The sequence below is a fragment of the Leuresthes tenuis genome, unplaced genomic scaffold (assembly GCF_036924035.1).
Source record: "Leuresthes tenuis unplaced genomic scaffold, fLeuTen1.0.hap1 SCAF_6, whole genome shotgun sequence".
Lineage (NCBI taxonomy): Eukaryota > Metazoa > Chordata > Actinopteri > Atheriniformes > Atherinopsidae > Leuresthes > Leuresthes tenuis.
In genome coordinates, this window is record NW_027325360.1 from 15,774,328 (window position 1) to 15,913,963 (window position 139,636).

The window sequence follows — 139,636 nt, forward strand, 5'->3', positions numbered from 1 at the left end:
AGCCCTTTTTTTTTGCCTGTATGTCTGCGATTTGAACTTGTGGAGAAACAGTGGCACAGAGGAAAAATAAAAAGGAAACTACTGGTTATTTTGTAAAACGCCGACCTCTGAAGACCGTGGTCTCCCAGCACACAAACTGATAGTTTTAAGAAAGGGATCTTTTCATTGTGAAGAGGAAAAACTACTGCAATCGTCCAATTCTCCAAACACACACTTAATAACACTCTTTGGGGAAAAGTGAATCCCTCATGAGTTGCATTTTAACTGATATATCTCTCTTGATAGGAAAGCTTACTTTTTGTTTTGTTTTGCTTGCTTCAAATGAAACTCAGAATGTTGTGATTCTGATTTGATGAGACGTGTGCATGCGACACTATGGTTTGTGCTTTAATACGGCAGTTGTTTAGTCAGATCCAACTTCTTAACCCTGATCACCAGTCATGCCAGAGCATCCCGGTGTCAGTTGTTACTCATGGCACGGTCAAATGAAAATCTCTATTTGCTTACATTTACAGTTTATGTCCATTCAGTCGTCTTACCCTGGCCTCAACCATTTCTGTGAATGTCAAATAATGAGGAAGGCTTTGATATGGACCCCTCCCAAGAACACGGCACACATGACCACATCTGAAAGCAACATTTATAATGGATGCCTCACTGATGTCACTTACTGACTTGGGAACTTGATGGCCAAGGTTCCACAGGTGCTCGGTGAATTAGATGTTGATTTTGCTTGGACTTTAACAAAAATCATCCCTTAGACAACGCAGACTATATTCTGCAGTATAAAGTTCAGGTAAGCAGAATAAATACAGCAGCTGTGTGTATTTAAATCTTTATTTCCCATGCTTTCACTCTTAGCTTCAATTTTCTCCAACACAATTAATTTGAAATTAGCCAAGTAATGCGTCAACATAAATGGATTCAAACATAAATATAGTAGCACACACGATTCCGATAAAACAACATGAACTCGCACATGTTACACATAGGATATCCCTTCCACACGCACACATGGAACCACAACTATAGCCGTCCAAGTTTTGTAAGATATTCATGAGAAAAATATGAAAAGTCTTGGACCAAGGAGGGACAGAGGAAGAAGAGTGAAAGGGGTTTAGACTGAAAAGAGAGACGGAAAATGAAAGGAGAGAGGGAGAGTGGATAATCAAATTGAAAAGAAACACACTTTCGGGGCATTAGCTGAGCTGAATAATGGAATAACTCATACTCCTCCAAACGCATTTTACACCCACACCGACTCAAACACACGATGTAACCTAAAAACTTAATAAATTAAGAGACAAAAAGAAAAACAAATAAAAACCAGCCATGCGCATATGTACAAATGCAAGAGAAACAGAATTCAATTAACTTAAAAAGAAAAAGCCAAACTATTTTCTCCCTCTTGATACGCCGCACCGTCCGTTTGTCTGCATGGGACTCACCTCGGCCAATCACCAAAGTGTACACACGCGAGAAGGATAAAAAGGAAGCAAATATTTGTATTATTTTTAAAACATTACAGCAATGTGACCATCGGCTTTGGGATGAGTTCGAAGGACTTCACAGGTGACTACTTGTTACAGTTTGTTCATCATGTTTTCATCAAGTGCTAAAATGCTTTTCTGCTCACTGCGGCTCATGCTTATTGTTCATTACTGCTTTAGAATACCGTCTATTATTAAAACAATAGTAACACTGACAGTACACGTGGATATACATTCCATCTAAATGTCTAACAGCTGTATGTGACCAACCACACCTGTGGCGTTTACATCTGCATTTCATGTACTGTACAACATCTGTCTTCATAAAGACGTGAACATTCTACATTCAGGTGACGTGAATAGTTTTCCATAAAGACAAACTGCGCGTGACTGGCTGCACTCTATGCAAAGGTTACAAGGGAGAAAGGCTGGAGTCTGTGCTCAGGTGCAGCTGTGTACCTTTTTTTGTGTGTGTATGAGACTCTGGATAACTGACAAGATCTGCAACAAGTTTCACGAGAAGGCAGGTTGGTTGTTCCCTAAAGCTGGTCAGAGCAGGAGGTCCAGCTTTCTTCAGTCACTTGGAGGTTTCTCTCTTTCTTTCTTTCTTTTTTAACAATCAAACTGCGTCACAAGGGAGCGGGGTTTCACACACTAAAGAAGCCACCGGCCCTGTGGACAAGTGTTCAAGTTTAGCATGGGTGGTGCCTGCAGTTTGCAACTCTGGTTATACACGTGAACCTCAGAGGCTGTATGGTGTCTGAGGCTTATGAGGGTTATAGTATGGTGCTAAAAGGTGAGAACATTCATTGGAATCCGCCCCGACTTACTGTTGCTCATACCAGTGTAAATAAAGAGAAAGGCAGATGGAGTATGCACCTCAAGGAGCGCAGTGTCGCCTGTGTTGGGCGGAACAAAATAAATTCATCTCAGAAATGAGCAAACAGTTCAGGTGCAACTCTAAGCTATTCACCAGAAACAGTGAAAGGCCCTGTGAAATCTCTCTCTGTAGATCTACTAAGAACCCATGCATTGGCTAGTTCTGAGCCCAAACCACCAAGTAAAGAGGGAATGAGCACCTCAGCACTAGTCCCTGTGGTTAGTTTCAGAGTCCGACAGCTGATCCAGATTCTCGTTGACTTCGCCGGCAAGCTCGCTTTCAGGTTCCGCATCCTCATCGTTGCTTTCTGCGCTGTAGTCTATCGCCTCCAGAAAGGATGGCTCATCCTCCTCCAACACATAGGTAGTCGAGCAGCTGCTGAATAAACGGGAAAAAACAAAAGTCACTATCGCAGGTGTGACAGATAATGAGCGTTTAACTAAATGTTACAGGAATACGTTTGCTTTTCTGAAGTGGGCTTGTGTGAGGCACTTTTAGGTAGTCGGTGTTTTAACCCGCCGATTCTTCAGAATTAGAGCGTCCTTATTCTAGAGAATCCGATGATTTTCTATCAGATGAGTTAAAGCTAAAAGCTAATGAGAAGGAGGCCGTGGCAAATTTTTTTCTCCATCTAAAAGAACTCAAACCTCGAAGCTTTAATAGCAGTTGGCGCAAATACTGTATTGAGGATTTTCCCACTTAGTCACTTCTGCATCAGCGACACGGCGGATTTGCAAAACGCATTCTATGTTATGACACAAAGCTGTTAGAATGCGCTGTGTAGTCACAAAGCAAACTACTGGCTGATACAGAAGGCAGCTGTAGGCAAGAGATTGTCAACTTATCAGGGCTTAACACGAGCCCACGTAACAAAGAAATATCCCTTTAAACTGTTCAAGATCATTAACACAGTCTTTTTATTTCATGAAGGAAAAAAAATAAACTGTTTTACTTCATGAAATAATATTCTATCTATCCAAAAAGGAAACTACAATGTAGCAGTCATTTTTTGTTTTGGTGATGTGATAAAGTTATTAAATGCAAACTGAATTCCAATTTAATAAAACCCAAGCGTGACGAATAGTTTTTTTGGGGTTTTTTTTAACGATAGACTGTCCAAATTGCTTCTGATCAATCAATCCATCCACTGATAAAGAAAGCAACTGTTTCTATACCAGAAAATAACTCTCATTCAAATCAGACTTTCATTTGAAAAAAAGTCGGCAGTGAAAATACAGCAACATGAAGTGTAAGATGCATTTTTTAAATCACAACAAAATCGAGACTGCTAACAAACGATGCTTACAAGCTCTAGGTAGTTAGGCTGTGTGTGTTTTTTTCCTATGGGTCTTAATGGTTAAATGGTTACTGGTTCTTTGAGGTTTTAGTGGCTTTAGTGGGTTTTTAATGGTGTTAATGGTCTGAAATGTGATCCCAGGGAGACAGTTGACGGGGGGGGGGGGTCAGACAAAGAGCTCCCAACAGTGTGAGTGCATAAGAGAGACAGAGATACAGAGAAATTGTGCATATGTACCGTAAGTGTGTGTGTGTGTGTGTGTGTGTGTGTGTGCGTGCGTGCGTGCGTGCGTGCGTGCGTGTGCGTGTGTGTAATGACAGACAAAATATTGTCCAAACGAATTATGAAAGTTGTGTATCAACCATTACAGGCCATTACGGAAATATCAAACCCAGCTTATTTTTCAGGATTAAGCAGCTGCAGTCATCTAACGTACAAATTCGTGCATGAACATTAAAACCTCAACTGCTTTCCTTCACTTTTCGGAAGCGTCCGCGACTCTAAACCATCATCTCGCTGTCCTCCTCAAAGTCGCACAAAAAAAACAAACTCACCCCCGAATCCACCCATTTAGGAACACTGAGAGGCGCCTCCAAATGTCCACAATCGTTGTTTGCCCTATTAAACGGTAAGTGCTGGCATAGCAAGCCCCACGCATAAAACCATAAATCCAGAGGATGAGAGCAACCAATCCCAGAGGGTACTCACACAGACACTTTTGGAGTCCCTTAATGATCAGACACATGAATGATGAATGAATATATCAATATGAGAGTAGATAGGTTGGTAAGAAAGAGACTGCGAGATGCTGGCAGAAAGAGATGTGAGCATTAAGTGGTTTTATGCATAAAGCCTTTCTTCTGAATCAACCACTTTCGCACATCGTCTCAGAGACCGTTGACATTCTAAAATGAAAAGAAATGACGATAACCTTGGCAGTCACAGCTTGCGTTTGGCCAAGTTTAATAATTAAGTGGCGTTGCGGAACAAAGTCCAATTCAGGATGTGTGGACCACATAATTCCAGACTGGTAATTTCAGTCAAGGCGATTAGATACCGTGTGAAGCTCTGTGGCAACTTTTCTGATGAAGAAGAGTAGTGCTGACTCACTGTTTGTGCCATCTGCTGCATTTCTTAAAATATGGATGTAGACTCCAGAAACATTGTCGTGGCTACCATTTTTGAAGGAACAGGTATTTAGATTTGGATCCGCATTTAGAATTACAGCCAGATTTTATCTTTAAATCCCAGCGCTCTGCACATTGTTTTAGGATTGTATAACAAAATCATATATTCTTAAAAAGAATAATGGTTAAACTGCGTACTCCGAATAAGAAAATGCAGTCAAATGATAAATATTAACTTTTAAGTTTAAACTAGACGGCAACAGCACAGGGAGGGCTGCAGGGTCTGTGGTTACCAAGAAGGTTCAGATCTGATCTGGGGCCTTTCTGTGGGGAGTTGGATGTTCTCTATAGGAACTCATGCATGTTGGGTCAGCTGGTGATTCTAAACTGAGCACTGGAGTGAGTGTGAGCATGCATAGTCGCTTTTTTTGGTCCTGCAATGGCCCGGCGACCTGTCCAGCGCGTACCCCTCATCTCTCCTGGAGGGCAGCTGAGACAGGCTCCAGCTCCCCTGCAACTCTGAATTTGATAAAGCGGGAACAGAAAATAGGTGGATGGCAGGAAAGGAATTCGGATTCCATCAAAAACTTTGTGGGTTTTTCTTTCTTGCTTAATGCCGAGTTTCATGAAATTTAGCTTGGTAATATTTGCACGAGTGTGATGACAGAAGCTAAAACACTGAATCCTGAAGTTAAACAAAAAAACATTAAAAAAAATACCTTTTCTTTATTAAAATACCAAAACTGGAAGAAACATTTGTATTACTTTTGGATGTATTATGAATTCATTATTCTTTTTTGCTGTAATCCTGTTTATTTGAGTGAACCTTTTATCACATCAATTTGATTCTATTATTCACACAGTAAGAGGGATGGAAGACACAGACAATAAAAGGCACAGTTGGTTTGTAGAACGTTTGTTTATACTAAGAAGATGTCGTCATACATAAAAAAAAAAAAAAAAAAAAACATGAAAAACTAAAACTGATTCTTTAAAACGAGTGAAAGAATCACTGATTATACTCCTGTACAAAGAAAGGATGTTGTGCCAATAAGTGTCAATAAAGATGTGCATTAAACTGTGTGGACTGGTGAGATTAACATTCGTCATACAGCTGAACTAAGAACACATTCAGCGCAGTGGCCCTTGATTGCACTGATACTTAGGTGTGTAATAGCATGCAAATGTATTCGGGCCACGCAGACAGGCAGCCGAGTTTACATGTTCAATGTGCATTTAATCCTCAGTGTGCAGTCCTGTGTCACCGACTTCTCCGTGTGACCCTGAAAACCTCCACTGTGTGACAGAACTGATAGAATGCCAATGATGCTCACGGCAGCCCTGCATATTTACAGGTCTTCAACTGTTTCTTGGGTAATGCTTCAGAAAACAACCAGATTGACGGTCCCACCGTGACAAACGTTACTGACAGACTATAGCTGGTTCACAAATACGAATAAAAGTGCCCTCACCAAAAGGGCTGAGGTGCTGTATCACCTGATTTAACGTTGTGCTTGTGATCTTTAGAGAGCTATTTACATCCCTATCGAGTGGTCTGATCATATGTAAAGAGCTTCCAAGTATTTCATTTCACTGCTGGAATTACAGGACGTCCACAGCCGCTTCTGATGCTTCATAAAGTTGAACTTTAACCTAAATGCAACCGATCCGGCCGGTAACGTCACACAGTAAACTGTGAGCAACAAACATTAAAGCAGAAGATCTAATGACAATTTCTGCTAAATCCTTACATATATTAAGCGGCCTGACTGATTTCATTATAGATACAGATATTAACATGTCTCAGCTGTGCTTGAGTCTACTTTGACAAATCTTTCAAAAGACAAGGCTATTGATACACTTTAAGGTGGCAAATTATGCAAAAAGGTTAAATGATTGATCTGTGACGGAGAGCTCTGAGTGAGCGCACCTCTGCTGATTAAAGACATGCAAAGTGAGGCATTTAACCTTTCTAATCGTCTGTAAGCTTGCAAAAAAAATGACATTTTTTCACGAGAAAAAATATCCTCACTGGCTGCAATAATTCACACACTTGGCTGTTTGCGTCTTTTGTGCAACATCACTTTCCCCGCCTTAATAAACTCTTCACATTATGGAACATCAAAATACCCGTTTTAAAGCGTAACCAGCGGCCCCCAGGACCTGCGACACTGACCCAAAGCTGTAGTTCTGAGCTCACTTTTGTTTTGTTATTGCTGAAATTAAGATGAATGTGGTGCAGGGAGTTTTCTGTGAATGATGCCCAAGGGAACAGATCTGAATGTGTCCTACGTGCGTTAACACCTGCACTCGAGAGCTGTCCACTATTGGTTGAACCACCAAAGCATTAAAGCCAGATGTAAGGACGGCCAAAGTGCCTGTACTACAGCAAAGTGGCAACACATGGAACTTTCCAACAAGTTCTTCATTACAGACCTCACTACTTTCGTGTGTGTCCCAATGATATCGCTCTCCAAATCCAGCAGATGTTGGTGATTGCGGAGTCCCGTCAACCTCTTTAACCTCAGCAGGGCCATGCAGAACTGAGCTCCCATCTCTTCCAGCTCTCTGGTGCCGATGTGAAGACCCTAGAGAAAACGTTAACATCAAAAAGACTCGATGAGCACACGTGTTCACCAGAAAAAAAATAAACTTTTAGAACAAAAAGCGACCAAATCACCTTGTATGTGCTTACGATTTTCAGATATATAAACCTAAATAACTCATACTTTGACATAGCTGCTGTGGAGTTTTCCTTGCTACTCTGCAGTCTGTGGATGGAACCAATTCTCAATGCTGCAAAGCACTTGGTCAGGAAATTTCATGAGAATATATTTAAATTTCAGGAAGCACACTTTCAAAGATATATGCACCTGTACCTACAACCCCATTAAAATCCACACTGTTCAATATTTAAGTTCGAGAAGCTGTTAAGAAGTCATAAAAGTGAATGAAAACTTGCACAGCAGCAGCCACACACAAAGTCAACCTCGAGCTCAACCAAAAAAACCTTCATGATTCTTTTTCCCCAGAGCAGAAATAGGAACATCAAAACTTGGCTTGGCAGCAAAGATATTAGTTCCTGAACATCTGGACAAACACTTCCACACAGAATGAGGGGGGCATCCAAGAACTCTGAATATATTAAATGTTGACATTGGCAAAATTTAGTAGGAAAGCGATCCTCTGGGATGGAGAGACATGAAGAGAAAGAAGAGAGGGAGATAATGAAGCCAAAAAGGAAGCAAAAGAAAGAAAAGAGACGAGTCCAAGAGAGGAAGAGGAAGAATAGCACCACACTACCACCTGGTGGACATTTGGAGATTTAAAGGGGCGTCTCGTTCTCATCAGCCCGGAAATTAACTACACACATATTTAAAAAAACAACCTCAACAAAATCAAGGCGAAATTTAATTACAAGCTTATTGCAAATACAGTAAACCAGGTCCAGCTCAAATAAACATACCTTATATTTGCCCTGGTCACAGCCACAGAGAGTGCTCTCCATAGTGTAGCTGCGTTTTACTCCTATCTCTCTCCAAACAACCACACGGGCAGTCGACTCTTTGGAGCGCTCCACAACAAAACTGCAGCTGGCCATGCTGAAGGCTGGGGCAATCTGGGACAGGATCTTAGGAAGCGTCTGGAAAAAAAAAAAGTGAAAATCTGTCAATGTGTTTGTGTAGATGTGTGCAGGTTTGCAGCTACGGTGAACTGAAGTAACAGTGAGGGCGGGGCTGCAGCTTCAGGTCTGCTTCGAGCCAAGTTGCTCGCATTTCTGCTCCTCAAAAACCGTGCTGGTAGAACTTCACATGGAGCATCAGAACCGGGGGAGGGGTTGATCGTTCATTTTTAGCTTTTCTCCACAATTTTGCACAAGAGGTTGATCCAGAATAAAAAATTTTAAAAAATGAAAGAAGTTTAAAATCTTCAGTTTGAATCAGTTGAATCAGCACTGTTGTGCTGGAACTGAGCTCTGAAAAATGACAAATTTCTAATTTAATGTGTTGTGCTCCTTATAGCTCTCTTTATATGTCACATCTGCTACCTAAACAAGGCCACAGAAATGTTTGAGTACCGGGTGTATCTCCTATCTAATAGAAGAGCTACTGGTTTGACTGAGAAATGGAAAGAAAAATCAATTTGCCTTCCAGAGCAACAATTTAAGGTGGATCTTTGAAAAACTTGGAACTACAGTAAAACAAATCTAAGTGTCGACTCTGTCATTTACTTTTGACAGAGCATCTCTCTTTTTTTTTTTCAGTATCATTGCATATATCGAAAGGTAAACAGGCGGCGAATAACTTAATTACGTTACACGAGGTTACTTGAACAGAGAGCAGGGGCAGCTCTATAACTGCCTGTTTTAAAAGGACACTGCAATGTGATTTAATTTAGATTTTATACAAAAAAAAGTGAACTGATTGGCAAATAGCAGAAGACACCTTGGGGTAAGACTAATTATTCATTTCTTTTGTGTGTGTGTGTGTGTGTTCACCCTGTATCCGAGGTCCTCCTGTAGGTCACTTGAAGTTGCACTAATGTTGGTCTGCCACACCGTCTCCTTCACACTACAGCCATACATGAAGACGTTCTTTTTTCTGGAATGGCCGTGGTAATCACAGAACACCTGTGCATTCATGCACACACACAAACACACAGAAAACAAAAAAAAAGTGTAGCAGAGGAAATATTATGATGTATATTGCATAATGTTCAACAAAATCTAAGGAATTTAAGAGGTACAAAATACATTTAGACATTAAACACAAGTTAATTAAAAAGGGGCTTTATTACTATTAAAAGAAATAAATATTAGAAATGCTGTTAATTACTGACCCTGCTTTTTAAGTCACCATCCTTTTCCCTTCTCTCATTAAAGAAATCTCATTACATCCTACTTGCTCAAACAAAGTGCAACACAGAGGCCAGCAGAGGGTGTTTTCATGTCATAAAACTATATCTGGTGTTTAATATTGTGGCCATGCAGCCGAATAGAAGTGGCACAGCGGTTAACCAAGAGGTTAATGAAAAATGATGTTCCAAAGTGCAAATTGCCCCAAACTAATCCAACTCCAGTTAATCTGAGATCATACCAGTGGTGCCTTTTGTATGTACGCAAGATACTGCAGCAGGCTCTTAGTATGGTAGATGGTGGGGTGGAGCTCAGGATTGGGGTTCAGCCACTGGCGATTCAGATCCTCTCCGCTCAGAGAACAACGATGACTACGGCAGAGAGGAGACGACAAAGGGGAAGGGAAGGGTACAGAGTGGAAGACAACAGAGCAACAGCTAGAGAATCCTTTTAGACAAGATTTAAAGTGTGTGTTAATGTAGATAAAGCTGTGACCACCGTGCAGGCCTAGGTTCAGCACATGAGGGTATTCTTGAGAGTTGTGAGGGTGTTAATTCTGTTCCATCTCCCGTACTCACTTTCCATTAACAACTCCATCAGGGTTCAGCATGGGGACTATCTTGAAGATGTAGGCCTCTCTCAGGCTGACTGCCAGCGGGCTGGTGCCCATCAGGAACTCCAGCGTGCCCTTCATTACCCAGCTAGCGTTGGTCTCTCCAGGGTGCACTCTGGCTGACAAGAAGATCAATGGGCGATTCCCTGCAGAGGGAGAAAGCGAGAGGGCAAAGAATGAACGCGTACACAGGAAGATGGAACGAGGGGGAAAAAAGGGTTCTTCAATTTAAAGTTTCCCACAGCTGGGAAACAGCATCAGCAAACAACAGAGGGCCGAAAATCTATTTGAGAAAGCAAGCACTCCCCAACACCCGAAGGCTTTTCTTATTTGACATTATTCACCTTAATGTTACTGGACCAACAGAAAGGAACATTTCGTATAATTTACTTGTGAAATTCTTCTTCTTTTATAGGGGCCAGAAGAGCTTTAAGTCATGACAAATTACTTGTGACCAAATAATCTGAAGTCAATCAAACTCTGTGCCCGAGAGAGCTCCATTTGCTGAGAAAGTCGTGGACTTTTCCCCTGCAGTCGAGAATAAACTTCTGTGCGGAACACAACAGTCTGGATATGTCAGTGAGAGCTTATATGGAAAAGAAATGACACGTTTGGATAGTATGGTCAGTGTAATTAACCAACCATTGACTAAAATTCAGTTTTGGACTTGCAGTCATACTGGCATATAAAATTGTCATTATCTAAAAACGATGTGTTATCACCTTAAATGTCACCTAAAAATAAAAAAAGAAAAGGTTTTAGTATTTTCATGAGGAAGAAACTCGTTCTATCCAGTAGTCTCAAACTCTTGCGAGCAAGACTTATTTTCTACAACCTTTTCACACATGTCTCAGTGAGTGAGAGGTAGGATTTCCTTTTCGGAGATCGTGTTCTACTTGGGATCTTTTTTTTTAAGCTTCTCAAAAGACCCTGCAATCTGTGGATTGGCTTTGTTTTCCCAGGCCAGGAACACAGTTGGGGAAAAGGCTTGGATTCGTTTGTTACGCATCACGGACCGCATTGTAGTGAACAGGACCCGATATGATGCTGGCTTTTCGGGAGTAGAACAGTTTAAAATGCATGCATTTTGTTACCATTAGACGCACAAACGAATTTTGGTACCAATATCATGGTTACACTGAGCAAATAGGCAGCTGGAGGGCTAACGGTACTTTCCCAGTATTTCCAGGACATATGAGACTCATGCAGGGAGTAAAACGTCGTAGGAATGGAGACCCACATTCATTTACTTACGAAATTGACAGATGTGATCATTGGAGTTGGACTCCGGCATGGCAGTGATGGTGAGAAGTGGGCAGCTGTTCCCGCTGAGGGTTTCACACAGTACGTCCTGTCTCAGGTAGATCTGAGGTGTCCTCAAATCCTCCAGTTTGGAAAGGTGCATCTGAATGCAACGCAAAAAAATTGTAGTTTTCATTTCTGTCTCACGAACACCATTTTGTACATTTTACATTTGCTTTTACCCCAAATCCCACTTAGCTTTTATCGGTATCTTTTACTTCCAGAAGCAAATGTTCAAGCGTGCAGCAAAACAATACCTTAAGAGTAGAGTACGTATAAGGGTAATGATAGGCGAAGTAGCAGACATCATCCTTATGACTGAAGCTTGTGCTGAAGGTCATTGTATAATAGGACTTTCCTTTCTGCCCACCAGCTGCAATGGAACTCCTTGCGAAGTGATTCCTGTGGAGAGGGGGTAACATTGAATGAGCTGAACACAGCTGAACCGTGTGCAGAAGCACCCAAATCCCAGCGTCAGACGGTAACTTCTTTGGAATATTGTATTGTATATTAGAGCAACACTACACAACACGTATCGATGTCATTCTTGAATTATGTTTGATTGGAAAATTGTATACAATGAAATAAAAAAGGAGGTTCTTCAAACAACGGAGTTGAAATTTTTCATCAAGCTACGAAAGATACGTTAAAAGTAAAAGTTAAAAGTAATGTATTAAAAACAATCTTCTCCTATACAACTCAAATACTCATTTTTAAAGTTGATTTTGAGGCTTTTCTCCTCAATATCTATATGTGCGTGTCCATTACAATCTGTGTTTACGTACTTATAGTAACAGATGTCTGCTCCTGTTCTGACCCAGCGAGGCCTGCCGTTTATGGCCTCCTGCACAGAGTACATCAGAGCCTGCATGCCTGCACATGAACGCACACGTACACAGAAGCAAAACACGAAAAACGTGAATCCCGCTGCATTAACGACCCCCCCGATGTCATGCAAAAGCTACGCTAACGCACACATCGTCTGAATGCCTGTTTGGAACTCCACAGTTGTACTCAGATGTTGATGTTTGTCTCACCGTAGTTAAACTGGCTGTTTGACTTCTCGCAGTTGATGAGGTTGAAGCGGTAAGTAGTTCCGACGCGCATGCCGCTCACCTCAAAGTAAAACCACTGATGGTAATGGTTACTGTTGATATCTGCATTCAGCACAAGGTCATATTCATATCTGCAGAAAAAGGACAAGATAAAAAACGCAAATATGAATTCAAACATCACCCACAAACATTACTCTTGGTTATAATCCAAACTGTCTAACATGGCTGTGAGACATATGCTGAACTGAGTGATAATTGACCTCATTTCAGAAAGTTGATCTAATTAAGATTGCAACATTCATCAGTGGTTATCTCTCCACTCTTCACCAGAACAGATACTTCCCCACTTACTTCCTAACTTGAACTGCCTTCCGGAGGTTGCCCGACTCAAACTGAGAGTTGAACTTCAGGGATTCACCATTGTCCTCAATCACGGGACAACTGAAAAAGACAGACGGCATTTAGAAGAAGCGATAGATAGTGTTGAGAAGTCCCTTTAAATACATGGAGCGTAAATGGGCAGCTTTGTCAAAGCTGTCGCTTTTATCTGCGAGATGCTGATTAAATACAAACTCTGAAGCACTGACGCAGACCAAAGTTAGCCACGGGAAACTCACCTGGGAATGTCCAGATCATAAACTACTTTATCCAGGATGTCATTAGGATGAATTAACCTCTCAATGTCCTGGAATATCTTGGACCTGCAGAGTCAGAGACACAAAGTTTTATTCCGCTGCTGTTATTCCACATTTCTACCCAAAATTGCTTTTGCTAAACACCTCTGATAAAAAAACATCTCACCTCTGTACACCATAAAGTCTCTCCAGAAGAGGTTCGCTAAATGTTGGTGCCACGTGACCGAAGTAGTCTGGGTAGGCCACCTCAGCGTACTGTGGGACAGAGTGCGTCCCCTTCACCATCTCCACGTAAAGGTCGGGGTCATGCAGTGGGAGGAGGAGGGCCGTGTCTGGCACCTCCAGAACTGCACCTTCCCCTCCTTCATCATCGGCACCCTCTGAGCCACAATCTGAACCCCAGTTACTGCCTCCTCCCCCTACGCGGCGTGTAGGGATACCTCCAAGGAGCAAAGGGGATTGAATGTGCCTCGTACTATTGACTGGAGAGTCTCCGTGTTTGACTCCCTCCGATCCTTCCTCTGCATTCGGCCCCCCCTCGTCATCTAGAGAGACACACTCCAATGGATGCGTTAGTTCTTGTTCAATCATCTGCCCTTGAGAGGGGGACCTGCTGAATGAGGACAGATTGGGACGTCCATCTGGGGTAGGAATGTTGGTGTTGTCCTTATTGAGGTGGATCGTATCCAGCTCCAGAGGTGTTAGAGGAGCACTGTGGGTGGATGTGGGAGCAGAGGGAGACGGCTGAGTGCGATGTCCTTTAACAGAGTTGTAATCCTCATGCGAGTTTGGTATGGGGATGTGCTTTGGGGACAGGGCCGCAGCTGTGGGCACCACGATCGGCCGAGTGGACCGAGTCGATGCCGACGACGAGAAGGACGTTGATGAAGATGTAGTAGAAGTACTCTTTGAGCAGTCAAAGTTATACCCCTGGAGGAACAATAATGACATAAAGAGTCAATTCTGAAAGATGATATTCCAATAAAAGTATATCTCAATCAATTTGTACCAGACTGGAAAGCTGCCCGTGAGCCAATGACATCACTACATATTTCGAGCTGAAACTAAACCGATCATTTAGCTGCTGCCAACATCACTGTGCTCGCTTGTTCATGCCCTGATAAGTCAGAGATGTTCTGGCAGGACAAGCAGACCCACAGAAAAATTAGACAGGTGGTTTAATGTTATGACCAATATAACCTAACATCTAAATATAGAACATATTGCCAAACTTTGTCAACGAGTAATTCATTCATTGGGGGATCAAAAGCAGGGTCAAAGCAGGTTGACCATGGACCCATGAAAAGTCAGATACCATTTTTGGTTGTTTTTGGCATTTTCTTTGTTTGGTTCTGATGAAATCCAACCAGCATAAGAACATTTGTTTAACACCGTTGGGTGTGTTGTCTCCATTTGGGTGATAAGAGCTATTTAGTACTTTATCATAAAAGCAAATATTTTAAATATAAGAACGAAAAAGAACACATCAATCGTATAAATGTCTACAGATTGTCGACAACATGATGCAGCAGCCACACTGAGTCACTCTGCACCGTTCACTGCGTCATGAAAAATGGAAACTCTAAAGTTTATTTGCGAACCGTTAAAATCTACCCGTCTCTACTTTTTCTACAATCGCAGAAACAGGGTGTCGAGATTTGTTCTTGCATGACGACCAAGCATGACAACCACCTCAAACATACAGCTCGAGTCAATAAGCACTATCTTCAGTGATGGAAAAAAAAAAACAAATCAATATCAAACACTTACCTGAAAGTCTTCAGATAACTCCGAGAAGAATCTCTCGTAGGCCTTCAACTCCTCGAATGGACGGTTAATGCTCCTCTTGGGATGTAATTTGTCAAGGTCTGTTTCTATGTCATCATTCTGAATGGGAGAACACAGAGAAAGTAACATGTAAGGCTGCCCATTATGCAGCCTGCATGTGTTTACAGGCTGCTGAGTCTGTCGACAGACATGGCTGGCATTGTGTGGCAGTGATTTATGACTGCCCTCTGCTGGAAATTAAAAGATGTGTGAAGAGAAAACAGCAGTTTGCAGAATTGTCACAATCTTACAAATGATATTACAGATCACAATGCTTCCCTGATTTAATCATTACCAACAGCAGCATCATCAAAAAGGGAAAACGAATTCACATTCCGAACACTAAGAGTAAAACATAACGTTCTAATGTGAAAAGGAAGTATAGATTATTACCAGAATGCAACTATCCTTCTCATCTTCGTCATTCTCAGTATCTGTATCTGCATCCTCGTTATCGTCACTTTCATCGACCACATCATCCACTGGGCACAATACATAGAGACACAGAGATTATCGATGTCAAGTTTCCCAAACGCTGGAAGTTTGATCGAAAATGGGTTTTGGAGTTTGTTTATAACAAGACAAACAGAAGAACTCAGATGACCTTCGTAAATGAGTTTCTGACAGAGACAAAGAGATGTTAAAATAAAGATGTGAGCAGGAGCAGGAGTGATCAAGAGATGGATGATCAAGAGAAAAGAAGAAATTCCGAGAACATTTCTTCAAATACAACCTCCGAAATGAGCTGATGATCTTACTGTAAATGTTATCTAACATCTTTTACACTGCTCTACTGGTTGCGTTAGCTACATCGCCACCATGTTTTCAGGACTTAGAATTTAATACAATGTGCAGTACGTAACTGTCGTTATTTTCCTCACGAACAAAGGAAGATAACTTATGTGTGGGGACACCTACAATGACAATTTATGTTAGCACTATACATAAATATATGTGGCGGGAAGCTTTTAATCTTAGATTAGCTGGAAGGAAAAGGAAAAGAGATCAAACATTTCACCAGACAGCCTGTAGACACAATGTAGGAAGAAAATTAGAGAACATTGCGAGTATATACGCCTAATAGTGAGCAAGCAAGCTCTGTGTAATGTGCATGAAGCGTCTTCATTGCTAACACATGTCATGTGTTAGATTAGTGAAGTTACAGAGTGACGTGAGGTAAATGACACAGCCATAGGGAGTGAATCTATGTAATCTGAGGATTACGTACGTCTTACCCTTCTTTAAGGGCTTGTTGCAGGGCTGATGGCTTGTTCTTCCTGAAAGGCACATTGTGTGCAGCAGTGACAAGAGTGTTGCCATTGTCCATTTAGTTGATCCAGGGATATAAGCAATATCCGAGTGTCTTTATGGTATGAAGGACTAAATCTAGCAGTGACGACTGCAATAAAAAGGTGTCTGCATTTTATGGTCATGAGAGGCGTTCACGTTAACTTTGACAAACTGGGCGTACACTGGCAAATTGTGTGGCTGTTTGTGAATGTGTCCCGTGTGTCTCACCTCCAGGAGGCTGGCTGTACAGCTGTGCCACAGGCCCTCCCGCGGGAATGTGAGGCAGCTGGAAGTGGAAGGCCGACTTGATGGTAGGCAAAGGCAAGCGGTTCTTAGGAAAACATTTCCTCATGATGAGACTCGAAGTGTTGACCAGAGGATCCAGAGTCCGCACCGGCAGACATTCCTGCAAGCAAAACCACACAGAGAGTAAAGGGTAGCTGCACCTCGGTATGTGCACGTGTGTGTGCCACCTGCTCCGTATTCACATGCAACTTCTCACTCACGGTGGACGAGTTGTAGAGAATCCTCATCCCGTCCGACTCGATGAACGCCTTCCGACCGACTTTGATATTGGTAATGTTCCTGAGGCAGACCAGCAGCCCCTTACGGATCAGCATGTGGCGATGTCGCAAGTCATTGCGATGCCAATCCAGATACAGAGCGAGCAAGACAGGTACGTAGCTGCCATCCACTGCACGACGAGCATTAGTTTCTATAAAAGGGAGGATATGAAAAAGCAAATAAAGCACTGACGCATACCGCTTTGTCACTGCGGGATGGGATGATAAGAGGCGTGATACATGAACATCAAAACAGTAAAGAGGACAGTGTGGAGAGTCAGAGAACATGAAATCCACTTAATGATCAATTACAGCATATGCTTCAAAGCTGAACAGAAAGGCATGGCAGATGGGGATGAGAAAAGGCAGAGGCGAGCTATATACCGCACGGACATGACACTGATAAAAAAAGATCACTATACTAGTGAAGAGCATGAATTCAAGGCTACAAAGCAAATTACTCACTGGATTTGAGCAGAGCTCCCAGTGCGTCCAGAGCTACCCTGTTGATTTTGAAACAAGGCAAATGGGTCACAAGGTCTGTCAAACATCAGTGTCACTGAGAGATGCTAAATAAGTGTCGGAAAAAAGGTCAAAGAGGAGAAGCCCGTGGGTGTCACTAGTTTAGTAGAACTCAGCATTCATGCTAACTAGTTAAAGGAGGAAGACACTTACTTGAGCAGGCTGGTGTTCTTCTTGCTGTACGGTCCAACAATCTTGAACATAAGTTCCACAGCTCCATTCTTGCCCAATGAAATGGCATTCACCGCTTTACATGTATAAAAACAAAACCATCACAGAAACAACTAGTTAACATCGCATGTATATTTACAGTCAAGAACTGTCTGGGACACAGTCTGTCTGGACTTTAATCTGCCTCAGCATCAAGACAAATAGGTCAAATTGTGAGGTGTGTTTACAGTTTACGTACAGTTGGTGCAGTATACCCTCAGAACCTGCAGACAGGGCAGAAGCAGCTTGGTATTCTGTAGATTCTGTTTTATGAGGTTGGTCGTGACGTTCAGAGCTCCACTCAAACGTGCCTTCACTCCAAATTTTCTGTCTAAAACGAACACAAGTGAAATATCAGTATGCAGAAAACAAAGATCTTTTTATTCCATCAATTCTTACTACTAGGATCACGCTTTATGACTGAGTCCTTGCTTTATCGTTTACATCATGCTTATGAGGAGCTATTCCCTGACCTACAAGGGGTTGTAATGGCTGGAAAAAAAAATGCAGCTAGAAGCAGGCAAACAGTTAAAAATAGATGGGACTCAACTGACGATAAATGTTGGACATGCAACAAAAATCAAAGGAAGAAAACGGACAAATGGAAAGCATCAGCGAAGTTTAGGAAACAAACGGTCAGTGTGCTTGCTGGTGGAGTAAAAGCATACCTTTCTGGCCAACCTTGGCCAGCAGGGAGTGTAGCTGCAGCATGAGTTCCTCACTGGGAGGCAACTCTTTACTGGAAATGATCAGAACCTGGAATAATATCCCTGTTCCTCCTTTGGACACAAACACTCCCACCCTGCGACCTCTGCCTAAGACAGAGAACCACAAATAGAACAGCATTAATAGTCATGAAACCACAATTAGGACAAAATTACAACCGATTGGCGAAATATTGATACAATCAGTCTAAGCTGCATTCCCAATTTTCCATCATTTGAGCATTTTTTTGGAAAGAAAACCAAAAGCTACCTATGTACTGCCTTTTAAACTCACTTTTAATGCATCCACAAATAACATTAAAGCAAGAGAGGGCATGTTATCAGGCTTGATTTTAAATTTTTTTAAAAACTAATGAAATCTACTCACCCACAGTCAGCAGCTCGGTAAGAATATAGAGGATGTTCAGGGATGTCTGGACATCCCTGGACTTCTGTCAAAGTCACAGATAATAGGCTTGTTAAAATAATATATACAGCACAGCAAACTGTAACAACCTCTGCCAGTGTCTCCAGCTGAACTGTTTCATGTCCATAAACTTGGGTGATCAGTGTAGCATCAGCAGCATTGTTGCTATTGGTAATGAAAGCAGGCGAACTCAAAATGAACCCTTTGCAGACTAAAGCGATGTCGTTTCATACAACAATGAATTTAGCTATAGTTCATCTACGGGCTGGGAAAAAAAAAGAGGAAGAGTAGGAACACAGTCTAACATTTTTGTCTGCATGCTGGATGAAAACACATTTTATTCAGTATCAGTATCAAAAAGCTTTTGTTTCATATGTGCGACAGAGTAACTAAAGCACACCGTCTCTCTGAAATCTGCATCTCGGGTAGGATATTGTCCTCAACAAGCTCCATAAGCAGATTTCACGGACTCTGAAGAGTAAGAAAACTAGTTACAATAAAGTGCAGCAACTTCGTCTCCTTTGTTGCCGTAATGTAAAAAAAAAAAAAAAAAAACTAGGCCTTGTGAGTGTTGCTGTCGAGCGCTATGATGGCGTTAGCCACGTTGTGATGCATGCGCTGACCTCCAGTGAAGCCAGGATGACCTCCATTCCAGTGGAACCTTTCGACATGACCTCTTTTCCACTTTTTTCTGTAACACACCACAAAGCAAAAAAAAATGGTCAGAAATGATAATATACAAATGAACAAATTCATTTGTGTCAAATAAAATCTGGGGCGAGGGCTGGTACAGCAGCTAGTTCCATATGCCGCTTACACCGTTTTGTAATTTGCGAAAACAACTTATCACTATTAAACTGTATCGAAGGCGCAACATATGACAATGAAAGTCAAAAGAGGGCAGCGGATTCTGAGACTAAAACAAGCTCAACAAAAACTAAAACCCAACTTAAAGCCTTTAAGCAGCTTGTGGGGTTATTGCAATGTTGACATTGGCCTTTTCCCGTTTGTTGGGCTGCCAAATTAGCAGAAACATCATTTTTGGGGGGGGGGGCAGAAGAGTCTGGAATGTGGCTCACAGCTGAATGCATCTCCACTGGAAGTGAAGAACTCGCATGCAAAAGCGACTTGCTGCCATATCGGTTGCCACAACATAGAACTTAGTGAGAGGCTCGGATTACAACAAAGAGGGAGAGTGACTTCATTCCCTGGTAAGGACACTGTTAATCCATTGTATCTTAACATAGCAGAGAGCTGTTTGCTGCTATTAGTGTTCAAGATCTCATATGCTTAACCTTTAATGCACATTTTTAGCATTTTATCAATGCTTCTGCACACGTTAACGAATAAAAGGGCTCCCAATAAGATGTAAAAAAGGTGCACATCTTCCGATAGGCTCCCTTGCTTTACTTCATGCCTCAATCCTCCCCCTAGAAACCCAGTTCTTGGCCTGTAAATGAGGAGACAACAGATTCCTGACCTTTTTGACACAGCTTAGTAACGGTCCTTTTCAAATCCAAAAAAAAAAAAGGGAACAGAGCGGTTACCAAAGTCTGTACTCCAAATGACTAACAAGGTTAGAGAAGAGTAAAAATACAGCAAATGTTATTTAAACGGATAGAAAAATAGACTTAGATCATGCTTGTATGTCAGATTTCCCTGCAAGGCAGCATATTGTGCAAAAATAGCAGACAAAAACCCAAATGGCGGATTATATTCCACGATGGTGAGCTGGTGTGTGTCTGGGGAGTTAAAGTATCTGGCACTACATGCAATGCGTCATTAACGGGTGTATATGGGGGATGAAATGTGTCAAGTGCGCAGCTCTCACGACTTGTGATCTCTTTCCTAAAATTATGCCAGCATTAAATTATAGACCGATACCGAGGGATGTGTGTTCTGTTGAATCACACACATGCACACACACACACACACATATGCATATCTGAGAATGTGAAAAGAAACATCCATGCACACACTTCAGTGCGACGGAGAGAATAAACCTCCAAACATTACTGTCATGCCAGACTTTTTAAAAGGTACTCAAAACAAATGAGCATTTCAACACCTGAAAAGTAAGCCCTCTGCACGCTACAACGCCCACATTTATGAGAGAAACTAAACTAGAAGCCCTGCTCATCAACCTGTTGCATTTCAGTTTAGCCCAGAAACCCATCATCTTCACTCCTTCTTCAGCAACTGCAGTTATTTGTTCAAGATGACTTTAAATATCCCACATGAACTGCGGAATGTTTATTCGAACTTCTCGCTTTCACTTGACCCGACCCAAGTCAAATAACTGAAATATTTTAAGCATAAGCACCCACTGAATTGCAAGCATAGTTAATGCTTGCAATTCAGCTATCGGAATCTATACCTTGAAGGATTTAAAAAAAAAAAATGTTAAGGATTTTTTTTTTTAACTTAAGTTGTTAAATAATTTGCTTCCATCGTTTCCCATTTGGACTCTACCTTCTGGGTCCGAGGGGTAATTGTATGTCCTGGTGTAGCGATACTCCATGTCAAAACAAGTCTGGAAGTGCACAGAGGCTTTGAATGAAAAAAGGTGTCCTATTCTCCAAAATGTCAGGTTGACTTCCACTGCAGTCTGAAGACTTTAGGTCTCCTGTAAATCAAAACGCCTCGGAGTCAAACGCTCTACAGTATATGATGCCAAACAATAAATCACTTTTATAGCTTTGCTGGTATGTTCCAATCCCTCTAAGGCAAAAAGTAATCTCTTCAACTGGTCAACCCAATCCCCCTACTCGTCTACCATGTTCCACACACTCTGTTTATAAATAAGCACCTCCCCCTGCACGCTTCCAAAACTCAACCGCAGACTGCTTTGATGGAACACCGACGGCATGTTGCTCAAAGAAGTGGAAACGCTCGTTTTCTGGAAGCGAATGCAAGACAGAAAACAAGCGCTTTATTTTACGACCGAATTCGTTTCCCACCAAACCACATCTTTGTGTTTGTTGCACAGCTCTGCAACAAACACGAGCCGACTCCACTCCCAACTTTCCCTTGTTCTTTTTTAAGGTATCTCTTTACTGCCGCATAAGCCCATAAGACTCTGAACTTGAGACGAGAGGACAGCAAAGTCCCTCCTGGAGTGTATAGTTACTGTGAACAGGGTCACAGACGCACGCCCCCCCCCCCCCCCCCCCCCCCCCCCCCACCTCCCTCGAACCAACGTCACGCTCATACACATTTCAAGTTGTGGCTGTGCAGGGGAGGCTCTGACAGACAGCTAAGCAGTAGATGAGAGGGGAACAGCTGTATATCGTGATTGATAGCAATACAGGCAGAAGCTTTTCCATTGCGCCCATCAGTCATAACAGATTAACTGCAGCTTTGCTTTGAAGAAAAATAATGTACCAAATTACACGAAGAGGGGGATGGAATTCAAGAAAGTGAGACGGTACGAAGTTCAAAAGGGAAGCTCAAAGTGTGTCAGCAAGTGCAAATTAATGATTCGGCACAAAACACGTCAGAGAAAGCATTCCACAAATGCTGCACTGATTGAAACGGGCTCTCATTCACGAAAAGCCGCGCAGAAAATGCCACCGACCGAGAAACCACTGGCTCCACAGCAACAAGTATGTACTGACATACATGGGATTCATCCCACAGCGGGGGTCTTGATTAGGTATTGTCTGCAAGCATCGCTTTCTAATTTTAAATGAACATGTTAGATTAGATATTAGATTTTTTTGCCCCCTAAAGTTGATCAATACAACAAAAAGTACATACCAAATACTGGCTCCTCAGAAAGCATGTTGTGTGCTTCCAAGATTCGAAAATACAGAGATGTGCTATTTACAGTGCTGTCAAAGCGAGAATACCAGGAAATCCTAGCATTTGAGCGGTAGTAACTTGAGAATGCTTGGCATTTTTTTGCTTGATAAATGACCTACGCGAGTATCAAAACTGTCAGTTAACCTTGCCACTTTGACAAATGCATTTAGTGACTGTTAGACCAGTGCAACAATGTGAAACTGATATTTCCATTAATCCAAGCTTGCAGTAGCTGCTCCCTGCTAACAGGAGCACACTCGTGTTTCACGGTGTTCAACACGTACATGGCACCTGGCCTTCTTTTTCCGCCGTGAGATGGCCTTCTCCACGGTCCTCCTGAGTAATCAGAGACTGGGGAAACTCCGGATCAGTCCATCGCGGCACGGCCCTCGGCTACCGCCACACCGACCCATCTCCACTTACACAGTTAACACGCTAAACAAGTCTTTAATGAATTAATCAACTGGACTACACTAGTGCTGCATATTAATGTCTGATTAAATGTGTCAGGCAAGTACAAATGCAGAAGAAGAAAAATAAAGTGTCATTTCCTTCTTTTTTTGGATGTGTGCATGTGTTCGTCATGTGTCATTACTGACTGACTGGAGACTACAAGTGCGAGAATGACAATGAAATGGAGCCGTGTTGTGTTAAGCAGAGCTAAGCTTATCAGATCTTTAGAGCCTGCTAATAATCTCTGCTGGAGGGAAGTAACTCAAACTTAGATAAAATATCTCTGACCAAACAGACTCTGGCTCTAAGAGGCCACTAAATCAATTTCATCAGCAACACTGGGCTAAAACAGATGAAGTTCAATACACCAACAAATCCGAACTGCCTGATGGTTACAGTATTTATTTCCAAGCTAGTTCAGAAAGCTGGTGATTCCGCTTTGGGCTTATTTTCCGAGGTGTTCGGTTTGTCGTGCCGTGATATTTCGAGCACCTCGTTTCAATCAATGTTCGACTGAACGGCTGCTATCTACCCGCTCTATTCAATCGTTTTTAAAGCTCCCATCTTCACCAAAATGGCCTCACAGTCCAAACTTCACCTTACATTCTAAAACAGCTTCAACATAAGATGAACATTCCATCACAGACTGTGAGATTATATCTTTTCTAAAAGCGTGGTTCATGAACATGGACTGAAGAACACACTTTAACGGCTTTAATTTACTTCTACTCACATTCACACTTGAGACATGAATGGTTTCCACTTTGTGGCGAAGGCTCTGAATTTGGTCAGAGGAAGTCTTCTCATTATAACAAATCTGGATAATGTGTGAGCTCCATCCTGGAGTTTTCTCCCTCTGACTGGACGTTTCAGAGGAGTTTTTCTTCAACATGCTACCGTGCGATCATCCACCACTGTCCTGTGGATGCATTGCAATGTGCGACTTTTGCAGTCGACATTTCATCTCAAACAGGACAAGACCATACGAAAGCCTTTCATTTGAATCTTCTTCTCTTTATTTTCCATGATTCATCAGGTGACGTTTACCTGAGGGAAAATAATTCACTCTTATCTGGGATGTCAGGGACTATTTTTTGTTTTTGAAAATCCGTTCGTTGCTGGTAAGAGACGGGCAGCATCTGCATGCAAAGCGAAAAGAGCGAGGAAAAGAGGAAAAACACCTCGGCTGATACAAGAAACACAATGGACGCGAGAAGTCTGTCTGATTATTCATACGAGTGATAATGGAGCCTCCTGTGGGAGCAGAGCACTTTCCCTCAAACACAGAAGTCCTTCTTCAGGCCCCATCTGCACCTCCCTCTTTGCAGCAAGAGGGCCTGAGAGGTTGGACTAAACTTTTATCTATACGCTCAAAATAAAACAAAAAATGATTCAACATATTTTGCAATAAGCAATTTTCCCCAATAAACCTACTGAAATCATCTTCTTCTTTTCAATATCTCAATATTATGGCAGTAAAAGACATTTTCAACCAACGTCGCACAGCTTAAAACTGTATGCAAATAGAACTGGTCTTTGAACAGCCATCTCAATTAGGTTCAAACTTACTGATGAAAACAGTGCCGAGCGAGATTAGAACAATGTAGATATTTCACATTTCTTTTGATCCTTTGATCCTATGTTTTTTTTTTTTGCAACGGTAGTTTTGGAAAATCTGCCAAATCATCTGTATTCACAGTGGAGGACGAAGGGCAGCATAGACAGGTGTGAAGATCTTACATCAGGAGGAGAAAACAGGCATTTTGGCTGCAGATATATCCCAGTGAACAATGAATGTCCCCTTGAACAAACATATGACATCTATGTCATTTGCAACGTCCACTATTGTTTCCCCTTACAACATTCCCAGCGGGATGTTGCTGTTTGGTCTTGATACAACTTTGGGATTGAGACATAAATGGAAAAGTCCACTTTTTGTACTCTCAGATAGCCTTTTCTTCTTTCTCCACCCGTATGGAGAGCATCACGACATTTCTGGGTTTCATTAGACATATCTGTTTTGAGTGTGTGCTTATGTGTGTGTGTGTGTGTGTGCATATATATATATATTTATATACATAAACTAGTTCACTCTGACAATGGCTTTTGAGTAAATGTGTATCAAAATACTAATGACAAAACTATTTTCCACATCAGCAAACAAAAAGATAAAGTAATGCGTTTGACTGTGGCGTAAGTGAACCGGATCTGATCTGATTACACATTCAGCTTTGACTGTCTCATAAATAACTTCTCAGTAATTAAAAGGGAGCCCTACCCAGCTACATTGTTCTGATCTTTCTTTTTTTTTTTGCAATCTGGGGTAAAATGGAGAGAGATGCAAGACATACAGAGAGCAAGTCCAGATAAGAGACTGCTCTTCAAAAACAGACCCAAAACACCCTTATATTTCTAAACGACTTTACCGAAAAACATGCCCAAAATTGCTTATAATAAGCAAACAGTAACCGTGTGACTGGAGTGTTGCCTGTCAAGCTGACTAATGTAATATAAGGTTTTAGTAGAAAGTAAGAACTGTGTACATTGGAAGCAGCAGTTGATTCTGCTGCATCTGATGCAATTAGAAAACAGCGCAACAGTCCTTTAAATGGACCAAGGGATCATACAGCACGTCGCTATCAGAGTCTGCTTTTTATGCCACCTCTCATAGTAACTTTAAATGACAATCTGAATTTATTGTTGAATAAACACTTCATAAAACATGTGAATATTGAGGAATCATGTCTCGAATTTTCATCACTGTGATTCATAGCAAAGACCTCTGACTGGTATATGCTCTCACCCTGTGTCTGTATGAGATGGAGGATCTTTGTGGTGACCTGTCTTGCCATTTCAACATCCCTCACCAAGGCCTCTCCATTCATCCTCTCCAGTTGACCCAGGAGCATGAGAACCCTGGAGTTACTGGGAACCCTGAAAACACACAGACATTTTACCTTTAGGAAGATCGCAAGCAACGGCATAGAGTTTCTTTTGCACCACTGTGCTTGGAGAAGGGTGGATTGGTTTTATTACACAAGTGACAAAAGCAGCAAGCATTGAGTTACTTTTGCAAAAGAAAAAAAAAACATCCCATCAGTTTCACATGACCTCATATGCTCACTGAGTATACAGCCAAACAATTACAAAACCAGTAATCCGTGTCTAAAACCAGGCTGCAATCTTTTTAAGTTATTTATTCTAATAAAGCTTACGATTAAGGCTGCCTCCTAGTGCTTCGCTATTTCTGGGGTAGTGACCCATCCTTTTCTAATAATATTAGCCCACTGGCACTCAGCTGGAAACAGGAGATTAGGGGTCAGTTGTTACAGTGGGGGCAAACACTGGAGAGAGACTCAAAATTCTGCTTGTACCCAGTGGAGCAAAAATTCTCATGCCCTTATAAAGAGAGAGTGAGATGAGAGATGGGGGGGGGGGGGGGGGGGGGGGGGGGGTGCTTGAGACAGAAAAATGAAAATAAATGTGAAGAATGAGAAGTTAAAAGTAACGGCAGAAGGCAAAAACAGATATAGAACCTAAATAAACAGTCACATAGATGAACAAGAATTATTTTTAGTCATGACAAATTGACATGGCTGTTTTTGGAGAGGCCAATTATCTCCATACAGTGGTCTCTGGCACAAACGCAGACATACTCCTCTTCCTCACATACAGCAACACACAGGATTAACAGTGGTCTTAGTAGTGGAGCCGAAGGTTGCGACAGAGCAGCTTCCTCACAAAAGCAGATGCATGCACATCACTACCTCCACGTGTGTTTGCATCAACTCACCCCTTCTCTGTGGCCATTTTTGGTTTGTTCATTTTTACCACCTCAAAATGTCATGTCGTCTGCAAGGGAAAGAAAGGAAACCCTGCATTGATGAAAGAGGAAATACATAAACATTCTGTATCATTTAGACACAAGCACGAGTAACCTTTACCCGGGTATCAAATTAATCCCTGCTGGACATTCACTGAAGGCAATCGAGCAACTATGCCAAAACCAGCTGACAATAAAGCTTAACTGTCCCCAGCTTTGAATGTCCTGTTCTATAAATATGAACCAGACCTGTATCAAACTAGTGAGCTGTGTAGAGTGGGCTTGTTAAAAATATTCCCAGTATGATAATCATCTCAGGAGATATGGATTATGGTTATCGGGTTAAAAATTATGAGAATGAAAGGACCTTTTTTTTTGTTTTTGTTAACCAAACGCTTTATTCCAATTGAAACTTAAAGGCCAGTCAGACAGGCAGGTCGGAGAGAGGTGCACATGCAAATGAGCCTCAAGAACCCTTTTGCATTTTTCACCCAGCATCATAGATAAGCAAATAGGGCTTAAATTATTACAGTCAACCATCATACAATAATATACTGTGAGACTGGCATATGGCTTCATGTTGTATCTGAACTGCTGCAGATACACCCAAGTGGTGGTAACACAGGGACACTTGCAGGCATCAAACTCCCATTTGGGAAAAAATGAGTTTGTGATGTGATGAGTTTGATGATAAGATTCTGATTTGCTGCAAAGGACAGGTCAGACTGAGAGCAATCTAAGCAATGCAAAACATTTTGGACAAACCTATTTCAGTAAAAACAAAGGTTTCAGCTATATTAGCTAACGTGAAGAGACCCATTCAGGGATTTTACAAACTCGCAGTCTTAGAATTCTATAGACCGTCACCTTCTGTTGTAAGAAAACAGGTACAACCAGGTGATCTGGCAATGTAAGGATAAACAGAGGGAAAACACTTGTAGCTACAGGTCAGGCCACACTTTTTTCAAAGAAGGCTATAAAGCATGCATGTTATCAAGGTTGGCTAACACTGGACAGATGACCGACTGACTGGAATAACGGTCTACTTCCACAATGCAGAACCCATTAGGGAAGCATGTTTGCTACTCTCATTACATTGGCACGCAGGGATTCACTGTCAATGGGCTATTATTAGCAAGGAAAACTCCAAGTGTTTGGTTGATTTTTTTTCCTTAAACAAGATGCTTTTAAGTTATATAACCAAGCAGAAGCCGGTGACCACTGCACCTGCTGGACTAGTCACTCATTAACGTCCGCCTGTCTGCACCAGCAGGCTAGCTAACTGGACACATGCTAACAGTATTGCTAACCACAGAGTAAAGACCGATCTTAGATAAATTGAATTTGGAGAATTTACAACAAAAAAATCTGGATTGTACAAACCTGTACAAAAAAAGGAACTGTTATCCCGTTTAAGCAGGCCCGGTTTCAAGATAAGTGAGTCAGCCACTGTTTATGACCGTTGCTTGAAACGCCCTGCTGATGATGTTGTGATGAGTGCAGACAAAACTGTCTGTTAAAGGGTCTACCAGCGAATAACGCGAGAGTAGCTATGTATCACTGTGTGGGTTGTTTTAAGCGCATTTACATAGAAGCCGATAGTTAAGTGCATCCTATGATACAATTTATTAATGGTTTCATACTGTCACTGGCCAGTTTTGAGCCACAAGCGCTTCGTTGAGAGTTATAACTTAAAGAATATTCATATGGACTACATTTCCTAGGTTAACGGTGGCCTATGACGTAAAATATGTGCGTCGGTCTTTACAGTCTCCAAAAGGATCTTTAGAAGCTACATGATTAGCACAAGAAATTAAGGTATGTCTCTGATTTACAACAAATATCAAGCTATAAATTAAAGAATGGTGTTCTGTATACTAATGTAAAAGGAATGACTTGTCAAAATGATGACGAAAATTAAACATTCTGGGCAACATTAGCTTGTTTGTACACGCTATTCTAAGCTAGCTAATTTCACGTTTATGATAAGTTGCTAACATCAAGTCACATATTTTACCACCTTGCAACCATGTATCGTTCATTAGTGTTTTATACGATTTTAAACCGTAAAATTGCAAGGTTACTCGTGACACTTGTGTTGTTTGTGCATATGTCAAACACATGCTTTTGGTAAGCTCTTAGTATAAATGTCCTTTACGCCACTGGTTATTTCAACGGCATGTGATCAGGAGAAATAGATCAAAATAAGATCATGTCTCACACTGACATCACTGGCAGCAGTTGAGCCTCTTATCCATGCTGTAAACGTAATTATATACATGTAAACTAATAAAACAGATGCGTGGCGAGAGTTCTGAGAGATTTTAAAAAGACAATCTGTCTTTGTCTCTTCCACTGAAAATGTACCAAGGCGTGATCATAACATCAGTGTGCTAAACAGATGAAGAGTGATTGTTTTAATAAAATTCGGCACCCTTTTGTCTTTAAACTGGCCTTTTTTTGTTTTGTTGTTGTTTTGTTTTGTTTTTTCTTAATCGACATTCCAGCTTGTTTCGATGTTAATTTATAAATGTGTATCTCTGTATCTTGTGGTGTGAATGCAGAGCAGGTTTTGGTTTGACTTTTTTTTCCCCTTAAAGGTCATGATGATGCACATGAAGCTGCACAGTAGAGCATTGCAGCACCAATTCAAAGTGTGCTGAATCCTCCCGAAGGCCTTTTACAGTCAAAACAAGAGTTTTGATTTGGATTTCTAACAACTGAGAAACCAGTTTAGTATATTCTCGTATTTTTCACTCTTTATTTGCGTCAATTGTCCTTTGAGAGTCCTAGGTAGCTGTATAGTGGATGCCATGGCTGATATCCATTAGATTGTTGGTAACTTTGCCAAATCTGATTGAACTGAGTCTTGAACCTTTGATACAAGTTATCTGAAAGGTCAGATTTTTTGGGGTTGAAACATTTTTCATGATGCTCCTTTCTTTTTTGTTTTCTATGTAAAACTTTACAAAACAAAAAATAAAATACGCTTATCATGTTGAAAATGTTGAAGAAGAGGGTTTCGATTTGATCTGGCCGTATATCTTTTAGAGATCCTCTCTTCACTCCCACTTGCAAGTTCCCAGTAATTTTGACCAAATTGTTGTGGCCTTGTATGTAGCTACCTTAGAGCAAAACATGTTATATCATAGACTCTATCACCAGTTTAAAATGCATATTTAGATAATAGCGTTTTTATTTAGATAATGATTAGTGTCCACATTTTATAGTGAAATAGTTCTTAGGTCATGTAGTTATTCGTATTGCCTATAAGATGTGGTTTATGTTACTCCCATATTGATCTAGGCCACCGGTAATGTTGTACCTTTCTGATGGTTTTGTATAATTAAAATAAATAATTCTAATAAAAAAACCAACTCTTTGTCCCGTTTCTCTTGGTTTGTCCTTCATAGTCACCATGGTGATGAAGTCAGCAGTTGAGGATGATGATACTGGCTGGGGGCTGGGCATCCCGGAGAAGATGAAGAACAATGCCAACTGGGTTGATATCACTCAAGAGTTCAAGGGTGCCTGTAAAGGTAAAGGTTGTGTGTGTGTGTGTGTGTCTGTGTGTGTGACAGTCTTAACACATGCATTTTTTTATTTGCATCCTTCCTCCATCTCTGTTCTCATCCTTTTTATGCAGAGTTGAATCTTGGAGAGTTGCTTCATGACAAGCTGTGAGTATATAGAGACATATTTTTTTAACGATAGAATGTTTTTGTGTCCCAAAGTCAAAGTTCACAGCACTGACAAGATGAGGGTGTTTGTAGTGAAACACGTAATTCTGGTTAATTCTTTTGGATGAAGAATTCACATTTGAAGTTTAGCCATACTTATATTTGCCATTGGATCGATTAATCAATACTTTTTAGACATCAGAATTCGAGTCACTAAGCTTTCTGCTGTGGTACAGGTTTGGCCTGTTTGAGGCCATGTCAGCTATAGAGATGATGGATCCGAAGATGGATGCAGGAATGATTGGTAACCAGGTCAACAGGAAGGTGCTCAACTTTGAGCAAGCTATTAAGGTACTGCAACTAAGACACAAAGTCCGACTTTCTATATTTTTGATTCACACATCTGATTCCCTCGTCTACATTCGTTTGTTTTCTTGATTATAAAGCAGGACAATTGACCAAATAGTTTGAAGCAATTCGTTCAACTATGAAATGTTCGTTCCAGGAAGGTGCCATCAAGGTGAAAGACCTTAGTCTTCCTGAACTCGTTGGGATCATTGACACATGTTTCTGCTGTTTGGTGAGTTTTGGGTTGAGTTTTTCAGCTGGTCGTCAGGGCGACCCATCAAATACTATCTGAGCTGCCCTCGAATTTAAAAAGCTTGTTTTTTTACACTGTTTTAGCTGAATCTCCAATTTCCTTCCATACATTTAGTTTCATCTATAGGTAGTTTATGTGTTGTCTTTTCAACACTTCCAGAGGACCGTCCAATATTCCAGACTGTGTTCTTTTGATTCTGTGTCTCTTTGTCCAGATAACTTGGCTGGAGGGTCACTCCTTAGCCCAGACCGTGTTCACCTGCCTTTACGTCCATAACCCCGACCTGATTGAGGAGCCAGCTCTCAAAGCCTTTGCCCTGGGTATGCTGAAGGTGTGCGACATCGCACGAGAAAAAATCAACAAGGCGGCTGTTTTTGAAGAGGTGAGCAGTTTTCTACAGTCTGTCTGTGTGAGCCTGAAGTCCAGGAAAGGTTGCAGGACCAGCAGCAGCAAAACTGCTTGGTAAGGTTAAAAAAAAATCAGGGCTTGCCACTTTCTCATTAACAAAGCGGCAGTGCAGTGGAGCTCCACTGGAGCTGCTTGATGACAAGCAAGCCAGGCTGTGGCTGCTTCACAAGCTTCTCTTGGCAGCTTCCAGGTGTGAACTTGTGTACTGAATGTGATCAGGCTATTACTTATCAGGAAAACTGTCGCTTAATAAATCATGGTTTGAAAAAGAGATTGTTGAAAGATGCAGATTAGTGAAGTATTTCAGGAGCTGGAATCCACATCTTATATACCAAGGTGTCAAAATTTTAGTTACAGTTATTGAATAGTGATAGACTTGTGAAAGACACTCAGAGACGTGTTAAAATGTCTGAATGATTGTCTTTTCTTTTTTTTTTTTTTTTCTCCTGTAGGAGGATTTCCAAGCCATGACCTATGGTTTCAAGATGGCCAATAATGTCACAGACCTGCGGGTAACCGGTAGGAGTGCTGCGATTGTTGCATTGCAGTGTTATGTTTATTGTAGACGGCTGACGCGTCTGCCAATTAAAGCCATTGGTTCGAAAGAGCAAAGGCGGCTGTTGTCATTCCTCCCTCTGTGTCTTTCGTGTTCATCTTACCAGGTATGCTGAAAGATGTGGAGGATGAGTTACAGAGGAAAGTTAAGGTATATGCTGTATATCACTGCAGTTTCTCTGAGATGCCGATGATAGAAATTGTGTTCTGATACTCGGCGTTTTGGTTTTTTTTTTGTATTATCTCTTGCTTTTCAGAGCACACGCAGCCGACAGGGTGAGCAGAGAAACCCCGAAGTTGAGCTGGAAGTAAGTCTGACGATTCATTAAGTTTAAATGAATGAACATTTTCTTTATAAAAGGCCTTTTGTTTAGTAGCATTTATGATGATGAAAAGGAAGTCAAGTATGTGATAAAGTATGGGCTCTCTGGTCTTTATGCATCAGTCTAAGTATTCCCACATTTAAACCACAAATTTAACTCGAAGACCCCGCCCAAATGCTCCGTGTATTCCTGTTATATTTTCTATATTTTCTCCTCTATCAGAGCGTGGGACTCGGATAACCTTTAAAGATGCTACTCTGGAATTGACAGCTGTTTCGCAAGAGTAATGATAAAAAAAGAAAGGGGGGAAAAAAATAATAATCTGACCACAAACTGGACTTTTCTGGGTGGTCGAACCAAAAATAGAAATCCTTTGATCATTCTTTGTTCCTCATGAAAAGACCAGCTCAGGAATGCATGTATTAATAGCGCCGCAATGTTGTCCCGTGTTTTCTTCGTCCAGCATCAGCAGTGCCTGGCACTTTTCAACAGAATCAAGTTTACACGCCTTCTGCTGACTGCTCTGATTGCATTCACCAAGAAAGAGGTAATTTACAAACACAAGTCACTGGCTGCCGCACAGATTAAACATGGCGACTGTAAAAGATGTCTTTAAAGGTTTTTATACGCTGTGTCGCAGTATCATTAATCTCAAACTGAGTCTGCTTAAACCTTTAAAACTTGTTTCTGTGCAGTTTGCTACGTCCATGTGCTGCTCATCAGTGCAATGTGCAGACATTTGTGTGCAAATAAGCACTGTTTTTCTTTGTGTTGTTGCCCTTTTATTAGACCAGCTCGGTAGGTGAAGCCCAGAAGCTTGTGGCTCAGGCAGCTGACCTGCTGTCGCCTATTCATTCCAGTATTCAACACGGCATTCAGTCACAAAATGACACCACCAAAGGAGGTAAAGCCCACTGATACACACACTTTTGAACCATCGAGTCAGAGTCGTAGGGAAGAAAATGAAAAAAGTTATCAAATGATATCTAATTGAAAGAGAACAACGCATGCACTATATACATTCTGTGTTCCGCTCATTCACTTTAGTTATCACCGTGGCAACTTGGGTAGATGCAGTACAGCTCACATTAGATGTTCGTCCTCATGTAACCTTTTTTTTTCTTTTCTTTTTTTTTTAATGTCTCCCGTAAATACGGACAGACCACCCCATCATGATGGGATTTGAGCCCCTCGTCAACCAGAGACTGCTGCCGCCCACCTTTCCTCGCTACGCCAAGATCATTAAGAGGGAAGACATGGTGGCCTACTTCGGCAAGCTTATAGAACGCATCAAGACCGTGTGCGATGTGATCAACACCACAAATCTGCATGGAATACTGGTGAAGACCTTTCTGTAACTTTCTCCGTAATGCAAAAGCTACGTTCTGCTCACGTCTTCCAATGACTGTAGAGGATGATTCCATATCTCTGTTTGTCTGTAACTGTTTCTGAATGTCTACTGCTCCATACTGCATATAAACATGGCTTTTCGGGATATCGTCAACGATAAAGGCTTTCTGACGCTGACCTAAATGTTGTGCTTTTTACAAGGACTTCTTCTGTGAATTCAGCGAGCAGTCGCCCTGTGTGCTCTCCCGATCTCTTCTCCAGGTACATCTGAAGGCTCACTTTCACTGCTCTTACATTGTTGATAAAATTGTAGATGATTCTTTACGCTTTATGCTGCGATGTTAAAAAAGAAAAACAAGCGCAGCAATTAAAACTCGTCTTTTTGTTTTCCGTCACTTCAGACGACGTTCCTGATTGATAATAAGAAAGTGTTTGGCACCCATCTGATGCAGGACATGATCAAAGATGCACTAAGATACTTTGTCAGCCCACCTGTCCTCTCCTACAAGTAAGGCTGCCACAGATTTAATGATTAAGCAGCATTGTGGTAATCTTTGGTTGATTTGAGGTGTTTTATTAACCTTAACTGACCTGGACGTGATCACTTTAACCCTTTTTTTTTTTTTCCCCCTCCAGGTGTTGTCTGTTCAACAACCATCAGGCCAAAGACTATATTGACTCCTTTGTAACCCACTGCTCCAGGGTATGTTCCCTTTTATTGTTCACGTTCAGTGCACATAGAGATCACTTTGTCTTTTGGGTTACAAAGTCATACATTGAGTGCTCAGATTACTTTATGCCAACGTGTAACATAACGTGTTGGTTTTACAGTTCAAGTAATCCAAGGCTTGCCTCTTTCTAAAACAAACACTCCAGTCCTATTGGCATTTTAGCATTTCAGCCTTTTGCTTTTTGTTGCTACCAGAAACAAAAAAGAAAAGAAAGAAAGAGAGAAAAAGAAAATCCAGACTTGCTGGAAGTTCTCTAATTTTTATTTTTTTTTGTAATTTGTCGGTGAAAAGAACAAGAGAAATCAAACTGACATTCATATCATGCCTGTCAGTAGACAAAAAGCTCCACATCTATGACACCAGTGATTCCAGCAGTGCTACAGCCCTAAAATGACTGTCAACTCAGCTTAATCTGCCGCTCTGATAATCACTGAGCATTTTTCTGGTTTACGCGGTGAAAAAACTGCTACCGGCAACTGTAAAGTGGTCATCTTTCTTTAAGATTACAAACAAAATTCCTGTAGCGTTGAGCCCCACATGCTTGTTTTTAAACTGCAGTGGTTAATTAAATGCTGTAAAGGGGATGTTGCACGTGTCATTCCTGTTCTTAGCCTGCAGAGCATAAAACAAACTGTGTGCTGAGGTAAAGCTGCCGGTTTTTGTTCTGTAAGGAAATGTAATCTGACTTTAGAATCAAAGTGTGCAAATACTCGCAAATGAGTTTTTATACGTGGTGAGTACTTTTTAAAACTAATTACTTCCTAAGAGTAGAATTTTTCATCCTTTTTCTTCATGAAGAAATAGGCAGACGCTTATATCCAAAGCGACTTACACTGGTAGGCGGGTTGGAGTTTTAAAAGGGAGTTTTATGCACTGGGAACTGAGAATTAGCCTTAAAAGCTGTTACCGTTGAAATGAAATTGTGTGTTTATATATGTGCATGCAGCCTTTCTGCAGCCTCATCCAGATCCACGGACACAACCGAGCCCGACAGCGAGACAAGCTGGGACACATCCTTGAGGAGTTCGCTACACTGCAGGACGAGGTGAGCTTCCTTATATCTGTGGATGCGTCATTGGTTGTGGTAGAATTCTTAACGAGATCACCACAAATGGATCGGGGTGTTGTTTTTTTCTAGCTGGCAACAACTTAGCTGGTGATGGCACATACAGCGTCAGCAGGTAACACAGGTGAACTCTCTCAGTAGACAACATGGACAGCAGCTCACAGCCAACAGTTCAACATCTTGGGTGCGGAGACTCCACTCCTGAGTGGAATGTCGAGGATTACACCATCTGTTGTAAACGAGATCTGCAGTCCCTCCTCCTTTTTCTGTTACCTCTCTGTCTTTGTCTCTGTCTGCTCATATAGTCTGAAGTTACAGTTGTTCCGACAGGTCTTTACAAAACAAATGATATAGCCATCCCAAAGTCCCCACTGCATCTTCCTCAGGGCCCCAAGCTTGTCACCTTCTATACCAGCAATCTCACATTTTCCATGACAATCAATCCTTTCTCTCTATTTTGTTCCTGCTTTGCATCCGAGACATCTCCTCTTGAATTTGGGGATTTTTAGCAATACCCAGGCTTTGGAACTGTTGCTCCTACATGCTAACAAATCTACCATTGGCATTATTATGCATCCTAACAGATGTAAAAAAAGTGCCAGGATTACCAGCCGAAATCATCCCAGCTGCACAGCATCCAAACCCAGATCGATAAATGTTTCAAAAATCTTAGAACTTCATTCACTCATACAGAGGCCTGTTGTGAGTTTATCATTTGTGAACCATCTGCTGAAGTCGTTTTGTATGCTTTGCAGGCCGAGAAGGTGGATGCGGCATTGCACAGCTTACTGATGAAACTTGAGCCTCAGCGACAGCATCTCGCCTGCCTTGGCACTTGGATACTCTACCATAACCTTAGGATCATGATCCAGTATCTGTTGAGCGGGTTTGAACTGGAGCTTTACAGCATGCATGAATACTATTACATCTACTGGTAAGAGCCTATATGTTGTTCACGGCTGGTATTTGTTGCTAGCTCTTGCTGAAAGACACAAATTTACAGTTCGAGTAATATCAGCTCCCGTCTACAGCATTAATTTGTACACTCATCTGTGAATGAATGTATGGATTTCCCTGTAGGTACCTGTCAGAGTTCCTTTATGCATGGCTGATGTCCACTCTAAGCAGAGCTGACTCCTCTCAGATGGCGGAGGAGCGCATTCTAGAGGAGCAGCTGAAAGGACGCAGCAGCAAAAAGGCCAAGAAGAAAAAGAAAGGTGCTTTTCTTGGATTCTCGGATGTCAGTTTCTTTCCCATGTAGAGGTGCCTGAGTCTCTTGTAGGTGTAGCCTAAGTGCAGATGCTGATACTGTTTTGAATTGTTTTGCAGTTCGTCCTCTCAGCAAGGAGATTACAATGAGTCAGGCGTACCAGAATATGTGCGCTGGCATGTACAAGGTTGGTAAAAAACGAGTGACCCCCCCTCCCCCTCCATGTCTCCCCATTTTGACACACTGAGGCATAATTTGTCCTCTTATCTCTGTATCTCTTCTCAGACCATGGTAGCTTTGGATATGGATGGTAAGGTACGCAAGCCCCAGTTTGAGCTGGACAGCGAGCAAGTTCGCTATGAGCACCGCTTCGCCCCCTTCAACAGTGTGGTTACTCCCCCACCTGTGCATTACATCCAATTCAAGGTACTATTCTAGTGCGTAGCTGGGATTCGTGAAGTAAGGCCTCGTCTTCTGTCGTCTGCTTTTATTTTCTCTTCCTCCGTCCGCGCTGACTTTACTCCTGTTCTTGCCCTTTTGTAGGAGATGTCGGATCTGAAAAAGTACAATCCTCCCCCCGGCTCTGCAGACCTCTACATGGCAGCTAGTAAACACTTTCAACAGGCCAAGCTCATCCTAGAAAATGTGCCCAGCCCAGACCCTGAGGTCAGGAAGTTCAACTCTTTTACAATTGATGGATTATATTACAGCACAACAGTTTGATGTTTTGTAAATTCAAGATTCTCTTGTACGAATTTAGTTCCTGAATTCATTTTATTATGTCAGTCTGTGCCATGCTTTTGTAGATTAGTTTCATCGTAGCACATGCATTTAAACTAGGTATAATAATGGCCATCGTAACACAACTGACATCTTTAGAAAATCATGGAAGAGTTCATGGTAGATCGGTTTGTTCTTTTTTGTTGGCGTTGTTCATGACCATCAGTAACCAGTTATTGATTATTGGTAACAGGTTAACCGCATACTGAAAGTGGCCAAACCAAACATTGTAGTAATGAAGCTCCTTGCTGGAGGACACAAGAAGGAAACCAAGGTAACACCATCTGTTGAAACGGCTATATGCCCAGCACTGTAAGCTCTTCAGTGTTGTATGGAGTTTGCTGAAGTAAGCACCATTTTCTTTCCCTGCAGGTGCTCCCAGAGTTCGACTTCTCAGCTCACAAGTACTTCCCTGTCGTCAAGATCATTTGATTCGTCCCGGGTCCACAGGGATGACCGACCTCCCTCGCCTGAATGAAAGTGTGCCGTGGCCCTGGCCCTGACCCCGTCCGTGTCTGAACCGTGATGTGCGACGCTCCCAGCTGTTGTGATGCAAAGGAGTGTCTGATTCTTTACTTTATTTTCACCCGAACGAGATGTAACACGAGAAACCAGACCAGAGAACTCCCAACTTGGACCTAAATAAGTAACAATATCCACATATGCACCTGTGAAAGTTTGTGAAAGGCAAGCCAAGGTGCAGTGTTGCTAAGAAATGGCAGCAGTGGATGCTGACTCCAGGACAGTCGTGTGCAGGCTTGAAAAGAATGCTGTAATGATAATGGGTGCATATCATTAAATCCTATGAAACCTTTCTATATCTGCTGTGTCTTAAAAAGACTGCGGTATGTTGTTATACCTTGAAATAACACTCGTGAGCAGTGGATGGCGTCACTGTTAGACAATGACGGAGCGAGATGCAGAGATTGAAAGCCACAGCCGTTGCACATTGCAAGAGCATATTTAGCATATTTTTTTGTCACTTATTTAATCCCCTTGAGGGATTGTTTTTTTTTTTTTTTTTAATTTATAACCATAAGTGAAAAGAAATCACAGATCTGTGTTGTAGATGAGTGGAATTTAAACGTTTCAGAAAGTGGTGTAGTTTTCAGGTTGTAAAGTGTGAACTGTTCTGTTGGTTGGACTCACTTTTTATCTTTGGAATATCTCTTATTTTTTACACCCATTCAGTCTTGGCTCATTTTCTGAGAGGAACATTGAAAAGAAACCGAGAGCGAACGTTTGAATCGGTACTGAATGCGATCCCCTCCATGATGACGGACCTCCTCACCTTCTCAGTTTTATCTTTACGTATTAAGATACTACTCTCGGGTTCCAATGTGGTTCAACATGAATAGTGAGCAAGGCAGGAAATGTTATATAGTCCAATGCCTACCCTTGGCCCTTCCCCTCCATTCCACAGAGGTAAGATGCCCCACATTGTTTTGGTACTGGGATGCAGTGGTCTTCTTGTAATTTTGGATGAGTAGATGACCCCTACTCCTTGATCTCCAAATGAAAGGGGGCACCTGCCACAACTCGAAGAATTGAAATGCAGAATGCAGGGCCACAATAACATAAGCATGTTGCAGGAGTAGTGATATTTTTTCTCATACCAAAAAGGTGTTGGAGGCATTCTGGCATTTTTTTTGTGTTCAATTGGCACACATTAATAAAGTGACATGCCGGGTTTGGTTCTGTATGTCTGCCTGTGATGCCGCTTTGTTCTGTGACATGACAACATCGCCAGCATGACATCATGCGCACCTTCCAAAGTGAGAGCACAACCTGCATTTGAAATTTCGTTATGGAAATGAAACCTTCAGATATTCATGAGAAAAGCAAAACATGGACTCTGGGCAGCCAAATCTCTTTATTTGGAGAAGTGAATGTAAGACAGGTAAACGAATAGTTTGATAGCTCGTAGTCAAACATGCACTTTAGCATAATTTGCTTGAGTGAAATTTATGTTAATTATTCACTTTAAATTGCAGTGTTGCTAACAGCCACTGGGCTTTTAATCTTTTCAGTTTCACTCTAGAATAAATAGCTTTAATATAAGAAAATCGGGCGGGTTTTCATTAGACCCGGTGTGTATTAGTCACTATTTATGCCGCATGGTTTCATCAATCCACTTCCTGTAGTAACAGACATCCAGCATTACAATGGGATTTACACATTTATCTGCAGGTTCGCTCACAAGGATTCCATGTAAGAGGTCGTTGTACTCCACAGCTGAGCCTGCGTCGCCCTAAAAAGACAGAGATAAGAAGTGCGGTTGCTTTATGTGTGATCAACTAAAGACGAGACTGATAATGGAACTATAAACTAAAGGAGTTTGCTTACAAAGCAGGCCTCCACGGCAGGCTTGAAGGCGCACATGGTGGTGGAGTCATCACTGTGGTACTTAACATCAGGTTTGTCATTCTCACCACATGCATACATTTCTGTGCTGGCACACCTCACACTTGTTTCAGGCTTCCCCCCTGGGGATTGAAAGGTCAGAAATGTGACTTTTATTTCCAAAGAACTGAACTTCTACGTCGTGGTTGTTTATCACCGTCATACCTGCTTTCTTCGGCCCCATTCCTCCAATCTCAATGTTCTGTCCCTGCTCTGTCTTGTGCACTCAAGTGAAGGGAGCTTGATGGTGGGAAGTTTAGCAGACACATCCTCATTCAGTTTTATGAGCATAATGTCATGGGGATTGCCCTCTTCGTCTTTAAAGGTAAACTGCTGATCGGGTTTGATTTGTTGTTGGAGTTTTTTGGACGATCCTTTCAAGAAAGACTTGGCTTTTGTAAAAAATGACACATCATTGTTTAAGCCCAGTGTCACCTTGACAAGCCTGCCACAAAAAAATAAAGAAGAAGAAAAGAATGTCTTGTGACATAATGTGGGGAATGCAGTCCAAAAATAATGTTAAATTTTCTGTATTTTTCTTTAAATGGTACCAACAGTTTGCCCATAACATAACCAACTATTATCCATCACTTCCCAATGGCGAAGTCAGAGTGAATCGATGTCTGTCCATCGAACAATCGATGGAAAGTTAGAAGTTTCTTACTGTTCTGCACAGTGAGAGGCAGTGATGACCCAGCGGGTGTTAAGCAGAGCGCCTCCACAGGACTTCCCCTTCTGGATAGATTCTATCTGGACATGGTACTGCCTGTCCGTGTCACAAGTCTTACTCCCAGTTATCCTTTTCTCAATGCCACCCAGTGCGGCACCTGGCGTGCAAAAGAGGAGTCAGACACCGTTCAGTATTAGACATCTGGGTTCAGTATTAGACATCTGGGTTCAGTATTAGAAATGACTTGAGCTGATATGGGTCCAAAACATCATAAAGCAGGTGGCTGCTTTATGATGTGAATATCTGGATTCTGAGTGGCTTTGAATTTACAGTATTTCACTGAGCCTTTTCTATCACAGCTCCATTAAAACACCTGCTAAAAATTCTCACCCAAATGAAACACCTGAATATAGTTGGAGACAAAAAAAAAAAAAGACAACTTACCTGCAAGCAACAAAACGAGGGCAAAGCAAAGCTTCATCGTGGTTCCTCTGGATGTGGATCCCTTCAGGTGATTGACTGCCCGATGCCTCTTCTTTTTATGATGAGTGCTAGAGGTTGAAGGATTCTTTTTATTGGCTGGCCCCTCCCTGCAACATTAGTATCCTCCCCAAAGCTTGCTTATCTTGTTGTTTCATACACCTATTATGGGAGTCAGATGAACTGTTAGGGTGGGACTAGATGGTGGATCGGGGCGGCTGGAAGGGAAAAGGAAATACTGTTCTCTACACCAGTGTCATGCCCACTCTTTTGAATTTGAGGAGCCAGATCAGAGCAGTTATATTAACAGGCATATTCACGCTCGACAAAAAGCCCTTTTTCTACTCAGTGTCTTCAGCAACCGCAAAATCTGCAGCCACAAATGAGACATTCGTTCGTTTCATTTCAGACTTTGTGCAGCTTCCTGTCAATTAGTGTCTCAGACTATGTTTTGTTTTTAGTCATTTGTATCATTTGCTAACATTGGACATTAATTTTGTAGTGTTCTGAAGTCCTTTTTGCATTTTACATCAAACACCTGACTTGTATTACATCTATAGAGGACTGTGTGTGTTTTTTTTTTTCACAATTGCAATTCTAAAAGTTTCTTAATGCTGCTTTCCTGATGTTTTCCTTTACTGCAGCACGGAAAAGGACAATGTTTGACTTAATCTCAAAAAAGCATGGGCAGAGCTTGTGGAATAAAACCTGCTCTGCAGGTTCTGTGTGATTCTGTTAGACCAACAGTTAAATATCAAGTCCACTCAGCACTGGTCTACATTTGGAGGGTCAGTTTGTAACCTTTAGAAAGATATTTCAGGATGTCAGAAGCCACAAAGCTTCCTGGTGTCAATCACCTGTTAGTGTGGAGTGTAGGGCGCAGCCAACAAGGCTTTCCAAATAATGAAAGTTTAAAACCTATCACTCATTTTTATATTCCAAAGTAAATTACTATGTAACACTTAATGCCAAACTTTCCAACTGCTCATTGTTCCAGGGTAAAAACTGAGATGAAGAGTTAAACCAACAATACATTTTAAAAAGAAAAGTTCTTTGAAGACGAGATGACTGTAGTTATTTAAATATTACGTCCTATCGACAATCCCACAGATATTCATACAAATTTTTCACAACTAAATACGACCGTTCTCGATATAACATCTTATTTGACTGCACATCGTTTCTTATTTGCCTATAGATTAGAACATATCTTGGTCAAGATGTGCAACATGTGTTCTTTGAAAAGGCTTTTGGAAGTTTGTTTTAAAATAATATTCCTGATGGCTACATTTTCTCATTTCAGCGCTTATGACACAACTTTGTAGCTTCCCCATCACAGCCGTTACTGAAATAACCTGAAAAGAGGCTTTATATCTCGATCAATCCTGTACATAATGTACAGACTGTCATCGTCAAGGCTCAGCAAGCTATTTTCTCCCGTTTTGTTCATCAAACCCATCATCAGTTAAGACTACATTGGAAGAACGGACACACACGCAACAATGTTATTAAAAACTTTTTATTTCTCCATCATCAATAAAGGCTATGATTATTTAAATCTCTTAGCTCACAATTATAAGAGGACACAACATCCCGACAAATCAACAAGACACTCATCCATTTTATAAAAATCATAAAACATCTGCTCAACACGTACACAAAGTTGGGGTCCAAAAAGGGGACATTTCACACCAACACGGGGACAGCTGCTGCGGGACTGATGTTCAAAAGAAAGCTAATGCTGATTATCAGAGAAGGGTTTTCCCCTTCGCTTGTAGGTGCGGCGAAACATTGGGGGAGCGCCACTATGATTCAGTGTCTGAACGGACACAGAAAAATGAAAATATAAATATGAAAATAAGTTCATTTCTTATGGATCGAAACGGAAAAAACAAACAAACTGCTAAACGAACAGCGTGCAGACTCCAAAAATCATGAAAAAGAAGTATTTTACACAGAAAATGTTTAACTGACATGATGAAAAGTTTGATAATCCTTGCGTGCGTGCGTATTATTTCATTTCAAACATCGTATAGTTCTCTTTTTTTGTGGTTCAACACTCAACTTCTGCGTAATATTTGCGTCTGCTTTTGCACTGAAGCTAATATAGACCGTAAGGACTTTAAACCAAGCGTTTCTGTGGCCGCAGCTTCGTATCAAAAGTGAAAAAGTGTAGGCTTTTGCGCATGTCTTCACAAAACTAAAAAGCTACAAACGACACCTCTGGATTCGGACTTTTACAGAGGGCCAAACTTTAACCTTAGTGTTAAACGGAGGGCCTCAAAATGTTTGACACGAAATCAACTATCCTCTTTCAATTCTCTCCTGAAACAGCCAATGGCAACGCAACCATAAACTACAGCACGGAAAGCTTTCAGATAAGAAAATAACGACATCAAAAGTTAGATAACTTCCCACTACTAGATTATAAAGTCTCAGAAGGGACTATTGAGGATAATCAAAGCGTTATGGAAATTGAATTCTGGGTAACAGAAGGAACCCTATCCCCCTGTGAAATAAAACACATGACCTGTCTTGTATAAAACACAAGGCAACAAATGATCCCCCTACAACGTTTAACAAACTTTTAGTTACTTCTGATGCCTAAGCTTACTGTAAAATCAATTTGCACTCATCCAACCATTCCCAGTTCAGTGCAGCGTTACATGGAACACACGTACATCTAAGAAGTCCTACTAAATAATTCACATCTACTGGCTTGAAGAGGCAACAAAGCACTACGCACTGATCCCGCTTTGTGGACACGTCCTTCACTATGTTACAGCAATTCTCAGAACTCCCACATTCTCAGCCACATTTGATTCAGCAGACCAGACACAGCATGTACAAATCAGAAACGGAATCAATAAGGCATTCAACAAAACGTCAATTTCAAAGATGCGATCCGAGCTTTTCCCCAGCAGTTCCTTTTCGTTATAAAACATTTTTCCTGCTTGACTTATATTCGGTGTGGAAAGCTGCTGGAACTCCCACCTCGTGACACTTTGGGATATGAGACAACAGCTTCGGAAGATACGCCAGAACATTTCAGCAGTGTCACCTCAGAAATGATTAGTCGTGGTCCAGAAATGTCACAGTAATAGTAACAATAATCAAATATGTCACCATTTATAAGGAACGTCTGTCTATTGGTTCTGTGGAGTGTCAATAACTCTGCCAGCTTTTATGGCTACATGGAATAATAATAGTCAGTGGAATTCAACCATCGTCGTTTTCTGCAGCCATGTAAACTCCCATTTGACAGATATTTGAAAGATATATTTCAATTACTGACAAAAAGACACTTCTAAGAGAGAATTTGTTGAGGAGATACTTTGTTGGATCACAATGGTGGACTGTGCTGCAGAGCCCTCTGCTGGCAGAGTTCTGGACCTGGAATCACTGATATCTTACACTCTTGTGACAGCATTTCACACCCTGTAACCCTACCAGGCTCTGCACATAGCTCAGCTCACAGCTGTTATCGAGTGACCATAACACATGTCAGCACATCGTCAAAATCAGAAGATTTTGATCAGGCATGCTGAGGTGCTCTATTTTTTTGTAGCCGAATGGTGTCAAGTCTTCAGATGTCTTCCGTCGTGTTTGGCATTCTCTAAGAGAACTGAATAGCCAGTGAGAAAGTTAGAAAATGACAAACGAAAGACACTCCGGAGAGAGAATTAAAAGATCAAATCGTCTTTCGCGAGGAAATGTCCATCGGAGACGGTGCGTTTACTTGGCTGCTGAACGGAGCTTTGGTGCACAACAGGTCCAGATCTCTGATGTGATGCGCAGGGTCCTTAATGAAATCCAGCCCTGCAACAAGATTGGTTTCTGTCAATAAAACATTCTGAACATCTGACGGGAACAGCTGCTGCAGATATAAGGGCCTGCTTTCTTAATTTCTTAATATAGAATATATATAGAATGAGCAATGTCTGATCTTTCAGAACAACTCAAGATCTCATTGAACTCTTCTGAACTGAAATCTGCCCGAACCTGATCACAGCGTGACAACGTGTGACATCAGTGTGAAAATTCACTTAGGAATAAGAAAGTAATTAAAAAGACATTTGGAAAGAATATTTGAGAGTATACCTTAAATCTGAGCAAGTGCAGCTTGTTTGTCTGCTTCAAACTCTCCTTCATTGTCATCATCCCCGTTATAGTCAGCCAACTCCTCCTCCATATCCTTGTCTATAAAAGGATATAATGAGTTGATCAACATAAGGCAGGTGTTTATCCCTTAATTAGACAGTGTTATTTCTTCATAATTCTAAGTAAATAACCGTATCTCACACAAACTCTACAGCAAATATGAATTGTTTCATCATTTTTTCCCCCCAGTTTCATCTGATATAAAACACACGTACCTATATTTTCAGCCTGTTTGTTTTTCTGCTGTTTCTCCAAATCAACTCCACCCACTATTTGCTCATCTGCTTCGTACTCCTCTGGTTCCTCCACCTTCTGGTCAATGGGAGGCTCATCTACCTTCCCTTGGCCAATAAGTATGCCCTCCATCCCAGGGTCAGCCTCTGAAAGAACAATCAGCTGTTCAGTTTTCATAAAGATCGCACAAAAACTTAAGAAGTTAAGAAGTTAAGAGTTCCTGATTTAGTTTTGAAAACACAATGTCACATTGTTTAGCCGGTCTTTGTTTCGTTTCACTGTTGTACAGACCGACGCTGTAGCTGCACATCTTAAATGTCAGTAAAAACATTAAAAAAATTAACAAATCAACTGTAATGTCAGCCAACAGTTAAGGCATGACATCCAGGTCAGTTTTACCCTGGGTGGACCTGGCAGTGAGGGGGAAAAGCAAGCTTAAGCTACTCTAAAATGATTCTTAACCCCTCCTTTTCTATCCCATGCAGAACCTGTTTAGTAGAAAAGCACAATTAATTCACCTTCTGTCTGAGTGCCATCCTCATTGGTGTCCATCACCTCGATCTCATTGTCCACAGTCAGATTATTCTTGTAGGGTTTGCTGGTCTCTTCCTCAACCTCATCTGTTTTGATAGCTTCCTCTTCTGTTTCCAATACGTCTTGCTTCGCTGTAGCAGCAGAGGGAACAAACTGGGGCTCTTCTTCAGAGAGATCCTTTACTGGAGGCTTCTCAACTGAGAAATCAGGACCTGGAAAAACAACCAGGCAGCATATAAATGCTAAGTGAGGTTGCATAAATGATCGCACACGAGACTTTGCCTGCATGCGTTTTGATTCATATTTCAGTAAAGTTGTCTACGAACCAAAACATTTATGTTTTTCTTCTACCTTTGTCCATGATGTCGTTGGTCAGCAGTTCAGATGTGTCATTTCCTTGGAGCTGAGAGAGGCTCGGTGTGTGGCTTACAACAGTTGCTGCTCCATCTTGACCAGTCTTGACTGTTCCGTCTTCTTTTACTGTGTCAGCCCCTGTTTTTCCCTGCTTTGGGGTCAAGTATCACACACCATGTTGAATTAAACCACAACAGAAGAAAGAAAACAGATTAGGCAGGAAGAATCAGACGATATTAACGACAAAAATCCCTGCACATCTTCCAACAGTGTGCGATTGGATGAGGTGCCTCTCAGCTAAGGACAACCAACTGACAAAGGATTAAAAGAAGGCTGGAGCTCGCTGATTCTAATGCAGTTCATTAGTGAGAATCAGAAGCTCTCGTCTAGTAGAAAAGGTGAGACTTTCTAACTAATGCGGTGCTAGCCAATGGCAATGCAATTTCCACACATGCAGTAAACAGTCAGCTAAGGTTAAGCTTAAACAGACCTTCAAAAAGAGCTATATCACTTGTGTCAGCAGGGCTGTGTTAACAAGTCCCCAGTTTGTCTTGCTGAGGATGTATTGTGAGAAACAGTTTCCACGCACAAATGGATGATAATCAAACTGGATTTACACTCTACAACCAAAACTCATTTCTTTACTAACTTACGACTCTGCCCTTCTGCCCTGATCTTAGAAAAACTCATGGCATCCCATCAGAACCTATCCCATGCAACGTGCTGTACTGTCAGACAGGAAAGCGCACACACCTGTGAAGAGACACCTGGGGGTGATATGAGCTTCTCCATCTTCTTCTGAACTTCGCGTTTAGCAGCGGCCACTCTCTCTTCACACAGCTCCTTCTGGGAAAGCACCTGGGAGTTACAGTGGGTCCTAAACAGGTGCACAAACACACACATTTACGTTAACCTGGCCTGCAGCGAAATACTGTGGCAATAGCAGGTGACACAAAAACTTGAGAGACAGGTTAATCGTGGCTTGTGTTAATTATCTATATCATAAGAGCTGTCGCTCGTGTAACTGAAGCTTCTTTGCTTTCAAACATACGCAAATATAAATGTATTAAGAAGGGTTTTCCTTACATGTCATAAGTGAGTTTGTTGTTTAGGGTGTTGATGTTGCCTTGGCAACTCTGGAGCTCCTTCTGAAGTTTCCCCAAGTCATCATTCAGCTGATTCAGCTGACCTGCAGCAAACACACACAAAGACAAAAAAAACAAAAAAAAAATGAAGAGACTTAAGAACAAGTACTTCCTTTTTCTACAGAGTTGTGCAGCACCGTTTTTTTTAAGAAATAGCTGTTCAATGTAAAGCGTTACCTTTGAGTTCCTGTACAGTTTTAGTGCTGGATGAAATGTTTTGCTGCAGTGTGGCCTACAGCAAAAACAAAAAGCAGGAAATATCAATATGAACAGCTTGTATTAAATATTCCCTCTACGATATGGGTTTAATGTGAGCCACAACTGAGCGGAAAGCCTAAATTCCCCGGTGTTTTACAGCTGAGGAGCAACAGTTTAATAAACAACTTCAACCCACTGGCTGCATCTTTTATAGCAATTTAAACTTTGAGTGGTGGTCACCTTCTCTTGGCTGCAGGTGTTCTGGGCTCCCTCCAGCTGTCTCTTGTAAAAGCTTTCTATATGACTGATTTGCTCCTTTTGTCTCTGGATCTCCCCCTGGAACTCACTCTTCTTAATCTCCGCTGCTCCTCGCTCAGCTACTCCCCGTCGCACCTGGCCCTCCAGCTCATATAGCTTGGTCTGTGTCACAGAGACAGAAATGATGGGGTTCAGATGGGCTCAAGACCACTGATCCATGTTCTACTCATGATATCTAAACAGAAGAGGACACGAGTGATTATAACCACACCCATGGCACTAGAAAATAAAAAAAAATAAATAAAAAACCTGGTTATCAACAAACTGGCACAGTGAGCACGCTGCTTATCTTTTGGGAATTTCTTCTTCGTGTCACTTATCCCACTGACCGTGAGAAAATATCGCCGATGGTTACACAATTGTTTCTACGAAACAGTTTCCCAAATGTTTTATGAGCTCTTAAGTTGTTCCTGCTCTGCAAATCAAGGAGAGTGCAGTTTATCCGTATGGCACCACGCAGACATGAGGAAATTCAAAGTTCTTCACAGAGGCATACAGATTTAAATATATTAAAATAAACACATTAAAAAAAAATCAACTGCAATAAAAAGGCAAAACAAGCAAATAAATAACCAAAGACTAAACAGACAATAATATCAGACGCAAACAGATAAAGCCAGAGTAATCTGAATGAGTTTAGTTTCAGGCACCGAAGGAGCTTGTCTCACAGGTGCAGCCCACAGAAACTAAAAGTTGGGTCACCAGCTCACTTGATTTTAATCCTGGGAGAACAGAGTAAACCTGTCCTGGGTGGCCTGAAAGGGGTTTCCTTACATGGACTCATTTAGGTCGTAAACTGTAGTGCTTATTAGTGAGTAATACGATTGTAAAAATCTATACCTTGTGATCGATGCGGACTTATTTAAGGACTGGTGTCATGTGGTGCGCTTTCTCAGCAGCGGCATTCTGGGTAAGCTGCAGTTTCTCCGACTGATTCTTGGCTGTGAACTGTGAAGACACCGCTACAATGCACGTTGATTCAAGCTGACACAGCTGTGTCACCTTTAAGGACAGTTGAGACTGTGATAGCTGTGTTGTTGCTGTGGGGTTCAGTGGGGGTTTTTTTTGTTTTTAATTTACTGAGGCAACTCATCTTTCACAATATGCTATGCTGCACTGAGTTTGACTGGCATTCGGTAACTGGTTTGTCTCTTTATTCGTAAATGTATAGACAAATGCATTTGTAAATATTCTGCCTTTGTTATACAGCAGGCATGTGCTCTGAAAGGTTATCTATTCAACCTGCATGGCTTAGGCTTTCTGCAATTGTTGTGCTTGAATACAAGTTGTCGTCAAACTAGATTTCTCCACAAAATGAGCTTACCTGTAGCTCCAGGTTGCGGGAGCTGGAGACCCAGTAGTTAAAGCCCAGGACCAAAATACAGGCGATGAGAGCCGCAATCATCAGAGGGGGGGATCTTCCTCCACGACGCCCGTTACCCAGCGCACCCATCGCCGTCTACAGACTGGACACACAAAAGCCACAGCAATAATCTGTATCCTGGCCGTTAACTCTGCGACTAAATGTTTCAAACAAATCTCTTTTATTTGCTTGTTGAAGAGAACGGTGTAAAAGAAATTTGTGGACGTCACTTCACGTAAAAAAGCCAACTGTCAGGCCTGCTTCTGCATGTCACAGGCCGAGTTTACACCATTAATGTAAGCAAGAACCGCAAAAACAACACAGGAAACACCATCTAACCATAAGGAAATGATAGTACTATTGCAGCACATCTGGCCGTTTAAGGCAAAGAGCTTTACAAAGTCACACAGGCAAAGATTCAGGTCAACAGAAAGCAGAAGAGCTGTTTGTTACGAAAAGTGTTGATTTCATTCAAATGTATGGGGAAAGAGTGCAAGTTAGCAGGATATTTCCAGAAATCCATAGACGATCAAATGCAACACCTGAAACCTTTCCACAATCTGTTAAATTCACTTCACAGGTGCAACATCCTATCGTCTGGTCATGGCACTGCATACTGTCCGTGTAAACAACCCGCATAACTTATCACATGGGTTTAATTTTCATATATGCAAATGATAAAATGAAGGCGCAAAGCACCGTGTAAGAAAGATGGACGCCTACTGTCATACGGCACGCCCGTTTTATGGTACGCCCATATAACTGAACGCCGAACACCACATGAAACTTATTATTGCTAAAATGAAAAATCAAACATTTATCTGGGTCGGGAAAAGAGACACGAATATGAAAGCAAATCTTCCCTACTCGTCGCTCAGCAGCAGTAACAGCAAAAAGCTAAGAAGCCTCCACCCAAATGACAAAAACAACCAACTGGATGCGAAAACCTTCTTCTTCTTCTTCTAGAAAGCAATGACAGCGCAGGTCTGGAGCTTGTTTATACCATTAAAGATTAAACGTACATTGAACAGCCAGAACAAATGCATCCTCCTCCTCTGTTAGCTTAAATCAGGTCTGGACAAAGATCGACTATCACAGCGTTGTGGTAGTCGATACGATAACATGATTACTATGTTCGAAAATTAAACAGATAAACTATCAAATGTTTGACTGTCAGGGCATCAAATAGTTAGTCTGGGCTAAGAATAACCTTTATTATTTCATTACGTGTGCAATCAGCGTATCTTTTCTCCACTGCAAGCTAAGATTAGCATCGTTAGCAACGCAGCTTGTCCCCAGCTGGCATTAGCTTTAGCCGACGTTAGCTTAGCAGCAAAACCATGTACTTACCCGCTATATTGGTCAGAAATCAGAATTGAATACTTAGTCCAGTAATCTGAGAGATACTTGGTGATATATTTGACAACCAGTACACGTTTCTCTTACATTTAGCAATGCTTTCTAGCTAGCTCGTACTCATTACTGCCATACAAATAGGCAGGTCTCCTGAAGCGCTTGTGTGGGACTGAGACAGTCGAGTGATGCCTCTGATTGCTGCACGAAAATTTTCCGTTGAAGTGTCACGTTACAATTAAAATATAAAAAACGTAAGTGCAAAATGCATTTTCAGGAATGGTTTATAGAGCGACATAATGGAACACCATATGCTGCAAAGCTGATGTTTAAATTTCAAGGTCACAGCATCTTGTTTGCTTTTTAACATTCGATGTGAAATATAAATTACGTACATTACGAAGAGCACGGGAAGGCAACACATCCTATTTTGCAATTAAGCAGACGCCATAAACAGCATTGATACTCACACTGCGAAGTGTTTTCGGTTTATATACCTCGGGTTTTTTGCACTAGGACTGATTTATAGTGTAACCACAGTTTTGTCTCAGTATGTCTGTGTTTTTTGTGGAACATGTAGAGTCCTAAAACATTCCATGAAGACGTGAAAACATAAAAAAAGAGGACACTGTCTTTACTTTTCAGTTGAATGCCCTTTAATAGGGATGTATTATCACTCAAGCCATTCACTCGTGTAATTTCTACTGCATGATGTAGTGTCTTCTGGACTTGTTGTTCCTCGACCTGACTTCAGATAAGCAGAAGATAATGGATGTACAGATAATATAGTGTAACGTGTCAAGAATATCTTGACTGAAATACTGCTAGACATTAACTGGTGGATAACATTTGAGGTAGTTCACAATCAATCAAACACAGGGTAAAGTAAATGAGTTACATGGTAATGTTCATTATTCAGTTATAAAGTCTCACAGAAAACGATTCAGTTGTTTCATTATGCAAATACAGTCCACATTCAGTCCATAAATACAAAGTATTCAACATGAAATACGTTTAGGTTTCTGAGATTGTGTCACTTTACATGTCATTTTAGGCACAGAAAACTATTCCTTAAAAAAAAAAAAAAAAAACTTCATAAATGGCATAGAAAAAGAGTATTCTACATGTCTGTATACCATATATATTAATCTGCCAATAAAACAAAAGGGAGAAGGTGAAGACTTTGGATGATAAAAAAATATTTATTTTATTGATCTCTTTGTATAAACTAGTGACAGAAACCAGATGAGATTCTGTACAAAAACCTTTATCAAAGGTAACGCTGTCACTTTCATCCATTACCTGATCAAAGGTACACGCTCTCTTTTTAATACCTGAGATTTAATATTTTGCTTTCAAAAATTCCACTAAATGCATCTTATTTTTGGCATTTTCAGATTTTTGCTCTCCCAATTTCCTCAGCCTATCAAACATCATCAAAAAGACCCGTGGGAGGAGGTGACAGGGTCAGGTAGCGTCCTCCAGATCTATGGAGTCAAACAAAGACACGATAGGTGACAGATTCAGTCTGCTGGATACAACCGATTCACCTCTGTGGGACATAACATTCTGTACCTTCAGTTTGACACAAAACATGTTCAAGTTTAAGAAAAACCATACCTTCTGTTTGGTAAACCATCTTCACTAGAATTGTCCTGCAGCAAGCTTTCCTGCTGCTCGTCGTGGTTTCCATCTCTTCTGGAGACTGTGATTGATGGGTAGGACAGAGGAGAACGTAAACACAATATTATGAGAGTGTAGACCTCTGATTATATGAATATCTTAAGCAACAACAGATTCATTTTGAGTCAGGACACTAATGATAATAGTAACAATAATATCAATTACGATACTGGATTCTTCTGACCCTTGGACGTGTCATCATATGTGTTTCGGATACGTTGCGAAGTTCAGTCCCTTATTCTGTAAACTCAACTGGCTAAAAATACATACACGAGGGAGCACAAGGAAGTAGCTGGCAACTGACTTTAATCTAATGTTAAAAAGTAGCCAAACTTCACATATTGTAAAGCCTCTATTTACCTGTGCCTTGCAATTATTGTTTAAATGGAAGATTTTAATCACAATTACTGATCTTATTTTTATTTTATTTTTTTACTTATACAGGATAGCAAATCCAGAGGTCAGTAAACTCTTAAAACTTACAGAAACATGCAAACAAAGTGTTTTACAGCACGACACCTATTTAATACAGTCTGTCATATCAGCAGCATTAACTGTGGGAAACACAACATTCCTCTATTCAAAGGATGCCATGTTTTCAATAATCCTTACCGCTGTTCTTGATCTCATTTACAGGGCAGTTCTGATCATCCTTTAACTGAGTATAACCAGCTCTGCTCCGCCCCCAAGCTGCCTGGACTCCATAACGTTCCCTCCAGGCCTGGGGCAGAAAACAAAAGCAGGCACATAATTACCTAAGTGCAGGTAACACAAACCAGTGAAACTCGTAAGAAGTAAAACCAGAAAAGAGTTTGTGGAGAAAACTGTTTGAAAAAAAAAAAATGACAAGACGGAATAAAAACTTCTAACCCATCTTCGATTTTCTCCATCCTCTGCTTTCTGTCGTTTCCTTCTTTCTACAAAAGAGAAAATTGTCGAGCACGCGGTTACAAATGTGTGCAGTTGCTTTCCTTCTGTCTATTAAAAAGATCAACAGGGCACATTTTACCTATGCATCTATTCACAGAGTCTGTATTATGCACATGTACAAGTTCACACTTTTACTTTGGAGGTGTAGAATAAGTTAACATGCGTTAATGTTCACAAACAGCACATCTTGTCACCCTTTATCCGATATGCTCCATTTTCGTCCCTGTATCTTTAAACGGTGGCCCGGTCACCTTTTAGTCTTTGAGGTGTGCCAGAAGTAGCCAACAGGCAGACATTATTGTGAAAATGCTTCATGGTGATGTAGATAAGTAAGGGAAGAGCATCTTTGATGATAAATGAGGTGTTTCATACAATACAGGAGCAGTTTCTTCTATGGTGGAGAACGACACTTTGATGTGGATTTGGTATGGGTTAGAAACTTTGCTAACTTTTTAGATGCACACACAAAGCTTCGCAACACTGGAGTAAACCCCCAAAAGACATAATCTGACTTCTTTATATCAACATAGTTGGGAAACAACCACAGAGCCGTGACCACCTGAATTAATTGAATTCAATTAAAAGTCCACAAATGGGCCAAACAAATATAGCTCCTTTGAGAGGAATCGTTTAAAAAAATAAATCTGAAATCTTATCGTGAACACGTCCGCCCACACAAAAATACTGTCGCAAGTTCGTGAACCTGGAATACAGCTACCTCTTCTGATGAGTTCCTTGCCTTCGTCAACAAGGTCGGAGGTCAAGTCGTCGTCAGTAATGTACTGATGGAAGCCCAGGAGGTTCAGACAGCGAGAGCCCAGACTACGAGCCCAGACAGAGACACACAATCACACACTACTTATAACACAAGTGAGAAGGTGAAGCGTAGTTTAGACTGATAAAGATGAGCAGATTCCTCCCCACCCAATCAGACAGCATGTGCAGTTATAGCGATCATATCAGAAAGGGACCACTTTACAAAATTCTACATTAATGCAACTCTTTCTGTGACAAAGAGGTGACGGCGTAGAGGTGTGTGTTTTTAGTTACAGATGTAAAGACACATCGGACATTTTAAAAAAATCCAATCATTTCTGATAGGATACTCGTATATTGTATGATGAAGGACACACCAATACTGATGCAACTTCAGTTGGTTAACATCAGCAGACGCTGTGCCTCCAGGAGCCACACAGAACAACATTTGAATTTCCCAGCGTTTAGTTGTTAGTATTGGTCAGTTTACTTGTAAAATGTAGCAAAGCAGAGCAGCAACACCAACATGGGGTAATAGATGTAGAACCCATCAGATATAACAGGCAGCAGCCGCATAGAGCCCATTATCTGACAGGGAAACAAAAAGAGACGAGTGCATCACTACATTGGTTTGAATCCAAACAGGAAAACACGCATTCTTTTTTTTTTTCTTTTCCCCCCCCCCACATACTGTTATATCTGCATTTAAGATATACGTTAGTAAGAATATTTATTAGGTACGTGAACCAACAGAAGTGTAGGATGTCTGTATTCTGTCCTGGTGTGAGATGGCAGAGTCCATATGAATCAGGCCCAGAAAGTTGAGGCACAAAGGAGGAGTCAGACGACAAAACAACCTGAGCGGAGACACACAAAGAGGAGCAACTTGATGCTGTAATGAAACCCAGTGTGAGAACAAACCAGAATCCGCTCTTCCTTTTCAACTTTGGTAACAATAAGATCTCACACTTTTGTAAATCTCACTAAATATGTAAAGTAAGAAAGGGCAAACGGCGTAATCAGAGTAGTGATCATATTCCAGCATTAGTTTTGAATGATTAAACCAACTCTGTACGCGGTGTTTAAGACATACATACATGGCAGTGAACTGCAGGCTGTAGGCATCCGTCTGGTGATGCGGCACCAAGTAATAAATATAGCTGCAAGCAGCGATACGGGGTCTAGCAGAATAGCAGGTAAGCATACGGCTGCTCAGGAAGGCATCATGAGTCCATAGACCAAGTTTGGCGTTTGAAATTAACTCGTCATCATCCAGGGATTCCAACAGTACCTCATTTGTCCAATTTGAAACAACGGCTCCAAAGTTATGAGCAAAATGCAATTTTGCCACTTATAGCGCCCCCTCTGGGTGGAAGTGCAACAGACTTCTTGGGCCTCTTACAGACTTGGTCATGAGTCTGGGTTATAAGTTTGATGTCAAAAGATTAAATGGTTGCTGAGATATGGCCTCACGTCCTATTTGGCGTGTCAGCGCTGAGTTTGATTGGCTGCTACGGGCAAACGGTAGCGAATTTAAAAATTCAAGGTGATAGCTCTTGTGAGGCTTAGTCTGAAGATTCTATGTGTCAAGTCCCATGGAATTCAGACAATCTGGGTGACCTGTAATGCATTTTGAAGGTTTTTGACATAATTCAAAATGGCGGACAATCCAAGATGGCGCAAAGACGTCATAGGGTTGGTTGACCTCGGATATATCCACGAATTACAACGGTACCGCATTTGTGAAATTTGGAAAAACGGGTCCAAAGTTATGAGCAAAAATGCATTTTTGCAAAATATAGCGCCCCCTATAGGTCAAAGATCACTATAATTCTTGGGACTGTTAAGGATTGAGTTATGAGTCAGTGTCATAAGTTTGATGTCAAAAGACCAACTGGTTGCTGAGATATGGCCTCACGTCCTTTTTGGCGTTGTCGCCGTTAACTTTGATTGGTTGTAATGGGTGAACAAAGTCGAAATTGAAAAATCCGCTTCGTATCCTTTGTGCGGATTCGTCCAAAGATACTGTGTGCCAATTTTCATGAGAATTGGTCAAAATTTGTGACCTGTGAAACTTTTTGAAGGTTTTCAACAAAATCCAAGATGGCGGAAAATCTAGTTAGACGGAAAATGACGTCATAGGGTGCGTTGGACTCGTCATGATCCAAGGATTCCAGCGATATGTTGTTTTTTAAATTTGGATTAACGAGTCAAAAGTTATTTAGCTGAATGGGCTTCAAACTTTGACCCGTTGGTGGCGCTAGAGAGTTTAGAATTTGGGCACGAAATTTGTTGAATTTGCTAATGGGATGTTCCTGAAGATATGGGCCAAATTTCACAACTTTTTACCATTGCGTTAATGGGGCTGCCATAGACTTCAATTGCAGCGGAAAGTAGAAGAATAATAATAAGAAAAACAGCTAAAACAATAGGGTTCTGCAGCTTCGCTGCTAGACCCCTAAATATAGCTGCAAGCAGCGATGGCGGGGTCTAGCAGAATAGCAGGTAAGCCTGCGGCTGCTCAGGAAGGCATTATGAGTACATAGACCAAGTTTGGTGTTTGAGATGAACTCGTCTTCATCCAGGGATTCCAACGGTACCTCATTTGTCCAATTTGAAACAGCGGCTCCAAAGTTATGAGCAAAATGCATTTTTGCTACTTATCACGGCCCCTCTGGGTGGAAGTTCACCAGACTTCTTGGGCTTCTTACAGACTTGGTCATGAGTCTGTGTTAGAAGTTTGATGTCAAAAGATTAAATGGTTGCTGAGATATGGCCTCACGTCCTGTTTGGCGCGTCATGGCTGAGTTTGATTGGCTACTACGGGCAAACGGAAGTGAATATAAAAATTTCACATGATAGCTCTTGTGGGGCATGGTCTGAAGATTCTATATGTCAAGTCCCGTGGAGATCAGACAATCTGGGTGACCTGTAATGCGTTTTGAAGGTTTTTGACATAATTCAAAATGGCGGACAATCCAAGATGGCGCGAATGACGTCATAGGATTCGTTTACCTCGGCTATATCCACGGATTACAACGGTACCTCATTTGTGAAATTTGGACAAACGGGTCCAAAGATATGAGCAAAAATGCATTTTTTCTAAATATAGCGCCACCTATAGGTCAAAGGTCTCCAAAATTCTTGGGCCTCTTCAAAATCGAGTTATGAATATGAGTTATGAGTTTGATGTCAAAAGATTAAACTGTTGCTGAGATATGTCCTCACGTCCTTTTTGGCGTAGTCGCCGCCAACTTTGATTGGTTGTAGTTAGTGAACAAAGTCGAAATTGAAGAAAAAAACGAGCAACTTTTGTGCGGATTGATCCAAAGATACTCTGTGCTAATTTTCATGAGAATTGGTCAAAATTTGTGACCTGTGAAAATTTTTTAAGGTTTTCAACAAAATCCAAGATGGCGGAAAATCTAGTCAGACGGAAAATGACGTCATAGGGTGCGTTGGACTCGTCATGATCCAAGGATTCCAACGATGCCTTGTTTTTGAAATTTGGATCAACGACTCAAAAGTTATTTAGCTGAATGGGCTTCAAACTTTGACATGTTGGTGGCGCTAGAGAGTTTAGAATTTGGGTACGAAATTTGTTGAATTTGCTAATGGGAATGTGCTAAATAGATGTGCCAAATTTCACAACTTTTTACCATTGCGTTAATGGGGCTGCCATAGACTTCAATTGCAGCGGAAAGTAGAAGAATAATAATAATAAGAAAAACTACTAAAACAATAGGGTTCTGCAGCTTCGCTGCTAGACCCCTAATAATTGAAAACTCGTATCCCGAAAACTGTGGAGTACACACAGACGCACATGAAGAGGATACTGACGAAGCACGCCATCTGGTGGAAGGAAGAAAAACGACAGGTAGAGAAAAGGGGGGAGATTTCACATGAAACGGCTCATCTGTGGAGTCAATTTTCAGTAACAGAAAAACCACATAAAGAAAAGCGCGTACCTCTATAAAAATGTAGTTATATTGTTTTTCGGCCGTGTGAATGAAGACGGCGAACAGAGAGAGGACGGGCCGCGTGCTGAAGAAGGTGCACTCTGACCAGACTACAGCTGCAGAGAGGAGACACAGGAGCAGCGCCAGCAGCCTGCAGAAACCCTGCCGGAGCACACACTCCCAGTACCACTCTGCGCATGACAAACGCACACATGCATGCATGAATGAATGCAAAGGTTGGAGAAACACGAAATCTGGCGTTTGAGTCACACGTGTCGAATGTTTTGGATTAAAAATGTCTCGCGGGCAAAGAATATTAGAGAGGGACTGGACACATGGTGTGTGTGTGTGACTCTCATTTACACCAAAACAACCAAAAGCGTCTTTAAAAGACGCCTTTACTGAGCTACCAAACTAAAGCGATAAGAGCTAAATCTGCACCTTTGTATTAAAGCACAAATATCAGGCATTCAGGGATGGATTCGATTTCACGCTGGTGTACTTGAAAACATTAAAGACGAAAAAAAAAACTAGCAGACTGCTAAAAAGTAAGGAAAGATACAAGTTCATCTCGGAAATGTAGTGAAATAACATATCTCACAAAGTGGAATTAATCTTTTTTTTTTTCTTTAAAGTCGCTGAGTGAGTGTGCAAAAGCGAACATTCACTCCACCTGTGGACACAAGATTCTGGCCCTGAATGAACTCACCTACTGCGGGGGTGTAGACGAACCTCCGGATCCAACAGTTGTGGCCTAAGGGAAAGCTGCGGGTGAAGACTCGGAGTGGGCTGCTCTGGCTTTTAGCTACATCTTCGAGATGAAAGGCCCGATCCAACAAGATGGACCACTGAACCCACGTCTGACCGCGCCTCTGCACTGCCACGATTACCTGAAACACACACAGACAAGGCAAGACAAGTTACCAAGTTATCTGCATCGTTTCCCTCTAAATGTTTTTGAAAACACACTAACATACTCTTTTATGAAGGTTGATTAGGCCTTGTTTGGTGGGAGCAGCAGTGTGTTCACGGCGGGAGCTTTCCACGTTTCCTCCCATCTCTTCTTGGTACTCAGTGGGACACTGAAATGGGATGACACTCAAATGAAGGCTGTTCCACTGAGCTGGACATGTGACATGATGTTGCACAAGGACAAAAAGGAAGGAAACGAAAGACTGGTGTTACAAATGGCCTCGTGTACGTCTCACCTTTGTCAAAATGGTGTCCACACATTTCCTGAGACTGTGGTTGTACCGGACAGACTCGTGTATGCCTGCAACTTCCTGCTAGGCAGAGATATTTGTGTTTTTTCAAAATAGAAACCAGATAAAACCAGGCATTTTTTCTTTGTTTGGTTAAGTAAAGCAGTTTGGATTTAGGTGAAACATATATTCTTCGGCGCACAAGTATTTGGAAACCATCACCTCCATAACATCTGCCAGATTCTCCTCTGCCGCTGCCTTCTCAGTAGCCAGTTTTGCTGCTTTGAAGTAGGTCTTGGCCAGCAAGTAACCATGGGAGGATGAGAGCCAGTAAGAACGTGGGATCTCCACCAGGCCGTAGCCTAGTAACAACACCAAAAGGAAGAGGCCCCAGGTATTGGCTGCTGCAATACCGATGGTCTGGAGCTCTGTCCTGTACATGTTTTCCAAAGGTGGTCAAGACACTCAGCTCAGAAAATACAACCACAGTGCAACACGAGCGATATATGTGGCAAATTTCCTTTCCAGTGTTTCTGGGTGCGTTTCAGTCCACGTGACACATACCAGGTGAGTTTCCACTTTGGGTGAGCAGCCACATAGATCAGCAGGGAAATGAAGATAAGGAGGTAGGTGCCATAATAAATAGCATTTTCAATGAGAGCCGTCTTAACCTTTCCAACCCTGGAGAACGCTCCAGACCGTGCATAAGACTGCATGAAGGGCAACAGCAGCCTGGAAACTCACACACAGGGGAGCGGGGGGACTCAGTACATCACACAAAACTGTCCTTCTTACTATAAGGTGAACATAAAGCATTTAAAGCCCAGGTTTCAGTAAGTGTTACTGCGTGTTAATGAGTCAGTGAGGGTGGAAGATCTCACCATGTGAGAAACTGGGAAGTCCAGTATACAACTCTCCAAAAGACTGGCAGAACACCATCTGGGATGTAACTCCAGGGCCTCTCACACGCCTTTGGTACACTACAGTGAGCACACAAACAAACACACAGTTCCATAAAGTAAGGATAAATCGCTTCATAGCTGCAAAATTGCATACACGTTCCTGCACTTACATTACAGAATGTAACACACAGTGTAAAGTCAGCTTTATTGTCATTGGACGAAATACAATGAAAAGTCAAGTGTGTGCATGAAATCGCAGACATGAATTGTTGCAATTTTAGTTGCGATTGTACTCCGCATAGTTATATTTTGAACCAACAAATTGGTTCACTGGAAGCTGTGGTGCCCACAATTGTCTGTATTCTTGTCTTCAGTCAGATATCGTCAGGCCCGTATGTGACCGTCCAAATGGAGCCTCAAATATATCCTCTGGCGACATTAAACTGTCACACTCATGGATGGACAATCCATCCAAGTTCACAATCTTGAATACTCTAATAGCTGATGCAATTTGTTTTGTGATTTTGATCAATTTGGATAAAACTACTAACAAGCTGGTTCTGAGGCCTCCTGAGCATGATTTTTTTGGTTGTTTTGTTTAGTTTTTCCTATCTGTGTCAGCGTTTGCAATCCACACTTGTTAAAAACAAACCTCCTGAACAGTGGATGAAGTTGAGTGTGGAGTAGTAGAAATTAATGAAAGCTCAAACGCTGTGAAATACATGATTTATTTCAATTAGAACACTGAAAAAAAGATAAACAGATGAGTCCAAAAGTGTCTTGACAGAGAAATCTGCATTTATCAGAAAGGGAATGAATTGTGTATGGTGTTGGATGGATTTGGAACACAAAGTGGAGTGAACTAAGTGCCTTAAACTTCATAAAGAGTGGCCCCAAATCTAATTAATCCAACCATGTCTTGTTTACCTCAAAGGACGGTGATGAGTTGAGCTGGCCTTGGTCTGATTAAACTTTGTTGCTTGAGATAAAGGGAAAGTGCTGTTTGAATTGTCATGAACACACTGGTTGTAGATGGTCTAAGAGAGAGGCAGAGTTAACAAAGTTAGGCAAATACAGAGAAAATGCAAGTCACCAGAGGAAGAGAGGTATACAAAAAGGCCCAGTTGCATCTCAGTAAGACAGCAAATATCTGTAAACACACACAAACTGGTCCTGCCCGTTCTGTTTTTATCTTGAGGACTTCTAAAACTAACATGTGTACTAACCGTGCTGACATCAAGTGGCAGGATGAAGACGATGAGGAAGCAGAGGAACCAGGAGAGCAGCGTCCCCAACAGGACCATCCGCTGCTGCTTCCGCACATCTGCATAACGCTGGAGGAGGTATACGGCCAAGAAGAAAACAACTACCACCACGACAGACAGTGCAGCACCGCTCATGGTGATGAATGGATGCTCACATGTGATGTCCAGAGCACATGATAACAGCCTGGAAGGGCCAAGAGACGAGCAGGGTTAGGGTTTGCACAAACAGAGAAGGGAGGAGCTCATTAACAACTGCATCCATTTTTTTTTTTTTTTTAAACACATGTTCATTTGATTTGTGAAAATAAAATAAAATAAAATAAAATAAAATAAAATAAAATAAAATAAAATAAAATAAAATAAAATAAAATAAAATAAAATAAAGTAAAATAAAATAAAGGCATTTAAAACACAAACTTTTACAGTGCACAGTTAACATTTCTGCTTTTTCATAACAAGTGCGAGTTTTTAACACAAGGAAAGAAGGTCCACTCAAGGCTGAAAGAAGTGAACATATCAGCCCTTATCTCATGCACAACTGGGTGAAACAGCTTGACCGGAACACTCAGAACTCTCAGGGACAGGTTTAGGGATGAGAAAGTAAGTGAGTAAGCTTAGATCCGAGAGCACATCAAACTTGAAAGCTGGAATATAGAATCAGCGATATGCTGCACACGCCATGTTATTTCCCTCCCTGAACATGTTTATAACAACGCTTTCAGAATCTTATATATAAGATACAGTTATCCCAGACCATTCTTATCATCTGGTCCACCTTCTGATGACCAATAATATTTCCACGATGCGGAGAGGGCTACAAAAAAAAACAAAACAAAAGCGATCCCTCAAATATCGCGTCGTGGTCTGTAAATAACAAGCACTTTCATTTCAAGTGGCGAAGTAAGTCTTACCTTTGGCAAATCTTCTCTCTGGCCTAAGCTTGTTAACAGTCAATCTCTCTGGTTCCACTGTCATATAGTGCTCTTCAAAGTCCCAACGCACGAACACAACCTTTGAATCAACATTGCGTAAGAAACACGCTGTCAAGCTAGCGAAGCAAGGAGCTCTGGGTATTGTAGGCGCGGAGCTAAACGGGAAACCGGTGACATGCTGTATTTACCCATCAGCAATCTGGTTTACCAGTTGTCCAAGTAGAGGGCCTGACTTCATCATCGTTTATTGTCACATTGTAGTTTATATTCAGTATGGATTCAGTCATTGTTAGCTTACGTGTGTCTGCAGGCCAGCTGAAACAATTATTTATGCTGCTTCATTTCTTTAGGGAATTAATTAATAAATAAAGATATTTTACTGACATATGCATACAAAAAGGCTGTAATGTTCCTTTCATATGGACTCAATTCCAGGGTGTTGCGAGGTTGCATGACATTCCAAAGACATTTAGCAAATAGTCACCAGGGTCACACACACACACACACACAAAAAAAAGTTATATGGAGAAGAAAATGCACAAATACAGCCAGCAATTTGAGATTAAGCGAACATTAGAAAAGCAAGCAAAACCAGAACTGCAGCCTGACGGTTGCAAATATGTTCAAAGACAAAGTCGAAAAAGGGTTGAACGGGACCTCTACAAAGTAAGATTAACAACGTGCTGCAGTGAGATTGTGCCACAAACTTCAAGAAGACTGATTCTCCAAAAGGTTTATGGGCTGAGGGAACAATGATGGCCCCGTGCTGTGTCACTAATAAAGAAGGTCAATAAGTCAGTCACCAGTAGGGTGGAGGGAAGTACCAGTGTGGGCTAGTTGGACCTACACAGGTTTAAAATGGATTGAATCAACTCTTGAACCCCTTTTCAGTTTCTTAAAGATTGCAGTGGTACAGTGGTACATAAAACAAAGCCATGATCTTTGTACTGCACAATGCTCCATCACTTGCATCCAATTATGTCACTGTTTGGCCAGCCAGCAAAGACAACAATGACCTGACCCTTTTAACCATCTTACCTCCTACTGAGATCATGTGGTCTCTTTAATACATGAGATTTACTCCGTCAGTAGGTATATGTTCTGGATGGAGACCTCAAGGTAGTTACTGAATAGACGGCTGACTATAATGGCAAATTAATCTTTTTAAAAGACTTGAAATGTTTATCAGAACCTGAGGTTCATTGACATTGTGGATTGACTAAAATAAATATATACACCACTGTTTATTGGTTAAAAATGTGTTTATGTAGCACAACCAAACTGAAATAATCTTTCCTTTTCAGACTCATGATTTTTACAGATTAATGCAATTTACCAATAATTAGATACTATAGCAAAATAAGTTGTTTGCAGTTGGTTTAACATACAATGCTTACGTGACTGTTATTGTCAAAAGCCATTACAAAAAGTATATATCTAATACTTACTACACCCATAAATATAATTAATTCAAATCAAAGGTATTCTCTGACTTCTCTTGATGACACATTTTCTTCCTGTAACTAAATAGCATTTAAGGTCATGTTGGACATAAAAAGCATCTTTTATCTCAAACTTAAAAAGAAAATGTTTTAGTTTACTGAACAGAACATTTTGCGCTTATCAAACAGCACAATCTTGGTGTGGAATGATCAAGATAGAAATTAAGCTCAGGTATAGTTATACAGTGGAGCCTCTAACCATTTGAATGGTTTAATTTTTTTTTCAGTGAAACATGACACAAAACAGTCGTACAATTTTGGTGCAGTTATAAGCAATTCACACACAACAGGGCATGCATTTTAGCCATGTTATACACACACTTATTCCTGGGAAATAAGACCGTGCTCCCAGACACTTTTCACAATTGATTGTGTACAGTTTTTGTTCAATATAAATTGCTTTGCATCAACTGATCATGTGAATATCAAATGCATTATTGTTGCTTACACTTGCAGAAACAACTTCCAGTATGTGTTTAACATTATCAGCTTACAATACAATTAATTCATAATACGTTCAACAGTTTGGTTCATTATGAAAAGAAATGATTCAATACTGAAATTCAATGAATTGTACAATCAAGTCATCTTAGCCAAGTCCTTAAAGAAATCCATCAATGAATTTGAATTTGCCAAATCGTACCAAAAGTTACAATGTGGAAATTGTACCTCCTTGTCAGCCTGCAAAGTTGACCAAAGCGGCAAAACAGAAAGAAAGGAAGAAAAACACCTTAAGTCCATTTCAGGAATGGAGGAGCAGCCACATGTATGAGTCGTCAGTATACAGCGGGCCCAGTATGTTGAGGCACACTGCGCGGTGCTCCAGCAAAAAGTCCAGGTGACCCAGCAGATCCAGGCATAGTTGCTCTACAAGATTAAGACAAACAGTCCAGTCTTCCACTGCCCTGGATACACCCAGTACATCCATCCAAACTGACCCGAAAATGTCCAGAGATTCCGGCCAGTCCTCTAAAAGACTGTCCAATAACTCCATTTGATCCATCAAGCTGTTTGGAATTCACATCCACACCAAAGTAAACCCAAATATTTTATCACAAAATATTGGGATACAAAATACTGTCCCTTTGGCTTTGATATCTACGACATATTAGTCCTTTCTCTTTCTCTGCTGATTTGCTTCTGTCATCTATCTGCATTGCAAGGCTGATTGACCCGATCCATACAGTTACTGTACAGATAAAACCCACTGACAGGTGCTTAATGAGGCCATCTGTCAGCCTGCAATCTCTCTTCATCCAGCCCCCTCGGATTAGAGAAAGCAGGAGTATGGCCATTCAAGTCTACAATGTATGTCCTTATGTTCTGTGTGTTCTCAATGATAAACCTGCTTGTATGAGATTCCATCCCTCTTTTATTGAACTATGCATAGAGATCGCGTTCTTTTCATTGGACTTTTTAGATACACTCTACCCACATGTGATAGAGAACCCAAGATAGATGTGAACTGAGTGATTTTTAACATTATTTGGCCTCAATAATTTGAAGGCATAAAAGTCGTTCAAATCTCTTGCTATTGTATAATTGCAGTAATTCTGGTCCTTGGAGTAAACAGAAACAAAACTGCCCATTTAAAAACATGTCTTTGCATAAGACTGCCCATCTTTTTTTGCAGATGCCACCACCAGATGGGGGTAGTGAGTTTGTCCTTAAACTTTTTCAGTATTGCAAAGCTTATGAAGAAAAGACAATTGAGTTTTAAAAATAAATTGATTGATAGATTAATAAGTAAATGAACACGTAGTAGCACCTTCATGTTGAAATAAAACATTTAGTTGATATATTTTTATTGGCATATTGTCAAAATTGTAGAATGTCTATTTGCTGCTGAAGAAAGTTACTAAGGTGAATAATACAGTTGTATACCAATACAAGCCATGCCTAAATTCAATAATGATGTTAATGATAATGTTCCACTTATTAATGTCAGAGGCAATTTAGACCCACTGAAACTAAGCTTGGATATTGTAAGATGTAGTTATTTGTCCTTAATGCTGTTGTGTTCTCCGACCAACCCTTCTGAGAACCTCAGGACTAAAGAAGGTGAGGCTGCGTTACAGTTTTATGCTCCTAAAATCTGGAACAGTCTTCCAGAAGATGTGAGACAAGCCTCAACTCTGACAATGTTTAAATCCAAGCTGAAAACAGCTCTATTTAGCTGTGCATATGACAACTGAAAGTATTTTATCTGCACTCTTCGCTTTTAATTTAATCAATTAATGATTATTTCTTACGTTTTATGGAATGATTTTATTTGCCTTCTTGTGATTTTATGTAGCTGTAAAGCCCTTTGAATTGCCTTGTTCACGAATTGTGCTCTACAAATAAACCTGCCTTGCCTTGCATTCTCTTGTTTATGTTATCATCTTATTTTTCTTTTGTAGAGCTGGGCTTCATTGGCCAGTTTTTTTTTTTTTTAAAGGAAAGGTGTCATATTTAAATCTTTGAGAACCTCAAACACAGATTCAACAAAGACCTGGTCAGGTTTCTGGTCCCTCCCCTTGGCACCACAAGGCACAGGCCTCTCGAGAAACTTAAAACAACAACCAAAGCATCACTCCTTCAGACAATTAATTATACTGAAAACTGACCCCTATCAACCCAGCAAGGGTACTGACTTCTTTCAGTTAGGAAACTGAGCTGATTAAGTGCTAAAAAAAGTTTCTAAATAAGTTTCATAATTTCTACCCTTATGAATAAGGGAAATTCTTACTTGTTGACTTTGATTGAAACCCTTCTTGCTCATTAACACATCCTCACAACATGACCACTGATATTACCTATAAATCACTTTAAGTTCAGTTATCCTAATCCTAATTATCAATATTGTTATATTTAATTTTGTAATTTTATTTCTTATATCTAGTTAACATGAAGCTGTGGATTTTGAGGGAAATTCTGTGTCTCTGTTTAAATGGTTTTGGACATTATGACTGTAAAATTAACTAAATTATTGTTGTCTTCTTGTTTACAAGGAATGTCTTGCCCTTTTTCTTCTTTTAATCAAGCCGAAGACCAAAACTGAATTCCTAAACTTCAGAATGTAACTGGGTTAGTTGGAGGGTAAATTACGTTTTTTTTTTTTTTTGCTCACAAAGGGCTGAAAGATAGCTTAAAGATGTTGTAAAATTGTGGTTAAAGATAATGGATTGAATGCAATTTGTCTGTGGTCTTAAACTCATAACACAATTATCCTTTTTTTTTTTTTCAAGATTACCAATTAATGTTTGAGCAGCTGAACATAGTCACAGAATGTCGCTGGCTCACACTGACTGCAAATTGTTAATTTGATATCTGCACAGCTGTAAATCATAACACTGCTTGTTGGTTCATCCCTTCAGTCACGTGGAATGGAAAGGTTGCTATAGTTGTAGTTGTCAAAGGTAGTTTACCTCTACTGTTACTGAGTGTCTAGACTTTCGCTGTCTCTTTTGCTGCTGTTAAACTCTCCCCTTCCTTCCCTCCTGTCAAGCATCCTCCTCTCCATGTACGCCTCACCATCATCCCTACACTCCCTCCTGCATCCAGACGATGAGCTGCTGGGACTGCGTCCAGCGTGGCCTCATTCAGATCAGTGAGAAACTGTGTGTGAATGGCCTCGTCTCCCATCGTGCTCATTGAGCAGCTATGAGTGCACTGAGACCCCTGAGTTTGAAGTCTGTAACATTTGATCCATGGGAAACCCTTTCGCACAATGATGACAATGAACAATGTGGCCCCAGTTCTGTGTGTCCCTAGAGGGCCACTGTAGACTGCAGATCTTGTGACCTGTCCTGGATACATCACTCCGCTGGGAGTGAACCACTCCCATCTGAAACTACAGGTTTGGTAGAACAACTTGGGCCAGGTAGAGTTACACACATTTAGGCCCACTGGTGCTGAGATTTAGGGCATGGCTTGTGTGTGTCTGTGTAAGAAATATGCTTGTGTGTGTGTGTGAGAGAGTGGGGAAGTTTGTGTGCTGGTTATACACTCGGTCTTTTATAATAAACCACAAGGCTGAAGCTGCCAAACCACAAGCTTTTCAAAAAAATTACTGTCCAGATTTTCATATAGTTTGATTAAGGGGAGTTGACAATAGCTGTTTCATCTTTTCAAGCCAAACACAAACTTTTATATTTCTACCAGCATATCTGTCATTGCCCTATGTTCCCTCTGTGATCCAAGCAGAACATGTAACACGGTCAGAAAAGCATCCTACAACAGTCAGCAATGAATAAACACAGTCATGTCAGGATTTAACATCATCAACTCATTTTGTTCCACATTCCACCAATAATCACTTCACCCAAGTCAGGACTTCTAAATGTTTGAAGTGCTGCTGTCTCCTGAGAGGAGTAGAGAAACAGTTTGTTGTGAAGGAGAAACTATGATTCCTTGAAGACCTACCGTATCTTTTAATGAGATTATTCTGCACATTTTATGTCAGACACCGATCTGACAGAAATGATGGGTGATTCCAAAATAAATGGTTACATGAAACAATAAAAGTGTCAAGATTCAGAGGGTGAGTCAGCTTATCCACTGGCTCATCTTAAGTGTTGTGGAACTTGTAAGTTTTGGGCAGAGCTAGGCCAAATGTTTCCCCCTCTTTTCATTTGTTGCATTAAGCTAAAAATGTTTAACAAAATTTTTGTGTTCATTCGGGCTAATAACTGCTATTAACAAGAGAAGTTACGAGCATTTAAAAAATGTCAAAGTGTCCTCCTAAAGTGAGCACAGAAAGTTTTTCATACTTAAATATTAGTGATCAGTGTTCATAGCAACAACACTGATGTGATTAACACAAAAAGTAGCTGCAGACTTTCCATCTTGCTATAGTTTGCATATGTTGTGTGGCAAAATCCCTTTCTTTGATTAAGAAGTTTGGTTTCTTCAACCAACCCCATTGTTTTGCCTTCTGAGGACAAAGGAGTCCCTTGTGTTGTTATGGCTGTAGTTGGGATGGCTGTGTAACAGATACCATGTGGTTCCTAGTGGTGAGAATGATGACTAATTTAAATCTTTCCAGATGTGTAATAATTGAAAAGCCACAATTTTGGACCTGCCACATGCCTATTTGATGTCATACACAAAATGTTAAGTTATGTTTTTGCAGTATTATTCTGGAAATGAGCTGCACTTACGGGGAATAGAAGAACTAGTCCTAAAGAGTGACACTGGCCTGCAAGCTGTGGTGAAGTTTAAAACTATAAAAAAACATATAAAAGAGTGGTTAACATAACGTGATATATACGAAGTAAACACATTGACATGGGTCAAAGTAAGTAACGACCGAAGCTTATATTTTGTGACTATACACCAGTCAGATATGGCATTATGACCACTTACAGGAGAGACAACACTCCTTATCTTGTTACGATGCAGTGTTTTGCTTGGAAAACCTGCATCCTGCTATTCAAATGAATGTTACTTTGACATGTACCATCTACCTAAACATCTGCCCCTAACATGGCAATGCCACTCCCCTATAGTTCTGGTCTCGCCTTGAAGGACAGCAGTGGGGTCCAGAAAAACTGCTAGAAAGGGTCAGAGAACATGAGAGATAGTCTGAGGCATTCACCTGGCCTCCCAAGTCCCCAGATGTTGCATTTACCCAACAGAGCACTTTCTGGTTCCTTGAGTTTTCTAAAAGTAGAATGGGCGACAAAACACTTTTCTTATCAGGCCCCTCTCTTGTGGACCCAGCTGCTAGTCTGGGTTCAGGAGGCCGACACCCTCTCTACCTGTAAGATTAGGCTTAACTTTTACTTTTTGATAAAGCCTATATTGGCTCAGATGACTCTAAAACAGCCCTTCATTATGTGAACTGTGATGAACTGAGCACCTTTCCCAACTCTGCTCTCTCTACTCTCCACGTATACATGACATTACTTTTGTCTTTAGCTTATGTCTCTCTTTTGAAAACTCCCCTTTTCTACCCCTCTTTTGTCACCCCTCGTTCCAGTCCTCTCAATCGGCCGAGGCAGATGGCTGACTTCTGGTTCCTGGTTCTGGTTCTGCTGGAGTTTTCTTCTCCACTGTTGCCTTGTTGATGCTCATTTGGTTTCCTTAGCAAGACAAATTGGCAATGTGTGAATTGAGCCAGTTGATTTAATTGGATTACATTTTACTTGAATTGGACTGTATCTTTGAAGAGCCTTTAAATGACATTTGATATGATTTGGAGCAATATAAATAGAACTGAGTTGAAATCAACTGAATTGGTACTCCATCTTCCTCCAACTGTCCAAAAACATGCAAGTTAGGTTAATTGGTGATTCTAAATTGTCCATAGGAGTGTGTGTGAGCGTTCATGGTTGTTTGTCTCTATGTGACCCTGTCATAGACTGTTGACCCGTCCAGGGTGTACCAAGCCTCTCGCCCAATGGCAGCGGGGATAGGCTGCAGCCCCCTGCCACCCTAATTGGATTAAGTGGGTATAGATGGATGGATGAATTGAACTGAACTGAGCTGAATTTAATTTAATTGAATACAAGTCGAACGGGATCTGTGCCCAATCTAGGACCTTATCTTACAAACCACAGAACTCAAAGGACCTATCGCTAACACTGGTACCACCACAGTATTTGCCACATTTAGATGCATTTTGTCTATACCCTGACTAGACAGAGCTTCTTTGGCACCAGTAGGAGGATCTGCTTGATATTAGGGAGATATTACTTTCTGTTGATGAGTAAAGTAACTTGTAAAATGACGTTTCGAAACATTTGCTCTTTTTCCCCCACTTCCTAGTCGATCTAAACTATCCACATAAGAATACACCGTAGTGGCAAAATTCTTTCTAATTTCCGTGAACTCTGCCTTACATCCACGCAAGTGTTGCTACTGCTGTATGTGTTCAAAACACTGCTGATGTTGTCCTTCATTTCCAGAACCAGACAGAAAAGATTTCCAAAACGCTCTCAGCTCAAATGAAGCATGAGTGTGTGTGGACTGACGGCTGAAATAGTTCACAACATCTCTGCCAAGCGTGGATTCCTCTGCTTTGAGCCATAAAACGTGCCCTCACGTCTGCCTTTCTGAACTTTTTTTGGACTCATTCGAACAGACTTTCGCAAACAATGCAAATGTAAATGTCCTCGCATATGCCACACTGTAAATTGCTGTATTTTACTGCCAAAACATGTTCCAGGTAATTCATTTCTAAGGCTGTGATTTCTGGAGTGAAGTTTAGCCAGTCATTATGTTTTAGAAACACACACCGTGTAGCCAGCTGTTGCTGTGCCACAGCTGTCAGATCAATTTCCCAAAAACCCTCAGAAAAAACACGTGTCACGATGTGCACAAACTGTTGCTTTGATAAGCAAAAGTTAAGCTCCATCACTGGCACTGGCAAATATTTACCTTCTCGGTTTATATTAACAAACTGCCATTTTTTTTTTCTTTTTGCTGAAAATACAGCCAACTGGACTTTGCAGCTGGACGCCTGCAATGTACTAGAGTGCAGCAAAAAGAGGTTAACCCAGTCTGAATGTATCTGCTGAGGATGTGCCAACATCAAATGTATGCATCATTTCTCCTCCATATATTTGATGGATGGGGCACTTGTATTTCTCTGTTGACTCATTCTCCACAGGAATCTCCAATCTGGCTGAACTTATCAAGCGTGAAAAACTATTTCAAAGAATGGCTGAGAGTGGCAGAAGAAAACAAGGTGTTTTTTTTTTTCTTTTTCCTGCTTGGAAAGTTCATTATTCCTCAAGTTGTGCTCTGTCTGAAAAGCACCCCCTCCCCTACCTTATTTCACTTTTTAGTCCCCGCCTCATTTCCTTAGAAGCCCACACTGGGTGACTCAATGACTAACTCTATTTTTTCTTCTACTACAGCACCGCCTCCATTCCCTGACTGGCTGTTTCGATCCCACATCCTCACTGCTGCTCCCTCCTTTCTCCTCCCATCTTCTCTTTCTCAACAGTGTCTCTTCATTGCTGGTTGTTCACACCAATCAGCTCAGAGCCTAGGAGAGACTCTACTCCTCTCACATGGATCGAGCTTTAAGCCTGCACTTTCCCATGAAAAAGTGAGACACTTCTTCAAAAGAAGTTACTGCTCAAATATAAAGGTACAAGAACAACTTAATTTCTATTCAATATGTGTGCAAATGCATTTACTTGCAATCGCTTGTCCAGGGGCAGAGTTTGTATGTGTGTGAGGCTTGTTCTGGGAATGAATTCGAACCAAACTGTACACGTGTGTGGTTGTGAACGTAAGAGGAAGTTTGCAATCCTTCTCTGCTATGAGTAAAACACAAGTGTTCTTCACTAAGAATGCAGTATTCCTTGACAGAAATGTAAAACGTCATCTGTGGGGTGGTGTTATGTGTGTTTTACTTAATTAAAGTATATATAAGGGGCAATACCTAAATTCACTTTGAATTTGCTGTATATCTTAAAAGGGGTTTAATGAGAACTGCTCACAAAAATGTTTTTACGTGATATGAAACACTGGCTGCAAACCTCTCATAATAACCTTTTTTGCAATTAAGTATCTTATGGTAACACTTACATTATGTCCCTCTCTCTCAAGCAGGCAACTTGTAATCCTTTAACCAAAGGAGAGGTGTGACAGAGGGGCGAAAAGCAGGAGAACCCTCGGCACTTTTACAGCGTGCTCATCTCAGTTGAGAGGAATTCAAGTTTCTGGACGTGCATAGCAGAAGATTCTGAGGATTCCAGTCGCAGGCATGACTCAAAGCAAAGGGGAGAACCCACAGAGGACCCAGAGTGGTCTCCAACAGATCCGGGCTGGGATCCAGTCCCGATCTCAGCTTGCCAAGAAGAGAGTAAAGAACATCACAAAAAATGATGTAAAGGGATTCTTTATCAGAAATGCTTTTGTTATACTAACCATTGCTGCTGTCATTCTGGGTAAGTAACATTCTATTTGGTAATGTTATTTTTTTGGGTTTTGTTTTGTTTGTATCTGTCAAGCGTATCTCCTAGAGCTTTATAGGTGCTTTTGTTGACTTCAAACCAGAGATTATTACTCCCCTCCTCATCACATTTGCTGCATCACTGCGATATTACATGAGTCTGGTGTGACCAACAGCTGTGTAGTGGGACAGAAGAAGGAAACGAGAAGGAGCAAATGTGCCGGATGAGCAAACAGAGGGAGCTCTGATGAATTTAGCAGATTGACCTTTACATGACCCTCTAGCTGACCTTCGACCTCTTGTCATAAACCTCTGAATTCTGCCCAGTGGGAAGTAAAGCAGGCCCACCCTCTGCCTGCACATCTGCAGGCCTGCTAGAATTACACTATGCCATGACAGAAATGTTTGACTGACTGTCAGATTGAGGATAGTCCTCTCCTCGGGCTGCAGGGTCAGCCACCTTGACTTCTAAGTAGAACAGTGATCAAGTGAGCAAATAATTCACTGAGAGAGCAGACATCTCTGACTCATAAGAAAAGAATTTAATATGCATTTGAACAAGCATTTGTCTTAAAATTAATTCAAGTAGGAATGACAGTCATTGAAAAGGCCAACAATTGCAAACATGTACCTCATACTGTGTTACATGCTGTACTTGTTGCCTTTAGTAGTGCTGCTCCAGCTCTCCTACTGAGTTATGAAGAGCTCACTTCCACATCTGACCCTCACTACAGGTACAAGCCTGGGATTCGCCTTGCGCCCGTACAAAATGTCTTACCGTGAAGTGAAGTTCTTCTCTTTCCCTGGCGAGCTGCTGATGAGAATGCTCCAGATGCTGGTGCTGCCTTTACTGGTCTCCAGTCTCATCACAGGTATGTGCATCGACACACTTTTGTGCAATCACAATATCAAAGATTGGATCACCGTCAGTATGAAAGTATGAAAAGTTACATTCGTTTAATTTAGTCATTTACATCTTTCTGGTCACAGGGGAAGATTTTGACGTAACAGTTTGTGCTTCAAATTTTTGTCAAGTATTATTTTCAGACACTGATAAAGAAACTGAAATGCACTCTGACTCCTATGCACGAGTCTCATGTTTTTTTCTTTTAGCTAAATATATAATCTTATGTCGTCATTACAAGTTAACATATTTTTGTCATTAACTATATGTAGTTAAAATGTACCTCAGACATCTGAAAAAATGTGTTCCCCTGCTTTGTTCTGAACTTACAGTAAACTACCACAGCACTTTACTGTATCACTTGATATCGCTCACGTTTTCTCTCTCACCCACACACCTGCCTGTTTGCATGCCCAACATTGCTCTACAGTCTTCTTAGAACTTGAACCTTACCACACAAATAGCTTTGTACTGGTCAACACTCTGTCGTCTTCCTGTATTCAATTTTGGATCTGTGTCTGGTATGCAGCCTGTGTTTTCTTTTTTAGACTTGGGGAGTGACTAAGGTGCTTGTTGTTTTGTGGCTCCAACTGACCAACACGTACCTCATGATTGGTGGAGTGAGCCAGCTGTTTGTAGCATTCAGGCCCAGTGGTGGATGGTGTTAGGATGACCTCATGAGCAAGAGAGAAGTTTCAACATGCAGCTCTGCTCTCAGTCGCATGCTTGACCTTTGTAGCATTAGCTTTTATCGTGACACAACATGACCAAAGCAGAGCAAGTTCTTTTGTCTGTGTGTGTTTTTTTAATGACGCTATTCAGAATTTTTGAAGAGGGGTTTATTCTGTCTCAGTTCATGTTTGTACCTTTTGTAGCTCACATGAATGTGGGTCAGTGTTTCGTAAAAACAAAAACATATGACATACCTCTAAGTTTATTATGGATCATGGCCTCTACTTATACATGCCCAAAACCGCTAGTCAGCAGTAGCCTGAAGTGCCAGATGGTTTACTTCATGTAACCCTTGCTGACAAACATGGGATGGGAGGATCAAATGTCTTGCATCTGCAGTGACTGACAGGGATAAGAACCCAGTCTCCCCTGAGGACGAGAGAGACGGGTTGTTCGATAATAGTCTGCTTTGTGCTGCAATGGGGCGTATCAGCAGCGTCCTCTGACATCATGTCACGTGACCACAGCTACAGCATGTGGAAATCAACAGAAGGCTGTTCTATAGCCAAGTCATGTGTGTATGTGCCTTTGGGAAATTATCATCTCCTCTGAACTAGGAAAAGTAAGCAACTACATTCAAATCACCTACTATCTTAAAGAAGTCCCAGAAAAAAAATTTGAAACCAATAACTACAAAATGTAGTGTTTTTAATTATTTTCATTTACAGTTTTTTTCATTGAGTAGCAGTTTCAGTATGTGTCACTACTGACTTTATCATGTCCATCATCATTGTCTTCACCGCAAAGCTGAGAGGAAATCTTGATTAACTTTATGATCATTGTATTCATTTTATAAGGCATAAACATTATTTCACTAAAAATGACACTATATTCTGAAACGAGTGATAACAAACTAAATATGTGGCAATACAATCTTTGCATGTTGCTGATGAGTCATGACATAAGACATAAGCCATGAGGCTGATGGCCTTAAGTTATTGTAAAAAAGTTTGTATGTCTGTGTGACAAGAACAGACATAACATCTTGCATGTATGCCACAGTCTAAAAGGATTTTCAGCTTTTTTAAATATTAAATCCAAGAAAAAGTCACCCGTTAGATTCAAGATTTACTTCTGTAGCATATTGTGTTTACTCATTTTTATGTGTCTTTCCCTGCAGCACAGATGTGACTTTTTAATTTGTCATATTTCTGCTGAAACCATGAGCAGTTTGACAGACCATAGCTTTATGTTTATCCGTTTTACTCCACACTCTCACCTGGATGCACCAATAACAACCAGTAAACTTCAGCTTTGAATTCATAAAGGATGAATGACTCAGTGTAGGACTTTGAGATGAGAAATTCTAAGGGATGAAAGTCTGTTTCTGCAGACATGTGGCCCCTGTGCGAAAAGAATGACTATCGTGCTTCCAAGACTGAATAGTCCTTCTATCTGAAATGGGCAGTTCCACGTTAAAAAAAACAAAACTTGACTCTGAGCTGATCCAATCTGCAAGTGAGATTGTACTGAGAGTCAAAAAGTTTGAGCAGAAACCAGAGGGGCCATGAGAAGTCATTTGAGTAAGTACAGAGAGGAACTCAGAGGAAGTCTGAGCTGAATACATAGGGGCCCCTAAGGTATAACACTGGGGAAAGCAAAGCTAGAGGTGGGACGAGCAGGAGACCCAAAGACCAAGGTTTATGAGAAAGGGGCTTACAAGTGTTTCATTGATGAAATTAAAGCAAAGAACAGCAAAGTCCCTGATCTTCTAAATAGCTGCATTTCAATCTGTCTCTGATTTTATTTCTCTCTTTTGCACAAACTCACTTACTCAACATGTCAGTCTTACCACTCTATGTGTATTTGCAACCGAATACAAATTGTTCTCAGCCATCTGACTGTGAGAGTCCACAAGTTAAAGAAGATATAAACTAATAACTATATAAGTTATCAGGTTATAGAGCCAATACATTTCTGGACAGGGACAGCAGAAGAAGTCAGCAAAAAGACATTATCAAAGTACGACCACAAGTCAAACAAAGTTAGGAATATTTAGGAAAAAATTATGAAAAAACAAAAACAGAACAAAAACACTGATTCTCACGTTTACTTTGACTTGTATTTCATTGAAGAAAGTAGATAGACAAGATTTTTCATTCTTTTTTTAGTTTTCATTTGTTAATATATATCCATTCTTGCATTTCAGGCTTGCAGCACAACAAAACAGGGACAGGGAGAACTCAGGGCTGTAAAAGGTAGAAAGAACAGTAGCAATCATTTTATTTCAAACAGGTGATGCCAATAGGTGATCGTAATCTTGACTAGGTACAAAAGCAGCAAAGCAGCAAAGAGTTATTTAGGAGCAAAGATGGGCAGTTCAGTTTGTCATCAAATTCTTATTTACTTTTATTAAAATGTTCTCCCGCTGCACTGCCTAATGCGATTAAAAGATTCATGGAATCTGGAGGAATTTCAGTGCATAAAGGGTAAGAACTGTCATTCATCAATAGTTAATACAACACCATGAATAAGGGATTGCAGTGAAAATCTTTGTTAGAATTACAGATACCAATTAAATCTTTAGCGTGTAAAAAAAGAAGCCCTATGTTAAATTTCTCCAGAGGCATCAGTGACTTTTCTTGGCTCAGAGGCATCTGAGATGACCATCGCCACAGTGGAAATGTGTATTGTGGACACAGCGATCAGTATTCCAGATCCTTCATGGAAGAAATGGATGCCATGTGCTCCAGACTGAAGACAAAAAGAAACAAACAGGCTGTTTTCATGTTTTCATGAAATGAAAGTCAAAGTAAATGTTGCAATTATTGCATTTTTTTCCATACCATGCAAACTTGATTGGGATTATACATTAGGCTCAAAATGTTGAGATTCCAGGGACTGAAGAGATACTATCTTACCTGGTCAATTGTTGTCCAGGATCACTTAATGTTAAATGGCTTATTGAAAGACCTCTTACAGTAGCTATGTCCTGTGTTTCACCCCCACTCCCCTGAAGTGGGCCTACTTTTTTGTCTGATGAACATTCCCCCAAATTACAAAGAAAGTCATTCTACTTTTGCTCCTTCAACCTTGGTTCTTTCATTCATTTGAAAAGATTGAATTGGTGAGGCTGTGTGAGTTGTTGCCTGGACAACAGGCTGGAGATCATTGTGTATATGTGTAGGGCCAACTAAGTCAATAAGTTTTCCCAGGGCTGCCAGACAGGGGATGTGAAGAAAACATGAAAAGGAGGGGGTAGACGGGAGGGAAAGGGTGGATAATTAAAGAGAACTGAAGCAATAAGATCAGTATGTAATAAAAAGAGAGGAGTGGGGCAAGATTTGGGGAGAGGGAGAAGATCAGGGGAGGGGTACATAGGGGCACCCTGAAACAAGAGAATGTGATGGAGGGGTGACAAAGAGAGGACGTGAAGAATTTGGGAGACGGGAATGTAGGAGGGGGAGACGAGGAGGGGAGCAAGAGGATCAGAAAGAACTGGACAAAAAGCTTAGGTCCTCGGCATGTTGAGACAAGAGAAACAGAGCTGGCCAAGCTGGGGCAGAGGAAACATTCACACCCACAGACATTTGTGCTCTTTGTGTGGATGCTCATTGACATAATTCAACCTGCAACCCCTTAACTCAACCTCACAATTAACAACGAGCTGAACCCTGTCTTAACCTCGAACCTACCCTGAACTTCAGTCTCACCAAAATCCTAATACCAAACAACCCACACTCCCAAAGGTTCAAAGTATCTGTGAATCAAATAGCCACACACACACACACACACACACACACCCACACACACACACTCAACAACAACATCTGCAGTTTGTTCTGAATCTTTGTGAAACACATTTTTCTGCACAAAGTGTTACTCTGTTGTATTTTCCTTGGTATTTTTTTCTGCTCAGCTCACACTGAAAACAGATATGTCTCTTGTATAATTTTCTTTGTGGCAGAAATATTGAGCTAACGTTGGACTGTTAATCTGTAACTGAAATCTCTCAACACTGTGTTCATAACAAGCTAATGTCACACTCGGGGACATACAGGATCTTTCTAAAAACAAAAGCAAAGAATGTGCTCTGACTGATACCGACTCTAATTTTTTAACTCATGTAGCACAAAACTGCGCTTCCAGAAGAACATGTCTGGTTGTTTCTCCCTTCAGCTGTGTATTAATGTATTGTATGAAAACAGATTATAGCAATTCCCCTTGTGTGCTGTACAATGGGGGCCGTTTTTCCAGCTGTAAAGGCTAGAGTCAGATTGTGTTTCTTGCCGCTTTTTGTTGTCACAGATAGTGATTCAGATAATCCAAATGGGTGTATTCCACCCATAATTACATCACCTTTTCCCAGGCTAACTGTAAGCACAGTGGGTGCGAAAATAACAACACATCAATAGAAATTAGGTCATTTGATTAGATGGTGGGGATGTTTTTTCCATATATTTAGAAACAGAACAGTGTATTTCTGTAGCCTTTAGTCCGACACTTTATTTGAAACATAACATCTCCGTTTTCGTGATGCTACATGGTCATTTTGTCAAGGAACGTCAGAGCACGACACAGACAGATAATTATGTGACAATGTAAAACAAATGTATAATCATGAAGTGACAGAGGGTAAGCTGTGAGGGAGGTGTCCACTGACAAGAAAATAATCACAGTAACGGGACTAACCTACTGTACATGATGAACATGATGTAAACTTGCTGCTCCCTCTACATGAATTCTCAAGAAAGAAAACCTGTCCATGCTTGTTTGCATGTGTCAGAGAGCAGGTGCTTTTGAATAGATACTAATTTGGCAAACCGACAGTAATTATGTTTGTGCATTTATGTGATTGGGCATTTTCAGGTATAGCCGCTCTGGACAGCCGTGCCTCTGGTAAAATGGGTATGAGGGCAGTGGTCTACTACACCACCACAACTGTCATTGCTGTGTTCATTGGTATTGTCATGGTGCTCGTTATCCACCCTGGGAAGGGATCAAAGGCTGAGTTCACCAACCAGCAGGAGATAGAGCAGGTCAATGCTGCTGATGCCTTTCTGGACCTTATCAGGTACCTGCAAATGTTTGTGAACCCAAAAATAATGCCTATAAAGATTCAATATTCCACCCTACCTTTATTCCCTTCTTTGAAACTGTTCACTCAGACGGAGGAGTTCAAAAAGGGAGCACCCTCACCTTAAGGTTCTGCATCTTTTGAACTTATAAAGTGCTCCAAAGAGGCTCCCTAGAAGTGTTGGTGTAATCACTCAAATATAAAGGATTTTTACTCTTGTTGTGTTTTCCAGAAACATGTTTCCTCCTAACATTGTGGAAGCTTGCACCAAACAAGTAAGTTTCCCACGATATCCTCTTTTTATTGACCTGTGACATTTAGCACTATGTTACTTGATGGTCTCAATTTCTCTGTCATCATCTGTACCCGAGAGCTCAGTTAACATTGTTAAAAGCCTTCTGTTTTGTTTTTTTTTCCGTCTTTTGAATGCTCATATTACCATGATTATGCCTGTGGAAATTTTTTTGGGGAAATGTATCTAATTTTAGTCTATAAAGACAACTAATATCCAATGTTTGATCAGTTAACTCAAATATTAAATATTTTTCAACTAGTTTTTGAATTTGAAAAAAACCAAAAAACATTTCTGAATTTACAACCTACTATGAAATCTCACCACAGATTCCAAGTTTACTTGAAAGCTTGACATCATGGCAGCAAACAACGTCTTGCCCGCAGGCACATGCTATCCTGAAGAGGACAAAGTAATATTAGCTCCATCAATATCGCCCAAAGATACTAGCATAGCCCTGTTGATCAAACCCACAGGAAAATAAACTTGGCATGGAGAATGTTGTTAGCTTCACAAGTAAAAAAAAAAAACCTCATAGCAACCAAAGAATGCAAAAAGGAGTTTTACAATAATAATCTCTTACCAAAAAACGTGTGCTCTGACATGGAACTCTCTTTTGTGCATCTGACACTTTTAGCTGCCCAAGCCCTTTCCTCAGTGTCATTTCCACTTTCTCATTTCAACACATTGAAATGCAGATGGGGGCACTCGACAGGGATTTGGAAATTTTAGGTACCAGATGGTAAATATAATGTAAGGAAAGCACAAACAAAAGCATCCCCTTCACTTAAATTTCAAATTAAATTATTATATATAATACATATTTTCAAGCTACCTGCTATAACAGTCCTAAATGTCAGACCTTATTCTTGAATAGACATTTTAATCAAATGCTATTGAACCCGGAATAATTACTAAACTTATTTCTCTGTCTTTAAACTGTAGTTCAAGACGAAGTATGCCAAGAGAGTTGTCCATGTGACAGTGATGGTGAATGACACAATAGTCACACTGAATGGTAGCAAGCAGATAACCCAAGAGGAGATGATCCCAGTGCCAGGAGCAGTGAATGGAATTAATGCACTTGGCCTGGTGGTGTTCTCCATTTGCTTTGGTCTGATTATTGGGAGCATGCGGGAACAGGGACAGCCCTTAAAAGACTTCTTTGACTGCCTCAATGAAGCCATCATGAGGCTGGTTGCCATAATAATGTGGTAAGTGTCGGGACTGTTATCTGTCAGAGGAGTTAAATGATTCAATTGCAAATTTGTAAAACCCCATCTATCCTCAGGTACGCCCCCATTGGTATCTTGTTCCTGATTGCTGGTAAGATTGTGGAGATGGACGACATTACAGCTATGGGTGGTCAGCTGGGGATGTATACGGTGACGGTCATAAGTGGCCTGTTGATTCACGCCACCGTTGTCCTGCCGACACTCTACTTCGTCATCACCAGGAAGAACCCCTTTGTGTTCATTGCTGGGCTGCTGCAGGCACTCATCACCGCCCTGGGAACCTCTTCTAGGTATGTGATTGGAATGAACTTTGACTCAGATAGACGAGAAAGTCTATATGTGATCATCAGGGGAACAAATGTGCATTTTACTTGTGCTTGAGAGACATATTTTTTGCTTGTTTCAAACACAATGTACTTACAGATCAGTGTCATCACACCTAACATATTGCAGATTTAAAAAAAAAAAAACTTTTCTGATACATATGCATATTTAGATGATCCTTAGCTTGTAGTTAAAGGTGTAAGATATTTCTAAAAGATTGACAGCAAATGAGGAGTGTTACCTCTTACTGACAACCTAAACATCTCTTTCTGTTACTCTCCTGCTTCCTCTGTCCGCTCTCAGTTCTGCCACATTGCCGATTACTTTTAAATGCTTGGAAGAAAACAACAAGATTGACAAACGTGTGACCCGTTTCGTGCTACCAGTCGGTGCCACCATTAACATGGATGGCACAGCACTCTACGAAGCCCTGGCAGCCATCTTTATAGCTCAGGTCAATGATTTTAACCTTAGTTTCGGGCAGATTCTCACCATCAGGTATGTCATATAAGCTGCACTTGCATTTGTACTTTGGCTGTTTAAATAATCTGTAAAATATGTTTTTCATGCAGTCATTTGTATCATCACACTACTCACTTAACATCTTTTTGTGCAGATGAAATGAACCTTTTCTTAGATTTGAGTGTCTGAAGCTTGCCCGCTCAGAAAGTTGAATCGTAAAAACAGAAATGTTTTTATTACATTAGCCTTAAAAAAACACAGTATTGTGATTCATTTTCTGATCATTTCAACCGTTTCTTCTCAGTATAACAGCCACAGCAGCCAGCATTGGAGCAGCTGGAATACCTCAGGCAGGTCTGGTCACCATGGTGATAGTGCTAACGTCTGTGGGCCTGCCCACAGATGACATCTCACTGATCATTGCTGTTGACTGGTTCCTGTAAGTATCAGTGATGTGGAGCTTCAGAAAACCTTTATATAGTAAAATCTATGCGAAACTGAATCAAGTCACGTTTTTTCCCAAAATAACTTCACTTACACTCATCAAGTTGCAATAACATGTACTGATGATAAATGCTTCGATTTCAAGATGTAATAAAGAGGCTTATGTCACGAGGAAATAATGTCTATTGTGATACAAATTCAGTTAAGTTTGACCCAATAGATTTTTTTTTCATATACAGCACAGTCATGGGTGGATTACAGGACCACTTCCAGAGATACTCCTTTCACATTCCATGTCCCTCAATCCATCTGTTTTTTATTCAGTCAGCAGCCAACTGCAATGCAAATTACTGCTTTGTATACTCTAGAGTCAAAAACTCGTGCCTCCATTTTATAAATCCATTTTATTACACACAGTCCATATGGAATAAATGTGCAGTGTATTCAGTATAACTGTTTAGCTGAGTGTAGTCTTTTATCTGTTTTTCTTGTTCTGTCATTGGTTTATCTTGTTTTTCTTCTCCTTCCACGCTCTGACTCCTGTCCTCACCTCTTCTCTGCCTTCCCTCAGGGACAGATTGCGCACCACCACCAATGTGCTGGGAGACTCCATCGGTGCAGGTATAGTTGAACACCTGTCTCGCCATGAGCTCAAAAAGAGGGACCTGGAGATGGGCAACTCGGTGGTGGAGGAGGCAGACAAAAAGCCGTACCGTCTCATCTCCCAGGAGAACGAGTATGAGAATGAGAGGCCCACTAACAGTGAGACCAAGATGTAGGGATGACATTGTTGCTCATGGCTGAATACATTCTTTGGAAAATTGAAGCACTGAACTGAAAAAAATTCTCATTTAAGTGCTTTATTGTTTAATCTCCATTCCACAGAACTGGAAATTTAAATTGAATTAAATCTACACCTAGAACATATTTCATTACTGTGTGGGGTTTTCCTTACAATCTCCAGATTGGAAATGGCTAATGATTGCATTGCTTTTCCACGGGTTTGTGATTTGATGCTCCTTGGAATACATCATTGCCACGATGTGGCAGCTGTTTACTATGAGTACTAAATTACAGAGCACAGTGGTGAGGGCCTGCATTCTGTATTCAACTTCTCTCAGAATTGTGATGACTAATTTCACCCACTAGAGGCCAGTATTGCTGTAAATATTAACAACACGGAAGAATATAGCTCATAGGTGCAGAGGTTTCTAGATTTGAAGTTATTGCCTTTGTGGTATTTCACTGGTGAAAAATGTAGGTGCATTTGTAGTATAAATCTGGAGACTGGCGAAATGTGTCAGACGTCATGCACATCGACTGGTTTACCATATTCTTTTTGGGGAAAAGGGTTATTTCAAACCTATGTTCTGATATTTTGTCCCCTAACTGACCAAAGCAATAAGTGCTTTCTCATGTATCCGCCAACTTTGTCTTATCATTTCTTTTTTCACCAAAAATCCCTCAGCCATGTTGTTTCATGCAAATTTCCTCAGCTGTGTGACCAAAATAGTTAAATAGATAAAGTGATTGAATCAAATTTTAAGCCATTGAATCATAACCAAAAATAGAAGCCAAATTCTTCTCTAACACAAGCAAGAGATCTGTCCTCTGATATGGGCATTGAACTACAAAACACTTTGGTTGAAACAACTGAATGTCATCAGAAATCATTTGGTACATGAGCCCATTTAGATTTAAGGTTTCATTCTAATAAAAAAAATGAACACTTCCAAAACAATGAGGGATTTTCTGGTAAATTGTCTATTAAAACCTTCTCTCTCAGCCACCAAAGAAACGATAAACATTAAACAATAATATTTTAAGAGGCTAAACCTCCAGCTTTAATAGAAAATTGCTGACTTTCCAAATTCTGACTGGATGTACTCGTGGCATCGGGCTTGTGAGATGAAGGCATGCGTGTATTGCATCAAGTCAGAATAGGTTAAATACAGCAGAATGATTATTTAATTCTTATTTTTACTAACTACGTTCTGGTTTTTATCATCTAAAATCAGCTTCCTCTAAAAAAAAAAACAACTAACCTAGAGCATTCTTTTGATTGAATATGTGTTAAAAATTAGTAGATTTAATTTCAGTGATTCAGAGATATTTGATTAGCTCGCTGTTTTGTATAAAACTAATTCAACACAAAGAGCAAATACTGCTTAGCTGCTGTTTTGTATAAAATATTTTTTTCTGAATATGATGTACTTGTACAGACAAATGTAGATAAATGTGTATATCAATTATAGATTGACATGGTTTTGGAAATGGTTTCCTGAGCTTTGTATAATCAAAGGTGACATAACCACGCTCTTACCAAATGTAATGGCAAAACTACCAAACTGTCATTTTAGTTTCTCCTGCAAATGCAAAAACTGTTTGATTTAACGAACCAGCTGTTTTTCCTTTTCATTCTGGTGGACATGGAAGAGTTTCTCTGTTTACAGTTGTTGGTGCCTCCCTTGATTTGATTCGTTCAATGTGAATGCACATGACTGAATAAGGTAGTTTTTGTCTTGCATTAAAATAAAGATGATAAAAAACACTGTTTGATTGGTATGTGTTAATGAGTAGATTTATTCTTTAAAAACTCTTCTACAATGAACGTACCTGTTTGTAGACATTCTGGAGCTTTCTGGAAACTATGCAGCTTCCAAGAGGAAATGAATGTGACGGCTAAGGGAGCTCAGGTGGAAGATACGACTTGCTTGAGGTAACATATTTGGTTGGAGGTATAATTTTTCTCCAGTAGCTGTGCTTATATGAGATATGAGATATGAGATAAGAGATGTTATCATTATCATTTTGGCTGTTGGCGTGCAACTTTCCACAAATATATATCTACATAATTATCTATATTTCTTTATTTCAGCTTCACTACATATCATACTTCACTTTTAAAGCATCTTCCTTTGAGGGTTTAGTAAATCCTAGCTTTTCTGAATAAAACATACGACCTCTGTGTAGAGTTCTCTGTATTGTTTTACAGATGAAACACATTTTAAAGCTCTCCAACTTAAACTGACACAATGATAAAATGCTGCTTATTCGGAAGATGTGGTAATACAAATTCAGTGTCTGAAAAACGATCTTTAAAGGGTTACAACACAATTTTAAGAACTAAGTGAGCGAAACAGAACGCAATGATTTGCAAATCATTTAAAGCCCATATTCTAGAAAGAAAAGAACGACTCATCAAAAGGTAACTGAGAAACACATTGGCCAAAAGGTTGGTGCAGGGCTGAGGCTTGTTGAAGGTGATCAAGGACATCATCTGTCTCATTTCTAATTTCATTGTCTCCTAAATGTTTTCAGTGGGTGGCAGCTCTGCAGTGGATCGATTAGTTTTGCTGTTGCAATTTGTATGAAATGTTCTTCTGATACTGACGTTTCAATGGTAGTTGTTCCAAAAGACGCATATATCTTACAGAGTTTATGGTGCTCTCACAGATGTGAACCCCTACATCACATACTGAACCTCTATATCGTCACTGATGCTGACTTTTGAACACTACATTGATCAATTGGATGGTCACTCTCTTCTTTAGACCTGAGAATGAGGTGTGCATGTTTGAAAAAGAACAACAACAACTTATGATAAACACTTTTCTCCTTTTTTCACTCAGTCCATCTGAAACAAACTCGGGCCCAGTGAAAGCGGGGCTTTCAATTTTATGTTGAAATTTATTAACATGCTGATATTTCAGCTCACAAAACAGTGCTCTCCTTCTATTTACCTCCGTAGAAATATAAAGATTTCATTGTATCTGGTACATTTATAGTCCCTCGTGGAATTTACACGTATTATTCTAATGGTTACTCTGAATACAATGAAGAGGATGAGAATTAAAGTGATTTGTATTTGTGATATTTCCATGTAATTCCATTTCAAAAGGAGAAAAAACTGCAATGATACACAGTTTTTACAAGTACACGTTGGGCCATTTCGTATAAACTTGTCTTACAACTCCTCCTAGTGGCTTAAATACGTAATGTCGCGTGGCATTTTGTTTGGCGCCGATGGAGGGAGTCACTCCTGAGATCTTTGGTCAGTCAGACGACAGAACTTCCGGTCGGCATTTTGTTCTACGAGAGGAGAGCCTCTTGATGATCGCAACAACCGTCATATTTCTCATTTACTGCCGAAATTGGCTCAAAACATTGTTTATGTCGGTATAGACCGACTAAAACTCCGAAAGACGAATGTTTCCCCATGAATTTACGTTGAAACATTCACCCTTGAGTGACGGAAGAAGAACGAATCAGTCCGACCCGGATTATTGTTGATAGCTACCAAGCTAGCTCATCAGCTAGCTGGCGAGCCAGTCGAGTTCCTTCTGGAGGAGCTGCAAGAGAGAAGAAAGGGGGAGCTAGAGATACGGACACAAACCAAGCTGAAACATTCTCCTCCCTTTGGACGCAACATCCGAAGGTAAATATAATCACATATGTGTTTTAAATTTTTTATTTAAAAAATGCAGTTATTATGAATAACGTTTATAAATGCTCTGCTGCAAGACCACCAACGGCGTCGTTAACCGTTGACCGGGAGGTAACGGAAGCTAGCGAATTAGCCTGCCAAGCTAGCTAGGTGTGTTTTCGCTCTACCGAGGCGCACGGCCTCAACTGGATGTCATTTGTCGAGCCCGAGGATTGGGCCGTTGCCACGGAATTGCAATCCGTGCCGTTGCCTGTACATGCACTTTCAAACCCATCACCTTTTTTCCGAGCCCAGTGGAAATTGGCTAACATTTATCAACCCCGACTAGCGCTTCCTTGTATTATTTTTTTGATTCCCATTATTTGAACGAGGAACAGCGACAGGAGCTAACTAATAACTATTACAGCTAGTTAGCATAACTAGCTAGCTTTTAAAACACAACTATTGTTGTTAGCAAATGTTGGGTTGCTATCGATAGTATTTTTTTAGCTCAACAGTAGCTTCGCGGTTAGCTCAAAGGGTCCAAGCGGTAAACAACTTCTCAGCAGTATAGCGGTGATGTTTTTTTCGCTTGTGGTTAGCTTCAGCTTTGCAAATTCGGCGAAGATAAAACGTTGTAATTGATTGTAATGTCAACTGCACGTTAGGATTATAAATAGTCTATGACATTTGACATTTTGCGTTGTTTTTTTGGTTAACTAGATTCTTTGGCAGGGCTAGTTCAAGTTTTGGTTTTGAGCCTGTTTGGAAATGTTTTGACTGAGAACAACCTACTTTGCATCAGCTATAGTTACTTTACTGCTTGAGATTGGTGGACATATTATTGGCGTTAGTTTGGTTTCCAGCTACTCAGTTTGCAAATTGCACACAGTAGCAGTTTGCTCCTGGAGGATGCAGCCCCCGCTACTGCCGCCACCATCACAGTGCATCTGTTCCTTTGTGCTGCCTCCTGCCTGTCAGTCTCACAGCTGTCAGCCAAGAGCCAAGCCCCTGCGTGCAGAGGAAAACCACACAGGCTGAGCATGCTAACGTTACCGCTTGCTAATATACTGTTTACCCGATCCATCTGTTGATTCTCCGTAACAGTTAGATCGTGCAGAATACGTTTCACTTCCACCCCCAAGTGTTTGGGCTCAGTGGTCGCTTGCTCTTAGTTCTGATTAGGTAGCAGCATTGTGTTTACATGGCTCCTATAAAATGCAGAAGTTGCTTTTTTTATTTTCTTTTCTTTTAAATAAATCTGTGTCCTTTTCTTTGAAGTTGCGCTGCACGCTTTTGCTTTCCCTGATTGAAGCTTGTGTAGCAGGAAGAATAACGGCAAACGAGAATGGCATGTTTGACTCTGTCATTATTTTGTTCGGTGTTAGTTAGTGTTGTGTTCGCTTTTTATGCATTTCATTGTCCGAAATGAGAATGAAATGTAGTTTTATGCTGCACAGTGTAATGCAGAGTCGTTTTTTTTTCTTTTCCAGCAGATTGAAGGTGTAGGAGTTTTTTTCTGAAATGTCATTGAGTCCACCAGAGACTACACAGAATTCTTCTGAAAGGTATTATTACAGTTTGAGTTAGCTATGTCACTGAAATTGCCCTGATATGACACCGTTTATTGTTAGTGGGGTTTGACTGTGGTGCATGTGATTATCTGTACATTTCTTTCCACATATATATGAATCTGAATGTTGATTCGTGAAGAATGATGTAGACAACACGAGGGTCTGTGAGGAATGCTTAGATATTCTGAAAATGTCACACCTGCTTTTGTTTCACCTTCTGCATCCTGAGAGGTCAATGGCATCTAACACACAAATGGGTTTAGGACAACTGTAACGAAGGGCCCTAACTCGTGCATATGGATTATAGTAGGATGTGGTCTTTGGGGTTTATAACCTGAAATTAATGAAGTTTAACATCTTTAGTGTAGGCACACATAGGTAGTCAAAGTTTATTCTTGTGTTACTATAATATATGTACATGTACAGAGTACATGTGACAGGTATTGTGCGGTCATTCAGGAACTTTCGTCACTAGTAGTTTAACTTGAGTTTAAGCACATTTCTTTTGTTAAACCTACTAGGCCAATCCTTTGAAAGCTAGGGTTATGCTATTGCATCTGTTTATTCATTATTTACATCTGTTTTGTAATATATTTTATATACAGGTACACCTTAATATATTTTCACATCGTCTATATATCAGGGGGGAGTTGTTTAGTCTGTCATTCTGTTTGAATTAATCATAATACCCCTCACGGAGTGAAACTTGAACTGACTCTACAAAGTTAAAGGAGTGATACAAACACACACCTGTAGAGAGCCAAAGTGTTATTGAGATGCAGAAATGTATTGTAGCTTGTTTTTTAACCTTCGGCTCTGAACGGAATGTACATATTTCTTGAGTAAGATATCTTCTTAACGCCATATTTTTTACTGAATGCAAAGTCCTCTGATGTATCCCCGCTTAAAGATCAGCATCATACTTGATATGTTGTTGCATAGAGTGAGATCTTGTTCAGTTATGTAGTGAGAAACATCACATTTTGTGTCTGCATATGCTGTGTGCAGATGATGCTGCTGTTATACAAACTGTATACATGCATACATACATAATACAAATACAACTCTTGGATCTTGAATCTACAGCAGAGGTTTCTTGTTATGCATCTTTCTTTACAACTTTTAGAACTTGATGCATTCCGATAAAAATCGCAGATTTTGTTTTTAACCTCCTCTCTCTATGTTCTCTCCAAGGTGCCAGGAGATGTGAGGACGGGTGTCGTCCATTGACCCCCTGATCTACCCGTGTATTAACACACTCCCCCACCCTCACCTTCAGCATGAATGGGGATATGCCTCATGTTCCCATCACCACTCTTGCTGGGATCGCTAGCCTCACAGACTGTGAGTGTCAAACATACTGTCACAGTTTAAGCTCCAGTCTTCCGGAGTATGACATGCAAAGCAGAAATATTTTATTTGAACAAATATAAATAGTCAGTTTTGATTTCATGCTGTTTGTACTATCTGCCTACGTACTTCTCTACTTTCCTACAACACAATATCCTCTAATGCTGCACCTTTTTCTCCTCAATCTTTCTCTGTCCCGCTTTTGTTTTGTTACCAATCTTAATCTGTTCTTTCAAAAACTCTTTTCTCATCTTAGTGTTGAACCAGCTACCCCTTCCCTCCCCTCTACCTGCCACCACCACTAAGAGCCTCTTATTCAATGGGAGGATTGCAGAGGAAGTTACATGTCTACTGGGTTGTCAAGATGAGAATCTGGCCTCCCAGCTAGCTCATGGCCTCAACCAGGTCTCCACAGAGCACATGTGAGTGTATGAATTAATGCATCCATTTGGCGGAATTGTGTCTTGATGAACAGAGTGACAGGTTTAATATGAGTATGGAAAGGTTGTGCAGCCTGAAGTTTGAGACAAAAGTTGGCTTTAAAACTGAGCAGTAAAACTTTCTAGTCACGGAATAGATGTCACAGAGTAGTTGTGAACATGCAGCATCATTGATTGTAATATTTATCTTGTTTTTTTTTTTTTAAATTGTTTATAAGGACATTGTTATTTCACTCGTGTTTTTAAGAAAACTTAGTAGAATTGTTAACTTGTATCGAATGCCGTGTTGTTGCTGCGGTCCTGGCCACGGCGATCTTTTAAAAGAAATCTTTGATCTCAATGAGACTTTGAAATAAAGGTGGCAAGAATATCACCAATTACAATACTAAAAAAATATATATTCTTAATGAGACAAGAAGGACTGATACTAGATTGATTCTAGAATTAAAAGCTATTGCTTTCCTCAATGGCTAATTTAGTTGATGTGTAATAATAAAAAAAGACATTTAATGACTGAATCCACGGGGAATGTAGTCTGTTTGTCCTACAGCAGTGACAGTAATATTACATATACAGGTTTTGTTGACAGAAAGTTAAGATTTTCCAGAAATTTGTAGTATTTATTTGAATTGTTATGGTTGCAGTGTACAGGATGGTATTGTTCTAAAAGCGTGAGGACTAAACATATTAGAGACGCTGAACATGTCTATGTTGCCTTGGAAATCTATAATTTATGGCAGAACTTTGGTGGATTGCATTAGTCTGAGCTGGGGCTTCTGATGAAGTACACTGAGTGCCCTTAAATGACGAAGAATTTATACGATCAAAAATGTATTTACCTTTTACTTCTCTCTCTTTGTAGTAAAAGGTATACCATTAAATCTGAGTGTCAGGTTACAGTAGCTGTCATAGTTTTTCTTTATTTTCTTATTGAGCCCGTCTACATTTATGCTTTAACATTTTTCAATGCTGTTTGTTTTACCCACTTATCTGTTTAACTGTTTTATAGTGTGCCCACGCATCTTTTTGTGTGTGTGTTTTCAGAGAGCTGAAGGACAACCTGGGTAGCGATGAGCCAGAAGGAGACGCACCACTGTTGCTGCAGACCATGCTGGCCAGGAACCCTGGCATCTTCAGGGAGAAAAGTATGGAGACATGTCCAACCTTATTATGTTTTCTTATTTATGTGGTTGATGGTTATAAAACAATGAAATCATGAAGACAAGTTACGTGTAGATTTTCACATTAATTACATATGTATTTTTCTAAACAGTTATGCAGCAGCCAATGGTACCGCCGTTCAAGATCAACTCCATGCATAGCCCTGCCCAGTCTGCAAACTTCCAGCCAGCGGCAATTTCTCCCAATCCATCAAGGTGGGTTCCTTTCAAAGATTGAACTGACTGTAATGTAGAAGAACTTTCAAAGTATTGTAATTGTTGGACCAGTTGTCGAATAAAGATGTTTGAATTTGAATAATCGTATTAATTTAACTTGCGTTGATACAATTTCCCTTTTTTTTTTTTTTTTTGCTTGCTTATCCTCTGCTGCCCTTTTCTCTTTAATACCTCATCCAGCCGATTTGTGGCGCCGCAGACTGGTTCTAGTAGCCGGTACATGGGCCAACAGAGCAGTCCAGTACCAAGCCCCTACACTCCCCAGAGCCCTGCTCCTGGTTACATACAGCAGTATCCCCACCAGCAACCACCTAGCTACAATCAACACCAACAAATACAACAAGGTTAGACTGTGTGTGTGAGTGTGGTGATCATGTTTTCAGATGAAGGGAAAGGAGCCCTGAAATGCACATCAGTGCATTCTTACATGTGTGTGTGTGTGCATCTGAGTTTAAACTTGACTGTGCTTATTATCAGGGAATTAAAGTATGTTTTAATCCTTTCGATTTTGCCATATTTCAAAGCCACTCTGAAAGGTGTGCGCATATTTTAGACCTTGTTTAGTGTGTATTATTTTGTGAAGGTTCCTCCATCTGCAGAAGTGTGCCCTTGACAGATAGCATCTCTGGACAGGTTAGCCGGTTAAACATTAGCCTTGTGACTCGCTGTGACTGATGCACCTTCGTTGTGCATCGTGTCATGTGCGAAAATACAGAAGTGGGCCGAGGTTGATGCGTGTCTGTATAAGGAAAGGAGTAACAGAAGCAAAATTGTCCTGCCTTGTTTTGTGCTCACACACATCGAGCAGGCAACACAGAACTTTCCATCTGAAGCGTTGTTTCCGTCGCCACTCTGCTGATTCTCCTCTGTGAGGGATGTGTGAGTTACAAGTAGGGACAGCAGTGGGTTAACCCTGAAAGAGGCTATTACTCGTACTGGAATGAGCATTTAAACCTTTGATGTCAGACTATGTTACAAAACCACCTTTCTGACTTTATCTATCAGAGGAGCTCTCTTTGCTGGTGCTGTTCAGTCTTCAGCAAGCTGCTATGATTTTTGTGGACAGATTTCTGGTTGGTTGTGAACCACTATTAATGAGAAACTAACCTCTCCTTCGGTTCACAGAGAGCGGTTGCCTCAAGTCAACAGATTCAGGATTCTGTTTTTGTTTGCCCAGTTTGATTCAAAAGTTTAAGTTGGAAGTTCTCAAATGTTTTAACAGTTGGACATAACAATAAATTGTTTGGAGGAACCCTGATGCGTAACTCAAAATTGGCAATCCTTGGGCATTCGAAACACTTTTAGAGTAAGAAATGGAAACTTCAAAGTTTGTGGCTCTTGCGTTTAAATAGGATTAGTTGAGATTATTATACTTTGCATTTAGGGATCCTGATCTGGTGTATTAAATTACACTTTCGCTTTCATGTTAAAGTAGATGAGCAGTGATAGGAACAGGTTGGTTTTTTTTTTTGGTTTTTTTTTCTGAAACAATTTTTCAATTGATAGGATGATATGTTATTATTTATACCACCAGTGAGTTGCATGTATTGGCATCTCTTTAGTGTAGTGTTTGAACTAATAACGGTCGTCATACATTTTGACAGGGTCTCACTGAGCTTATGTTGAGCTTTTGGAAGAGCTGTGGCAAATTCAACATTAAAAACTGAACACATTTCCAGTAACATCCTGGTTCATGTGAATGTTCGAGGAATTAACACTTTACTAAATTTAATAAGCAGAGAAGATAAAAGTGTATGTATCTTTTTTTTTTTTCTTTTCTTGCCAAAATCATTGTTGTTGATGTCAGTTTACCGGTAGATTATTTGTTTTTAAAGGAATGTCTTTGTTTTTTTTTTTTGTTTTTTTATTTATTTATTTTTTTTAGTGTCTGTGTCAAGCCCGATGGTTCCTGGTGGGATACGAAATATCCACGAGGGCAAAGTATCGGGGCAGATGGCCAACGCTCCCAACCATCACTCAGACAGACACGGTACCGAGGACTACCTGAATATTGTGCCACGGCTGGACAATGAGGTATGACTGACAAGGTGTAGCAAAAACACAATGCGTTTGCTACCTAATCAAAGCCAAATGTGTGGAACACAAAAGCAGTTTTTCCACAGGTATTTCATATAAGCTGAAGGGGGTCTGACACTGCAACATTTAGACACTGCAGTGAAAAAGACATTTGTGTTTTATTATGTTTATAAGCTCATCATTTAAAGACTTAAGAGATGCATTTTCTGATGTTTGCAGTTTCATTATTTTTTTTTTTAAACTCAGTCGTTGTGTTAAAACAAAAGAAACAAAGGTTGAAAGTTTTTTTTAAAAAGTGTTTTTTAAGCCATTGTGATTGACTTCTGTATTGTTTAGGAGGGGGACTCCACCATGAGGAATCCGTCTTTCCCTCTGAGGTCTCCACAGTCCGGCTGCTCTCCAGCATCGAGTGAGGGAACACCCATACGTAAGGACACGGAAGTCAAAGAGGCACTACAGTGCATACACCTCACCTAACCTTTTTTTTTTTTTAATTAAGGGAGAAGCTGCTTGTGAATAATAATAATTAGAATATACACCATCTGAATAGTTTAAGACTATTAACTCAGTAGCAGTGCCACTGGTCATTACCGTGATCCTTTTTTTCCCTCATAACTTTGATCTTCTCTTGTTGGTGTTGCTGCCTCGTAGCGGGTTCTCGCCCACCGCTGATTCTCCAGTCACCGCCTCCTTATGCACCCTCGCCAAGGGATGGAGGACCTGACCAGAAGCTGCAACTCCAGCAAAGGAAGAAAGCCCCTACAGTGAAGGAGGAGAAAGACATGTATGACATTGTTAGTTCACCAAACAAGGACTCTACGAAGCTCACCCTCAAGCTGTCCAGGGTCAAGTCAAATGAATCTGATCCCCCAGGTACGATTCTGAGTTGGTTCATTTTTAGCTGGGTTAGTCATTTGTTTATGTGTATTTATTTATTGTTGGTCAGTTTTACAGCTATTTTATCGTTTTGCAACACTAACTAGAAGTATGCTGCATGGAATTGTATTTGTAACAAAAAACACACACAAAAAAAATGTTTTTTGGTTTGTGTCTCAGGTGATGTTGTGCCGGGCATGGATCAGAACTCGGACAATATTGAGGCAGAGCTGGGCTTTCAACACGTTCCCGTTCTCCAGCAAAATCTAGCAGCCCGACTGCAACCGCAACACGTCTCGCAGCAAGCAGGTGGTGCTGGTGTTCTTCAGCCTCCCAGTTCCCCTTATGGCGAGGCGGAGCTCGATGCTCTTGCTGAAATTGAGAGGTTAGAAAGAGAGGCGGCTAGTGAAAGGTGTTCCAAGGAGGTGCAAGATAAGGGTATGTTGTACATGCTAATTGATTAAAGTAGCTCTTAAAAAGTTAAGACACACACAGAGTTGAGCATTAAATATTGTTTCCATGCCTCTCTTTCTATAGACAAGCCCCTGAAGAAGAGAAAACAGGACTCTTTCCCCTTGGAGCCAGGTGCATGCGGACCAGGTGGTCCCACAGGGGCCCCAGGCAGTGGATCAACAGGAGGGGGCAATGCAGGCAAACTGACGCCACAAGAGGCCACTGCAGCTGGCAATGGTGCCAGCCGCCCTCCCCTCATGGTGAGCATCGACCTCCAACAAGCAGGCCGAGCTGATGGCCAGCTCGACCCCTGTCTGGCTGCTCCTATTCCAGCCCTTGAGGCCCAGCGCTGGCCTGAAGAACCAGCTAGTGGGCCAGCTGCCATGGAGGGTTCTGACACAGCTCTGCGGTTGAAACCAGATGGAAGACCGGAAGTAATCAAGAACAGGGTGGATAAACATGACAGCAGGAGAGATGGTCGGGAGTCGTCAAAGCACCGACATGATGAGAAGTCCTCAGACAGACACGGAGAGATGCCAAAATCATCAAATCGAGGGGAGCACGGACGAGACAGGGACCGCGAATCTGACAGGGATAGGAGGCATCGGAGTGAGACTGGCAGTCGAGATAGGCGGTCTCCTGACTCTCGCTCTCGAAGTGATCGAGATAGGTCTGGCTTCCGGGCTTCTTCCACTGGAGAGCCTGGTCGGAGCAGCAGTAGGCAAGATGGTTCCAAACCGGCCTCATCCGCTGCTGGTCCTAAAATTCCCGATTCTTTCCCTGCTCAGCTCCTGGGAGGGCATAGCGGAGCACTGAAGAACTTCCAGATCCCTAAGGTGATCTGGGCTGCCCAAACCAAATATCCACCCACCTACCAATCATTCAGCTGTCACTGCCTGCAATCTCACCAAACCAATCACTCCCGTGCTCACTCTTGTTTTTGTTTTCCCCATTTTAAAACTTACGTTTTTTTGTTGTTGTTGTTTTTTTCTTAATTCCTGGTATTGGTCTTCAAATTCTATTAACACATTAACTCACACTTAATCATCTGTTAAAAAAAAGTAGAATTTTAGTTGATTTGTTTTGATTTTATTATTGTTGCTATTATTATAAGTAGTCGGTGTGCAAACAGAAGCAAATGTTTCAAAGAAATCTTCCACTGTGGGTAAATAATTTCTGAAATCTTCTGGATTGAAAACAACAAAATTTCTTCTTGAAGTTAAATGCCTCATCTGTTGTCAGCAGTGTTCAGTGACACCCTCAGCCACTTCCATGTCAGTTCAAAGAAGAGATAAATATAACAAAATATATTGCAATATTCAGTCAAACAAGATGACACTGTCCAACAGGTGATGGTAAAGTTATAATGGGTGCTCAATCACCAGCACAGTTAACCTGAACAGATAGTTGGGGTAAACGCTGCTGTTCTCAGAAGTCCTACATGTAGTTTGAGTGGAATTATTAGTCATGACAATGGTGACATCATCCTGAATAAACGAGGGGGGGAGTCCTTTAGGGGAGAGTCTTGGAAGTTAGCGGTTGTTGCTGTTGATGCTACAGTCATACATTAGGAAAGGTAAAATGCAGATAGAATGTTGTCTCCAGCAACGATTCTTCTTGTTATGGCTTTTCTGTTATAGGTAGAGAGTGAGACACTGAAACCTTAGCGTGCGCTTGGTTTGAATTATTATTGAATTTATTGGATTGAGGAGTATTTTTCGAATTTTGCAGATGAAGTTTCTCAGACATGTCACTGGAACATCACATTAAAAAACTGGTTAACGTGGACCAAGCTTTGCATTAGTAATCGGCATACAGAATGATTGTTGGTTTCCAGAGATGGGCATCTTCTCAGTGTTCATGTAAGCTTTGTGTGTTTTGTATGCATTTTTAGTCGATCACCTTTAGGCGCAGGAGACGTGTTCTATGCATTCATTGTTGGCCCTTTAACTAAAGATGGGACATTATTGGAAGAACAGTGGAATATATCTTTGTCTTTGCTCTGTGGTCAGTGGGAACTAACATCAAAATCACTAATCTCATGTTAGTTTCAATAATCGTTTGGTATTTTAGTGTCTTTATTTTCTGTTCTGTTAACAAAATTCAGATAATTTCTCTCAAGCTCTGCGAAAAGTTGGATTTCATAGATTTTTGAACTTGGCATAACGGTGGTCTATTTTTTTCTTCTTCTTCTTTTTTTCTTTCTTACAGATCAATCGTGACAAGGATAGCAGTGGGTCAACTGAGGGTCAAATGTGGGGTCAGCCTAAGGTCAAGCTAGAGAGGCTGGGTTTGGTGAAGGATTTTGAAAAGCGGCCCAAGCCTGTCGTGGTCCTAAAAAAGCTCTCGGTGGACCAGATCCAGAGGATCATTCGGCACAGCAAGTCTGGAAAGAACAGGTTCTCGTCAGGAAAGCCTGGCAAAAGTAAGAACACGAGTATGTGGAACTGCAGGCAATTTTGCTCAACTTTTTCACGTCTTATTGTTGTACACTACACAGACATTGATGCATTTATTTTTTTTCAAAATAGCTTGTATTATTACTGTTGAATGTTCAGGTGGCATGGACCCAGCAGTTCTGAAAGAGCTGCCCCCAGAGTTGCTGGCAGAGATTGAGTCAACCATGCCCCTGTGTGAAAGGGTGAAGATGAACAAGAGGAAACGAAGCACTGTAAACGAGAGGCCCAAATATGCTGAGGTCAGCTCAGATGATGACTTTGACGCAAACGGAGAGTGTAAGTAAATTAACTAATTTGTCAGTTTTTGTTGACAAATTTTCTTTTGAAAAATTATCATTTGAAATGAAAGACATTATATGGAAGTTAGCTGATTCATAAGTGACAGTGGACCAGTTTACTGTTGTATGTCAGCTCGATCAGCTTTAGGATCTAATTTCTTTGCTCCATTTCTCCAGCTGCAAGGAAGCGACACCGACGGGACAAAGATAGATCTTGGGACTTTGAAGAAAGAGAGCGACGCGGGTCGGGCGATCACCGGAAAAGTGGGCAACGAGACAGCCGGCGAGGCTCGGGGAGCCGCTACCGTGACTCCTCTGAGGAAGATTCGCCACCACCCAGCATGAGTGAAAGTATGTATTTAAAGTCATGTTTTTGAGCATAGTGTTTGGTTTTTCACATCTCTCTGGTGCATTAGATCAGAGAGTAGTTGTGTTTATTCACAGAAATGCATTAAAGGAAATCAATCAAAATGTCAGTCAATACCAGCTTGATTTAACAAATTGAAATCTTTAAAACTGGCAACCTAAAGAGGATATTCACATCTGAAAATAAATAAAAAAATTTGTTTCAGTTGCCAGAAAAATGAAGATGAAGGAGAAGCAGAAGAAACGGAAAGCATATGAACCCAAGCTGACCCAAGAAGAGCTTATGGACTCATCCACATTCAAGAGATTCTTAGCAAGCATTGACAACATCCTGGAAAATCTGGAGGATGTGGATTTCACTACCATGGGTTAATATCAGTGCTTACCAGCTTTAAACGACAAACTTTGTCCTTAAACATGTTCTCTAATGTTTTCTTTTGTGTTTTCGAGCAGCAGACGATGACGAGATACCTCAGGAATTGCTGCTTGGTAAACACCAGTTAAATGAGCTGGGCAGCGAGTCTGCCAAAATTAAGGCCATGGGCATCTCCAGCAGGGTACGGTATATGTTTTGCTGTGAAAACGCTCCGTGGATTGTTGTGGAAGTGTGACGTTCTATCAGACGTGAGGCTAATAAACGTTTCTGCTCTTGTAGATTCCATCAGACAAGTTGGTGAAGCTCCTGAACATCCTAGAAAAGAACATCCAGGATGGATCCAAGCTCACCACACTGATGAACCACGTAGGTTTCTTCTCCCACTTCCTCTGTTTTTATTATTCTCTGCAGCATGCTTTTGGACAGTAATAGCAGAAATTACGAAAGGGCTTCAGATTTCTTGGTGAAAATTACTGTAAACCTTTTTTGTTTGTTTGTTTTTTTTAATCCAAAGAGCAGTCACATTCCTTTCCTTTCTAACCTCAGGACCATGACGCTGAAGATGAGGAAAGACTTTGGAGAGACTTGATAATGGAGAGAGTCACAAAGTCTGCAGACGCCTGTCTGACAGCTCTTAACATCATGACCTCGTTGCATATGCCGAAGGCTGTCTACATAGAAGATGTCATCGAGCGAGTGCTTCAGTACACAAAGTTCCACCTTCAGAACACACTGTACCCACAGTATGATCCTGTCTACAGGGTGGACCCACATGGAGGTGAGCATTCTAGTGTAACTTTGTTGGATTTTTTTTTTTAAATAAACCTCCGTCTTACTGTTGTGATCCAAATGAAACTAAACTGATAGCTTCTAGTATTTAACAGGGAAACTACACGAGAGAGAAGTTAGAATGAAAAAATTCATGATGAATTCTCTTCTTTTCTGACCCGGTGGCCTCGTCTTAGGTGGAAGTAAACATTAGTGCACATATTACAAACTGTGCCTGAAATGAATTAAACTTAAAGTATCTGAATGAGTCTTCACAGTTCTCTGATTTAGAATTTTTTTTTTTTTTTTGAAGGTTTTGGTGTTAAGTTAATTGTAGACCTGCATGAAATTATTTGTAAGAAATGTCTTTAGAGAACTGTTGGCTGGTTTGATACGATGATAAGCTGTGGTATTAAAATGACCTGCCTTCTTAGGTGCCTCCTAATGGCTCCAAAACTATTTTGACCAGTCTGGCATGGACCTGAGATCTCAAATAGTGTTTTGTAGTGTATGGCACTCGAACATTGGCACTCGATGCGTTCGAAACCCTTGGGTTGAGGGCTGGGACGTGTTTCAGTACATTCCGTTTATGCATGATCACACTGGGATATGGAGTATTAAGAGGCTGGACCAATGCCATGGGCTTGTTGTTGTTTTCCTCAAGTGATCCTTGTGGTATCATGGGGCCAGTTGTCTGGCAGGGTGAAGCTACGGCCATCAGGGAGTCTTTGCCATAGGGGGCTTAGTCACTTCACCTGTTAGTGATTTTGGTGTTGTATACGAGGAGGTCCCTGTAAAGCAAAAGCTGTTTGACAGAATTTAAAATTTGAGTTGACTTCTTTTGTTTTTCGTATATATTAACACTTGCTTTGACAAAAGTGTGCAACTGTTTGTTCACGATCAAAGAACATCCTTTTTTCTTTTTCTTTTTTTTTTTTTAACTGGGCTACTCGTGTTTGTCTAGGTGGTCTGTTGAGCTCCAAGGCAAAGCGTGCTAAATGCTCCACACACAAGCAACGTGTCATTGTCATGTTGTACAACAAAGTGTGTGACATTGTCAGCAACATTTCTGAGCTCCTGGAGATTCAACTTCTCACAGACACAACCATCCTCCAGGTAAAAACTCAACATTTCCAGACAACGTTGCTCTTAATTCTCCCGTCTCGGAAAGTGCTTTGCTAACCAGGCGATTACTCGTTTGACCTTCCATTTTCAGGTTTCTTCCATGGGAATCACTCCATTTTTTGTGGAGAACGTCAGTGAGCTGCAGCTGTGTGCCATTAAACTAGTTACAGCGGTGAGTCTTGGTGTACAGAAAGTCTTTATTTATCTAAAGATGATGCTGGGGATCCATTCGGTCGGGTCACTGAAATAATACATATTAATTTTTATTGTTGCATTTCTCCCTCTGGCTTATTTATCGATTTTTTTTTAAATATTCTTAGTGTTTTGACAGCTTTACAAAAGTGAAGGGAGTGATTAAAGATTATTTCCTGTCTCTTCAGGTGTTCTCACGCTATGAGAAGCATCGGCAGCTGATCTTGGAGGAGATCTTTACCTCTTTAGCCAGACTGCCCACCAGCAAACGCTCTCTCAGGAATTTCAGGTAACGGATTTAGTGTCTGTCCATGATGATTTATGGCCACTGTTACAAAGACAATACACCCATTTTGATGCCTGGTTATTGGAAGCATTTTTGTGGATGATTTATTTTACCTTCAAATGTGAAGATGTCCCAGAATAACAATGTTTTCTGAAACCCAAGTCCGTTATTATCCTAAAAATCACCCATAATTGCAATTGAACCATTATTCTGATCTCTTGTGCCTCAGGCTGAACAGCTCAGACCAGGATGGAGAGCCCATGTACATCCAGATGGTAACTGCTCTGGTGCTGCAGCTGATCCAGTGTGTGGTCCATCTCCCCAATGACAAGGATGTTTTTGATGAGTATGAATCCAAGGTAAGAGGATGCACTTTAACAAAGAACCGTCACACATGTGCAGGTATAATTGTTTCACGAATGTAAACGCCACGTTTAGAGCACTTTTTTTTAAGAATCTCTTTTCTGTTTTAGGTGGATCAGGATGTTTTGATAACCAACTCGTACGAGACGGCAATGAGAACAGCACAGAACTTCCTCTCAGTCTTCCTCAAAAAGTAATTACTGTTTCATCCTGTACACGAACGGAAATGCTTTATGAACTTTTTGACGACGGTAAATGTGTTTTGCCAGCTTAACTGTATAATTTTCTGAGTGTGCAGAGTAATTCGCCAACCATGTTTAGTTTCCTTAAAGACATAGCTACTGAGCGTGTGGATTACTGGTGCAATTTATGTCACCGTCTATTGTTATAGAAATAGCCAGACCATTAACCAGCTGGTGGTGCTTGTCATTCATGAGACGCGTGAGATTTCACACATAACAGAATGCCATCCACCAAACTTCATAGGGTTTGGTTAATTTAATCTGCCATCCTGTTCAGCTGGTTTAATTATCCGTTTTATTTTGTGGGGTTTTATCCTTTGAACCTTATCACAATTCCCTCTTTTTATTCTTTCCCATTGTTTTTTTGACACTGACACTATCCACTTCCTCCTCTTTCACTTTGCCCTCTCACAGGTGTGGCAGCAAGCAAGGAGAAGAAGATTATCGGCCATTATTTGAGAACTTTGTCCAAGACCTGCTCTCAACAGTGAACAAACCAGAGTGGCCGGCTGCGGAGTTGTTGCTCAGTCTGCTTGGTAGACTGCTGGTCAGTGCCATTAAGTTCTTTGTTAAAACTGGAAATGTAACTGTTTGTGGTTAAGTGGTGTATATATGTGTGTGTGTGTGTGTCATACTTGGGCTCAACGGTCAACAGATTTATCCATTAATGTAACAAAAGAATCTTTATTCATTTATTTAGATGCATAGCTTGCTGACATCTTTTCTTACGGTCCTTCTGTCTGTCTTTCTCTCTAATTTTGCTCTAATCAGGTACACCAGTTCAGTAATAAACAAACGGAGATGGCCCTGAGAGTGGCCTCTTTAGACTACCTGGGCACAGTGGCTGCCCGTCTAAGGAAGGACGCTGTCACAAGCAAGATGGACCAGAGATCAATTGATCGGATCCTACAACAGGTACAAAAGTTTTCATTGCACACATACACCCGCCAGCCTCAACATTAAAACATGTTGAACTGAATATCATTCACTGTATGAATGTCAAGGATTGGAGTTTGAAGCAGAAAAACTGATTTAAACATTCCCTTCCTGAGTCTTTAAAGAAGGACCACATTGTAATGATAGATGATCAGATCAGAATATCTCTGGGACAGAAAGTCTGTATTACGTGTTCTTATTATTCTGTGGTTTAAATTTACCAAAAGTGATTGAGTAAAGGACCACTTGCAAACCAGCTGAAGGTTCATGTGCTCTCCCAAGACTCCCAAAACTTTGATCATGCTTTATTTTACGTGAGTTTGATCAATGTGAGTGTTTGTATGAGTGGATGATGCACCTGAGGAAGCAGTGGCAGCAGGATGCAGTCTGTGAAGAGTGCTAACTGGCAGAGATTGTGATTCTGTAGGCACTGTCCTGCTAGGAAAATGAGATCTTGCAATTCATGTAGATATGAGGTTAACATGTACCGCCAAACCCAAACATCCAACATGCACAGCTGCGTTGATCTGTGGGTACAGCTCAGCGGGGCTATTTAATTAGTTCTTGTCCCGTATACACGCATGGCAGCAGAGTCAAGTTACTAACCGGAGGATATTATGGTCAGCGCTGTGATGCTGTGGACTTTTAGAAAGCGTTTTAAGTAACTCTGCCCCTCTAACTTTCTTTCTGTGAGATGATCATGTATGTCTGTATAGCTGCATTCAACAGGCAGATGTCTTGAATGGTGATTTCTGTCAGATGATGCTGGGCTTATAAAAAACAAGGGTTTTATTAAAGCAGAGCAACACCCTGGAAATAACTTAATGACTCTGAGTTCACATGTAGTCTTATTGGGCTTATAAGACATGTTGAGCCTGCTTGACGAGTATGTGAATAAGAGCAGTTTTATTCAGCTGTATTAAATAAAGAATAATTTTTTGTTAAAAACAGCAAAGCGTTTATTAAATGCTAAAGAATTGTCTAATGGCGGCAGCGTCTTTGAGCTGGATAATGAGCCCTGTGATAAGGCCAGAATGTTTCTGGACTTGACTTCCTAATTTCACTGATTATCTGAGTGAGCATCTGCAGGATTTCCTCGAAAAACATGTTAATTTTACCGGATGCCACTTACAGGAAGTAAAGGATCTGCGGCTGGTATCTGTGTGCCTGTTATACTGGGACACCTCCAGAGATATGGTTTGGAGTCCATAGGTCAGACCCGTTTTGTTGGTTTTTATGGGGAATAGTCTGCAGTAAGCAGGTGGTTTAATGTTCTGGCTGACTGGTGGTCGTTTTATGTGGTGACAAATATAGGTTATATTGACAAGCACAACATGTCTTGAAGTTAAGGTTTTTTTTTTTTTTTTTAAATGTTTTAAATCCATTTTAAGATTTTACATCGTATGGATTTATGTGTAATTAATATTTGTGATTCTATAGTCTACAGGCAACGATGAGACCCAGCAGCTGCAGAAAGCTTTACTGGACTATCTGGAAGAGAACGCTGAGACGGATCCTTCGCTGGTGGTGGGTTCACATCAGACTAAATCTGCCAGTGTAGATATCTGAAATCACTGATACACCTTCCTGTAGGCGATGACTAATGCAAGCAAACACTGAAAAACCTCTGAAGTTTGTGGCTGTTAGATAATACTTCATTCTGCTCAGACTGTTTAACAGATATCTGTCTGTTTCATATTAGTGAAATTGATGATTGGAAAAACATACACAAGTTTTATATATATAAAACATAGAATCACTTATAGATTAAAATATTTTATTGGCAACCAGCTAAATCTGATACCGAAACATTGTTTATCCTCTAGTTTGCAAGAAAGTTTTACGTCGCCCAGTGGTTCCGTGACGCTACTACCGAGGCTGAGAAGTCAATGCGGAACCAGAATCCAAAGGATGAGGACTCATCGGATGGGCCACAACATGCAAAGGAGTTGGAAACTACTGGTGAAATTATGCAGCGTGCAGAGAAGCGCAAGAAGTTCCTGCGCAACATAATCAAGACCACACCATCTCATTTCACCACACTGAAGTAAGAATTGTTTAGATGTCTTCGCATTGTGCGTCATGACAAACTTTTCTGATCTTTACGACATGCATTTTTCTGTCTTTTTGTCTCATTTCCACCCCATCGGCGTGTGTCAGTGGAAGTACCGCTGCCTGCTGTGTGCCTGTGTCAAACTTTAAATTTCAACTGTGCCCTTTTCTCCAGAATGAACTCTGACACTGTGGACTATGAAGACTCCTGTCTGATCGTGCGTTATTTGGCCTCTATGAGGCCGTTCGCCCAGAGCTTTGATATTTATTTAACACAGGTAAGCTAAGAATTGTCTTTATTTTTCCTTAAGTGAACAGCAAGAGTCAGAAAGTTCAGCAATTTATTGTTCAAATGGGATATTTCTGGTAGTAATAGTGCCTATTGGTTATTTATAGGCTGTTGTATTTTCATCATTGTTTATTTCTTTCTTTTTTTTAATAGATCTTACGAGTACTTGGGGAAAGTGCCATCGCTGTGAGGACTAAAGCCATGAAATGTCTGTCTGAGGTTGTGGCTGTCGACCCCAGCATACTGGCCAGGGTATGTCAGGATCTATGATTTCAAAGATAGTTTTTGTCCTAAATGATCCAGTTAAATTCACTATCCAAGATCCAAGAAGAAAAAAAATAAGCCAACTTCTTAATCTTCTCTTGTGCTTCTCTGTACTGATTTGCTGCTGCTCTCCCCTTCTGCAGTCTGACATGCAGCGAGGCGTCCACGGTCGTTTGATGGACAATTCAACAAGTGTGAGAGAGGCAGCTGTTGAGCTTCTGGGCAAATTTGTGCTCAGCAGACCCCAACTCACTGAGCAGTACTATGATATGCTCATAGAGAGGATACTGGTAAGTTGCCTACTCGCAGTGATGTTAATGCTTGTTGTGTGCATGCAAATGAGCGTGCTGTTCATTCCCTGACCGTACAACAGCGTGCCTGTGTGATGCTGAAGTTGTTGAATGTATCACAGCAGTCATAAGGAGTCAAGTCATCAGCAGTTCATTGATATTGATTGGGGTTTTTTTTTTTTTTTTCAAATACAGTTGCAACTTACTAAAGTATCTTTGCACCTAACACACTTGCTATGTTGTTTGATTGTGAACTGGTTTTCAAGCCGTTTCACTCCAATAGCCGTCGATGCAGAGCCTCCAACACAACAAGCTTTTTGTTGTTTTTTTCATTGAGGGGAGACTCGTATTGAAAGCTTCTATAAAAATGAGTTTTAAGTTGCTTTTTTATTGTATTATTGTTATTATTTTTGTTTCAAATTTTAAGGAGTTGGAAAAACCATTTAAAGTAAAAATACAAAAAATATTGTGGAAATTGAGTTCATGGAGAAGTGCTAGCAGGATTGAGTGAGAAGAACTCAGCATTATTGAAGTAATTCGGAGGACAGTTTAAAAGCAACAGTTCAGACTGAAATACCTACACAGACCTTTGATTCAAGCTTAGGCTATAGATGCTGCCTCCATTGAAATGCAGTCAAACAAATAAGCTTCACTCATTCCTGGCACATGGCATCTAGGAAGTGAACATATTGGCATTGTTGTGTCTGTTGTCATGGAAATGTGAAGGAGGTTCATGCAAAGTTCACTTGTCATTACAGTATGATGCTGCCACCTGTTGGCAAACAAGTGCTCCTTCACCTCATGTCTGCGTTTTGGATATGAAAAGGAGAGCCTTATATTTTAATGTAATGCTTTAACAAACTTTGCTGCCATAACTCTAACAATTGCCTTGTTTTCATACACAGGACACTGGTATCAGCGTAAGAAAGCGGGTGATTAAGATCCTCAGAGACATTTGTCTGGAGCAACCAACCTTCAGTAAGATCACCGAGATGTGTGTGAAGATGATCCGCAGAGTCAATGACGAAGAAGGAATCAAGGTAGGGATCTTCTTTGTCTGTTCATAGATTTGACCCATTTAGGTGGTTTTTATAATAAATCTGCCTGTATTGCAACATTTTTCCACGAAACGTGGAGTTGGAAAGATTGTTTAAAAAATAAATTAAATGCATTCTTCTTGTCAGAAATTGGTCAATGAGACATTCCAGAAGTTGTGGTTTACTCCTACTCCAGCGCATGACAAAGAGACGATGACCAGAAAGATTCTCAACATCACTGATGTTGTAAGTTAGAAGCCCATCTCTGATGAACCTTTTGTGCTGTTTTTACACTAAACTTCACCATGTATTGATGATGTACGTGTCTGGTCTCTGCTTCAGGTCGCAGCATGTCGGGACACTGGCTATGACTGGTTTGAACAGCTTCTTCAAAACGTAAGTCCTTGGTTTTTGTTGCAAATATGTTTTTTTTTTTTGTTGTTGTTTAAAGTCTCACAAAACAAACATTTTCTTTTCTCATGTAGCTTCTCAAATCTGAAGAGGACGCATCATATAAGCCAGCCAAAAAGGCCTGTGTTCAGCTGGTCGATAATCTGGTTGAACACATCCTTAAATATGAGGAGTCTCTCGCTGGTAAGAATATGTTCTGTTTGGCATCATTACCCAGCCTCTGAGTTTCTTTTAAGCTACTGACTCACTTTAAGCTACTTGACTCACTTTTTTCTTTTAAATTTGATGGAATTAGAACTTCTATGTGTTTTGATTTTCTCTTTTGTTTTCTGTAGAAAACAAGGGGGTGAACTCAACGCGGCTCGTGGCGTGTATTACCACCTTGTACTTGTTCAGCAAGATCAGAGCCCAGCTCATGGTCAAACATGCCATGACCATGCAGCCCTACCTGACCACAAAGTGTAACGTAAGTTGCGTTCACTCAGTTGTGCTGTTTTATTTTCCTCCTCATCTGTTTTTGCTGTCTCATTGGTATATTTAAGTCCAGGGGTTAACAGTTAAGGGAATGATATACAGGATTAAAGCCGTTTGAGCCTTCAAAGGTGTACTTTGGTGTTCCACAAAGAGGGACCCACCACAGAGCCGTGTCATTGCATAACTTTAAACGTCTCATCCTATTAATCTTTTGAACCTCCCTATGTTTGAATCTGATCAGCGTTCCCTGAAAAGCGATGATGTGATATTGACTTAACGTCCATGTTAAAGCTCAGGTTTCCATAATCTCACCTGAGGCTCCTGTCTCACTGTAATGCCACTGTGCAGCACCAGCAAAACCAGAAGTTTGGTGGTCAAAGCAGAAATAACTGTCTCTGAGTATGATTCTGGCTCCAGACCAGCACTGGAAGCACTTTGGTGGAAAAGGGGCATGTATTTCCTTCTCAGATTCCACAGCTTTATGTCCAAGTCTGTGTTGGACTGACTTTTGTGCTAACAGTAGTAACTAAAGGTCTAACATCATCCCCTATAGCCGTTCTTGGTGCCTGATCTGACTGAGTTTCTCCAGCAGTAACCCTTAGATTAATATATTGTTTCCTGTGCAGACTGCCAATGACTTCATGGTCATCTGTAATGTGGCAAAGATCTTGGAGCTTGTGGTTCCCTTAATGGAGCACCCCAGTGAAACGTTCCTCGCCACAATCGAAGAAGATCTCATGAAGCTGATCATCAAATACGGAATGACGGTGCGTGTTGGTGACATTTTAGGAATGTTTTTAATTTCATACAATTTATTTATTTACTTGCTTCTGATGGTTTTCTTGCCTTTTTGCAGGTGGTCCAGCACTGTGTGAGCTGTCTCGGAGCAGTTGTAAACAAAGTCACACACAACTACAAGTTTGTGTGGGCTTGCTTCAACAAATTCTATGGTGGGATTTTCACTTTCCAACTTGATACAGATTTTGATTTGCCAACCTAATCAGGATGAGGAACAGCTAGCTAACTAGTGCATTCCTATATTCTATGTATTTGACCAAGAACTCAAGTCTTAGAGAAGACACATAACAACTTTATAATAAGCAATAAGACTGGTCAATCAAATTTGTCATCTTATAAAAACTTTCTTTTTTTTTTTAATTTAATATTTTTTTTATCCCAGGTGCACTTAATAAGCTCAAGATTCAGCATCAGGAAGATCCTAACAGCACAACGTTGGTAGCAAACAAGCCTTTTCTGCTGCGGTCGCTCTTCACTGTGGGTGCCCTGGCCCGACACTTTGACTTTGATCTGGAAGAATTCAAGGGTACCAACAAGGTAGAATGAAAATTTGAAATCTGTCAGTCAGCTGGACAAAGCTACAAAAAGCTTTAAGACCATTTATCAAAGTTTTGGGCTAAGAAATGAAATAACTTTTTAACTATTTTTGAGGAATAAGTCACTGCAGCCTTATTCTCCCAGCATTCTCACAATTAGTCCTTTTTCTATATTGTTTCCAGGTTGTTATCAAGGAGAAGGTCCTTGAGCTGCTGCTATATTTCACCAAGCATGAAGACGAGGAGGTCAAGACCAAAGCCATCATTGGCTTAGGTAAGACGACTGTTTTTATCTGTTCTTACTGGCCACAGTGCCCATGGCTGCCAGCATTTTGTTAATGATTTGTCCATCTGTCTCATTTTTGTGGGCACAGTTTCTCAGAGATGATTTGAGGCAGTTTCTGTTGGAGTGAAGTAGAAACTTACTTCAATTTGGCGATCACGTCAAAGTCATTGGGTCCCCAGCATTCATCCTATTTTAGAGAATATTTGGAAGGAATAGATAGAAAATTTGGCCCCGTTGTCAATTTGTACTGAAGGTTTTTAGATATTGATCAACAATGAAGGATATCAAAGGGTTAATGACCAAAGTCACGGTGACACCCTAAAATACCATTTTGTAAGTTGCAACTTTAATTGCTACTGAAGGCATACAAGAAAAAGAAAATACAAGAAAAAGTTGGGAATTCTAGTTAGATGTAAAGTTTACCATATTTATTTAGGATAAAACCTAACCTCTTTTCAGGAGGTTGACAGGATGAGATGTTGTGCTGCTGAGTCACTGACCCACAGACATGTTCCCATTCTTAGGCTCTAACAGATGGAAATGATATGGATGTAGTCTGTATAGTCTACTTTTCTCACGTCATATATTGTTGTTTACCTCCTTCAGGTTTCCTTGTGATCATGCATCCCAGCCAGATGTTTATGCCCGAGGTGAAGTCGTTGTACAACGGCATCCTGGCCGACAGCTCTTCTTCCATCAACCTTAAAATCCAGATCCTCAAAAACCTGCAGACATACCTTCAGGAAGAGGACACACGAATGCAGGAAGCAGACAGAGAATGTAAGGGAAGCTGTTGTTGCTTCAACAGCTTTTTGATTCACAGCCACTAATAGTACACATTATTGTTATTATTTCTGGTGATTTATAGATTGCTGACTGTAGATTTTTGCCTGTCCAAGTTGGTCTGTTAACAATACATTTTGTTATGTTTAAGCATATAAATCAATGGGTTTTTCTAAAGCACAAAAAAGACAACACAAAGTGCTTTACATAGCTACTAAAATATCAATAATGGATAAGATCAAGATCAGATTTATTTTGTCATACGCTTTTAACCCATCCAGGTTGGCACCTGTTGACCCACATGCACATGCACATGCACACGCACAGGGTCACACACTCATAGAGACATACACTGGAGCGGTGGGCAGCCACTCACAAAAATGCTATAAGAAAAGACTATATGGAAAAGACCGTATAAAACACATGGGTTAGATATTAAAACAAATTCATTAATAGTACAAAAATATAGATGTGTTCAATAAGTAATAAATAAATAAATCGTCAGCAGACAAGCAGCTGATTGTTGCAGCAGCTGTGATGGATTTATAGTCTTTTGTGAAAGAAGGGCATTGCAATAATCTCATCAGGTGATAAAAGCATGGATCAATATCTCTGCTTTGGCCTGAGAGAGGAACTGTTCCTTAGATGAAAGAACCCTGTCTTTTGTTATGTTTTTAATGTGACAAATACAATTTAAATTTGAATCGAAGATAACCCCGATATGAATAAATATATTGCGACATATGAAGAACCAACACCTTCTGTGCCTGTTTGTAGGGAAAAAGCTGTCTAAGCAGGAGGATCTGAAGGAGATGGGAGACATTTCTTCAGGGATGAGCAGCTCCATCATGCAGCTCTATCTAAAACAGGTGTTGGAGGCGTTCTTCCACTCTCAGTCCAGTGTACGGCACTTTGCTCTCAACGTCATAGCGCTCACACTCAACCAGGGTCTCATCCATCCTGTACAGGTAAGAGGAGAGACCCAAAACCTTTTCTGAATATTCCTTATGTCCTGTTGTGTAGTCTAATCCCACTGTTATTTCCATTCAACCTAACAACGCTGCTTGTCTTGTCTTCGCAGTGTGTCCCCTACCTCATTGCAATGGGAACAGACCCAGAGCCCAGCATGAGGAACAAATCTGATCAGCAGCTGGTGGAGATTGACAAGAAATACACAGGATTCATCCATGTGAGTTGGTGCTCATTTATTGTCGGTTTAAAGCTAATAACTTGTCTTGAAACTCAGCGGCTTCAACAAGCTTGTCCATTAGTTAATCAGGAAGGAATTCATTCCCTTTTCCTCCAAAAGGCGTACAAGTTTCGGGATGATCAGTCATCTTGCTGCATCTAAGCACCTGTGACAGAATATGCAAGCTGACCCATCAACTGATTAGATTTGAATGTATTTACTGTGATAAAATTTAAATTCCAAAAACATCTGCTGAACTTGTTTATGTCTCAGTAAAATATTACGGGCATGTTAAACGCTCAGGAAGTGATCATATGTCATTATAATTTCTTTTTCATCGCACATGATCATAGATGAAGGCAGTTGCTGGGATGAAGATGTCATACAGCTTGCAGCAGTCCATTGCTTCTTCTCGTAAAAGCATAATAAGAGGCTTCAGACAGGACGAAACCCACTCAGCTCTCTGCTCCCACCTCTATACAATGATCCGAGGGAACCGGCAGCATCGCAGGGCTTTTCTCATCTCATTGCTGAACCTCTTTGATGACAGCGCTGTGAGTCAACCTGCACTCATCTTTACACAGAAGTGTCAAGTGTTATTTCTATGAGCTACTTCGTGTCAAGTGAAAATTAAACTTGCACTGTGGAAATAGTAATGTACGGTCGTTTTTTTTAAAATGTGCTACTGATTTTTGACACCATGGAACGAATGCATTTTTGACTATTTGTGCTAACACTTCAATTCTAAAAAGTTTCCATTGAAGTCTGAGTTTTATTAGGTGCTGACTGTCGCTCACGCTCTTCCCTTTTCTGTCTCTCTGCAGAAGACGGAAGTGAACATGCTGCTGTTTATCGCAGACAATCTGGCCTGTTTCCCGTACCAGAGCCAGGAGGAGCCTCTCTTCATCATGCACCACATAGACATCACGCTCTCTGTTTCTGGTAGCAACTTGTTGCAAACCTTCAAAGAGGTAGGATGACATTGCAGTTGCTTCTGTAAGGTCCGTTCAGGCTGATAACAGTACAGTAATGAGTGTTAAGTGTGAATTTTCCTTCTTTGAGTTTTTTTTCTTTTTCTTTTTGCTTGGTCTGCGCAGCTCCTTCTAAAGGAGCCAAGGCGTAAGGAGAAGAAGGTAAAGGAGTGGAAAAACACATCTGATGGCGAGGATGAGCAGGACAAGATGAACTGTGATTCTCTCAGGGGCGACGAGGACGAAAACGGCAACAGCGATGATGATCATCATGATGATGGCGATGTGGTACGACGGCCAAAGAAGACAAGAAAAGCTGTTGCCAGCTCAGAGTCTGAATCTGATCTGGAGGATTTGGATGTTGAGGATGCCGACAAAGTAATGAGGCTTCTCCCAGAAAATCCCTCAGGACTCTTGGACTTTGCCAATGCTGTTCAAGGCATCTTGCTTCTACTTGTTCTCAAACAACATCTGAAGAACCTTTACGGTTTCTCTGACAGGTAGGATCTCCCGAGCTTAACCTCTTCACAGGATCTGTTTAAAAGAGTAAAACCATTCATTTGACGAATTCAGTAAAGTTGGGAAATCCATAACCACTGTAAATGGAAACAATGCTTTGTCTTTCAACAGTAAAATTCAGAAATACTCTCCAACTGAATCAGCCAAAGTGTACGATAAGGCAGTAAACAGAAAAAACAACATTCACTTCCACCCGCGACAAACCATCGACTTCATCTCCAACAACATGGCTCACGCCACGCTGACGGAAGATGTGAAGAGGCGGATAGTCAAACAGTACCTTGATGTAAGTAATAAAGCTTCATTACACATTTGTTTTGTGAATATGAACGATTGCTATTCAGTCTTTCAGACAATATTGTTTTTGTTCTCGTTGCAGCTCCTTACATTAACTTCTGTAAAAAAGAAAAAGAAAACTTCTTTAATAGCTGCCTTTTAGTATTACGTTTCCAAGGGAAACCTAAACCGGCCACATTCGGTTCCTAGATGTCTGTAAATGTTACTCGATTATTCATTTTTTTTTAAATGTCTTTCACCGCTCACAGTTCAAGGTACTGATGGAACATCTGGACCCAGATGAAGAGGATGAGGAGGGAGAAGCATCTGCCAGCGCCAGCATCAGAAACAAAGCCATAAACGCCCTCCTGGGAGGCTCTGGCCCCATGTCGGGCCCCAGCCCGCGAAATCAGGCGGGACCAGAGACGGACGACGACGATAGTGATAGCGATGACAGGACCCCAGGGGTGAGATGAATGCACTTCACATACTTTTTTTGTTGTTGTAAATTCATTTTAGATATGAACAAATGTGGTTAAAATGTGAGGAAATCTGAAGCTGTGTCCCCCCCCATCCTGTCGGCAGTCCTCTCGAAAGTCAAGGCGAGCGGGTGACTCCTTGGATCCCGGGCGTATGAGTGAGACGGTGGATGCTATGGATGTGATCGCCCTCTGCTGCCCAAAATACAAAGACCGACCACAAATAGCTCGAGTCCTCCAAAAGACCTCAAATGGATACACCATCAACTGGATGGCAGGCTCCTACTCGGGGCCCTGGGTAGATGCCAAGAAACGTGATGGCCGCAAACTGGTGCCTTGGGTGGACACTATTAAGGAGTCGGACATCATTTACAAGAAGATTGCCTTGACCAGCAACCAAAAACTGAGCAACAAAGTAGTACAGACTTTACGCTCACTATATGCAGCGCGGGAAGGAGGGGCTAGCTAATGGCTCCTTTCTTTTTTTGTTTTTGTTTTTTTGGTTCCCCTGTTCCATTTCTACTTATCAAAAATCCTTCTCTTCCCTGCTCCTCCTCCTCCTCAACCTGCCACCCTCAACAACACAGCCAAACTTCACTGGATTCCTTCCCTGCCCTTCTCCTTCCTCATTTTTGTAAGAGAACACAGAGGGCAAGAATATTTGACACTACATACTTTTACATGAGTTATTCTTGCAAAAATGACACAAAACATAAGACTTATATTAGAGGGACTGCTCATGTTTTGTTTGTGTACATGTTCAGAGGATAGAATCCTGAAGGCATTAAAGGAATAATTCACCCAAATTATCCCTTAAAAGGCTATCAGAAGAGACCTGGAGGGAAATGTTTTGTCAACATTGTTGTGGGAGCTCCTTCGCTGTTGTGCAGCAGATTCTAGTCGCTCATTTCTACTCCCACTGTATCATAGTTTAACACAACAAAAAACTAAAATGTTTATATCTCTGAATACAAAAAAGCTGTAAAAAAAAGAATAAAACCTTAAGTGAATGTTGGAAATTAGTCTTTTTGATGTTCTTATTAAAGTGTTTTTGGAGTTTATTATACTACTAGCACCCTGATGGTTTTTTTCCTTTTAGCTTTTAGATTTTGGGAAAAAAAAGAAAAAAAAAAGAAGAAAAAAAAAAAAGGAATTTTTATTTTTGTTCACGTTTATTTGTCCATGCTGTACAATGGCAGAGTCCTCTGAATATAATTTATTCTATTTCGAACTACGCATGCAGTATATGTGGCCTATTGCAGGAGGATATTTTGTAAATGTAGATTTTGTTGTATTAGGTCACCCTAGTAATAAGAGGAAAAGGGATTCATACCCTTTTGGTGGAACAAATACTGCAATAAATTTTCTACTTCTCTTTGTCACTTGTCTGCTCAAAGTGTTAATCTGAACGTCTCACTTTGGAAACGAAGAAAAGTGTGATCAGCTTAGACTTGAAATGACAAACGAGAGTAATTATGGAGGAAAAAAACCTACAAATTACAGTGATATAAGGTATTTAGTTAATAAACGTTAGAACAAAACAAAAAAGTAGGCGGGTTGTGGTTTTAGTTTTTACAATATGTATACATTTCCTGCTATATGATACTATTTCGATAAATCTGAAAACCATACAATCTGATATATTTTTAATATCTTATAAGGCATAAGTAACCATTGCTTTGCCAGAGGACTTTTCAAGCCTTTTGATTACCATGAGATAATTAATCTCTCGCTTTTTAGATCAGTCAAAACTACGCATGTAAGTCAACAGAGTCACATTGACATCTAAAATCACGCTCTTTCATCAGCTTGGAAATGACTTTGTTGTGTATATGCGACGCCGTTGACCATAGACTCATACATAAACACCGCATTGACTGCTGCAGCTCGCTGGAGGCGCGTGCCTACAGGGCGGCCATCTTGGTACAGTGTCACTCGCTCCTACATTACATTACATTACATCTATGGGGGAATGGTGTTTCCACACAATATAAGTGATCATAAATCACTCGGTTGTCAAGCTATTTTCACGAGGTTTGTTTGTCAAACGTCAGACGTGACAGACAGACAGACATAGAACGAAAATAACCCAGAAAACGTTCAGGTGTATTCACGTATTTATTTAAACGACATATATAAAATATTCAAATCAGTACTTCCATATTTCCCGAGTAGCATTCAAGCCTGCATGTCTTTCAGCTCTTATGAGGTTTTTCTCCCTCAGATCCCCGAGAAGAGCGTGCACATTTTTCTTCACCCTTGTCGACACTTTAGACCCCAGGTAGGCCAAGTATGAAGAAATGTAAGAAAAGAAAATTAACTGAAGAAAATAGTGATGCCTGGGCAGATTAATTTGCATTTACCTCTGTCGAGAGTGACTTCCCAGTATGCCTAATTTGTGGTGAGAAAGAGACCTTCCACTCGGCATGCTTTTTTATTATATGTATTTTTTTAAGAGTTCAAAATGTGTTAATTATAAATAAAATATCCTAAACCGGGTCCAAATGGCGGTTTGAGCGTTAAAGGTTGCCGACCCCTGAGCTAGCTTGTCCAGGGCTGTTCTCCAGTCAAAGTTAACTGAAACGATAAAGGTGCTTTATGATTTGTGGCTTCACAGCAGGAGGTCAGCAGGCTGTTTATGGCTCAAAACAAAAGTTTTCGACCTCCTGCTGTGAAGCCACAAATCATATCGTTTCAGTAAACTGAATCTGCCCAGGCATCATTAAATGTTTCTATTCTATTTCTTTCATGTATTTTTCTTTGCTTACGTTTCTCCATATTTGGCCTACCATGGGGTTGAAAGTCTCAATAAACGCATAGCGTGTTGGCATTTTGGCGGGCTTTTGGCGAGTGTAATGCCTATTTTGAGCAACGAAAAATAATAGAATATAATTTTATTCTAATATTTCAAGATCACAATAATCTTCCAATTTAGAACTACAATTTCTGTTTCTCAGAAACAGTACCGGCAATTATTTGCGTACATGAAATTGCTAGACAAGACAAGAATGGCTAGACAGACAATGGCTATGACCCTGACATTTTGAAACCTGTTTGGTTACCTTTTGATTTACTGTAAACTTATTAGTGTCCTATGACAGTAAAGTAAAGCTTCTCATTTGCTGCTGAGGATCAGACAGTTACAGAAGGTGGCAGAAAGTAAGCAAAGATGACGGACAAATTAAACTTAGTTTAACTTCCTTGAATGAACTTCTTTGTAAATTCTTATTGCATTTCAATATTTGAATTAATTTCATTGCTCTTCATTAAAGTCCTGATTTCTTGCTTGATTCGCCACCATGATGAAAGGATACATTTTTCTCGTGGTGAACTTGGCAGTTTCATCGACATTCTCAATGAACACCGTAAGATTTTACTTATTGTTGTTTCTAATAAAATATCTGAATTCTAGCCATCTTATTTTCAGCCTAAAAACAAGTCTATGAAACGTTTTACACTACAAGGCCTTATCTGAAATAATGATTACGTGTGAATGATAATGATGTATTTCTAACAAAGCTCATGGTGGTTTTTTTTGTTTTTTTTTCTTTATTACAGACTGAACCAGACATAGTGGGTGAGTTATTTGATTTAATTTATTTGATTTAAGGAAATTTGTGTAACTTAATCAGTGTATAAGGTGGCATCTCATCTATTTTTATAGACATCGGTGAAGAGAAGACCATTGCAGAGGCAAACAAAGGTAATCATCTTCATATCATTTTGTTGTGCTTATTGTGAATTGTTCTATAAGCTTCATTTTTAACCCTGCAACTTTAATTACATAATAATGAGTTCTTTATTAAAATCAGGAACTTTTATGCTTCATTCTAGATTTGTTAGATGACGACATTCTGGAGGTAAATTAAGTATTTCTTTAGTCAAACTATTAAAATGTGTTATTAACATATAAGTATTAATTTATTTGTCTCATCTAACCCATGAACTTCACCTCATATAAATCACATTTGTATGTTTCAGCCTCCAAACATTCAGAGGAGTAGCATTGTTACTGGGAACAACTTGTGGACATCCCCCATACCATATGTCTTGGACAGCAGCCTCGGTAAATACTATTTTTCTTTCTTTTTTTGAGCAGGGCATCGCTTAGGTAAGCTGGTGACGGTTACAACTTGCACTTCAGTAAACATCTATAAGCGGAATGCTACTGACAGAGTCAAGTGCAACTAGTTGTTGGAAAAGAAAACAGCAGCAGGTTCAGGTGGAAACCTGTGGAAAACTTACACAACAAACACACCCTGTCACCACTCAGCTCAGCGTATAAACACAGTTGGTGAAGGAAGTCAATCAGCAGAGTAACGTAAGAGATTAACCTATACACTGATTTAATTAAAGTTTGTGTTTGTTTGTTTTATAAAATCATTTTCGTGATCAACGGAAGAAATGAATGCCAAAGGAGTCATCCTGAGAGCCTTTGAGCAGTTCAGGCTGAAGTCATGCATTGACTTCAAACCAAGGGACTCGGAGGATTATTACATTTCTTTCCAAAAAAAAGATGGGTATGTATTTAGTTTTAACAAAGTACCGTTCATATAAACACAGCTTCTCATTTTATCAGTAAGACAAAACCCAAAACTATATGCATGTCAGTTTTTTATTAAATGAGGAGATTATCATTTCATTATGGCCAAGTAGGACGTCATTAAACTATGGCCCAGATGGCTATGACATTACTTTGAATTGGATGGAAAATTACATTTTTATAAAGGGGCATGTCATCGGGTCAAGACTGACAGCAAGATAGTCATTTGACATTTTTGTTGTACTGCAATTTGTCAATAGATAAATAATAAAGTGACTTTGATACAAAAAAATACAGTTAACAGACTACACTACATTATTAGATATTAAATAAATGAAAAATGTAAACTTCTAAAGCAGAACAGTTTAAGTTTCAGTGTGCCTGAAAAGCAGTGCAGCCATTCCTGCTCAGCTGTTTCACTAAAACTAAACTAAAAACCTCTTCTGTGTTTTTGCATAATTACAGAAAGTTATGATTGTAATTAGTACTGATCGGTGCCTTTTCCTTTTTAGGTGTTTTTCGTACATTGGGAGAACGCAGCTCAAGGGACAGGTCATCTCCATTGGCAGATTTTGTGATACCATTGCCACTGTTGAGCACGAGATTCTTCATGCACTTGGCTTCTACCATGAACAGTCTAGATTTGACAGAGACGATTTTGTCACAATCGTATTGGATAATGTCTTAGAAGGTTTCACACTTTCATTATAACATTCATATTCATTCATTTCATTATCTTTTTTTTTAACGTGTCAAGATTTACAATCTACACAAAGTTGCTAAATTAATTTTACAATAAATTAATGATTTTGTTATAAATTATCATTATTCTATTATTCTGTAAGTGATGCTTAGCTTTTATGTGTGTCGTTTAGATAATGTGAACAATTTTAGGAAGGTTGACAGTAATGAAAGCACCACCCACGGAGTTCCATATGACTACAGGTCAGTGATGCATTACGGAAAAAATGATTTCACCAACGGAAATGGTTCAACAATTATCACCAAAGATCCGAAATTCCAGGACGTGATTGGTCAAACACTGGAAATTAGTACTAGTGATGTTCAGGAACTGAATCTTCTCTACAAATGCAGTAAGTGCCAACACGATCATTTATTTATTATTGCTGGTTTAATTCGCTAATAGCAATGTGCTATTATTCTGAGGAAAGTATACATTTTTATTCAAATGTTCACCTAAACTTTAGAGACGCTTGTTCCTGTCCAGCTCCAAACTCTTTTTCTGTCTAAGGAGCTCTACTTATGTATGAGGGTCTAAAATAACATCGACAAAACTTTCTGAGTGGAAACATTGTCCATCTAGCTGTTTGTCATCTCACAGTTGAATTACTCCTGCATGTATAGGCACACCTAGACTCAAAATGGCCTAAGCGCTCTGAGCATGCTCTATAGTTCCCATCCAGTTCACTGAAAAAGACGGGTTGGGGTATAACACACAAGAGATAGCCTGCTGCTATTTGTGAAATCAGTAAGGCATAAATGTATATTATTGAAGCTGAAATCCCAGTCATGCTACTGTCATCAGTTTTTTTATTTTATTTCTAAATGTGTCACAAATTGTGACGACACAGCAGCTCATTACAACTACATGCCTACTCATGGTCACTTAATTCATTTTGACTGTTGCCCTGCTCTAATAAAATCAAGACAGATTATACTTAAAAAATTATACTTAAATAGGTGCTCTAACAAATAAACAGCTACAGACACCACACACTCGTAGCCGTTCTGTTTTGAGCTAAACTAACACAGTTTGGACAGGGTGCAGCGAATAAAATGAGACCCAGGCTGGCTGAATTTACTGCAAGATCGAAATGTTAAGTGTACGGAAATCCCTTCATCATCTTCACATTATCGCTAATAAAAAACATGTATGTAAAGCTATGTATACTAAAGTTAAAACTATATATCCAGATACATAATGGCACTACAATATACTGAAGTCTTGGTTATCTAGGACCATCCTGTCAGCCTGGGGAAAGGGGTACATAATAATTGGCCATATTAGGTCATTAGAAAATATATTAGAAAATATAATATGATATAAACTCACTGTAAATTATGGGGAAAACCGGGTCTAAACTAGTCCAAATTCAAATGTCTGGCAGTGTATTAAGCAGACATCAATATTTTGAACATATGTGGCCACTAACTACCCCTTCAAACATGTTTGAATTATTTCATCCAGCTTGGTCTTAATAAGGGTCTGAGAAAGTACACCTCAGAAGGCCTTGCCTTGGAGCAAGATGAAAATCACACTTTGGTGTAGGACAAAAGTGAAGACATCACTGGGAAGGTCTTGACTTAGGGAGTAACATATGTCAGTATGAAAATTGTGGGCAGCTCCTACTCCTCAGGGGTAACCTCTGAACCTTTTGAAGGCTTACAGAGCAACAACAAAATGGGCTACAGACCAGTTGTAAACAGAAAGCTCTTGACCTATACTACCATCACCTGTGGGACACCTGTAGGGGGTGCCACTAAGCAGGGTCAAAGCCCAGAAAAAATGTGATTTCACCCCTTTAACTATAAGCAAGATCAAATCTGACCTAACAGATGTGCTTCCCAACCCCAGAACCTATATTAAGTCTGAAAGTTTCTTGGCCACAATTTCACATATTAGAGGAAACACATTTGAACTACAAAACATATGGCGCTGCCCGTCACTGTGTATGGCAGTTTGGTACAAATTGTAGTTTTTATATCATGCTTCCGGGTTAGGGTCAGGGTTGCGAAATTAAGGTTTAAAAACTAAAAAGTATAATCCTAATATGTATGTGTCGCGAGAAAAGCTATGTTATAGAAACATAGAAATATGCTAATTTAGACATTCTTGCCACTCTGTTTCACCAACGGAAATGGGCGTGTTCAATAGATGAAACGAATGGAAGTCATTTTTCACTGCAGGGAATTGCGCATGTGCACTGGTCGCTTGTGTCATTATTCGTAGGATGATGCACATCTGTACATAACTTTTCGTACATTTTCATACGAACCCTTGAGAATATGTTGAGACAGTAGGCAAATTTACTGTAATTTAAATGGAAAATCTCCAGCCTCTGGCCCTCTCAAAGAGCCATGAAGAGCGAGCCGGCCCTCTTTAAAGAACGTTTGGGACCACTGATCTAATGTATCTTACAAACTATCAACACCATTTTGACATTTCAACAGCAAAATCACTGAAAGTTTCAAATCATCATGTGTCTCACTAACAATGATCATTCAGTTACTTTCATGTTGATAGAACTTTACTATATAATGCAGGCAGTAGCCCTTGATCTCTAAAACTCATCATTTACAATGTTGAAAATGTTTTTTTTTAAACGCAAACATAAACTAAAGTGACTATATTTTAGGCAGACCATAGTTGCCTAGCTAATAGTTACCTAATAGCTGAGATATTTCTGTTACCAGCGTGTAAAGCAAATGTTTGACTGTCAGATTGGTTGAATAGGCTCTATCTTTTGAGGAGTGAGGGAAAAGTTAAAAAAGGAACAAAGTTTGGCTTTCAGCAGGTAACCAAACAGACATGAATGTGCCGCCGATTAAGTAGAAGCTGCATTTCATGGAGTCATGTTTTGGGGGTTGTAAAGGTGTTCCTTTGTACCTTTTTACACTGTTAACCAACATGGTCAGAACTGTAAACAATACTATGTGTATTATTCAACAGGTGTAAAATCTTATTTTCTGTAAATATTTTTCACAGACTCAACCATTGCCTTTATGATGTACTGTGGCTTTTCTAATGGAACCATGTGCCAAATGAGCCCCTGTTCACAGAGGGGAAATGCCTGGGAAGTGGTAAAACAAGTTTCAGGGGGTCCAAGCTCTGACCACACCAACCTACCCAGTGGAAATAGTGATCATGGTAGGGTGTCAGATTATTTTAAAAGGGGAACTTTGGTATTTTTAAACGTAGACCTTATTTCTGGCATGAAATGCTTTCATCTACTCACCAGAGCAGTTTGGTGAAAGTCGGTGTCCTTCGGAAGATATTTAGATTCCTTGAGATCCATATAACGGAGTGAACGGGGCCATAGACGATGCAGCCTCTAAATAAGGCATTAATTAGTATTGCAATAGAACGCGTTCGTTCATTCATTCATTCGTCAATGCCTTATTTAGAGGCTGTATTGTCAATGCTCCCATTCTCTCCCGTTTTATGGATATGCGTGGATCTCAAGTAATCTAAATATCTCCCGAAGGACGCCAACTTTCACCTAACTGTTCTCGGTGAGTAGATAAACGTATCTTATGCCAGAAATAAGGTCTAGGTTTAAAAATACCAGAGTTCCCCTTTAAATGAAGATCATTGTAATATGTCAACTGCTATCTAATAAAACCAGGAGTACACCATGACGTAGTTTTGGATCTCATCATTCTAGGTCAAGAAACAGGTTACTTCATGCATGTTAGTACAGCATCAGGTCAGGAAGGAGACTCAGCCCGACTGGAGACCCAGATGATGAATCCCAAAAGGGGATGTCATGTCCAGTGCCTCCAGTTCTACTATTACAATAGTGGGAACGAGTCAGATGAACTTAACATCTGGATAAGAGAGTTTCAAGATGAACAAGACTCCAATGGAACCCTCCGCCTCATGGGACAGATCACTGGTAATGTCAGAGTACTTAAGACAGCTGAACTGTGAATTTTTGTGACAATGTAATAGTCAGCTGCAAGTAATATTCAAATATTGAAGCAGTCTTTCAAAAATCCTCCCTCTAGGTGCAATAACATCTCACTGGAAACTCCAGCATGTTTCTCTGAATGCCACCGAGCAGTTCCAGGTGGTGTTTGAGGTTCGGAAAGGAGGAGGAAACTCTACAGGGGGCTTCTCAATTGATGACATCAATCTTTCTGAGACTGAGTGTCCAGATCTGACCCTGCAGTTTGATGACTTTGAGGAACTTCTTAACACGAGTGCTTTAGGAACCACAATATACAGCCCACGGCAATATTCCAAAGAGGGCTATGCATTCCGGATAGGGACTAAACTATTTCAGACGTATTTTGGACTGTTTTTTCAGATCCTCTCAGGTGATTTTGATGACCAGCTTGAGTTTCCCTGTGTTCAAAGACAAATAACTTTACAAATTCTGGATCAGAACCCGAACATTCAACTTCAGATGTCAACGCAATTCAGTTTCACCATCCTCAGAAGTAAGTTAACAAGAACAAATGAAAATGCCAAAAAAAAGTTAAAGAAAACTCTAACTTAAAAGAAAATGTAATAATAATTCAAATCTTCATTAATCTCTATGTTTTCTATAAACAGACTCCTTTTTTTGCGACAATCCACGTGAGAATGGAAGTCAACAATTTCTAGATGAGAATAACCAGGTAGTCTATGGTGGACGTCTGCAAGGCAGAATTTATTTACCGCACACAATGAAATCCAGAGAGTTCCTGAAAGGAGGAAGTGCCATTTTTGTCGCCAGCTTTCAAGGCAGGTTGAAAGTTTTTCACAGCTAAAATTAGATATGCACCTGGAATTCAAATTTTACAACAATTCTTGACATACTTTTTACATTGGAAATGGACCCTGCCAGTTTTGATAAATTTTTGTTAAATGAGACATGGATGACAGTGGGTGCTAAGCCGGCAGGTTGTGTGGTGATACAGTATGTCAGCATGATCATTTTAGATTTGAGGCCGTCATCCAATCAAAGAAAATGAAGAAAATAAGATTTTAGCTGAGGTGGAGTACCTGGGGTTAATACCCCAGGTATAAATCAATATCTATGAGGCAAAAAACAAAAAGCCAGTACTTGGCAGTCCGATCTTGCATTAATGCAGTAGGAGAGAAGAAGTAGCTAAACTTCGATGGTTACTACATTGTATAACACGACACCTCTGGGACTCTAGAATTGATGTTTTGTGTCTTTCACAGTAGAGGCATAATCGGAGGTTATGGGACATGGAGTGGTGATTGTTTAAAACAGCCCTGAAACATTCAAATCAATCAACAACTAATCGAAAATTGACTCTGCTTTGTGTTTCTAAAATTCTTCCATTGTTAACAGATCTCACACCAGTGGTTAATGCAAGTACTCTGCCATGTCCTAAAGAGAGACCAGTGAATGTTAGACATCCTCCCACAAATCTGAATGAAGGCCCATGCTCACCACGGTAGGACAATTTGAAAACGAATATAGTGTTCTTATTACAACAAGACTTTTGCTGAGAACAAAGCTTGAAAGAGATGTTGGAATTTGTAGTGCTTAAAGTAGGACTGTGAGGTCATGGTCTGCACTGCAACTGGATTTCAGTATTTTTGTCAAATAATATTGTGACTTTTACAGGATCTCAACCACCACTGTTAAACCTCCAACAACAACAGATGACAGGTATGTCCCTCTTTTGCTCACATATTTTACACTTGTAAAAGTGGTTCCAGTAGTCCAAAGGAATATACAAATTTCAGTTCAATAGAGTACATCAGTATGATGCAGAAAGTGATTTACTTAGCTGCGTACAGTGGACACACCCATATACACATGGATAAATGCATTACAGAATCACTGGAGTCAAAGGTTATAAGGTTACACAGTGGTGTACTACTTACTGCAGCTTTTAGACCATGGCATGTGAGTTTAATGGGACCTTTTTAATGTAAATCAATGAATTTCTTACCTTTTGCTGTCCCATCTTTTACTTTTCTCCTAAAATGGCAGCATTTGCTGTCCTCGCTATCATGCTTGTTTGGATGCTCTTGGCAGCTTGATGTGCACGTTTTAAAGGCTCTTGAACTCCTTTTTGATATTTGCATATTTCCCATAAATTTTGATTCCGATTACTGTGGACTTTTACAGGATCTCAACCACCACTGCTAAAACTCTAGCAACAACAGATGACAGATATGTCCCTCTTTTGCTCACATATTTTACACTTGCAAAAATTGTTGTAGTAATGCAAAGAAATGTAGAGATATGACTTTTAATCCAACAGAATGCGTCAGCATACCACAAACAATGATTTACTTTGCTGCATGCAGTGTAGACATTCATGTACACGTGGTTGGATACATCACAGAACCACTGACATGACAACGTTACACAGTGGTGTACTATTCACCACAGCTTGTAAACACAGTTTGTGGGTATTGTGGGACATTTTCCATGTATTATTTGAATTAATTTATCGATTTCTTTCTGCAGTAGTGTTTTTGGCCTTTCTCCTGGAATGGTGGCCTCTCCTGTCTTCACTGTCCTGCTCGTACTGATGCTCTTGGCAGCTTGATGTGCATCTTTTGAAATCTCTGGACTTTATTCCTCTCTGATATTTTCTAAGTTTTCCTAAATTTGATCAAAAGAGAAAGTCTACAATGAGCAGAGAATTTTGGTCGCGAACAAATGGGCATAACTGCAAAGTTTGTCAGAGCTCTTTGTCAATTTGAGTTACCAACATGCTTACAGCTAAGCCTCTGATATAATGTTTGACATTTGGTGATGGGACCATATATATCTTGTATATCTGTTAGATGAAAATCTCGAACTTATTTTAGAAAACAGTTCAATAAAGCAATATTTGAAACGATTACATCTCTTGATTATGAGCAATCCATCTAATTCTCAGCCTGATTTTTTTTTTTTATTATAAATCTTTTTTCTTTTGCTTGTTAATTTAACCAGTTGCTAGTATATTTTATCATGTGTCCTTGTGGTTGGTTGCATATGAAAAAAAAATTAAAATTTTGAAAAGCAAACTATGTGTGGCCTTCTTCTTAACACTCAGTTCTTGTAAATTGACACAATCTTTTATCATTTATTAATATTGTGTGTTATTGAGAGCTGCTGATGTTGAATGTGAAAGTGTCACACCAGTGGTAATTGTACTGGTTATTTCTGACACGTGGTCGGACTTGTCAGGACTGGAAGGTTAAGTCCAGTCTCATGGAAAAAGAGAATTACTCCCACAACAGAAAACCATGTATTTGAATTGATGGAGACAAAATTAATTTCAATCCAGCGCAAATATCAATAGAAATATATTTCAGTAGAATGTCTGGTTGATGTGTCAAAACATATTTTGTCTGTTTTGCGAAGGGGCTTGTTCGCGGCAGTCAGTAAACCAGGAAAATAATATTTTGAATAAATACATAATTACAGGGTCAGTTTTAATGCCAGCCATGAGGTTTTTTCTAAGGTGGTCCTGAAGTGCAAATTATAACGGCAAATCAGAAAACACGACAAATTAAAAAACAAAATGGCAAATCAGAAAACACAACAACAAATTTAAAAACACAATGGCAATTCAGAAATCACAACAAGAAAAAGGTCCTATATTTGTCTATGATACCCACTCATAGCGACGCAATTTTGAACCACAGGGCTCACCGTACTGTGGTGACGTCACAGCCATTGGACATTTGTATTGTTTTGGCGGGGTTTGCTGAGGGACGGTTCATCTAGTAAACATTAGCGATCTCGAACCTTCAAAATATGGAGCGGTATGTGTGCATTTCTCTACAAAAAACCCCCACTTATACTTAATATCTCAACAAGCTACTCTCTGTCAAAATATTAAGACCCAGCTTACTCGGTTAATATGAAGCCAGACAGTCACTGTTATTGTTAACCGACATTAGCAACCGTTAATTTTAACGAAGGCAACAACCGCTGTCGTTTCTGAATGCCATTTGAACCCTGTCGATCCATTTATACGTCTAGTCTGTGTACCAATTATGAACCAATTTTTATTGTTTCTTAAGTTAGCGTTAAGTGACTTCGAATTCATAGTAGCGTCAATGATAGTTATGGAGCTAAGCTACTTTATGCTTGGTTTCAGACAGGGTCCACTGACATTTGTATCTGCAGCCAACGTTATCGTACTCATATGCGGTTTTATGTATTACGACGCGAATATAATTTACTAAATGAGCAGTGCATTTTTTGTGAATATGATTTTGTCCAGTGGACGGATGAGCCGAGCTACCCTCAGCAGACCTTCGGAGCTGCCGATGAGGGTTCAAGACAGCAATAGGATGAGCATCTACACAACGCCTCAGAGGTTTTTGCCCAACGTCACTTCACATGTTATATATCTGGACATTGTCATAAGTCAGAGTCTCCTCTTGTGTTTACGAACCACACACGCAGATCATTATTATATCTGTATATTATAGCTGGAGAGTTTTAACCACATTGGCAAATGAAATGTAAAACTTTATGGGTTTGTGTTGATTTTATGTATGTAATGATAAATAGGGACTTGACGCCCAAGGATTATTTACCACAAGTGGTAACGTGTGAAAACATGGTCAGAGGCGATGAAAGACAGAAACATTTGTTCCGACTTTTTCAAATGAAAATCACTGAATGGAGGGCCTTCGTTTACTTTTCGCAGTAAACCGCCTTCATTTGGAAAGCTCAGCATGTCCAAACCCTCATCTGTTACCTCTGAAAGGCGGACAAGCTTCTTTGGTGCCAGGTATGTGAATGGAATTTCAAAACTTACAGAACAGCAATACAGTGTGCAGCACAATAATAAGAAAGTATGTTGTATAGATAAACATTCATAACATGGACCTAACATAGCTTGTGGGTTAGATGAATTGGCCAGTTATGATTTATAGTGCTAACCATGCAGTGTTTATCCTTTGTATATGAACAATAATATGTTTTTTCCTCCTTTTTATTTGTTGTATATCAGAGCGACAAGTCAGAAAACGAGCAAAACAGATGCTCAGAGTCGATTGATCTGCTGAAGCTAAATTCTCTCAAAATCATTGTGAATTACAAACATTGTGTTACTCTTCTATGAATTAATTTTTCTGTGCACTGAGTGAGATTGAAATAGAGTTGAAGAGTTTTTATATAAGAGAATTTATATTTATTTACATTTGATATTTTATATGATCATATATTGACTGCAGGACTAGTGGGGCCGGCATGCCTCGCAACAGCCTCATGTCTGGGTTTGGAGGAACTGAGAAGATCAAAGATTCCAGACCTCTCCATGATAAATCGTTCGTTCAACAGTGCATCAGGCAGCTGCATGAGGTAAAAGACGTGTCTGTTTACATAATCTCCACAATACACACACAAGTATGTGTGTGTATTTTTAAAACCTTCCACTTACTCTTACAGACTGTAGTAACACCTAAATAGTTAATATAGTCTTGTCCAGCCTGATTTTTCTTTGTTTTTCTCTAGTTCTTGACGGAGCAGGGTTACCCAGGTACTCTGTCATCCAAAACTCTTCAGTCACCCTCCACCAAGGAGTTTGTGAAGATGTTCGAGTTTATCTATCGCCAGCTTGACCCAACATTTGAGATGCCAAATTCCAAAGTTGAGGAAGAGGTTCCTGCTATCCTAAAAGCCCTGAGGTAAGAATGCTGAATTTAACTGCTGACACGAGCTGCATGTATTGTCATGTGCAGGCAGTGAAGTGATCTGTACCCCCTTTTGGTCATAAAAAACACGTTTGAGCAGAGCTTTGTGTATTTAAAAGCCAGTCTAGGGCCATGGAAAAAATAAGATTGGTTAAGTGATATTAGATATAAATGCAGAAATTTAGATATTAGAGAGTGAATGCAAAGAATAGAAAAAAATTACCTTTAAAGAAAAACAAAAAATCGACAGAATATGACCTAGATCGTGAATGTTTTGTCACTTTTCTTTGAGTGTTTATGCTTCTGTTATCCAGTCAAACAAACAGTGCTGACGCTGTCTTTATCTCTCTCCCTGCTTTTTGTTTCAGGTATCCATTTGTTCTGTCCAAGTGTTCAATGTATTCTGTTGGCGCGCCACATACCTGGCCTCAGGCCCTGGGTGCTCTAATGTGGCTAATTGATAATGTCAAGGTGAGGAGCAAATACAGTTACAGTCTAAAACCTCGTTTGTTGAGTGTCACAGCTGTTCAGTGGGTTTCATATTCCGAGTGTCTGTGTTTCAGATAAACTGGAGTCTGAGTCGGCAGGACCTGCTGTTCAGTGACTTTGGTGAAGATAATGACAATATTGAAGAAGGCGTTGAGTATAACAAGGTGCTCAGGCCACTTTAAATGAAACCATGAGGCATATAAACACTGTTAAGAAGCAAAGCAAAGAGACGTGTTTAGAGGGTGTTCAAAACACCTGCTCCTGTGGACTTTCTCTCTTGTTATATAATTATTTCTTTTACACATTTTTGCGATTTCTCTGTGTTTTTGTCACTTGGTTTTTAAAGGTCCGTAATCACTCTGTTCTTGTGCAGCTCTTCCTGGAATACACAGCTGAAACATACTCCAAGTTTATGCAGGGCGACGACACGTTTGAAGATGAGGACGAAGCGTTCCTCACCAAACTGAGTAAGACAGCAGCTCCAAGGAAATCTCTTATTTAAAGAAATAAAAAATAACGTTTTTAAATGTTTTATTTGACCATTTTGCTGTTTGAATTTGCAAATAAAATTTGCAGACAAAACTCAAGCTCCGTCAAAAACATTTTGTCGGAAAATCAAGCAGGAGTGTATTTGTGCGTCTCCACAGAGAAGCTTTACAATGTTGATGACGCCCTGCTGGTCTCGATGGAGGAGAAGCACAGAACGCTCAGTGAGGAGGTTGAACGTCTGGAGAAAGAGAATCAAACAGTAAGAGTGGCACGTTTTCCTGTTTACACATTGATTGAGAATTAAGATAAGTTCTGATAATGTATAGAGTGTGGGTGACTGTACCACATGAACTGTAAACTAAATTGTGAAAGTCGAGTGAGACCTTTATGCCTCCTGAAGCTGTTGCTGTGACATATTTAGTTTTAGTGCTTTCCGTAGTTTGTTAATTATTTATCTCGTCCTGGTCAGGACCGCCTGATGACCAAGAGGATGGAAAAGGTGAAGCTGCAAGCAGACCTCAAGAAACTCCAGAGTTATCGGAGCAGCCTGGAGTCTTTTCAAGTCAACCTCGAGAACAAAGCTTCAGAACTGACTGATGAGCTGGAGACCACCGGTAAATACGGGCCAAACGTTGTTCATTTAACTCCCGTCACTCTGGCGTTCTTTACGAGGATGCAGGAGATCCTTTGAAAACACGATCACAGTGAAGATGTCAGCTCTATGGTTTCTAAGTAACAGGAACTGCACGTTCCACGTGTGTTATGGGCTCGTTGTGCACTCGGCACTAATCATAAAAAGGATGTCTATTTTGGACTGATCACACATTTTGGGATGTTTCCTCAGTTTGAGTCCCCCGAACGCTGATGTAATGTTTTTTTCAGTCAGTCATCTGGATACTCTGAAGCACGAGAGGAATGAACTGCAACTACGCCTGCAGAACCAGAAGTTCACTCCAGGTGACGTGGAGAGGATCAACAGGGAGAAGAGGGAACTCCAACAGACCATCACCAGCCTCGGCAAGTCTCTTGAGGATGCTGAACAGCACAAGTGGAACGAAGAGATCACTCTGGCAAAAGTGAAGGAGAAGGTACTGTATCGACATATCTGATGTGTGTAAAGGAGAACTCCATAGATCCTAGTTGGTCAGTTGATTTTTTTTATTTTTTTGTTGTTGTTTCAAGAAAATCTTAACTTCTGTCCTAGTGCTACTTAGTTTATATTGTACTGACATCATCAAATGTTTCTCATATAGTAGCACATATTTTGAGGTGGTGCTTTTTCTCTTTTTTTTTTTAACTTCCCAGGTTGTTCTGCGACTGGTTTGAATGACTGATTGACTGATTGATTTGTTCCCCTTAATTCCAGGCGGAGTTTAAGTTGGCAGAGTACCACAAGCTGGCACGGAAACTGAAGCTGATACCTCAGTCTGCAGAGAACGCCTGTGGTCACGATTTTGAGTTCAGGCCGTTTGAATCTGGACTCAGCAGCACGATTCAGCACAAAACGCAGATACAGGTAGTTCCAGCTGAAGATCCAGTTAACACGACCGTTTGAGTCATCATAATAGCAGATTTAGATCGGACTGAAGAAGACCAACCTATGCTCAGTCTCATTTCCATGTTTAGTTAGATTCAATTCTTTAAATCTCAAATTGAGCTTAAACCGTATTGTGGGCCACTAAAAAAAAAAAAAAAAGTATTCATTTATTGTGCATGATGCTTCGGTTGTAGATGCTTCTTAGAAAGCTGATCAGTGACGTGGAGGAAGAAAACAGCCGGTTAGCTAACCTGAAACTCAGCCTGGATGAGTCTTGTGAACAGGTATGAATACTTTCATAAAGCTGCACTGTTCATGTTCATGCAAGATTTTGCTGCGGCTTTCAAATGGCTCATATTTGTGTGGTCCAGGTGAATTCCAACATCATGGACAAGTCCAACGATCTGAAGCAGTTGAGAGAGCAGATCCGCAAGTTGGATGAACGGCTGGATTGTGACATGCAGGTATAGCTCACGTTGGGCCTCATAATGAACCGGAGCGTTGTGCGCGTGGTGCTTCATTCGGCATGTGTGCGTCTCTTCTGTAGGAGCTGGCCCGGGAGGAGCAGGAGTGGGCAGCAGAGATGGAGTCGGTGGAAAACCATCGCAAAATCCTCGAGAAGAAAGTTAATTATGGTTACGACGAGGCCGTGCAGCAACTGAAGGCAGCGCAGCAACAGTAAGGAAAACCTATATGTTAGAATTGTTCTGCACACCTTGCGCCACTAGTGTCACTATTGGGTCACTATTGGCTGTGAGAATGCAGTGGTTTCGTTTGTTTTGTTTTATTAGGACACATTTTTCATAGACATTTCTATATATTTATTATTATTTTATTTTACTGGACATACAGTCGACTACATTTGGGACATACTTATTCTAATTCATGCCTTAATGTAAATGTGTTTTCACTTTAGTCTTATTATGTTGCTGTTGTGACGGAGGATGGGATCTGTCTAGCTTGTTAAAGACTTGTGGTGCTTTTTCCACTCAAGGTACCACCTGGTGCTGCAAGAGACAAACGAAGAGAGGCGAACTGTGGCCAACAACCTGGCTTCTGTGTTTACTACAGCTGCAAATCACTTGTCAATTACTGAGGTAACTTTCCTACTGCTCGCTTTGAAAGGAAATTTGCTTAAATGCACACGCTTCTGAAAACAAAGAGACTAATATGCTGTCAAATACGTTTTGAAAGCGATCTATTTTTTGTGTGGCTGTAAGTGTGGGGAAGCTGTTTGCTGTGAGCTCACAGCACGGCGGCTCGCTCTCTGCTCACTGCTGTGTCCTGTGTGCTTCCTGTACAACAGAAGTGTCTGGAGGATCTGCACAGCAGAGTGCAGCGCGTCTGCTGTAAGGCTGTCGAAGAGGACGAGGCAGCTCTAAAGAAGCTGCAGGACACTTTGAAGGGCTTCATGTCCAAAGCAAACAGCTTATAAAAAGGTGCAGCTGGAAGATGACTTCAAGGACAATGGCAGTGTGTGGATTTGCTCCTTGTACCCCCCCCACACACACAACTCTGTCTTTCTTTGTTTCTGTCTTGAGAGAAAAAAAAAAATTAGACTTTCTTTCTTTTGTTCTTAACAGGTTTTGGAAATGTATTTTATAACCTTAGATTATTGACGCTCACATTCACAATAAAACTCAGTTTTAAACACATCGGTTTCTTTGAACTGCATTTTAAAAAGAGTGGTGCAAAAGTTTAGTGGGCGTGTTGTTGTACATGCGAGACACCACTAGATGGCAGCACACGTTCACTGACTTTTGAAACTCTTTAAGCTGCCTGTTGGCTAATTGACACATTATTTTCAGTTTTATTAGGTGATAAAGTGTCTATGAAAAACAGACAGAGTAACAACATAAACAACTTATGGTGTGATCAGCGCTTGGAATCATGACTCGTTTTTCTCCGCTGTTCTTCTGAGGTCTCTTTACAAACTTCTACATTGTTAATGACACGAGGCTGTTGCGCGAATGTCACCACATGCCGTGCCAATGGGCTGTTTTTGATTGGACAGCAGCCAATACCACCATTCGATCCATGTTAGTCGCAGGCAAATCTAACCATTTCAAACTGGAGTTCTTACATTTAGCTCACATTGTAAGCCTTAAGGGAAGAAGTGTTTTACACATCTGTACTCGGCTCATCTAGTTCGACAAAGATGAGGATGCATAAATTCCTTCTTGGTTATATATTAGTTTAGGTAATAAGCTGATTAGCAGAGAAACGGCAGGAATTCCTTCCAGGCTCATTTATTTTATTTTCAGAAAGCCAATTAAAGCTTTAAATTTTCCGCATATCAGCAAAATCCCACAAAGTGGACTTGCTCATGAGTAAGCTGAGCATTTATTTTAGGAGTTGATTTTTTTTTCTTTTCTGGCAGGAACATTTATTGCAAATGCTTTCATCCACTCAAAGGTGGCAGTGAGAAGACAAACAGGAAGTGACGTACGCTATCAGTCCACAATGCTTTCTCCACTCCTTTGCTTCCATTGAAGTCTGTGCACTTTTCCACTATCACTTGAATTATTTTGCATTCACATCTTGCCCAGATGCCCAGCTGCACTCTGCCTGCAATCCAGACTTTGATTCTGCTTTACTTCAGATTTTGGGAGGGGAAAAAACCACTGATCCGGGATTTGGAAAACCTGTGAAACACTTCTAAATAAAGACATCTGGTTTCTAATTCAGCTTCTCTCGTTGGACACAGTGGTGTTGATTTATGATTTCACAGAAGTGCATTTTTTTTCCCCCATTTCTCTTTATGTTTTTCCGCCTAAGAGAGAGCATCTGTCCTGAACTCCAACACTGTTACAATTGTCTTGTTGGTTGTTTCCTGGTTTGAAAATAGAAAAAAAAGAAATTGCAATGAAATAAGATCATTTTACGTGATGAAACAACATCAAGACGTCATTAATCTGCCAGCTGTAAAAAGAAGAAAAATCTTCTCTGTTGTTATTGTGCGATCTCAGATTTGTGATCCTCTTAACTAAAAAAGCAGCCATTCCAAGAAAAGTAGTGAGGAATTTGAATTTTAGGTAATGTGAATTGAATTTATTGCATAATTGCATATAACTAGCATATAACTACATTATATTCAATCCAGAAAATAATCTAATAAAACATGAATAAAAATGTTCGGCCTATCCACAAATGACCACCTGCCATCATCATACGTACACACCAGTAAATGACTTCTGTAACTGAAGACTGACGTGTCTGACAGCTAAACTGTAAAACTCCACCCTATGTCTATACAATAATGTCCGAGACATTCTTACAGGGGAGCATTTGAGAACTGTCAGAGCTGCAAGCGTGAGAGAGAAATGTTTTGGCAGATGTGATGAGGAGAGATGAGGTGACTATGAGGGCCTCCAACAAGAGGGGGGGAATGAAAATGTGATGGATAACTTCCACCACAAGCTGAAACCACCCTGGGCCTTGTGTGAGTGTCTAAGCTTTGACCGGAGTGTTGGAAGAAGAGAAGAGTGGCTATGCTGGAAGTTAAAGGACAGGAGGAAGGCCGGTGCCATATGCTAACCGCTGAAGAGACTTAATGAAACTAAACAGTCCAGAGTGTGTTTACCAGATCCCATGTGGACAGGTGGCATCCATAAAAGCCATTTCAGAGGACCTGTCTTTGTATGAGTGAGTAAATGAATGTCATGATTTGTGTGCCTCTGAGGAATGCACATACGTGGTGGTTTTCATGCTTCTTTACAGGTTATGTGGTTATTTCTCCAATGTGTGTTGTCTCGCGTTTCCTGCGGCCGTCAGCCTGCGCGGGCCGGTTCTTTGTCATGGGTCACTGCATTTAAACACACAAGAGCTCCATGAATACTTTATACACTGTATGTACCTGCTCTCGCGCTGTGGAAGTCAATATGACCTGGCTGAGGGCAAAAACCTAACTCTATGGGGACTGTGTGTGTAGGTTTGTCCGTGTGTAACTCCCACAGAGCCTCTAATAGAGACAACGCGGAGGCACGATGGCATACGATGGCGTGGATCAGAGCATGTGAGCTATAACTCATAGTAACGATGGTCCCGGCTCTATAACTGGGCACAGGCAGACACAGTAGATCACTGAGGCATTAATGTGCAGTCGTATTACGAGCTAATCTCACACATCCATCGCTACAATAATCTGATCTACAGATGTGCCAAAAGGGAGCAGAGAGAAAGAAGATGACAAAAAGGGAAAGTGAGCCTTTTCTTTTCTTTCTCAAAGCTCCTTGTCCAAACACCATTGTCTTGCTGAAATCTGTCTTCCTTAAGCCTACATTATGACTCGCTCTGGCATTTTGATTTCTGCTCCAGCAACTAATTGTCTCCAGATTTAGCAGACAGATCAACTCCTGCTTTAGCTGTGTGTCAAGCACACAAAGAATTAACCAAACTGTTGTAATACGACTCAGAACTTTATCATCTACCTTAGGCACCATCGGTTACAGAAGCACACAGGCTTCCTTCTGTGGCTGTCAAATATTTGGTGTGTTGTGCAGCGTTGGATTTTTTTGGGAGGTGCTTGTTTGAGATGGTTTATAAAACAGAATATTGGACAAAGCTCAATGACATTACTCAGTGCAAAAAAAAAAAGAGGAAAATCTTAAAGTTCGTGTCACAGATTACATCTTCAAAGACACTCGGCAAATACAAATATGTATTTATATATATATATGTATGCAAAAACATACTAACAGCATTGGACAGCATTTGTTTTGGTGAACTAAAATGTACCACATTGTGTGTCGTGTTTGTATTTACTATTTTATTCTTTTATTCATGATTACAAGTCTTCTGCTGTTATATTTATTTGAAATGTATGATTCTTCGTTCTTTGCAATGCTACGTGTATTCTACGAAATAGCACGTTCTCTGTGGAATTTTGTTCTATTTCGATATGCGTTTTGCACCTCAGGGTGCAGACACACATCTTATGCAGCACCAAAGTTGGGACGGTATAGGGTGTCAGTACTTTTGACTGACAGTGAAATACTAAAACGCGACGTTGTTGTGATTTCTCTTGAACAAAATAAAGAAAACAGCAATGAAACGGTGCGACAGCACTGAGCGTGCTCTGCGACAGTGAGGACGCGTCATGTCAGTGGTCGGCTGGTGATAAGAGAATCAGTGTCGCTCAAAAGCTTTGAGTAAAAAGCTGGGCAAAGCAGGCATATAAGTCTCCAGTGAACTGGAGCAGCAGTTGTTGTGTGAACTTGGCTGTATCTGCCCCTGTCATCAGGGGTGCCATGACAGCTTCTGATGCATGTGCTTCCTTCTTGTTATGTTTCCTTTGATGGCAGAGTGCAGTGTTGATATTATGGCAGCTTCCTGTGTGATTTCGCTGCATGTTGACAGTTCACCGAGTGTTCGGGCTCAGTGTGAAGTGCTTTAATCAGGGTGTCTTTTGTTGAATAATAGATTCAGTGAGTGACCGGTTTACACACAGCAGGTTTTTCCATCTCAGCTTGCTCATAATTCACCTATAAGGCACGAAACATAACAGTTTCTCAATGTTATTCCTTTATGTCAAAACAATTTATCCACAGAATTCGGGATCCACCGCAGATTTTGCCAGAAAATAAGACATAAAGAGTTTCCCATGGTGATGCCTCAGTCATGCAGAGCCTCTCAAGGAGAAAGAGAAACAAAACAGCTGGAAACTTTCTAGAGCTTCACACAGGAGTCTTTTGTTAATGAGAGCACGTTTTGTGGCTTACCCTGATCAGAGCTTGTTTTAGAATCCAGATGAATTACTTCTGAACTTGTAAAGTTGAAGATAAAGATGCCACATAAGAACATTTATGTTGCAGGTGTAACAGGATATGCCTCTGGATTCAGCTTAGACAAAACACAAAAAAGTGAAGGAGACCATCTGTTGTAATGCCGTTCTTGTATTTGTGCAACACCCTTGTATGTTCCGTTCTTCTGTTTGTTTTCGAGGGGCACAAATATGATTTTTCTTTCACACATGTTGAATACAGAAAGATTACTTTTTCTTTTTTGTTCTACGTCTGGAAGAAACTTCAGCAATTGAGGCGAATGCAAAGATTGGTTGTCACACTGGAAAAAAGTCCAAATTACGGCTGCTAATCAGGGCCAGCTTGAGACCACTGGAAGTTGCTGTTCTTTTTTTTTTTTTTTTGGCAGTGGGGATATTTCAAATGTTTAAATGAGATTAGGTTCAATGCTGTTTGTCTAGCGCAGGAAAGTTAGATCAAAGAAACCCGGGAGAAGTCATTACTTCTTTATTCGGCTGGTTCCCAAAGCAGTCAGTAGTCGGGACTTTGTTTTTCCACACGGTGCGCAGAAATGTTTATATTCTATTACTGCTGGTCTATACCTTAAAGGTTAGAACATGGCCGACACATTACAGAGGTGAATGTTTTATTTCCTGTCCCGGTGATGTCAGTTGAATGCGTGCCCACTTCGCTGTGATATAGAGCACTTTCCACCATATGGGACAACTTAAGCGAATCAAAGGGCAAATAAACATGCCATGTCTTCTTTCCAGTTGTAGTGAAAAGCTCCCAAACAAGCAACAGTTAACCGCCAGTGTGTGTGCATGAGGAGCATCTGTGAGCATGAGGGCGAGCTGGTTAAAATGTCCGAATACTTACAAGCAGATTATTCTGGGATGTAGATTTTCATCTGAGGTGGATGGTGTGGTGTGTGAGTGAGCAAGAGATATCAAGTTTCCATCAGCTTGTCTCACTCTCTCAGACCTGGATGGGGGTTATTAAGGCACTGGGAGAGGTCCTGAGAATGCCATTTTAGAGTATGAAAGGTTATGGAGAGGTTATAATGGGGTTGTGAATTAGAAGTTTGAACTGGTGGCTTGCTGTGAGTCATATTCTTGTCTAAAAGGATCTATTTCACCTATTTTCTGTTCACCTGAGGGTGGAAACAGATGTCCGTTAGGGAATCAGATGCTTCTACATAACGGTGTAGGTATTTTTTTGAGGTCTTACACACTAGATTTGGATGTGAGAAGGAGCTTATAGTGACAATATTTTGTTGTAATATAGTTTAGAATTAAACTTGTAATCAAACCTCTTACTTCCACTAATAACTCTCCCCTCTGGCAAATCATTTTCCAGTGCATCTCTGTGGAATATAAATATTACATAAAAGAAAAAAAACAAACAATTTTTGTTAAAAGACACTGCACTTACGTGTGTGCACATATTCGAGTCACATTGTCAGTTTGATAATGAACCCGACATGTTTAATGTTACACTTTCATCCTTAACTTACGCTCAGTAGGTTTTTGCTCATTTCGGGCAAACGCTGCGGGTCCCGTTCCGATAATGAGTGAAGAGAAAGTAGTTTAGGAAACTTTTCGCACTGATAAATTACAGAAGCACGGTCATTTAAATGAGATAACAAGCCATAAAAAAGGGCTTAACTGCAGTCTAGCGTCAACTATAAGACACAGAAGTGATTCACACCACATAAAACAAAACTCTAGATGTCTGCTGAATACACAGCATAAATGGACAGAGAAAAAAAAGAGCTTAGAAAATCTGACAAGCGTTTTTTTATTCGATCTATTTACAGGGTACATTATGGAAAATGGAATAAGACGTTCCTGCATTTTGCAAACTTTGTTCAAATTAAACAAAGAAGGCGAAAACGGTCAAAACTGAGAAATTTGATTGTTTCTCAGAAAAAAAGTTAATTTTGAGCTAGATGCTACCAACGCATTTAAAAACATTGAAAACATGATCTGTTTCCTTATGTCCTTGGACACTGCTGTCTCTGTTTTTTTGTTCACGTTTGTCCAAGTCTGGTTTACACCATTTTCACATATGTGTGCTCCCTAGTGTTCAAGGTAAGGAAATGCATATGTTCCTGGATGTATGACCTTTACTTCAGTAATGTAGCGGCTAATGTTAGCAGTTAGTCTTGTTTTACAAAAATTTGCATGAAATTGCCATGGCAGAACAACATTCAGAAAAGAAGGAAGAAGTTAGTTAAAAGAAGCTGTTGTGCCTGTTTGTAATTTTTTGTAAAAGGTATTGTATGAACTGCACGCATCCAGCAACCTCTGACTTATTATGAGCGAGAAACATAGAAATGAAGCCATGCAGACTTGGATAAAGAGACTGCAGATTAACACGGTCCGTCTCAGATGTCAAGGGACCAGGAGAAAATGATGTCAAGTAGGCTACTGGAACAAGATAAACATGAACTAGAGTGGAGGAAGCTCACATTGTCGGATTGCTACTATTCCAACAATCACAGTAAGAGGAGATATATGCAAAGCATGTCGGACAAATAGATACTTTGAAACCCAGCATTTAATTTTTTTCAACTTTTAACCCAGTGCTCGTTAATGTTTGTAAATTGAGTCAGATATCACAAGTAAAGATTGATGAGGTACAGCAAAGATAACACGGCAAGGGGGAGCCTGGCATTAGGTCAGAGGGCTGCTGGCCTAAGATTGAGGATCACCGATACTTGGCATTTTGTCAAGGCTAAGAGACAAGTACCTTCTGAAAGTCTGCTGGAAACCAAGTGGTTGGAATGGTGCACAAGAACATAAGTACAAGAACGTACTAAATGTAGGTTGGAAGTCCCAAAGTCAAAATGGGAGATACCTCCAAAAGTGGTGGAGAATGACAGAGCTAAATCCCTGTGGGACCTCCATATCCAAGCTGATACACTAGTGATGGCTAACCAATCGAACATTATGTTGAGTACAGAGTGCAGTAGTGACAGATGGAGCCATCCCAAGTGACAATAACATCAAGAAGGAACACCAGAAGTTCACAAAATACCAAAAGCTAAAGAATGCAATTGAAAAGATATGGAAAGTGAAGGCAACAGAAGTTCCAGTGGTCATCAGAGCTGTGACCCCCAGATTTTGGGGAGCGTCTCCAACAGATCCCAGGAAATACATCAGACATCTCTCTCCACAACAGTGCAATCCTTGGAACAGCAAAGAACAACTTTGTTGGAAAGTACTTGACCTGGAGAAGGATTGACCATCCACAGAGTTTGGAAAAAATGTGAAGACAGTTCATTCTATGAAGTCATAGCTTAGGACATTGATTAGCAGAGTTTATTGCTTTCACAGGGGTTGATCTAAGTTTGACCAGTTTAACTTGTGAGCCACTCCATCATACATCAACAGTAAGTTAGTAACTTACTAACTGAATAATATTCTTCAGTTCTTAAATGAATTCAGTTCCTATTTCCTTCCTTTTTGTTTTAGCACTTGCCCAAACACCTGAACGAGGCGACTGATTTAAGACATCTCACTAACTTTGATTTGTCACATTTAAGAGATATACGTATCGTTACAGAGGGTAAAGGAGCTTAAAGCACTCACTACACATCTTTTCCATACTATGGTGTATTTATGGAAGAAGCAGGAGGTTCCTCCCTTC

At 40.5% G+C, this 139,636-nt stretch overlaps 9 protein-coding genes and 1 long non-coding RNA gene across 19 annotated transcripts; 6 read left to right on the plus strand and 4 right to left on the minus strand.

Moving 5' to 3' along the window:
• Positions 1–821: 821 nt before the first annotated feature.
• Positions 822–28,381, minus strand: agtpbp1 (ATP/GTP binding carboxypeptidase 1). 3 transcript variants are annotated; one of them, XM_072387813.1, is made up of 26 exons: positions 28,261–28,381; positions 26,848–26,906; positions 25,858–25,988; positions 19,421–19,488; positions 18,759–18,822; positions 18,335–18,481; positions 17,866–17,997; positions 17,610–17,703; positions 17,400–17,437; positions 16,878–17,086; positions 16,600–16,777; positions 15,475–15,563; positions 15,025–15,141; positions 13,421–14,184; positions 13,237–13,320; positions 12,971–13,060; positions 12,602–12,750; positions 12,350–12,437; positions 11,822–11,966; positions 11,517–11,667; positions 10,228–10,408; positions 9,891–10,020; positions 9,293–9,424; positions 8,261–8,437; positions 7,231–7,382; positions 822–2,745 (listed from the first exon to the last, which is right to left on the minus strand). In XM_072387813.1, exons 2-26 carry the CDS (start codon positions 26,877–26,879, stop codon positions 2,577–2,579), a joined length of 3,711 nt encoding a protein of 1,236 aa, XP_072243914.1. In that variant the 5' UTR covers positions 26,880–26,906; positions 28,261–28,381; the 3' UTR covers positions 822–2,576. The 3 variants fall into 3 exon arrangements, with proteins under 3 accessions (XP_072243914.1, XP_072243913.1, XP_072243915.1); XM_072387812.1 differs by having other exon boundaries at positions 822–2,748; XM_072387814.1 differs by lacking the exons at positions 25,858–25,988; positions 26,848–26,906; positions 28,261–28,381 and adding an exon at positions 21,270–21,568 and having other exon boundaries at positions 822–2,748.
• Positions 28,382–28,565: 184 nt separating this feature from the next.
• Positions 28,566–38,396, plus strand: naa35 (N-alpha-acetyltransferase 35, NatC auxiliary subunit). Of its 2 annotated transcripts, none has more exons than XM_072387815.1 (23): positions 28,566–28,695; positions 30,291–30,416; positions 30,524–30,557; positions 30,794–30,908; positions 31,063–31,137; positions 31,373–31,540; positions 32,019–32,085; positions 32,229–32,272; positions 32,379–32,429; positions 32,908–32,991; positions 33,234–33,348; positions 33,606–33,784; positions 33,996–34,055; positions 34,196–34,302; positions 34,431–34,497; positions 35,472–35,570; positions 36,347–36,525; positions 36,672–36,808; positions 36,921–36,988; positions 37,087–37,227; positions 37,345–37,467; positions 37,775–37,855; positions 37,954–38,396. In XM_072387815.1, exons 2-23 carry the CDS (start codon positions 30,296–30,298, stop codon positions 38,011–38,013), a joined length of 2,175 nt encoding a protein of 724 aa, XP_072243916.1. In that variant the 5' UTR covers positions 28,566–28,695; positions 30,291–30,295; the 3' UTR covers positions 38,014–38,396. The 2 variants fall into 2 exon arrangements, with proteins under 2 accessions (XP_072243916.1, XP_072243917.1); XM_072387816.1 differs by lacking the exon at positions 28,566–28,695 and adding an exon at positions 29,664–29,775.
• A 1,200-nt stretch (positions 38,397–39,596) lies between these two features.
• LOC140309135 (chymase-like) lies at positions 39,597–41,203 on the minus strand. The gene is made up of 5 exons (XM_072386963.1): positions 41,099–41,203; positions 40,649–40,811; positions 40,150–40,429; positions 39,928–40,067; positions 39,597–39,832 (listed from the first exon to the last, which is right to left on the minus strand). Exons 1-4 carry the CDS (start codon positions 41,133–41,135, stop codon positions 40,044–40,046), a joined length of 504 nt encoding a protein of 167 aa, XP_072243064.1. The 5' UTR covers positions 41,136–41,203; the 3' UTR covers positions 39,597–39,832; positions 39,928–40,043.
• A 1,434-nt stretch (positions 41,204–42,637) lies between these two features.
• LOC140309815 (protein GOLM2-like) lies at positions 42,638–50,974 on the minus strand. 2 transcript variants are annotated; one of them, XM_072387828.1, is made up of 11 exons: positions 50,792–50,974; positions 49,403–49,544; positions 48,001–48,180; positions 47,740–47,794; positions 47,504–47,606; positions 47,171–47,294; positions 46,415–46,565; positions 46,048–46,275; positions 45,511–45,675; positions 45,236–45,334; positions 42,638–44,953 (listed from the first exon to the last, which is right to left on the minus strand). In XM_072387828.1, exons 2-10 carry the CDS (start codon positions 49,529–49,531, stop codon positions 45,237–45,239), a joined length of 1,233 nt encoding a protein of 410 aa, XP_072243929.1. In that variant the 5' UTR covers positions 49,532–49,544; positions 50,792–50,974; the 3' UTR covers positions 42,638–44,953; position 45,236. The 2 variants fall into 2 exon arrangements, with proteins under 2 accessions (XP_072243929.1, XP_072243928.1); XM_072387827.1 differs by having other exon boundaries at positions 46,415–46,568.
• Positions 50,975–51,427: 453 nt separating this feature from the next.
• LOC140309808 (G-protein coupled receptor-associated protein LMBRD2B-like) lies at positions 51,428–62,522 on the minus strand. Its single transcript, XM_072387817.1, has 19 exons — positions 62,403–62,522; positions 61,453–61,675; positions 61,154–61,263; positions 60,206–60,304; positions 59,889–60,056; positions 59,547–59,757; positions 59,331–59,405; positions 59,100–59,204; positions 58,832–59,012; positions 58,132–58,313; positions 57,936–58,015; positions 55,261–55,314; positions 54,915–55,020; positions 54,654–54,751; positions 54,126–54,229; positions 53,348–53,394; positions 53,090–53,198; positions 52,415–52,499; positions 51,428–52,281 (listed from the first exon to the last, which is right to left on the minus strand). Exons 2-19 carry the CDS (start codon positions 61,624–61,626, stop codon positions 52,221–52,223), a joined length of 2,049 nt encoding a protein of 682 aa, XP_072243918.1. The 5' UTR covers positions 61,627–61,675; positions 62,403–62,522; the 3' UTR covers positions 51,428–52,220.
• Positions 62,523–71,797: 9,275 nt separating this feature from the next.
• LOC140309809 (excitatory amino acid transporter 1-like) lies at positions 71,798–84,330 on the plus strand. Of its 3 annotated transcripts, none has more exons than XM_072387818.1 (10): positions 71,798–72,008; positions 72,473–72,813; positions 73,553–73,690; positions 79,264–79,468; positions 79,704–79,746; positions 80,709–80,977; positions 81,055–81,288; positions 81,626–81,820; positions 82,089–82,223; positions 82,800–84,330. In XM_072387818.1, exons 2-10 carry the CDS (start codon positions 72,630–72,632, stop codon positions 83,005–83,007), a joined length of 1,611 nt encoding a protein of 536 aa, XP_072243919.1. In that variant the 5' UTR covers positions 71,798–72,008; positions 72,473–72,629; the 3' UTR covers positions 83,008–84,330. The 3 variants fall into 3 exon arrangements, with proteins under 3 accessions (XP_072243919.1, XP_072243920.1, XP_072243921.1); XM_072387819.1 differs by having other exon boundaries at positions 72,476–72,813; XM_072387820.1 differs by lacking the exons at positions 71,798–72,008; positions 72,473–72,813 and adding an exon at positions 73,024–73,306.
• A 1,953-nt stretch (positions 84,331–86,283) lies between these two features.
• On the plus strand, positions 86,284–114,208 carry nipbla (NIPBL cohesin loading factor a). Of its 4 annotated transcripts, none has more exons than XM_072387821.1 (49): positions 86,284–86,666; positions 88,148–88,222; positions 89,423–89,572; positions 89,835–90,000; positions 91,063–91,163; positions 91,292–91,394; positions 91,596–91,759; positions 93,301–93,449; positions 93,789–93,879; positions 94,104–94,325; positions 94,509–94,766; positions 94,866–95,617; positions 96,993–97,206; positions 97,340–97,516; positions 97,696–97,869; positions 98,091–98,252; positions 98,338–98,441; positions 98,540–98,626; positions 98,807–99,038; positions 99,993–100,144; positions 100,245–100,325; positions 100,534–100,634; positions 100,861–100,990; positions 101,105–101,187; positions 101,651–101,783; positions 102,008–102,151; positions 103,613–103,699; positions 103,999–104,219; positions 104,400–104,502; positions 104,667–104,765; positions 104,921–105,067; positions 105,973–106,107; positions 106,252–106,350; positions 106,447–106,500; positions 106,590–106,698; positions 106,851–106,981; positions 107,616–107,756; positions 107,846–107,939; positions 108,170–108,324; positions 108,507–108,597; positions 109,216–109,389; positions 110,170–110,360; positions 110,474–110,581; positions 110,935–111,135; positions 111,406–111,552; positions 111,679–112,052; positions 112,183–112,357; positions 112,617–112,814; positions 112,933–114,208. In XM_072387821.1, exons 3-49 carry the CDS (start codon positions 89,509–89,511, stop codon positions 113,293–113,295), a joined length of 7,641 nt encoding a protein of 2,546 aa, XP_072243922.1. In that variant the 5' UTR covers positions 86,284–86,666; positions 88,148–88,222; positions 89,423–89,508; the 3' UTR covers positions 113,296–114,208. The 4 variants fall into 4 exon arrangements, with proteins under 4 accessions (XP_072243922.1, XP_072243925.1, XP_072243924.1 ...); XM_072387824.1 differs by having other exon boundaries at positions 94,866–95,041; XM_072387823.1 differs by having other exon boundaries at positions 88,151–88,222.
• A 1,725-nt stretch (positions 114,209–115,933) lies between these two features.
• On the plus strand, positions 115,934–123,294 carry LOC140309024 (meprin A subunit beta-like). The gene is made up of 13 exons (XM_072386861.1): positions 115,934–115,985; positions 116,099–116,191; positions 116,385–116,403; positions 116,491–116,529; positions 116,661–116,686; positions 116,808–116,892; positions 117,229–117,346; positions 117,882–118,060; positions 118,245–118,463; positions 121,097–121,258; positions 121,776–122,006; positions 122,119–122,553; positions 123,284–123,294. Exons 2-13 carry the CDS (start codon positions 116,126–116,128, stop codon positions 123,292–123,294), a joined length of 1,590 nt encoding a protein of 529 aa, XP_072242962.1. The 5' UTR covers positions 115,934–115,985; positions 116,099–116,125.
• A 130-nt stretch (positions 123,295–123,424) lies between these two features.
• On the plus strand, positions 123,425–124,895 carry LOC140309813 (uncharacterized). Its single transcript, XR_011916401.1, has 3 exons — positions 123,425–123,522; positions 123,696–123,740; positions 124,554–124,895. It is a non-coding gene; the product is annotated as an uncharacterized lncRNA (long non-coding RNA).
• Positions 124,896–125,819: 924 nt separating this feature from the next.
• On the plus strand, positions 125,820–131,738 carry ndc80 (NDC80 kinetochore complex component). The gene is made up of 17 exons (XM_072387825.1): positions 125,820–125,842; positions 126,307–126,402; positions 126,739–126,822; positions 127,268–127,394; positions 127,548–127,720; positions 128,095–128,197; positions 128,290–128,379; positions 128,589–128,682; positions 128,863–128,963; positions 129,174–129,318; positions 129,587–129,792; positions 130,071–130,220; positions 130,436–130,525; positions 130,613–130,705; positions 130,789–130,919; positions 131,236–131,338; positions 131,548–131,738. The coding sequence occupies exons 1-17, from the start codon at positions 125,835–125,837 to the stop codon at positions 131,674–131,676; spliced, it is 1,923 nt and encodes a 640-aa protein (XP_072243926.1). The 5' UTR covers positions 125,820–125,834; the 3' UTR covers positions 131,677–131,738.
• Positions 131,739–139,636: the final 7,898 nt, after the last annotated feature.

What these genes read in the sequence shown, in the direction of transcription:
- agtpbp1 (XM_072387812.1), bottom strand. Translation starts at nt 26,879, where the DNA reads ATGAACAAACCAAAAATGGCCACAGAGAAGGG. An exon ending in GGCCAAGGTTGGCCAGAAAG is followed by an intron (nt 17,998 to 18,334) that starts GTATGCTTTTAC and finishes TGTTCGTTTTAG; the next exon opens with ACAGAAAATTTGGAGTGAAG. An exon ending in TATGATCTGGACATTCCCAG is followed by an intron (nt 13,061 to 13,236) that starts GTGAGTTTCCCG and finishes TGTCTTTTTCAG; the next exon opens with TTGTCCCGTGATTGAGGACA.
- naa35 (XM_072387815.1), top strand. Translation starts at nt 30,296, where the DNA reads ATGGTGATGAAGTCAGCAGTTGAGGATGATGATACTGGCTGGGGGCTG. An exon ending in CACAGACCTGCGGGTAACCG is followed by an intron (nt 32,086 to 32,228) that starts GTAGGAGTGCTG and finishes TCATCTTACCAG; the next exon opens with GTATGCTGAAAGATGTGGAG. An exon ending in TGCCCAGCCCAGACCCTGAG is followed by an intron (nt 37,468 to 37,774) that starts GTCAGGAAGTTC and finishes TATTGGTAACAG; the next exon opens with GTTAACCGCATACTGAAAGT.
- LOC140309135 (XM_072386963.1), bottom strand. Translation starts at nt 41,135, where the DNA reads ATGAAGCTTTGCTTTGCCCTCGTTTTGTTGCTTGCAG. An exon ending in CCTCGTTTTGTTGCTTGCAG is followed by an intron (nt 40,812 to 41,098) that starts GTAAGTTGTCTT and finishes TTTGCACGCCAG; the next exon opens with GTGCCGCACTGGGTGGCATT. An exon ending in GCCTCTCACTGTGCAGAACA is followed by an intron (nt 40,430 to 40,648) that starts GTAAGAAACTTC and finishes TTTTTGTGGCAG; the next exon opens with GCTTGTCAAGGTGACACTGG.
- LOC140309815 (XM_072387827.1), bottom strand. Translation starts at nt 49,531, where the DNA reads ATGGGTGCGCTGGGTAACGGGCGTCGTGGAGGAAGATCCCCCCCTCTG. An exon ending in ACACCTGCAGCCAAGAGAAG is followed by an intron (nt 47,795 to 48,000) that starts GTGACCACCACT and finishes TTTTTGCTGTAG; the next exon opens with GCCACACTGCAGCAAAACAT. An exon ending in CCCCAGGTGTCTCTTCACAG is followed by an intron (nt 46,569 to 47,170) that starts GTGTGTGCGCTT and finishes TTGACCCCAAAG; the next exon opens with CAGGGAAAAACAGGGGCTGA.
- LOC140309808 (XM_072387817.1), bottom strand. Translation starts at nt 61,626, where the DNA reads ATGAGCGGTGCTGCACTGTCTGTCGTGGTGGTAGTTGTTTTCTTCTTG. An exon ending in TGCCACTTGATGTCAGCACG is followed by an intron (nt 61,264 to 61,452) that starts GTTAGTACACAT and finishes CCTCTCTCTTAG; the next exon opens with ACCATCTACAACCAGTGTGT. An exon ending in CGTCTACACCCCCGCAGTAG is followed by an intron (nt 58,314 to 58,831) that starts GTGAGTTCATTC and finishes TGTCATGCGCAG; the next exon opens with AGTGGTACTGGGAGTGTGTG.
- LOC140309809 (XM_072387818.1), top strand. Translation starts at nt 72,630, where the DNA reads ATGACTCAAAGCAAAGGGGAGAACCCACAGAGGACCCAGAGTGGTCTC. An exon ending in TGGAAGCTTGCACCAAACAA is followed by an intron (nt 79,747 to 80,708) that starts GTAAGTTTCCCA and finishes TTTAAACTGTAG; the next exon opens with TTCAAGACGAAGTATGCCAA. An exon ending in ATTGCTGTTGACTGGTTCCT is followed by an intron (nt 82,224 to 82,799) that starts GTAAGTATCAGT and finishes GCCTTCCCTCAG; the next exon opens with GGACAGATTGCGCACCACCA.
- nipbla (XM_072387821.1), top strand. Translation starts at nt 89,509, where the DNA reads ATGAATGGGGATATGCCTCATGTTCCCATCACCACTCTTGCTGGGATC. An exon ending in TGCCACGGCTGGACAATGAG is followed by an intron (nt 93,450 to 93,788) that starts GTATGACTGACA and finishes TGTATTGTTTAG; the next exon opens with GAGGGGGACTCCACCATGAG. An exon ending in TTGCTTCAACAAATTCTATG is followed by an intron (nt 107,940 to 108,169) that starts GTGGGATTTTCA and finishes TTTTTATCCCAG; the next exon opens with GTGCACTTAATAAGCTCAAG.
- LOC140309024 (XM_072386861.1), top strand. Translation starts at nt 116,126, where the DNA reads ATGATGAAAGGATACATTTTTCTCGTGGTGAACTTGGCAGTTTCATCG. An exon ending in ATTGGATAATGTCTTAGAAG is followed by an intron (nt 118,061 to 118,244) that starts GTTTCACACTTT and finishes TGTGTCGTTTAG; the next exon opens with ATAATGTGAACAATTTTAGG. An exon ending in GAATCTTCTCTACAAATGCA is followed by an intron (nt 118,464 to 121,096) that starts GTAAGTGCCAAC and finishes TATTTTTCACAG; the next exon opens with ACTCAACCATTGCCTTTATG.
- ndc80 (XM_072387825.1), top strand. An exon ending in GGCTAATTGATAATGTCAAG is followed by an intron (nt 128,198 to 128,289) that starts GTGAGGAGCAAA and finishes TCTGTGTTTCAG; the next exon opens with ATAAACTGGAGTCTGAGTCG. An exon ending in TGATGAGCTGGAGACCACCG is followed by an intron (nt 129,319 to 129,586) that starts GTAAATACGGGC and finishes TGTTTTTTTCAG; the next exon opens with TCAGTCATCTGGATACTCTG.